The 120,984-nt window shown below is 43.2% G+C and overlaps 1 protein-coding gene across 2 annotated transcripts; it reads right to left on the reverse strand.

Annotated features, from left to right (window-relative positions):
• Positions 1-21,272: 21,272 nt before the first annotated feature.
• On the reverse strand, positions 21,273-60,428 carry LOC125455698 (protein delta homolog 1). 2 transcript variants are annotated; one of them, XM_048538028.2, is made up of 5 exons: positions 59,917-60,428; positions 57,028-57,091; positions 29,808-29,938; positions 25,136-25,280; positions 21,273-22,658 (listed from the first exon to the last, which is right to left on the reverse strand). In XM_048538028.2, exons 1-5 carry the CDS (start codon positions 59,999-60,001, stop codon positions 21,899-21,901), a joined length of 1,185 nt encoding a protein of 394 aa, XP_048393985.1. In that variant the 5' UTR covers positions 60,002-60,428; the 3' UTR covers positions 21,273-21,898. The 2 variants fall into 2 exon arrangements, with proteins under 2 accessions (XP_048393985.1, XP_048393984.1); XM_048538027.2 differs by having other exon boundaries at positions 57,028-57,100; positions 59,917-60,425.
• Positions 60,429-120,984: the final 60,556 nt, after the last annotated feature.

A 120,984-nucleotide genomic window follows, 5' to 3' on the forward strand; every position in this document is an offset into this window, starting at 1 on the left:
CTTTGCTGGCATTCCATGCTGTAATCTCAGGGCAAGTACAAAATGATAGCACAACAAATGTACTTTAAAATGATCTGCTCCACATAATGTGAGAGTTTGAACATCACAGCTTGGATTTTTGATTCCATAATGTGTTGTTTTTTAATCGCTGCAACAGAAAATAAAATCTGTTGATGTAAACTCAGTGACCGTCTGGTAGGGTCCTGTATGAAACCCATGAAATCGCTCGTGTAAAGAATTAGTGAACAAAATAACATGGGATGATGGTGCCTTCTCTCAGCAAAAAGCCACTTGTGATCTAACAACCACAAGCCCAAAATTAGACAATCTAAATTGACCCACTGCTAAGAAACCAAGCCTGACAGACGATTGACCCAACTTAAATTAAACAGCTGCCAGCTGCTATTGCCTAGAGAGAACAGTGGAAACCTCCAAGATCAAAGATGCTACAACCAGCCTGAATATTGTGTATTGGAGAAGTCTCAATCAGATGTTCTGGCATCTTGATTGCTTGAATATGTGCACTTTGTATCTCCCAGCATGGCAACAGTGAAGGATATTGCTATGACTCCATTGGTTGATTTGAACCCAACTCGTGACCCTATTGGCCAAAGACTGCAGAATGTTCTGGAAGGCCAGGAGTGAGGGGACATGAGAATACATGCTTGGACACCAACCCCTCATTCCTGCATTGAATATTTTGTAAAATTCAGTGGCGATTCAATGAAAACTCAGTGAAGACTCAGCGAAGATTTGACCTGACCCTGCAGTGGAGCTCTGAACACTTCGAAGAAGAGGGAGAGAGAGAAACAGGAAGAGAGAGAGAGAAGAGAGAGAGGATCAGCCCTGACCCCTGCACAACCCACCTTCATAGAAGAGAGCTAGCCCTATGCCTGAGGAGAAGATTCCAATCGTTCAGTTCAAACACATTGCAGGTAATATTCTTTCTCAGATGGATAGATAGTAAATATAGTGGAAATTTGGGAAATGCTCACATAATGATTCAGTGAGGAATATTTTGTTTATAAAATCGAGTTGAACTGCAAATTTAATTCTGTGTCCCTTTCTCTGCCTCATCAACAAGAACACTTGGGTAAAGTATTTTCATTATGTAAACTGGTCAAAATGTCCAAATCACGTGCATAATATGCCTGGAAGACATGTCTGTTTTCCCCTCCAGAAATGTGCAAAACATGGCACAGTAGAGAGTGAAAAAGGTTTTCTAAGAATACATTTGGATCTTGATCAAATTGGTAAATGGGCTGAAAAATGGCAGATAGATTTCAATCTAAATAATCATGAAGTATTGTATTTTGGTGCAGCAAATAAAAGTAGAGCTTACACAATTAATGGTAGGGCTTTCAGTAGTGTTGTAAAACAGGGGGACCAAAGGGTGCAGGTACATAATTGCCTGAAGTTTGTGTCACATATAGGCAGGGTGGGTCAAAAGGCATTTGGCACACTTGCCTTCATTGCGCAGTCCTTTGATTGTGGAGTTGGGAAGTCATGTTGAGGTTGTACAGGACATTGCTGAGGCCTCTTCTGGAATACCGTGCCCAGATCTGGTTGCCTAGTTATTGGAAGGATATTATTAAACTAGAGGGGGTTCAGAAGACATATACCTGGAGGTTGCTGGGTATGGTAGGTTTGGATTAAAAAGAAAGGCTAGATAGGCTGGGACTCTTTTCACTGGAGCACAGGAGGTTGAGAGGCAACCTGATAGAAGTATATGAAATAATAAGAGATAAAGATAGAGTTAATAATAGTTGTTGTTTCCCTAGGATGGGGGAATCTCAAGACTAAGGGGCACATTTTTAAGCTGAGAGGAGAGAGATCTAAAATAGACATGGGAAGCAAATTTTTTACATAGAGGGTGGTTCAAATGTGGAATGAATGCCCTGAGAAAGTCATGGATGTGTGTACAATTACAATGTTTAAACGTCATTTGGATAAGTACATGAATAGGAAAGGTTTGAAGGGATAAAATCCAGGAACAGGCAGGTGGGACTAGTTTGGGATTATGTTCGGCAAGGACCAGAAAGATCTGTTTCCAAGTTGTATGATTCTATGACTCAATAATAGGTTAAAAACTGACTGCAACTAGCTCTGCTTGCCCTTTTGGCTTGATGTCTTAATGTGTAGACTAGAGTACTGCGACAGCCACAGCTTGAAACACCCCTTCACAACAGATAAAATGAAAAAAAGTCTCTTTCTCAATGTGAGTGCTGCAAACATTTAAAGTTCAAAAGGAATCAGGGCAAAGGAATTTCAATCAATATTTAAAATCAACAATATCAATGCTAATGCCAATGCTATAGGTGCCTCCAATAATAGCTGCAATATCTTTGAGTATGTTCTGAACGAATAATTCAGACTGATCCCTCTATCTCTTCTTTCACTTGTATCCTTCTGAACTCACCCTTTAAATCAACTCTGTGTGTACATGTATTACATTTCTATTGCTTCTTGTATTTGGTAATTAAAAAACACACTCTTTGTTAATTCAAGAAATTCTGGTTGAATTCACTCCTTTTAAAACTTAAGTTCATGTGGATCTGTGAGAAAGGGATCCACAAGGAAAAGGATCCTTTTTAAATGAACCTTGTTACAACCAAACCACGTGAGCATATTCATCCCTCATTACCCGAGAATTTAATGATTTGGCTATCTCATCTGAAACCAATACAAATTGGGAAATATTGCCCAGGTTATTTTCATTAGCAATCTGGTACTGCTGTTTTACAGGAGGTTATTGGCATAGCAAAAAATCAAACAAGTTTTAAAGCAGATGTGTTTTAGGAATGCAAACTTGAAAATGTATATTTTCTTCAATGAATGCACAGTTGGTGTAACTTATCCTTTCACTAATTTTTTGAAAAATCCCAAGTGAGTGCTACGCCCTGTTGTATTTTATTTCTAATGTGATTCCTGTTTCTATTTATAGATCACCATATCACTTTCATTTTTGATGAAGTGAAAGAAAAGAAACAGAATCCTTTCATTGCTCATGGCATTGATATGCATTTGCTTTGCCCTCCAATGTTCTCCATATCAACTCTTGTATGGCTCTTGTGCCATGGCTGTGGAGAGCCCAGCTTCAACATTGATGGTCAGCAGAAGAGAGCGCGTTGGAATTACTGTGATAGCACGGTGTAGAGCTAGATGAACATAGCAGGCCAAGCAGCATCAGAGGAGAGGAACTACTGTCTGACATCGGCAATCACAATTTTTAACAGAGCTTCTGACAAAACCAGGAGCAAAATCATGTTTAATTTTTCCCTGTGTAGCTCTCTTTCAGTCTAATGTCTGACCTTATATTAAACCAACCTACCAATGCTTTGACAGAACCACCCACTTCATTAGTTATGGTTAATCAAATACAGCCAGTACCCCTTTTATACATCTATTATCCAAAGATGGTTTGCAAACAAAAGGAAGGTTTGAGTTATAAAGAAAGGCTGGACAGGCCGGGAAGTGACCCGATAGAAGTTTATAAAATAATGGGAGCGCCAGTTCTGCTTACCAAAAGTGGCCCACTAGGCACTCGCATTCCACGCCCAGATCCAAGCCAGCGAGTTGGGCTTCTTACCCATTTAAAGTTTGAGATCGTTTCGGCCCCAAGACCTCTAATAATTAGCTTTACTGGGTAAAACTGCACAGCGGACAAGCACCAGCTATCCTGAAGGAAACTTCAGAGGGAACCAGCTAGTAGATGATTCGATTAGATTTTCGCCCCTATACCAATGTTCGGTGCCCAGTTTGCACGTCAGGACTGCTACGGACCTCGACCAGAATTTCCTCTGGCTTCGCCCTGCCCAGGGTGATAGTTCACCATCTTTCAGGTCCTAACACGTGCGCTGGCGGTCCACCTCCACCTCCACAGAGTTAATGATAGTTATCTTTTCTCTAGCTTGAGGGATTTCAGCAGTAGAGGACACATTTTTAAGGTGAGAGGAGAAAGATTTAAAAAAGACATGAGAGGCAAATTTTTTACACAGAGGGTGGTTTGCGTGTGGAATGAAATTCCTGAGGAAGCTGTTGATGCAGGTACAATTGTAATGTTTAACAGACACTTGGATACATACATGAAAGAAAAGGTTTAGAGGGATATGGGCCAGCAGTGGGCAGATGGTACTAGTTTAGCTTGGCATGAGGTTTGGCATGAACTGGTTGGACAGAAGCATCCATCTCATGACTCAATTTTTATTATTCCAGGTCAAACGTCAAAGCTCAATAATCTGACATACACAGTCCAAAGATGTGCAGGCTAGGTGGATCGGCCATGCTAAATTGCCCGTAGTGTTCAGGGGTGTGTGGATTTTAGGGTGATGTGTCTGGGTGGGATGCTCCAAGAGTCGGTGTGGACTTGTTGGGCCGAAGGGCGTGTTTCCACACTGTCGGGAATCTAATCTAATCTAATTAACTCTGTTATTCTCTCTTCACCAATGTTGCTTTACTTGCCTGTTTTCTGAAATTTATTGTTTTAGTTATAAAGACATATTCAGATCACAGCTTCAGAATTATCATGGCAGGAAAATTATGGGGTTGGGGGTGGCAGGTTTAAACTAATGAAAAACAATTTCAGGACTTACAATAAGAAGATATTCTCTACATATAATAAAAAGCAGTCAGTGCATGATGCGACTCTCTAATCATTGTAGGCAAAGGCTGAGGAATCTCTGAAGAAATTATTAATACTTTAATGGAGATTTTGTCTTCTACTCTTGTGTCTTGTGTCATCAATAAATTTTATGATATTGCACAAGTGCTTTCCTCCATGCTATGTATAATTAATTATATTCAGATCAGCGTTTGTAAATGTACTGGAAAAATTGTTGAATTGTAAATTTCTGTATCAGTGCCCAGTTGAATCTAAGCAAAAATTTCAGGAAACAGTGAAAGGGATTGCTTTCGCAGAATGACTTAGTATATTATTTGTGTTGCTGTCTAAGTGTGAAATTTCACAGGAATCATGCCATCATTATTTTGCTTGATATTAGAATACAGTTAATTGAAGACAATTTTGCTCGGGACCAGGAATCTGTCTTAAAATGCTTTGTTTGGATCAGAAAACTTGTACACTGAGACAGAGAAGAGGGAAGGATTTGCTGTTGTGAAATTTGGTGTTTGTTTTAAGAATGTGCCTATTGAGAATTGACAGCACGAATCACACAATGCTTGCTTAAATTCACCTCAGAGAATGGTTAAAAATGTCAGACATACCTGGAAACTGTCAAGTCCCTCATAATAACCTTCCAAAAATGTCTTCCAGGCATAATAACAAAGGAACATTCACCATCTGACAAACTGCAGAGTTTTAAAATCACGTTTTTGGAAAAAAGATAAATTTGATGGCACTGGGCATTTGTTTTGTCACAATTCAATGGTATTTATTTTAAACCGGTTACCACATTGTGACCAAAATTGCAACATTGCACCTTATAATTAGAAAACAATATCCAGTCCAAGATTTTGGTAAGAGCCTCGGTGGTAATGACCGTACCTCTGGACCAGGAGGTCTGGGCTCAAGTCTCACTTGCCTTAGTCTTTTACTATGATGTGCCCAAACAGTTTGATTAAAGTAGCTACAACTTGATAAGGTAGGGTTGTTTTAATTCAGAGGCAGTGTCCCTCCCTCTGAACCAAAAGGCTTAGGTTCAAATCCCATCTGCTTCGGAAGTTTGTATTAAGAGGTTGATAGAAAATATCTTCAGCTTCATGACGAGTTGTATTCCAGTTTGAGAATTTCTGCAGCCATTGCCTGAGCGTAAATTTTCATTCCACTGCAGGAATTAATTTGCTGACTTGGGGATAGATTTTGACCTGAAATGCCACATTGCATTCCCCACACCTCAAAAGGGGTGAATGAATTTCAGTCATCTGCTTCATGAAATGTATGTGAGTTTTGGGATGTTTTAGGATGAGGGGATTTTAAGGGAAAGAATAGATAGGGATAAACTGTTTCCACTTGCAGAATGGTTGGTAACCAGAGTTAAATGTAATTTGTGAAGCAGCCAGAGAGAAAATGAAGAAGGATATTTTAATGCAGCAAGCTATTATGAACTGGAATGTTTTGCCTGAAACATTTACTTGAAGCCAAGTCAGCAGTAACTTTCAAAAGGAAGTTGGATGAATACTTGACAGGGAAACTAAATCATGGTTTCAAAGGTAAACAGCAGAGCAGTGGAATAATCAGACTTTTATTAGTCTATGCCTGTTTCTGAGAGCGAACAGGCAGCTTGCTGACGAGATTTGGAAGGACTCCCAGTGGACAAAGTGTCAACAAAAGGAGAGGCCATATCTCTTAAAGCAAAATGCAAATCTCTTAAAGTGGAAATATCCTTCTAATTGGTTGCAGTTTGGGGAAAGAAAGTGAAGGGTTATTTTGGCACAAGGAAGGGCGCAAAGATTTGCAGATGCTGCCTGGAGTTTTTGTTGGAGCAAGCACTGAGATATCGTTTTCCATTCCAGAATAACATGAGTACAGGCCAAATGTTGCAGCAGATCTGGAGGCTGACAGCCAATGAAATGATTGCAGTCAACGACACCCAAAGGCATGGTTGCAAGGGTGTAAAATGATGTAATAGAGATTGGACAGGCTCGAAGCTGAAATAAAGCTGTTGGACTGGGACACTTGCTTTTCGTAGCAACTGGGAAGACTAGCTAAAATCATGGAGATTGTCTTTGGATCATTAGAGATGGGAATTGTGCTTAGAGATGCATGTCAGAATCCAGTGAGACTCCTGATGCCTATGTGGGTATTGCTGAGGAAGTTTAAACCTCTGTTGGACATGTATCCTGCTGCCTGGGACTCTTCATTAATGTTTCTGACCATGTGCTTAAGGTGCACAAGTGGAGATTTAGGCCAGATACCTGCTTGGGAAATGTGAGACAATTTAAAAACCGAAGCACAATTTTCCAGTTCCAAACGTGGTAGATTTGGTCGCAGGAAGGCAGGTGGCATCCCAGACCCTCCTCCAAGCCCTTAAGTGATAAATTAATGACCAGTTAATTAAGGAGCTTATTCTCACTTGGGCCACAATTAGCTCAGGTCCAGTTGGGAGGGTGAAGAGTTGGCTCAGGTGACAGCTAAACCAATCTGGTCAGCCTGTCAACTGGGGGACATTTGTGCACAGTTGAGAACATGGTGGATAATTGGGTGAGTGAGAGCTAGATTAGAGGTTAGACCAATGTTTAGTCAGGGGTTGATTAGATTAGATTCCCTACAGTGTGGAAACAGGCCCTTCGGCCCAACAAGTCCACACCGCCCCTTGAAGCATCCCACCCAGATACACTCCCCTATAACCCACACACCCCTGAACACTGCGGGCAATTTAGCACGGCCAATCCACCTAGCCCGCACGTCTTTGGACTGTGGGAGAAGTTCGGAGGAAACCCAAGAAGACACGTGGAGAATGTGCAAACTCCACACAGACAATCGCCCGAGGTCCCTGGCGCTGTGAGGCGGCAGTGCTAACCACTGAGCCACCGTTTGGTTTTGTTAGTGGGCTGCTCAGTCTGGGGATATTGTTAGGTGGTTGATGGGGAGTGTAGTTGAATTGTGTCAAGGATATAATTGGGATGCAGTGAGTTGCGATGCTCAGTAAAGTTACTCAGTTGTTTGGCCGAGGCTGGAATCTCCTGTTTCAGTCAGTACTGTCGCTCACTTGCTCAAAAGGTGGGACCCCTAAGGTGACTCTCCAAAGTAAGGCCTAGCATGTTGTCCCCCATTCAGGCAGCTAGGAAGGCAATGGCAGGACTTTGTCTGAAATTAAGTGCCCCGGGTGGTATAGTATCTCCCAGAGAGAGTGGCTGGCCAGTCAGAGACATAGCATTGACACTGAGAAGCCTGCAGGACATCCAACTCTCCAGGGATTGAGATGTCAGCTGAGTGTTGTGTGGAGTTGGGAGGATCTTGGAATTGGCCTCTTGGGTACACCGGACCGTGAGTTCAGAAGAATGAGGAGGGATGTGGATTTCAGTGACTACCCCATTACTGTCAATCAGGAGCAAAAACAAAGTTGTTGGAAAGCCCAGCAGGCCTGGCAGCATCTGCGAAGGGAAAAACAGAATTAACATTTCGGGTCTGGTGATCCTTCCTCAGAACCAGTAAACCTTGTGTTTCACCTGCTGCCCCTGACAAGAAATAATGAAATATAGCTTGCTCTAGTGATTAATATAGATCCTCGTGGAACTCCTTTATGTGGACATGGACAGCTTGGAAGGAGTCTGCTACGGCAATGTAAGCTCCACCTTGCAGTTACTGGCAGTTATTTGTATGTACCCCCTAAATGAAGCGGCCTCACACACCTCGGGCCTCGCTGAGCTTCAGGGAGAAGACAGATCTTCAAATGTCCCGGTAGAAATGGCATCCTGCTGAGGGTACTTCTTCTTCTCCTATGTCTTCCACTGGCTTAATCCGGTCATTTTAGTTTCATCTCAATTTCTCAGTTAATGCTTTATTCCAAGGGAAAGGCCAGCAGTCAATGTTGGCTGAGTTTTGGAATGGGGTGCATCAAGCAGCAGGAGAGGCTGGAGGAGCAGGGGATTGGAATCATTGACCATCATTGGGAGCTCATTGAACTTCTGTGGCCCTGCTGCCAGGTCCTCAGTGCAAGACGCCAGAAATAGACATCCTTGATCACTTATTCCCTTTTTTGTTTTACTGAGGTTGTGCATTGACAACCTCCTCATCCCACACAGAAACACAACCTTTCTCATCCTGTCAACATGCTTGGCTAAGGTCTCTAATGTCACTTCTCAAAATCTGGGAGACCTCTCTCTTCTTTGTTGCTCCACTTGGGATGCTTCTCTTTATAGCTAGTTTCTGCAGTCAAAGCAACAGCTTCCTCACAGTAAGTGAAACTCTCCTTTCTGAGATGCAGGCTGGTTGGTGCTGGAACTTAGGTCAGGCTCTGAAGCATCCTGTAAAGGAGCTCAGACAGTCAGCAGTTTGGTTTGCACTCAACTGAGATCATGGAACTATGAAGCCAGCACCAGGTTTGCATGCTGCAAGCTTCAATGGGCACATTTGAATTGAAATTCTCAGAACCATTGAAATTATCACTAGATTTTCCTCCCTGTAGAGGATAGCATGGAGCAGGAGATTTCCACAGCGTGAAGACATTATGCCATTATGAGAAAGTGCTTTACAAAGCGATGCCTCTGTGAAAAGATAATTGTTACGAAATTACTGTAACATCTTCTTATAATTGGTTTGAAAAAACTGATGGACATAATACATCAGATGTCGCACTAGCAGGAACAGGTTATAAAGGAAATGATACATAAGGTACCATATTTAATTTGGATAGAACTGAAGAAATCTCTTACAATGTTTGAGGCCAGGCATGACGAGTATATTACTTAGCAAATATAAAAAGCATGTGGATCATCATCCCATGCTTCACTGCTGCACCAACGTCTCCAGCTCTGACCTCTACCCTTCTCGTGCCTCTGAAATTCTCGCTTGGGGTGTACTGTTTCTGCAAGGCCAATATTAGCTGCCCTTCTCTAATTGCTGTTGGTCTGAGTCTTTTGTTGTGCCATTTTCAGATGCCTTTTCAGAAGGCAGTTACAAGCCAACCACATCGAAGTGGGCCTGGAGTCATGTATACGCTGGACCAGATAAGGATAACAGATTTCATTCTCTAATGGACATTTGTAAATCAGGTGATTTTTTTTATTGACAATCAATGATGGCTTCATTACTGAGATAAGCTTTATATTTCAGATGTTTAAGGAGCTTTTCAAGTTTCACCAGATACGCTGGACTTTGATCCATGTCTCCAGACCTCTGTCCTCTGAATTACCACTTCAGTGATACACTGGCACACTACCACCATCCTCATCCACCTCCACCCGCAAACCCCCCCCCACCCACCCCAGCCCTAATCCTGACATCTACCTTCCTCATTGTGACTGATCTCTCTAATCCCGACACCGATCTTCCCCAGTCCTGACCTCTACACTCTCTACTCCTACCTCTACCTTCCTCATCCTGACTGATCTCTCTAATCCCGACACCGATCTTCCCCAGTCCTGACCTCTACACTCTCTACTCCTACCTCTACCTTCCTCATCCTGACTTATCTCTCTAATCCCAACAACGATCTTCCCCAGTCCTGACCTCTACACTCTCTACTCCTGCCTCTACCTTCCTCATCCTGACTGATCTCTCTAATCCCGACACCGATCTTCCCCAGTCCTGACTTCTACACTCTCTACTCCTGCCTCTACCTTCCTCATCCTGACTGATCTCTCTAATCCCGACACTGATCTTCCCCAGTCCTGACCTCTACACTCTCTACTCCTGCCTCTACCTTCCTCATCCTGACTGATCTCTCTAACCCTGACACCGATCTTCCCCAGTCCTGACCTCTACACTCTCTACTCCTGCCTCTACCTTCCTGAGTGCTGGCTCCTAACTCTCTGGATCATGCCCTCAACTCTCCCAATCTGACTGCTCTGGATTTGTCTTGTACTCCTTGGTCCAGCTCCTACCCTCCCAAACCCAAGCACCAATGCCCTCACTCCTGCTTTATTCCAACGGAAACGCCGATTACTAGAACATACAACATACAACATTATAGCACAGTACAGGCCCTTCGGCCCTCTGTTGTGCCGACCTGTCATATCAATCTCAAGCCTATCTAACCTACACTATTCCATGTACGTCCATATGCTCATCCAATGATGACTTAAATGTCCCTAAAGTTGGCAAATCTACTACCGTTGCAACTCATATTCCGCCTGGGAACCCTGCAGCCATATGGTATTAATGTGGACTTCACCAGTTTCAAAATCTCCCCTTCCCCTACTGCATCCCTAAACCAGCCCAGTTCGTCCCCTCCCCCCACTGCACCACACAACCAGCCCAGCTCTTCCCCCCCACCCACTGCATCCCAAAACCAGTCCAACCTGTCTCTGCCTCCCTAACCGGTTCTTCCTCTCACCCATCCCTTCCTCCCACCCCAAGCCGCACCTCCTTCTACCTACTAACCTCATCCCACCTCCTTGACCTGTCCGTCTTCCCTGGACTGACCTATCCCCTCCCTACCTCCCCACCTATACTCTCTCCACCTATCTTCTTTACTCTCCATCTTTGGTCCGCCTCCCCCTCTCTCCCTATTTATTCCAGTTCCCTCTCCCCATCCCCCTCTCTGATGAAGGGTCTAGGCCCGAAACGTCAGCTTTTGTGCTCCTGAGATGCTGCTTGGCCTGCTGTGTTCATCCAGCCTCACATTTTATTATTTTGGGTCAGGACCCTTCTTCAGAAGATCCATTTCTAGAGAAGGGTCCTGACCCAAAATGTCAACTTTCCTACTCCTCTGATGCTGCCTGGCCTAATGTGTTCCTCCAGCTCCACACTGTGTTGGTAATGATCAGATAATCTTCTTTTTAAATGTTGATTGAGGGACAAGTGTTGATCAGGAGTGGTTTAGGGATCAAAACTTTACCTTGAGGCAGCGTATGGCCTCTTCCACTCTGGCCCTGCTCAATGCCTGCAGAGAGCTACATTTTTATGATTCCACGCATTGGTAATACTGGACAGATCAGATCTCAGAGACCTGGCTCAATACACCAAAAGTTTTACTTTTTTTGTTAGCTGTGGAAGTCAGTGACTTAACGTATTCACAAGAGGTTGCCAATGTAATTTCAATTAAAATAACCTAAATGGTTATTACACAAAGAAAACAAACTTTGCTACACTATACAAGGAGAATTTAAAACTGTCCCACGACAAATATCAGAAAGAAAGATTAAACCTTTTAAGCCAGCAATGTCCTGACAGACTTTAAAAATGCAATGAAATATCACCCCTGTCTTCACCCTAAAGCTCCTCGGTCAGATGCTATGCTGGTAATTGGTTTGCTTTTAGCAAATTTCAGCATTTATTTGATGCTATTTTATGTGGCCAACATCTCTTCCTGACACTGTTAAACAAACTGCTAACTTAGCTCACTTAATGCTTAACACTGATTCCTTAAGCTCAAGTCTTCAACAACCTCGTAAGAAGACACGTCAAGAATCTTCTGTTTCTGGCTTTCTTCCAAGCAATTTAAGATTTCTCATAAATCCTGACAGTGTGGACTGTTAATAATAGTACCTCTGCTGTTAAAAGCCTTTCTGTCTCTGAATCAGCTTGCTTCTGTTATTGCACTGCTTTGCTCCTGCTGGCAAATACTTCAGCCAAATATATCACTTTGAAAATCTTATTCTTATTTGAAGTGATCTTTCTTCACTTGAGAGCTTGTTTTACCCTTTCGCTCAGATAATTATCGGAAATATCTACACTAGAGACATGTCTTTGGTAGAAATAAAAGATCTATCCAGTTTGCTTCAGACAACAAACTGCTAGAGATTTTCTTCTTAAGATGTCCAAAATATTAACAAATTTCAGGTTTTGTAAGGTTGCTGGCAGGCAATTTCTTTCGTTGTATGGAACAATTGTACGCAATTTTCAGAGCTTCCAACTTTAGTAGAACAAAGCTGGATTTTATGATCAGCACTTCTTCAATTCTTTACAGCAAAATGAATGTTTAATTCTATTTTATGTTGGCACCAATTGACAATTTACCTTTAGGGGATAGAGCTGAAAACTGGTTGTTGAATTAGAGATGAACAATATGTACCTCTGTAAATAAAAACTCATAATTAAACAAAGTTGAGGCTTCCATTAAAATGCTTGCTGCTTGTTTTTCTGAGTTGTAAGACAATAATCTTGTTATGAGTGTCAAGCAAAGGAAAATACAATCTTTTGGAGAAAATATGTCAATTATGGTTACACGGCAGTTTTGTCTTTCACTGATTCACAGGACCATTGCCATGCAGAGGAAACCATTCAGCCATTCTTTATTAGGTGCAAAACTAAATTAACTTAAAAACATTTTGTTGTTCTTACAGCTATCATTCTGTGGAATGAATTTCAACTTCTACAGGGGAGTAATCAGCTGGCATGGATGGAAAGGTGAATCAGGCAAAATATGTAACACATAGTCAACTTGCTGCGACCTCTTTAGGCTTCCACCACAGTTGAATTTGTTCCTACCCATTTTTATTTAGGTTTAGCTAATTGCATTTTACAAAATAGTTCAGGTGTGTTAACTCCACACTGCAAAGTTTGAAAATTGTCAGCTGAAAGCCCAGTCCCAGCTGCACCAGAACAAAACTATTTGCTCGAGTATGCCACTAGATGTCAGCCTACGCATAGAACTTGGTGTCGAGCGGTCACCTAGAACACCATCAGCATCATTCAGAGTATCAAATGGAGATGAATAATCTAAATATTATGCAATAAATATTAGACACATTATCGTGAATTCATCTTCAGCCTTTACAGTTTATTCCCACTGCTCATGGCCTCATTCTGAAAGGCTTAACACTTGCACAGAAGAATGTATTTATAAACTTAGTCAAGGCAATAAAACTTGTCTAATATTTCATTTCTCAAAAAGAATATTTAAATTTAGCAATCTGGATAACTAAATACAATGACTGTAGGAAGTAGAAATTGCAACTGTAGTTGTAGGAGGCTACTCTCTCTCTGTCTCTCATTCCACTACTCCATTTGTCACAATGTTCCTCTAAGCTTCCAGAAGCCTCTGCTGTGCTCAGAACTCAAAGGAAATTATGGGGAACTTTGGTTACATGACATATTTAAATGTTTTACCCAGTCAATAATGTAGCAAGTTACATACTTTATGTAAATATTTTCAGAATACAAAGAAAATCCAACAACCATCAAATTGTGAATTTATTATAAAAATAAGACTCAACCATTATGACAGAAAGACAGCCAGCCAAACCAAATCAGCTTTTCTACCTCTGAATTTGCAACACAGCAAAATTAAACTGTCGACGAACCCCAGTAATTACTCCAATGGTTCCTAACCAAATTGGTAAACACCAATCCCAAGACTTTGTGAATATCTAGTTCCAGACACTGTATTAAAGAGACTTAATTATTAATTAAGTGCTCTATAACTTTAGCGGAGGAAAAATTAAACAATAAAGCCTTCAAATTAATGTTTATGCATTAACCCAAAAATGCTGGTTTTCAGACTCCACTTAAATGAATGACAGACAACCAAACGCAGTTAAGGGATAAATGAAGGAAAATGACAGAACTGGCCCAGATTAATTAAATGGATGTTGCATGCTTTGTTTCAGAGGCAAAGATGTGGACTCTGGTTGTTTTGTAAAAACATTCATTAGGACCACCTTTCAGTTCATTCAGATATAGGTAGTAATGCTTCGAACTCAGCTTTCTACTCTTTAGACTTCTGAAAGTTGGTAGAGTTTAGGAAAGTTTTTTTAGAAACAGTTTGCCCAGGAGGTTTAAAGAGGATGTCTTCCAGAAACTTCTCAGGAGAACTGCCACATCAATTTCCCAGCTCTCACACTGAATGAACTCTTTTCTTTTAAGAAAGATAGAAATAAATGAGTTGGGTGTCTTCTTTCTTAGCAGGTTATGCACCAACTAACTTTTCCAAACAAAATCCAGAAAAACCCCAAACTCCTGACAGTCATAAACCCAGACATGTGACTCCTCTGTAAGCAAGCCTAGCAGCACCTTAGTGTATAAGGCTCTTTCTGTTTACTTAATCTAATTGTCTCTTCCAGTGAGTGATTTTGATCAAAAAGCAGAAGTAAGCTTCTAGTTAAATTTTTGATACAAAGAAACAAATATAGGCCTCTGCAGTCTTTCAACAGAGCCATTTTTTAGAATTGTCAAGACAGTTCTTAAAATATTAGAAGTGAAAACACCTTCATATCAAAGTAAAAATGAGAGGTGAATAACTCTAATGCTCAATGCACATTGTTCAAGCAATAAGAGATCTACTAAAAATACAGAATGGCAGACAGGACTTAATTTCTTGCCAGAGCACTGCTGACTATATTGATGAAGGTGGGTGGCCTAGAGCCAGGAAAGTACATTCAGATTATCTAATGGGTATAATATTGTTGATTTATCTTGCAGACTCCGTTGTCGGCTTTTAAACATTCAATACTCACACAGCAAATGACATTAACAGGCAGAAGACTCAATCACAAGCATCATGTAGTTTTGGTTTCTGGTTGCTGTTTGCACAGTTGTAGCTGCTGTTGTGGTCTTTAATTTTGCTTTGTATATCACTCTGGACGGTTCAGTTAGCTAAGCAAAAGAAGAATTTGCAGGTGTAGCACTAGTTTTGACTGGCCCATAGATAGTTTGGCTACGGCCTTTAGTGCTTCACTAGGGTGGCCTTAGGATTTGGAAAGTAAGTTGGGATGTAGGGACACATCTGCTTATTTTGCAAGCATGAACCTGACCATCAAGTTATTCACCGTTCTATTGCAATACCTTGCTTTCATTCCTACATTTCTGTCCTTGTCCTGCTGAAACTTTTCGGGGAAACATAATGCAAGCTTGAGGAACAGTACCTTATCTTCTGATAAGGTGCTTTATAGACATCAGCACTGTAGTTTGAGTTCCACAACTTCAGACTGTGAATTCTATCTTATATTTTATTCTTTGTTTTTTTTGCCAATAAGTGCCAGTAGGCTTCTTGCTTTCTTATCTGTGCTGCATTCAGACAACTGTCTTTTATTCTACTGCTGGTAACTTTAGAGTCAGTGGTCACAGTCTCAGGATACAGGATAACCTATTTAGGACTGAGATGTGGAAATGTTCCTTAATTTAGAGGGTGGTCAACCTATGGATTTAGATCTCGTATTCATAATGGAAAAGGGCTAATTAACAATCTTTCTTTTCTTCATTTATTCACAGGATGAGGGTGTTGCTGGCCAGCCAATATTTATTACCCATCCCTAATTGCCCAGAGGGTAGTTATGAATCAGCCATATTGCTGTGGGTCTGATGTCACATGGAGGCCAGACCAGGTAAGGATGGCAGTTTCCTTCCCTAAAGGACATTAATGAACCAGATGGGATTTTCCAACAATCAACAATCGATTCATGGCCATCATTAGATTCCTAATTCCAGATATTTATTGAATTCAAATTCCACCATCTGCCATGGTGGAATTCGAATCTGTGTCCCCAGAACATTAGCTGGGTGTCTTGATTAACAAACCAGCAATAATACCACTAGGCCATTGCTTCCCCTAATCTCATTGTGAAAGAACCTTTAGGGATGAGTAACCAAAATATGAGAGAACCTTACAAATGTTTATGGAAGATTAGTCTTTGAGTATGTTTAAGGCAGAGATTGAAAGATTTCAGAATATCAATTTTTTTTTGTTCATGGGACATGGGCGTTACTGGCTGGCCGGCATTTCTTGCCCATCTCTAGATGCCCTTGAGAAGGTGATGATGAGCTGCCTTCTTGAACTGCTGCAGTCCATATGCCATAAATGGACCCATAATGACCTGAGGGAGGGAAATCCAAGATTTTGACCCAGCGACAGTGAAGGAATAGCGATGTATTTCCAAGACAGTATGCTGAATGGCTTGGGGATGAACCTGCAGGTGGTGCTGTCTGCTGCCATTGTCTTTCTGGATAGAAATGGCCAGGGGATTGGAAAGTGCTGTCTAAGGACCTTTGGTGGATTTCTGTCAAGCATCTTGTAGATAGTATATGCTACTGCTGCAGAGTGTCAGTGGTGGAGGGAGTGTGGTTGTGGTGCTAGTCAAGTGGGCTGCTTTTTGTTTTTGAAGCTGCACCCACCTAGGCAAATAGGAAGTATTCCATCATACTCCTGACTTGTGCCATGTAAATGGAGGACAGGCCTTGGGGAGGCACTTGTTGCAGTATTCCTAGCCTCTGACCTGCTCTTGTAGCCACTGTATTTATGTGGTGAATCCAATGAGTTTTTGGTCAATGTTACCTCCCAGGATGTTAATAGTGGGGGATTTACTGATGGTAACATCATTGATCATTGATTGTCAAGGGACAGTGATGAGATTGTCATTCATTGGTGATGGTCATTGCCTGGCATGTGTGCGATGTGAATGTTACTTGCCACTTTTCTGTTCAATATTCTCCAGATCTTGTTGTATTTGGACTGTTTCAGTATATAAGGAGTCAAGATTGTTGAATGTTGCGCAATCATCAGCAAACATCCCCCCATTCTCACATTATGATGAAGGGAATTGATGAGGTAGCTGAAGATGGTTGGACCAAGGACACTACCCTGAGGAACTCCTGCAGTGATATCCTGGAGCTGAGATGACTGGCTTCCAACAACCAAAACCATTTTCCTATATGCCAGGTATGTTCATCCAGCCCCATACTTTGTTATCTTGGATTCTCCAGCGCCTGCAGTTCCCATTATCTCTGATGACTCCAACCAGCAGTGGTTTGACTCCTGATGGTTCCTTTTGTGTTAGGGCTGCCCACAACTGCACAACACAAAATGGCCGATGGCTGCCCATGGCTAATGCAGTAGAACATGGCTGACCGCAGTTACAGAGCTTGGGAAAATGTTTGCTTAATGTAGTCTTCACAAGTAGAACAATAGCGTATCTGTAGACTCAAGGTTACTGGACTGAGATAGAATGTGCAGCTGCAGTCGCTTATGCACAAGACGTAAATAAAATCATTTCATACTAATTAGTTGTTTCTCTTGAATTATTTAGTCATTATGTTACAATACTAAATGTAAGTTTTAGTTAAGAGTCTTCAAATAATCATAGATATAGATTCTGAAGTAGTTACAGTTCCAAGTATATACACTAAAAGCATTAGACGAAAAGATTCAAACCAGTTTCAGACAGTAAAAGTAGCAACACCCCGCACCCCCCCACCCCACCCCACACACCACCAATACCATTACAGGGAGAAATGAAGTATAGGTAGAGAAATTAGCAGACAGTGAAATGTGGATTGAATGTACACATTAAGACGCAACTTGTTAGCTAAAGAATTCTAACATTAGGTGTAAACACATAACTTTTGAAACTGATCTAAAATCAGTATTCTTTTGTATTGGTCGTAATGAGGTATTTCAAAGGTCCTGAAGTAATGTGCAAGTATCCGATGAACTGGCAATTAACATGGCCCAGCTGGCAACTGTTACTTGAAATCAGTATCCATTATGCAAAGCTGCAAGAAGGAAAATAAGAAAGTCTGTGAAAACATCATGAAGGACCAGGGATGGACCACAAGCCTGTCCATCTCTTTGTTATTCAGTGATATGATTAGCTTAATTGGAAATACATTGAAACTGCTGAGGCAAGCTTGAATTGTACCAGATGCTGTACTAGAGAGCCAATTACAAAGGAATAACTCAGCACCCCAACCAATAGTAATCAAAGGTATGGATGGCGGGGGGTAGGGGGGAAGTGTTCTAAGTTTATACTGTATAAGTTAAGAAATTCAGAAGCTTTTTGTGTGGCTATTGCTCTGGAGAAATTAAGCTGTACTGAAAATAAAGGTCATCTGAAACAACCCCGCAACCAGCACTCCCATTGGAAAACAAAAGATCTAACAAGCTTCTTGATGCCACACTTGGTTGAATGCAGCTGTAATGCCAAGGGCTGTTGCTGTCACCTTATTGGAATTAAGCTCCTCTGCTGTGTTTTCCTAGTCATTTCTGTTTCCATTGCTGAAATTCAGCTCTTTTGTCCATGATTGAACCATGTTTGAATGAGGAGCTGAGTGCTCCTGGCGGAACCCAAACTGGGCATCGCTGAGCAGGTTGTTGCTGAGCTAGTGCTGCTTGACAGCACTATCAATAACACCTTCCATCACTTTACTGTGATCAAGAGTGGGCTGATGCAGCGGTAATTGGCTGAGTTGGATTTGTCCTTTTTTTTGTGTACAGTACAAACCTGGACAATTTTCTATTTTGTCAGGTAGTGGCCTGGTGCTGTTCCTGACAAGCCCTCCTGCACTCTCCACTGAACCAGCTTTCATCATTTGGCTGCATTAATGTTTGAGTGAGTTTGGACTTTGCTGGGCTGTGAGGTTACATATTGTACTGGAGTGCAATTCCTCTGCTGTTGATGGCCCACAGCATCTGGATGCTTGAATTGCGAGATCAGTTTGAAGATGGTACCACACAACGTAATGTGGATTATTCTCAGTGTGAAAGTGGCACTTTGTCTCCACATGGACGAGCAATAGTCACTCTTACCAATACTGTAATGGACAGATGCATCTTCAGCTAGCAGATTGGTGAGGATGAAGCCAAGTATGTTTTTCTCTCTTTGTTGACTCCTTTACCGTGTGTTGCAGAACCAGTCTAGCAGCTATGTCCTTGAGGATCTGACCAGCATAATTGGTAATGCTGCTGCCAAGCCTCTCTTGGTGGTAAAAATTAAAAGACAAAGTACATTGTGGACCCCTGCCACCTTCAGCACTTCCTCCAAGTGTTGTTTAATGTGGACGAGTACTAATTTGTCAACTGAGGGAGGATGGCACATGGTAATAATCAAGAGGTTTCCTTTCTCGTGTTTAACCTAAAGCCATCAGAGTTCATGAAATCTGGAGTCAGTATTGAGGGCTCCCAGGGCAGCTCCCTCTTGACTGTATACCACTGTGCTGCCACCTCTTTTGGGCCTGTCCTGCTGGTGGGACAACACGTATCTGGGGTTGGTCATGGTGGTGTCTCAGACATTGCCTGTGAAATATTATTCTGTGAGTATGACTATGTCAGGCTGTTGCTTGACTAGTCCATGAGACAGCTCTCCCAATTTTGGCACTTGGTCCCAGATGTTATTTAGAAGGACTTTGCAGGGTCAATATGGTGTTCCTGTTCCTGTCTTTTCTTGTGCCTAGGTTGCCCAGGTTGTCTGTCATTTCTTCAAAACTGTTTGACACAACTGTTTGGCTTGCTGGACTAGTTCAAGGGGCGCTCTAGATTCAATCACATTGCTGTGGCTCTGGAGTCACATGTAAGCCAGACCAGGTGAGGATGGCAGATTTCCTTCCCTGAACAGCATTAGTGAGTCATGTGAGCTTTTCTGATGATCAATGATATTTTCATGGTCCCCAGTAGATTCTTAATTTCAATTCTTTTTTCCTTTATTTGAACTCAAATTTCACTGTCAGCTGTGGCAGGATTTGGACCTAGGTCCCCAGAACATTAGCAGAGCTTCTGAGTTAATAGTCTCAATAATACCACTAGGCCATCACTTCCCCTGTTGCAAAGTTCTATGGGGTTGTAGTAAGTAGAGAATCAGCTACAATTGTTTTGAATGGTGGGACAGGCTTGATAAGATAAATGGCCTATTTTTGTTCCTATATTCTACCTTTCTCAACAACATGAGATCCATCACCTTTCTATCTATCTTCATTAGCAAGGAAGTGTCATACTGAACTCAGTACACCAACTCAAATGGCTCTGTTCTTCTAGCATATCCATTTTTTAAAAGATTTTCAGCAGGTGCAGTATTTTGCTTTTATTTTTAGTGTTTTGTACATGATTTGCTTGTAACTGTAAAAATCTTAAAATGTGAAAACTTATGCCATTTCTTCAGCTATTAACTGGAAGTTGAATTTCACTTTAAAAGTTGTTGGTCTTTATAAAAATCATAACAGGACTGAAATTATCTCATTTCTATTTCACTGATCAATGGAATAGGCTGCATGTTTCTTTTCAATAACTATTTATTGACTGAGATATCTTGATTGCTGGCACTATGTAAATTCATGTCCTTCCTTTCTGACTTACCACCTTTACAGCTATCTGTGGCAATTAAACTGTCTCTCACGCTTGGTTGGGATTTGAATCTATACATCTAGAAACAGTGAGTTAGTCTCTTGACACATTTCTAACAAAAGGCTTGCTGAGTAGCATATTAAGTGAACAATTAACCTTGTAGATAGTTATCACTGACTACACAGTTCTATTTATTTGATGCCACATATCATACATCAGTCAAACTTAAGTGACTCTTTGATCAATGGCTCTTAAATGAATTTTTAAAATGCATTTTTGATGGAAAATGAACTCCATATCAATACTGTGAGATTGCTGTAGTAAAATTTTCAAGTTGTACATGAGAACCTTTAAGCTTTTGAGTATTTTAACATAAAATGTCTCATTTCTCATAAAATGACCTAATGTAAAAGTTGGCCCAATGATTTTTCACCTAAAGTGTAAACAAAACATAACTTTTCATATACTTCATGTAAAAGTCAACTCTAGTTTTCAGGGCTCGAAGATCAAAAGTTTCAGGAATAAAGGCTAATCCTGGAAAGGATAACGATTCAATTCCATAATAAATGTGAAATTCTATTGAAAATGAGCACTGGTAAATAATTGCTATATAGCATTTTTAATTATTGTTTTTAATTCGTTCAAATGATTAAATTGACCATATTATGAGTGACAAATATAGATGCAATTAAGATTACTTATCAGTAGATATTATATAGCATGCTGCTAAGAAATCACGTTATAAAATTATTAAATATTTGATCATGATCAGAAATTCTTTATTGTTGTTGCTTTTTACTTTATTCCATCATGACAACCTTTTTATGAATATCACTCCGGTCGAAATCAAGCAAACACATCAACACCTCAAACATAAACCATATGAAAGTCAACTCCAGGGAGAATCGCCCTCAAAATTGGACTTTTAGACGCGATAGCTAAATCTACTGAAGCAGACTATGTAAAACATGTATTCAGACAAAAGTAGGATTCATTTGTGTCAGGTTCTAGCAGATTGTGCACATTTAAAAGAGGATTTAATTCATTGCGATCCAATTCTACGTGTTACAGCATTGTGGTAATTTAAATATACCATTATATTGTGATAAGTTCCCACTTGTTCAAATTACAATTCACATAAATTCATGTGTATGTTTCTAAATATGACAAATATCAAAAACATTCAAACAATACGGTTATTACAAAATGCTGGAATATGCACTAGCAATTATAAATATATTGTTACATAATTCAATATAATTTACGCAAACTAATTTACAAACAAACATTCAGATAGTTGTATAGTTTCTTCCATAGTTTGTCGATTGATTCACACTCTGAAAGATAATTTTGACTGAAAGGTCTTCGTCTTTATCTTGGAGGAGATGCTTCCTCTGTTTCCAGAGGAGATGACGATACTTAGTATTTGCCAGCCAAATTTCACACTTTGAGAAGAAGATAATCCCTGTAGTCCCCAGGATCACAAGACATGTCAATAATCCAAGCACAGTAAAACAGATCACTTGACTACTATTAAGCAGTGAGCTGGATTTGTGGATAGTTTCTTTGACTGTGATTGTCAGCATCCCATTACGTTGTTGATACGTTGATTTATGCAGTGGTCTTTGGTGGGGTTTGCCACGTTTGATCCAATGTGTTCCTGCATGCTTAGAAACATTGTGCTTGGTGTCACGATTAACACTCTCAAATGTTTGTTCTTGGCAAGTTTCTCCCTCATATTCAGGTAGGCACGCACAATAAAATCCTCCTCCAAAATGGTCATGGCAAGTGCCTCCATTTTGACATGGATGGCTACGGCAAGACGTGACTGAGTAATCACAGGATTTGCCAGTGAATCCACTAGGGCAAACACAGCTGAATCCAGAAAACAGATCTGTGCAGTTTCCATTGTTGGCACAAGGGTTTGGGTGACAGTTATCAATGCTTATTTCACAGAAGTCACCAGTAAAACCAGGCAAACAGAGGCAATAAGTCTTGAGTGTGAACCTATTATCATCAAAACAGCTTCCTCCATTCTGACAAAGTGGCCTGCAATCAAATAGGTAAATAACAGATATTGAATTGAATCATCTATAACATATCTATAACCTTGAAATTGTGACGCCAATTTATTTAGAATCCAATGTTAGCATGAAATGATAATGTCTGCTATTCTTACTTCCGGGAGTAATGGCCATTGTTCCTACTAATAAAATTATGGGATTTTTCTGTTCTCCCCCTTGGGAGATTGGATCACCTGCACGTGCTTAATGGAGGGAAGTTATGTGGGAGAAACACATAACTCAAACTGAGCCCTTTCTTGTCCAATAATTTAAAGTTTCCTTTTATATATATCACTCTGGTGCCTTTTGATCGTGATTTTCTCTATGCCTTGTTTCACAATATTAAAGACATCAATGTAATCCAATGGCTCGAGGCACAGAGAAAGGAAAATCAGACGTAACATTACGAAAGGGTCTTGCTTTTTCTAGAGGTGATGCTGTCACCTCTCTCAGCTTGTTACGACAAAGCCAGGATTTTTTATTCACTCATGGGACGTGGGAATCACAGGCTGGCCAGCATGTATTGGCCTTGTGAAGGTGGTGGTGAGCTGCCTTCTTGAACCACCGCAGTACTGTAGGTTCACCTACAATGCCCTTAGGGTGGGACTTCCCGCAAGGAACGCCAATATATTTTCAAGTCAGGATGGTGAGTGGTTTGAAGGGGAACTTGCCATGCATCTGCTGCCCTTGTCCTTCTAGATGGAAGTGGTTGTGAGTATGGAAGGTACTTTCTGAGGATCGTTATTGAAATTTTGCAATGCATCTTGTAGATAATACATACTGCTACTACTGAACGTCAGTGGTGGAGGAATAGATGCTTGTGGGTGTGGTGCCAATCAAATGAGCTGCATTGTTCTGGATGGGGTCAACTTCCTTGAGTGTTGTTGAAGATACACCCATCCATGCAAATGAGGAGCATTGCATTTGTGCTCCTGACTTGTGTCTTAATGGCCAGGCTTTCGGGAGTTGTACACACTTTTCCAATTAGCTATGGGTTTTTGTCTACTGCATAATTTAGAGCTACCATATACAGTACAAGTCTATTGCCACAAGAAAACCTTGTTTTGGTCTTCTCACTGTAAAACATTCATTGTAAATAACAAATCTGCATAGTTATTATGAGAAAAAATACATATATACATAAACTTCAACTTGTAAAATAACATCCATAAACACACCTGCAGCACTGGACTGGTAAATGGTAGTATTGTGACTATGCATGATTTGTAGTTTTGAGGTATTCCTGCAATGACTTGATAAATATGCACTAATAATTATAAATATATTATTAAATAATTCAATACAATGTAGACAAATTGATTAACAAACAAACAAACATTCAGCTGGGATGTACAGTCTTTTCCCATAATTTGTCAATTGATTCACACTTGGAAATATAATTTTAACTGAAAGGTCTTCATTTTTATCTTGGAGCTGGTGTTCCTCTGTTTCCAGAGAAATGGCAATACTTAGCATTTGCCTGCCATACCTCACTCTTTGAGAAGGAATTGGGGAGCATATGACAATCTGTGTGGGAAAACAGGGAATGATGCAGAATTATATCACTATTACAAGTATTGTAGACAATATGTAAAATCTGTGCTGCCAACAGGTTACAGTCACTCACAGCTGTCCATATCATTGAATGAAAGTTCTCTGGAGAACCTAACATCAGGACCCTTAAAGGCAGCCATCAACTGTAAAGGAAAGATAGATTCTAACTGCAAAACCTGTTGAGCTAAATGGCCAAAATATAATTGGCCTTTGAGGTGCAGAGTGCAAACCTCATATAAGTAGGGGTCGTATAGAATTTGAAAGGATATGGAGAAAGGAAAGTGAAGTGCAATTAGATACATTTTTATGGTTGAAGCGCTACCATCATCACAAGTATGACAGCCTGAAAAGCCTCTTTCTTTCTTCCAATTTGTTATATCATTGAATATTGCTCTATATATGGATTTACCAAAGAGATTTTTAAGCCACTTGCTGTTCATTGAAGTCCAGTTATACAGTAACCTTTTGCAGTTTTGGATTTATTATTCAATGTGATTTTTTCAGAAATGCAGTAAAGCAGTTAGATTAATTCCAGTGCAGTACAATGCAGTTTATCTATCACTGATACGAATCCATATGCGTTGGGATGAATGCATGTATAAATTTAGTATTTTGGAGCTTAGGTCTCTCTTAGGCATTTGGACATGATAGAAATCAAAACAAGCAAGTTAAAGTGGTCACAAATTTAACTTAAAGGAAAATTTAGGATTGAATGGTCTAAGATCAGAGGAAAATTGGGTGGAATTATTTATGAATAGTTTGACTGCTGCAGAGGAGGTCATTGGGATCATTCTGAATGGATGAGGTCAGACGAGCCAAATATAGTTCGCTTCTAATGTCTGTTTTAGAATCTGTTGTGAGCTGCCTGAAATCCTGTCATACGGATAGCTTGCAGCATGTATCCCATACCGTTTGTTGTGGCAGGACCCTTTTCGAAGTTGACAATGGGTTCCTATAAACTCCCGTCTGCAGACACATATGTAGCCACCATCTTCGCTCTCTATGCATGTAGAATTATTAGCGCAGGGGTGCGCAGGTGAGCAGCTGTTGGAGGCTGTAATGAAAAATAATGCAATTAATTAAAATAGAGGGTGCAATTCCTCTCCTTGAAGTTTGCAAGGAAGGTAATAAAGAAAGGCAAATGGTTAGGAAAGCTATTGGGGGAGGCAATGGTTTACTGGTATAATCGCTAGACTATTAATCTGGGGACCCAGGTAATAACCTGGGGTAATGGGAACGGCAGATGCTGGAGAATCCAAGATAACAAAGTGTGAAGGTGGATGAAAACAGCAGGCCAAGCAGCATATCTGGGGTACTGGGTTCAAATTCTGTCATGGATTAAATTCAGTAAAAAATCTTGAGGTTAAAAGTCTAATGATGATCATGAAACTATCAGGAAAAACGCATCTGATTCACCAATGCATTTTAGGGAAAGTAATCTGTAATCCTTACCAAGGCTACAAGTGACTCCAGACCCATAGCAACATGGTTCACTCTCAACTGCTCTCTGGGCAATTAGGGATGGCCAATAAATGCTAGCCTAGCCAATTATGTCACATCCTGTGAATGAATAAATAAAGAATTTGCCTTGGACAGATACTTGCCATTTTCTCACCATCTCAGCTACTAAGTGCTGGGGGAGAAAGTTCATTTCTTGATTTGCCTGTAATTAAGTCCCTTAAAGAGCACCAATTTGCCAGTGTCCTGACTACCTCTCTTCCCAGCAGGCACAGAAATTGATGGTTTAGTGGGAAACCAGGATGACCTACCTACCAGGTTGAATTTGCTCCATTTATCACAACCTGGTACCAATCAGTGGCAGGGATGGGGAGCCAGTGGAAGACCACTAAAATTCCCCCCTTGCCCCCATGTCCTCACTTTCCATGAGAATTTTTTTTTAAATGCCTTATCTTCTCACCAGTGAGTCTCCTGAAGACTGGGTCTCATCCAACAGTGGTTAGGAGCCAGAAAGTATTGGTCAAGACGTGAGATTGACTGAGAAGCTCACTGGTCAGCTCTTAGCAAACTGACTGGAGCTGGATTTGATGAGCTTACGCATGATGGGGGGTGTCAGTCAGCTGTCACTGAATATGTCAACCCCACAATTAGATTATAAATTCGAGAATCATGGCTAGAGAAACCACATATGTGAATTGATACATTAATTAGGAAAGCATTTAACTTTTAATGCAGATTATTTCACTTGAAGTATAAGTTAAAATGTAATTTATGCACCAGATTATACAGAGATACAGTTGAGAACAGCAGAGTTCTAAGACTATGCCAGTGACTTTTTCCTAGGGAGGAGGTAGCTATAACTTGAGGGCGTAGTTTTAAAGTGAGTGGAGGTAGATATAGGGAGATGTCAGGGGTAGGTTCTTTACTCAAGAGAGTGTTAGGGGCGTGGAATGCATTGCTGGAGAGGGTAATGGAGTCAGCCTCATTAGGGGCATTTAAGCGGCTATTAGATTGGCATGTGGATGATAGTATAAGGTAGGGTTGGAGGTTAGATAGACCTGAGGCTTAGGGTAAAAATTCGACACAACATCGTGGGCCAAAGGGCCTATACTGTGCTATACTGTTCTACGTTCTATCTTCTGTGCCTTGTTTATATTCCCTCAGCAATTGCTTAGTGACCACTATCTTGATTGTCTTAATGCTGAAAGAAATGCAATCATTTTTAAAAAGAATACATTGCATTTTTAATCAACCTGTTATTAATGTTTAACTCGAAATCTTGAAAAGAATCAATCCAAAAGTAAGAATTAGCCATGAAAACAATTAGACTTTTTCACCTAATGGTCTGAATTCTTACCCTGCTGGTGAATTAGCAGAGAAGCAGGAATAGCACTCATTCAGTTTTTTATCCTTTATTCTTTGATGGGATATGAGCATTGCTGGCAAGGTCAGCATTTGTTGTCCATTCCTAATTTCCCTGGAACTGATAAACTTGCCAGAGCCATTTCAGGTGGCAGCTAAGAGCCAACCACATTGCTGTGATTCTGGAGTCACATGTAGGCCAGTTTGGATAAAGTAGGCAGGTTTCTTTCTCCAAAGGATATTAGTGCACCAAATGAGTTCTTACAATGATCAATTATGGTTTCATGGCCACCACGTCTGAGATTCTAACCTCACCTCTTTTATCCATATTTGAACGAAGGCTGTCATGAGACTAGCTTTATATATTTCAGGCTTTGTTTTTATTAATTCAGTTTAAGTTCCACAGCTCCCAGCTGGGTTTTGAGCCCTTATCCACAAAGCATTAGCCTAGCCCTTGGGATTACTAATCCAGAGACATTTTCACTGCACTACCATCCACCTTCCATATATGTATGTGTGACGAAGCTCTTACATTTCCCTCCTACCCTAAACCCACTCTCTAAACTGTGCAATCACAGCTGTTGAGTGGTGTGCAATACATTGAATTCTAGTTCTGGAAGTCACTGCCATGTACGGACTTCAGAAAAATTTGGGAGAATATTGTCCTGACCTGGAACATATCCCTTACACAATGATTTTGTATGCCCAAATCTGAATGCCATTCATCTTGTTGCAGTTGGACATGGTCTGCTTCAGTATCTGAGGAGTCACAAATGGTGCTGAACTTTGTGCAGTTATTCCCACATTGTGGTAGTGGGAATGTGATTAATGTAGGAACTGGCAATGACTGGACCTCAGACATCCCTGTAAGGAACTACAGAAATGATGTGCTCAGAGTGAGACAATCACAATCACCTTATTTTGTGATTGGTATGACTCCAACTGGGTTCAGTCAGGCAACGGCCTAGTGTTATTATCACTAGACTATTAATCCAGAGACCCTGATAATACTCTGGTCTCAGGTTTGAATCCTGCCACATCAGATGATGGAATTTGAATTCAATAAAATATCTGGAATTAGAATCTTATGATGGCCATGAATCTATTGTTCTTGTTGGAAAGAACTCCATTTGGGTCACTGTTGTCCTTTAGGGAAGGAAACTGCCATCCTTACCTGGTCTGGTCTACATGTGACTCCAGACCCACAGTAATGCAATTGACTCTCAACTGCCCTCTGGGCAATTAGGGATGGGCAATAAATGCTGCTTGGCCAGTGAAGCCTTCATCTAGTGAATGAATAAAGAGAAAAGAAAACAGTAGCTTGCCCTGATTCACATTAACTCCTTTCTTATTAGGGCCTCCTGATGTCACACTCTGTCAAATGTTGTCTTGACATTAAGGGAAGTCAGTCCAATCTTACCTCTTCACTTCAGCTCTTTTGTCCATGTTTGAACAAAGGCTATTATATGGTAAGGAGCTGGATTCCTCTATGTGCCACTTGATTGTACTGTCAAAGACATGATAGGGCAGCAACTGGCCGGGTTGAATTTGCCATGCTTCTTGTCTGCTTACGTTGTTACTGACAGGAATAGAGCTGATAGAATATGACCTCTAGATCCAGCTGGTGTGTATCCCAGAAACTGAGGGAGTCTGGGGAGTATGTAGTAGAGACACAAGCCAAAATTGTCTGCACTAAATTCTTTTAGGACAGCATTTCTTCCAAAGGCCTAGAGGATAGAAAGTTACATCTCTAAGGAGTTAGAAAGAAAATTATAGACCTTGGTTGTTGTTAAACTTCATGGGACAAGGATTCATAGACTTTTTAAATAATATTGCATAATATTGTGGTGTTTCTATTCACCATAATTATTCTTGACCTTGCCCCAAATCGCACAAATTGGGATCATGTACATACAAAGGGTAGATGTCCCAAGTGTGTGGAGGTACTCAAGGTGCGTGTCCAATAAGGATACAGCAAGAAGGAGGCAGATCCAAGGCTTTAATCAGCCTTAAGACTGAGTAACGCAAAACACAATTTTATTTCTTGCATGAGCTGTGTGGGTAATAGCTTTAAGCAATCAATTACTATTCACTGATTTGGAGATGGTTAAAGAGAAGGATGTTTCAAAGTAAGAATAATCATGAATGGATAAATAATTGAAAGATTGTTTCCATTGGTTGGTAAATTGGCAAATGAGGCATAAATTCAGCATTATAATTAGAGTAACAATGGGAGAATGATTTTTTGTTAGAGATAATGGGAACTGTAGATGCTGGAGAATCCGAGATAACAAAGTGCTTTTAATTAGAAAAATTTGCCATAAGTGACTATTGGGGTAGGAAACTATATTATCACTTAACACAACTGAAAAGGAAAAATATAAAATGGCAATGGAAAAAGGGTAGAAAAGTGGTATTTGAGCAGGCACAACTCCATTTAAGGATATACTGGTTCTTTCTCTTATTTTTAAATTACCTTAAAATGTTAACCACCTGGAAGGAAAATACTGAAACACAAAAAATAATGTTCGTATAAAATCAAACCTTTTTAAAAGGTCGCCTGAGTATTTCTAGATAAATTCCCATCTTCAAAATAAAAAGTTCACCAATGAATAAATTTACTAATCAGCTTTCGAAACCCAAATGTTGGTAAGGCTCAAAAATAATCTAGATATTTGTTAGTTGTTTTTCAATTATGTATGGGATTTTACAGTTTTATGGATTTTACAGTATTTGCAAAATGCAGCATGAATCAACAAACCTGTGTCACAGAGGCTGCCTGACCAGCCTTCCTCACATACACATTCCCAAGGTTTGGTGCAGAGCCCATGTAAACAGCCAGGAAAAGGAATGCACTGATCACATAGCTCTCCCTGCCAGCCAGACTTACATCTGTAACAGAAAAACAGCTGTGAGATTCCAGACAAAGTGTCACTAATGGTGTATGGCTAAGAAACAGGTCGAAATAACTCCACAAAGGTTGTATTCCAGGACAAAGTCACCCTTTATTTACACATGTGTAGTACATGACCCAGGTAGCACAAAGTCTGCTTCAAGGGTGAACAGAACCCCTGACATTCCTGTTTATATCTGTCAGCCAGGACTCCCTGATTGGACCAAATTAACAGGGAACTCATATTCCTGACTGACCGTGTTACAACCACTGCACAAGTTTTCATCTTTTATTGTTTTGATTTTTATTGATACAAGGAGCAAAGATTAGATAGTGTTTAATTAATTTTAGATAACTCTGGATTGCTAGAGCCCTTGTTTTTCATTTTCAATTCCTATTTTTGTTCTGTTCCAGTTTAGTTTATCTCTGTTATCATAGAATCCCTACAGCGTGGAAACAGGCTCTTCAGCCCAACAAATCCACACTGACCCTTGGAGCAAGCCACCCAGGCCCATCTCCCTATAACCCACCTAAGCTACACTTCCCTGAATGCTACAGGCAATTTAGAATAGCAAATCCACCTAACCTGCACATGTTTGGACTGTAGGAGGAAGGAAACCAGAGTACCCAGAGGAAACTCACGCAGACATGGGGAACATGTACAAACTCCACACGGAATTGAATTGAACCTGGGTCCCTGGCGCTGTGAGGCAGCATTGCTAACCACTGAGCCACTGTGCCGCCCCAAATCTTCTCCTGCTTCTCCTGCTTTAAACACCATGATGAGTTTGCCTAAAGATGGCATAACCATATTTTACTGATATAAAGAGAGAGATAATGGGAACTGCAGATGCTGGAGATTCCAAGATAATAAAATGTGAGGCTGGATGAACACAGCAGGCCAAGCAGCATCTCAGGAGCACAAAAGCTGACGTTTCGGGCCTAGACCCTTCATCAGAGAGGGGGATGGGGGGAGGGAACTGGAATAAATAGGGAGAGAGGGGGAGGCGGACCGAAGATGGAGAGTAAAGAAGATAGGTGGAGAGGGTGTAGGTGGGGAGGTAGGGAGGGGATAGGTCAGTCCAGGGAAGACGGACAGGTCAAGGAGGTGGGATGAGGTTAGTAGGTAGCTGGGGGTGCGGCTTGGGGTGGGAGTAAGGGATGGGTGAGAGGAAGAACCGGTTAGGGAGGCAGAGACAGGTTGGACTGGTTTTGGGATGCAGTGGGTGGGGGGGAAGAGCTGGGCTGGTTGTGTGGTGCAGTGGGGGGAGGGGATGCACTGGGCTGGTTTAGGGATGCAGTAGGGGAAGGGGAGATTTTGAAACTGGTGAAGTCCACATTGATACCATATGGCTGCAGGGTTCCCAGGCGGAATATGAGTTGCTGTTCCTGCAACCTTCGGGTGGCATCATTGTGGCAGTGCAGGAGGCCCATGATGGACATGTCATCAAGAGAATGGGAGGGGGAGTGGAAATGGTTTGCGACTGGGAGGTGCAGTTGTTTGTTGCGAACTGAGCGGAGGTGTTCTGCAAAGCGGTCCCCAAGCCTCCGCTTGGTTTCCCCAATGTAGAGGAAGCCGCACCGGGTACAGTGGATGCAGTATACCACATTGGCAGATGTGCAGGTGAACCTCTGCTTAATGTGGAATGTCATCTTGGGGCCTGGGATGGGGGTGAGGGAGGAGGTGTGGGGACAAGTGTAGCATTTCCTGCGGTTGCAGGGGAAGGTGCCGGGTGTGGTGGGGTTGGAGGGCAGTGTGGAGCGAACAAGGGAGTCACGGAGAGAGTGGTCTCTCCGGAAAGCAGACAGGGGAGGGGATGGAAAAATGTCTTGGGTGGTGGGGTCGGATTGTAAATGGCGGAAGTGTCGGAGGATAATGCGTTGTATCCGGAGGTTGGTAGGGTGGTGTGTGAGAACGAGGGGGATCCTCTTGGGGCGGTTGTGGCGGGGGCGGGGTGTGAGGGATGTGTCGCGGGAAATGCGGGAGACGCGGTCAAGGGCGTTCTCAATCACCGTGGGGGGAAAGTTGCGGTCCTTAAAGAACTTGGACATCTGGGATGTGCGGGAGTGGAATGTCTTATCGTGGGAGCAGATGCGGCGGAGGCGGAGGAATTGGGAATAGGGGATGGAATTTTTGCAGGAGGGTGGGTGGGAGGAGGTGTATTCTAGGTAGCTGTGGGAGTCAGTGGGCTTGAAATGGACATCAGTTACAAGCTGGTTGCCTGAGATGGAGACTGAGAGGTCCAGGAAGGTGAGGGATGTGCTGGAGATGGCCCAGGTGAACTGAAGGTTGGGGTGGAAGGTGTTGGTGAAGTGGATGAACTGTTCGAGCTCCTCTGGGGAGCAAGAGGCGGCGCCGATACAGTCATCAATGTACCGGAGGAAGAGGTGGGGTTTGGGGCCTGTGTAGGTGCGGAAGAGGGACTGTTCCACATAACCTACAAAGAGGCAGGCATAGCTGGGGCCCATGCGGGTGCCCATGGCCACCCCCTTTGTCTGTAGGAAGTGGGAGGAGTCAAAAGAGAAGTTGTTGAGTGTGAGGACGAGTTCAGCTAGGCGGATGAGAGTGTCGGTGGAGGGGGCCTGGTCGGGCCTGCGGGACAGGAAGAAGCGGAGGGCCTTGAGGCCATCTCCATGCGGAATGCAGGTGTACAGGGACTGGACGTCCATGGTGAATATGAGGTGTTGGGGGCCAGGGAATTGGAAGTCCTGGAGGAGGTGGAGGGCGTGGGTGGTGTCACGGACGTAGGTGGGGAGTTCCTGGACCAAAGGGGAGAAAATGGAGTCCAGATAGGTGGAGATGAGTTCGGTGGGGCAGGAGCAAGCTGAGACGATGGGTCGACCAGGGCAGGCAGGTTTGTGGATTTTGGGAAGGAGATAGAAACGGGCCGTGCGGGGTTGGGGAACAATGAGGTTGGAGGCTGTGGGTGGGAGGTCCCCTGAGGTGATGAGGTCATGAATGGTGTTGGAGATGATGGTTTGGTGCTCGGGTGTGGGGTCATGATCGAGGAGGCGGTAGGAGGTGGTGTCGGAGAGTTGGCGTCTGGCCTCGGCGATGTAGAGGTCAGTGCGCCATACTACCACTGCGCCACCCTTGTCTGCGGGTTTGATGGTGAGGTTGGGGTTGGAGCGGAGGGAGCGGAGGGCTGCCCGTTCTGCGGGGGAGAGGTTGGAGTGGGTGAGAGGGGTGGAGAGGTTGAGGCGGTTGATGTCTCGACGGCAGTTGGAGATGAAGAGGTCGAGGGAGGGTAGGAGGCCTGGGGGTGGTGTCCAGGAGGAGGACTTGTGTTGGAAGCGGGTGAAGGGGTCAGTGGAAGGAGGGTTGGGTTCCCGGTTGAAGAAGTAGGCGTGGAGGCGAAGACGGCGGAAAAACTGCTCTATGTCCGACCGTGACTGGTATTCGTTGATGTTTGGTTGTAGGGGGACAAAGGTGAGCCCCTTGCTCAGGACTGACCGTTCGTCCTCAGTCAGTGGGAGGTCTGGGGGGATGGTGAAGAGTCGGCAGGGCTCAGGGTGGCTGTCTCCTCTGGGGTTGCAGGCTGTGGAGGTTGTGGGCGGAGCGATGAGGTCGTCGGCCGTGGGCGGGGTTCCGTCGGCCGTGGGCGGGGTTCCGTCGGCCGTGGGCGGGGTTCCGTCGGCGTCGGCTGTGGGCGGGGTTCCGTCGGCGTCGACCGTGGGCGGGGTTCCGTCAGCGTCGACCGTGGGCGGGGTTCCGTCGGCGTCGGCCGTGGGTGGGGTTCCGTCCGCGTCGGCTGTGGGCGGGGTTCCGTCGGCGTCGACCGTGGGCGGGGTTCCGTCAGCGTCGACCGTGGGCGGGGTTCCGTCGGCGTCGGCCGTGGGTGGGGTTCCGTCGGCGTCGGCTGTGGGCGGGGTTCCGTCGGCGTCGACCGTGGGCGGGGTTCCGTCAGCGGTGGGAGGATCGGGGTGGGCGGCAGCAGCTGAGGTGAGGGTGGTGTGTGGGCTGTAGTACCTGGACGTGGAGGTGGTGACTGCAGCAGCGGTTCCGGAAGTTCTGTGGCCGGCGGAGGCCGATGTGACGTCATCGGTGGGGTCTCCGGCCGTGTCCTCATGGTCAATGGCGGCGGGTGCATGGTGGGGGAGGGGCAGGGACAGAGTCGGGATTTGGGAGGCGCAGGAATCCTCTTGTGGGGGGCAGGGGCCAGTGAGTTTGTTGTACTTACGATTTTTGGTGTCCAGTAAAGCTGAGTGGAACTGGGTGTTCAGTCTGTGGATCCTGCGGAGGATAAAAAACAGCAGAGGTCCTTTGCAGGCCTGGGAGAGGGAGGCTCTGAGCTGGGGCAGGCTGGATTGCAGTGCCTGGAGGTGCCGGCGCATGGCTGCAAGTGTCTGTTTCAGGACTCGCAGGGAGATTTACTGATATAAATGTCTTTTTGCAAGGTATCTAGACAAAGGTGAAATTTTCAAAGTAATCAAAGTGTGACTAGTGAAAACGGATTTAAAAATCCTTGTAAGAAATACTAAGGGTGAGGATTTCAAACTTTGGGTTTTTTGGTATGTAACTGCAAGATTTGCTATTTTATTTCCCCAGATATTTTGATACCCAGTGCCCAACTAGATGAGTACTGTAAGTGGATTTCTCACAGTTCTCTGCCAAAGTTGTCCAATCTTGCTCCTCCTTGCTCCTTCAAAATGGTACAGGGGCTTGTATTTCTTCTCATGACATAATGTGAGGAAATACACCATCACTTCCTTAAATTCCATTTTGCAGAAGAAACATTCTACTTAATTTTGACACTTTTGTATTATCTGTGCCTCATCACACATTGACCCCTGTGATTCTGGTCATACGATAAATTCTTTCAGGGCGAAAAATATGTAATCTATTTATTGCAATTCAATTAAACAAGAATAGAATAACAACTGGAAAACTGAAATAGCAAAACGAGTACAATAGCTCAAAGCAGTAGAGAGATGTGAACAAGAATTATAAATAGCAGGATAATCAAATAATTTGTTCTCAATCATGAAGAACCTTATAATTTTATGCACACATGTACAAGTCTGCTAGCAGAGGAGAAGGCAAGACACAAGATTCTTAAAATCCCCATTGGTTAAAAAAAATAAAAATAGATAATGGAAATATTAAAATAGAAATTCTTTAAAGGCAAAAAGGACAGATATTAGATTTGGAAGCAAGGTTAAAAATTAATTACTGAAGACATAAGAATGTAAAATAAGAATATTTCTTCACTATTGCTTAAAAAAAATCCTGGTTAAACAGGAACATGCCTAAAACTATCGCCTGGCCAGAGGCCAAAATTATTCATGTAATATTAACACGATTATCTGAAATTCTACTATTTTAATTGAGGAATCATTTAGAACAAAGAATAGTACAGCACAGGAACAGGCTTTTCGGCCCTCCCAACCTGTACCGACACATTTTGCCCTTCCTAAAACTGTCTTCACTACAGGATCCAAATCTCTCTATTCCCTTTCTATTTATGTAGTATTCATGTGCTTCTTGAATGGTGCTCTTGTGTCTGCTTTCAGCACCTCCTCTGGCAGTGCATTGCAGGCACTAACCTTTGTGTGAAAAGCTTGCCTCACACATCTCTTTTAAACTTCGCCACCACCACCTCGCCAATCCCCCCCAACCCCCACATCCTTAGCCTGTCTCCCCTAGTAATTGAACCCTCCCCTCTGGGAAAATACATCATACTTTCCACTCTACACATGCCATTCATAACATTATAAACTTCCAGCAGGTCACCCCTCAACCTCCTGTGTTCCAGTGAAAACGAACACAGTCTATCCAAACTTTCTTCATAGCTAAAATCCCCCCTACCAGGGAACATCCTGGTAAACCTTTTCTGTACCCTCTCCAAAAATCCACATCTTTCCTGTAGTAGTATGACCAGAACTATGGACAGTATTTGTTTGTAAAAAAAACTCACTAAATTTAAAGCAGGGCTTAAGGCAAATGATTTCAATATTTGTACAATCACTGGAAAACAGAAGACTTTAGATGTTAGTACAGTTTAGATGAAGGTATATGTTTTAATTAGTCAGTAGGCTAAAATTAGTAATTGATAACAAACTGGTTTTAAAGTTAAAATTGCAATGTTCATTATTTATTGTTCACTTCATGTGATAATGTGCTTTGTTGAAAAACAGAAGTATGTGAGGGTGATAATGGGAACTGCAGATGCTGGAGAATCCAAGATAATAAAATGTGAAGCTGGATGAACACAGCAGGCCCAGCAGCATCTCAGGAGCACAAAAGCTGACATTTCGGGCCTAGACCCTTCATCAGAGAGCTCTCTGATGAAGGGTCTAGGCCCGAAACGTCAGCTTTTGTGCTCCTGAGATGCTGCTGGGCCTGCTGTGTTCATCCAGCCTCACAGAAGTATGTGAGGAGTGTTTTCAAATATAAAGAATTCTACTTGTGTGTTCAAAATTTGAATATGTCCCATATTACGAAAATTTCACAATCTTTTAGGTTCTTTTCCAGACCTCTGCTATTTTAGATTGAGAGAGGGACATCCATACAGTCAGATTTCCAAAGTGGAAAGTGAGATACTTAGTGAAATGACTAGTGTGTAAGAAAGGAGTTTGTACAAAGTTAACCCCCATGGCTTGACCTCTAACACTAGAGGTCACTGTTTAAAAGGAAGGATTGCTCATTTAAGACGGAAATGAGGATAGTTTTCTCAGAGAGGGTGGTGAGTCTTTCGGACTCTCTTCCTTGGTAGACAGAGGAAGACAGAGTCTTTAAGTATTTTTAAGGCAAAGGTAGAGGGTTGTGGGTCCTGAAGTGATTTCACAGCCCAATGCTGGTTCTGCACACCATCCCCCAGGTGGTAGAGGAGATTCTAACATAGAAATAGAAAGCAGTACAGCACAGGAACAGGCCCTCCAGCCCACCATGTCTACGCCAACCATGGTGACATTCTAAATTAATCCCATTTGCCTGCACATGACCCATGCCCATCTCTCCCCTGCCTGTTTGTATGTCTGTCTGAATGCCTCTTAAATATTGATATATTATCTGCTTCCACCACATTCCCTGGCAGTGCATTCCAGGCACCTACCTACCGCTGTGTAAAAAAACTTTCCTTGCACATGTCCTTTAACACTTTCTTCCTTCACCTCAAAGCTGTGGCATCTAGTATTTGACATTTTCACCCTGGGAAAAATACTCTGACTATTCATCCTATCCATGCCTCATTATTTTATATACTTCTATCAGGTTGCCCCTCAGCCTCTGATGCTCTATTGAAAACAATCCAAGCTTGTCCAGCCTCTCCTTACCTCTAATACACTCCAACCCTGAAACATTCTGGTAAATCTCTTTCGCATTGTCTCCAAGGTCACCACATCGTCCCTTATAGAGTCATGACCAGAACTGCATGTAATATTCCAAATATAGCATAACTGAAGTTTTACACAGCTCCAACAAGACTAACCAACATTTGTCGTCAATGTCCCGACTGATGAAGACAAGCATGCCATATGCCTTCATTCCCAACTTATTCACTTGTGTTGCCACTTTCAGAGAGCTATCGATTTGCACAAGATCTCTCTATAGATCCTAAGGGTCCTGCCATTTACAGTATGCTTTCCTCTTGAATATGACCTCCCAGAATGTGAAGGGGGCTTGGTAGGATGCCCATAATTTCACATGCTCCATGGATGGATGTGAGTTTGCTCGCTGAGCTGGAAGGTTAGTTTTCAGACGTTTTGTCACCTTTTTTATTTGAAAAAATATACTTTATTCATAAGATGTACAAAAAATAAAACATATTTACACATCTACCCAGTCATGCAAGCCTCTCCGGGTTACCCAGGGGGTACGTACACCAACTAAAGGAAACAGACAAACAAACAAGAAAAAAAACAAAGCAAAGAAAATACCCCCGCAATCGTCACCCCGCACGGTCCCCGTTGGCCCCCTGACCAGTTGGGGAAGGCGCCAGCTGGGCACAGTTACCAGATAGGGCCCTTTTTTGCTATTCTGGACGAGGGGTTTCATACAGTGGTCTTTCCCCACCACGCCTTGGCGGCGGCTGCCCCAAGCTTTAGCGCGTCCCTCAGCACGTAGTCCTGGACCTTGGAGTGCGCCAGTCTGCAAAACTCGGTCGGGGTCAGTTCTTTCAGCTGGCAGACCAGCAAGTTGCAGGCAGACCAAAGAGCGTCTTTCACTGCAGTGACGGTCCTCCAGGTGCAGTTGATGTTGGTATCGGTGTGCGTCCCAGGAAACAGCCCGTAGAGCACGGAGTCCCGTGTCACGGAGCCGCTTGGGACGAACCTCGACAAATACCACTGCATCCCCCTCCAGACCTCCTGCGCATAGACACACTCCAGAAGGAGGTGATAGACAGTCTTGAACCCCTGCAGCTGCCTCGAGGGCAGCGTGCGGTGGCGCAGAGATTCCGGGCGTGCATAAAGGATCTCACTGGCAGAGCGCCTCTCACCGCCAGCCAAGCAATGTCCTTGTGCTTGTTTGAAAGTTCTGGCGATGAGGCATTCTGCCAAATGACTTTGGCAGTCTGCGTGGGGAACCACACGACGAGATCCACTCTCTCCTTTTCCCGAAGGGTCTCGGGGATACTACGTGCTGACCACTGCCTGATGATCTTGTGGTCAAAGGTGTTTCCTTTCAAAAATTTCTCCATGAAGGACAGGTGGTACGGGACGGTCCAACTACTTAGAGTGTTCCGCAGCAACGAGGCCAGGCCCATCCTTCGCAACACCGGGGACAGGTAGAACCTCAGTAAGTAGTGACACTTGGTGCTGGCATACTGAGGATCTACGCACATCTTGATGCAGCCGCACACAAAGGTAGCCATCGGGGCGAGGGTGGCGTTCGGTACGCCCTTTCCCCCATTTCCCAGGTCTTTGTACATGGTGTCCCTGCGCACCCGGTCCATCCTCGACCCCCAAATGAAGTGGAAGATGGCCCGGGTGACCACAGTGACGCAGGTCCAGGGAATAGGCCAGGCCTGTGCCACATACAACAGTACCGAAAGCCCCTCGCACCTGACAACCAGGTTCTTACCCGCGGTGGAGAGGGACCGGAGCGTCCACCTGCCCAGCTTCTGCTTCAGTTTGGTGATACGCTCCTCCCAAGTCTTAGTGCATGCCCCAGCTCCACCGAACCAAACACCCAGCACCTTCAGGTAGTCCGTCCTGACGGTGAAGGGGATGAAGGAGCGGCTGTCCTAGTTCCCAAAGAACATGACCTCGCTGTTACCCCTATTGACTTTGGCACCTGAGGCCAGTTCAAACTGGCTGCAGATGTCCAACAGCCTACTCACCGACCGACGATCGGTGCAGAAGACGGCGACGTTGTCCATGTACAGGGAGGTCTTGACCTGAAGGCCTCCACTGCCTGGGATAGTCACGCCCTTCAGGCTCACGTCCTTCCTGATGGAGGCGGCGAAGGGCTCCACACAGCACACGAACAAGGCAGGAGAGAGCGGGCAGCCTTGCCTGACTCCAGATCTGACGGGAAAACTGTCCGATTCCCACCCGTTGATCAAGACTGCGCTAACAATGTTGGTGTAGAGCAGCCGGATCCCATTGCGGATGCCCTCCCCGAACCCCAATTTGGAGAGGACGTCCCTCATGTAAGCATGAGAGACCCTGTCGAAGGCCTTCTCCTGGTCCAGGCTGACGAGGCAGGTGTCCACCCGCCTGTCCTGCACGTAGGCGATCGTATCCCTGATGAGCGCGAGGCTATCAGCGATCTTCCTGCCCGGCACAGCACAGGTTTGGTCAGGGTGAATCACTGACTCCAGGACAGACCTGACCCGGTTGGCTATGACCTTGGCCAGGATTTTGTAGTCCACATTCAATAGTGAAATTGGACACCAATTCTTAATTTCTTCCCTCTCCCCCTTCCTCTTATAAATGAGGGTGATGATGCCCTTCCTCATGGACTTGCACATTTCCCCTGCCCAAAGCGAACTATCGTACACCTCCAGCAGGTCCTGGCCGACCAGGCCCCACAGAGCAGAAAACAGCTTGACCGGTAAGCCGTCGCTTCCGGGAGTCCTATTCCTCTCCAAGGACTTGAGGGCTCTGGTCAGCTCGTCCAGGGATATCGGCCGGTCCAGCCACTCCCTTGTGCCGTCGTCTAAGACCTCCATGATAGACGACAGGAACGACTCGGAGGCCGTGCTGTCCGTGGGCTTCGTGTCGTACGGTCCAGCATAGAAGGATCTGCTGATCCTCAAAATGTCGGGCCGAGACGACGTCACCAAGCCGTCGTCCTCCTTCAGCCGGCTAAGCACAGAGCTCTCTTTGTGCACCTTCTGAAAGAAGAAACGTGAGCACGTCTCATCCTGCTCCACGGAGCGGACCCTGGACCGGAAGATTATCCTGGAGGCCTCCGCGGCGAAGAGCGAGGCTTGCTGGCCCCTCACCTCGTGGACGTCCTCTGTGACATCGACCCCCATCAACTGCAGAAGGAGCAGGTTCTGCACCCTTTTCTGGAGTCGCGACAGCTTTCCCCGCCTCTCTCTCACCTTCCAAACACCCGTGAGGACAAAGAACCTCTTGATGTTCCCCTTCACCGTCTCCCACCAGTCGCCCGGAGACTCAAAGAGGGGTTTCACGGTTCTCCAACCGGCGTACTCCCTCTTAAGCTCCTCAACGTTCTCTGGGGTCAACAGAGTCGTGTTGAGCTTCCATGTCCCCTTGCCGGCCGGCTGGTCATCCTGTAAGTGACAGTCGGCCAGCAGGAGGCAGTGGTCAGAGGAGAACACCGGCTCGACGCCGGTGGACCTGACCGAGAACGCCCGTGACACAAACAGGAAGTCTATCCTTGAGCGACTAGACCCGTCTGGCCGCGACCAGGTGTACCTCCGCTGCGCTCCGTCTGCAGGGGTGCTGAAGACGTCGAGCAGCTTGGTGTCCTTCACCGTGCCCATCAGGAATCTGGACGTGACCTCCAGTTGACTCCCCCCACCTGCTGTCCCCACACCAGATCTTCCATCTGCATCGATGATGCAGTTGAAGTCTCCGCCTAGGATGACCGGCCTGGACGTAGCCAGCAGGGGTGGAAGCCGCTGCAGGACGGCCAACCGCTCACTCCGTACCGCTGGGGCGTACACGTTGATCAGCCTCAGGGGAGCGTTCCTGTAGGTGACGTCAGCCACTAGGAGGAGCCCCCCCCACCACCTCCTGAACTTGAGAGATGGTGAAGTTGCGCCCCCGCAGCAGAATAGCCAGGCCCGAGAGGCGACAGTCGTTACCCCCCGACCAGATCGAAGGCCCACAGGTCCAGGCGCTGGACCATTTCCCGTACCTGCCGAGGTGCGGTATCCCACACTCCTGCAGAAACAGGAGGTCCGCCTTGACGGTGGTCAGGTAGGCCAACGTGGACACACATCTTGCGGTGGACTTGACACTGCGTACATTAATGCTCGCAACTCGTACCCCCACTGTGGGCAGTGACCGCAGTACCCTCCCCAAGTCCAAGGTCCAGCCCCTCCATCTGTTCCTTCATGCCCATTGCCCAGGCTAACTGCTGGACGCTCTCCGGGCTCAGGAAACCGTCCGTGCTGCCTTCCGGGTGGCATCCCCCCGTCGAGGGTACGGAGGGAGGAGAGTCCGGCTGTGGGTCAAGCTGGGGACACGTTGTTTCCTCCTTCCCGCCTGTGACTGGGTGTCGGAGGGAGCCTCAGGACACCTCCCGTCACCTGGAAGCGGGGTGCTGCTTTCCTTCTCCCTTGCGATCTTTAGCTTCTGCTTTGGGCAGGCCCTCTCTGAATCTCCCTCTTCAGAGGAGCCCTTATAGCCCCCCTGTAGCTGCCTCTTCCCGCCTGATGGTTGTGGTTCCTGGGCCCGCCGACGCGCCTTCCTCCTCGCTTTCCGGACTGTCGTCCACTCCCCTGGGTCGCCTGTCGCCGCGTCCATCAACTCCGGGTTGTCGAGGGGGGAGCGGAGCCTGCAGGGGCGCTTTGCTGGCCTCGGGCCCATCCTGCGGGGCAGGGCCCTCCTGCACGACCTGGCCCTGCTGCACATTAGTGGGGTCCTTGCAGGGTCCTGGTGCCTTCCTCTCCTCCGGGGGGGCTGGCTCCGCACTGCCCCTGCCGGCGACCTGGGCGTAGGTGGTCCCTCGCCGCGGGCATGCCCTATAGAGGTGGCCCGCTTCCCCGCAAAGATTGCAGCTTTTCTCTTGTGGGCAATCCTTTGCAAGCTGTCCCTCCTCCCTGCAGTTCCTGCAGATGGTGGCTTTGCTGTCGGCTGCCACGTGACCTGACCTACCACAGGCATGGCAGACTTTAGCTTGCCCTGCATAGGTCAGGTAGCCCATGCTCCCGCCGATCACAAAGCTGGACGGTGGGTGTACAATGTTCCCGTCCGCGCCCATCCTCAGCGCCACCTTGACCTGCCTCTTACTGGTCCAGATGCCAAAGGGGTCCATGATGTCAGTTAGGTCCCCTTCCACCTTCACGTACCTTCCAAGGAAGGTCAGGACATCAACTGCTGGCACTTACGGGTTGTACATGTGTACAGTCACCATACGGCTCCTCTGCACCGGCATCACAAACAGCGGGACGGCGGTCAATACAGAGAGGGGGCCCTCACCTCCTTTCTCCTTGAAAACCTCCAGGAAGCGCTCACAAAGTTGGCACTCCTGAAGGTCACATCGTAAAAACCTCCTCCGGGGAAATCCTGCAGGCAGTAAATGTCCGCAGCAGCGAACCCGCAACAGTCCAACAGGACCCTCTTCACGAAGAAGGTGCGGTCCACAGGTGCACCTTCATCCACCTTCTTCACGGAAATGCCGATGGTGTTCCGGACCCCCTGACCTGGGGCACGAGAACTTGCCGCTGCCATCGTTGCAGGTTGGCTGCTCCCCTGTACCAGCGTTAGGCCGAAGCCAGCATTAAGATCCACCGGTTGCAAGGGTGCACAGCCAAACCGACGTCTTCCTTCCACCTCCAAGACAGCACTCTCCTCCTCTCGGTCCACAAGAGAGTGGCTCTTTATTTTGTTCCAGATGTAAGCTGGTTCACTGAACTGGAAGGTTTGTTCCCAGACAATCAGTCACCTTTTTTTTATTTGAAAAAATATACTTTATTCATAGAATGTACAAAAAATAAAACATTTATACACATACCCAGTAATGCAAGCCACTCCGGGTTACCCAGGGGGTACGTACACCAACTAAAGGGAAAAACAAAACACAGAAAAAAAAACAAAGCAAAGAAACCGCCCCGGCAGTCGTCACCCCGCACAGTCCCAGTTGGCCCCCTGACCAGGTGGGGAAAGCGCCAGCTGGGCCCAGTTACCAGATAGGGTGCTTTTTCCTATTCTGGACGAGGGGGTTCATACGGTGGTCTTTCCCCACCGCGCCTTGGCAGCGGCTGCCCCAAGCTTTAGCGCATCCCTCAGCACGTAGTCCTGGACCTTGGAGTGCGCCAGTCTGCAATATTCGGTCGGGGTCAGTTTTTTCAGCTGGCAGACCAGCAAGTTGCAGGCAGACCAAAGAGCGTCTTTCACCGCAGTGACGGTCCTCCAGGCGCAGTTGATGTTGGTCTTGGTGTGCGTCCCCGGAAACAGCCCGTAGAGCACGGAGTCCCGCGTCACGGAGCTGCTCGGGATGAACCTCGACAAATACCACTACATCCCCCTCCAGACCTCCTGCACATAGGCACACTCCAGAAGGAGGTGATCAACAGTCTCGTCCCCCCCGCAGCCACCTCGAGGGCAGCTTGCGGTGGCGCAGAGATTCCGGGCGTGCATAAAGGATCTCACTGGCAGAGCCCCTCTAACCACCAGCCAAGCAATGTCCTTGTGCTTGTTTGAAAGTTCTGGCGCTGAGGCATTCTGCCAAATGACTTTGGCAGTCTGCGTGGGGAACCACACGACGGGATCCACCCTCTCCTTTTCACGAAGGGTCCCGAGGATACTACGTGCTGACCACTGCCTGACGGCCTTGTGGTCAAAGGTGTTTCCTTTCAAAAATTTCTCCACGAAGGACAGGTGGTACGGAACGGTGGAACTACTCGGAGCGTTCCGCGGCAACGAGGCCAGGCCCATCCTTCGCAACACCGGGAACAGGTAGAACCTCAGTAAGTAGTGACACTTGGTGCTGGCATACTGAGGATCTACGCACAGCTTGATGCAGCCGCACACAAAGGTAGCCGTCAGGGCGAGGGTGGCGTTCGGTACGCCCTTTCCCCCATTCTCCAGGTCTTTGTACATGGTGTCCCTGCGGACCCGGTCCATCCTCGACCCCCAAATGAAGTGGAAGATGGCCCGGGTGACCGCAGCGGCACAGGTCCAGGGAATAGGCCAGGCCTGTGCCACATACAACAGTACCGAAAGCCCCTCGCACCTGACAACCAGGTTCTTACCCGCGATGGAGAGGGACCGGAGTGTCCACCTGCCCAGCTTCTGCTTCAGTTTGGTGATACGCTCCTCCCAAGTCTTAGTGCACGCCCCAGCTCCACCAAACCAAACACCCAGCACCTTCAGGTAGTCCGTCCTGACGGTGAAGGGGATGAAGGAGTGGTCGTCCCAGTTCCCGAAGAACATGGCCTCGCTCTTACCCCTATTGACTTTGGCACCCGAGGCCAGTTCAAACTGGCCGCCAATGTCCAATAGTCTACTCACCGACCGACGATCGGTGCAGAAGACGGCGACGTTGTCCATGTACAGGGAGGTCTTGACCTGAAGGCCTCCACTGCCTGAGATAGTCATGCCCTTCAGGCTCACGTCCTTCCTGATGGAGGCGGCAAAGGGCTCCACACAGCACACAAACAAGGCAGGAGAGAGCGGGCAGCCCTGCCTGACACCAGATCTAACAGGAAAACTGTCTGATTCCCACCCGTTGATCGAGACTGCGCTAACGATGTTGGCGTAGAGCAGCCGGATCCAATTGCGGATGCCCTCCCCGAACCCCAATTTGGAGAGGACGTCCCTCATGTAAGCATGAGAGACCCTGTCGAAGGCCTTCTCCTGGTCCAGGCTGACGAGGCAGGTGTCCACCCGCCTGTCCTGGACGTAGGCGATTGTATCCCTGATGAGCGCGAGGCTCTCAGCGATCTTCCTGCCCGGCACAGCACAGGTTTGGTCAGGGTGAATCACTGACTCCAGGACAGACCTGACCCGGTTGGCTATGACCTTGGCCAGGATTTTGTAGTCCACATTCAAAAGTGAAATGGGACGCCAATTCTTAATTTCTTCCCTCTCCCCCTTCCTCTTGTAAATGAAGGTGATGATGCCCTTCCTCATGGACTTGCACATTTCCCCTGCCCGAAGTGCACTATCGTACACCTCCAGCAGGTCCTGGCCGACCAGGCCCCGCAGAGCGGAATACAGCTCAACCGGTAAGCCGTCACTTCCGGGAGTCCTATTCCTCTCCAAGGACTTGAGGGCTCTGGTCAGCTCGTCCAGGGATAACGGCCGGTTCAGCCACTCCCTCGTGCCGTCGTCTAAGACCTCCGTGATAGACGACAGGAACGACTCGGAGGCCGTGCTGTCCGTGGGCTTCGTGTCGTACAATCCGGCATAGAAGGATCTGCTGATCCTCAAAATGTCGGGCCGAGACGACGTCACCGAGCCGTCGTCCTCCTTCAGACGGCTAAGCACAGAGCTCTCTTTGTGCACCTTCTGAAAGAAGAAATCCGAGCACGTCTCGTCCTGCTCCACGGAGCGGACTCTGGACCGGAAGATTATCTGGGTGGCCTCCGCGGCGAAGAGCGAGGCTTGCTGGCCCCTCACCTCGCAGAGGTCCTCCGTGACATCGGCCCCCATCAACTGCAGAAGGAGCAGGTTCTGCACCCTTTTCTGGAGTTGCGACAGCTTTCCCCGCCTCTCTCTTGCCTTCTGAACACCCTTGAGGACAAAGAACCTCTTGATGTTCCCCTTCACCGTCTCCCACCAGTCGCCCGGAGACTCAAAGAGGGGTTTCACGGTTCTCCAACCGGCGTACTTCCTCTTAAGCTCCTCGACGTTCTCTGGGGTCAACAGAGTCATGTCGAGCTTCCATGTCCCCTTGCCGGCCGGCTGGTCGTCCTGTAAGTGACAGTCGGCCAGCAAGAGGCAGTGGTCATAGAAGAACACCGGCTCGACGCCGGTGGACCTGACCGAGAACGTCCGTGACACAACAGGAAGTCTATCCTTGAGCGGATAGACCCGTCTGGCCGCGACCAGGTGTACCTCCGCTGCGCTCCGTCTGCAGGGGTGCTGAAGACGTCGAGCAGCTTGGCGTCCTTCACCGTGCCCATCAGGAATCTGGACGTGACGTCCAGTTGACTCCCCCCCCACCCGCTGTCCCCACGCAGGATCTTCCATCTGCATCGATGATGCAGTTGAAGTCTCCGCCTAGGATGTCCGGCCTGGACGTAGCCAGCAGGGGTGGAAGCCGCTGCAGGACGGCCAACCGCTCACTCCGTACCGCTGGGGCGTACACGTTGATCAGCCTCAGGGGAGCGTTCCCATAGGTGATATCAGCCACTAGGAGGCGCCCCCCCATCACCTCCTGAACTTGAGAGATGGTGAAGTTGCGCCCCCGCAGCAGAATAGCCAGGCCCGACAGGCGACAGTCGTTACCCCCCGACCAGATCGAAGGCCCACTTGTCCAGGCGCCGGACCATTTCCTGTACCTGCCGAGGTGCGGTATCCCGCACTCCTGCAGAAACAGGAGGTCCACCTTGATGGTGGTCAGGTAGGCCAACGTAGACACACACCTTGCGGTTGACTTGACGCTGCGCACATTAATGCTCGCAACTCGTACCCCCACTGTGGGCAGTGACCGCAGTACCCTCCCCAAGTCCAAGGTCCAGCCCCTCCACCTGTCCCTTCATGCCCATTGCCCGGGCCAACTGCTGGACGCTCTCCGGGCTCAGGAAACCGTCCGTGCTGCCTTCCGGGTGGCATCCCCCCGTCAGGGATGCGGAGGCAGGAGGGTCCGGCTCCAGGTCAGGCTGGGGACGCGCTGTTTCCTCCTTCCCGCCTGGAAGATCCGGGGGGCCCTCCAGTGCTCCAGCGGCACTTGACTGGGTCCCGGAGGGAGCCTCAGGATGCCTCCCGTCACCTGGAAGCAGGGTGCTGCTTTCCTTCCCCCTCGAGATCTTTAACTTCTGCTTCGGGTGGCCATCTCCGAATCCCCCTCATCAGAGGAGCTCTTATAGCTCCCCTGTAGCTGCCTCTCCCGCCTGATGGCTGCGGTTCCTGGGCCTGTCGACGCGCCTTCCTCCTCACTTTCCGGACTGTTGCCCACTCCCCTGGGTCGCCTGTCACCGCCTCCATCGACTCCCGGTTGTCGGGGGGGATCGGAGCCTGCAGGGGTGATTTGCTGGCCTCGGGCCCATCCTGCGGGGCTGGGCCCTCCTGCACATTAGTGGGGTCCTTGCTGGGCCCTGGTGCCTTCCTCTCCTCCGGGGCTGCTGGCCCCGCACTGCCCCTGCCGGTGACCTGGGCTTAGGTGGTCCCCCGCCGCGGGCATGCCCTATAGAGGTGGCCCGTTTCCCCGCAAAGGTTGCAGCTTTTCTCTCATGGGCAATCCTTTGCAAGCCGTCCCTCCTCCCTGCAGTTCCTGCAGATGTTTGGCTTTGCAGTCGGCTGCCACGTGACCTGACCTACCACAGGCATGGCAGACTTTAGCTTGCCCTGCATAGGTCAGGTAGCCCCTGCTCCCGCCGATCGCGAAGCTGGACGGTGGGTGTACGACATCCCCGTCCGCGCCCATCCTCAGCTTCACCTTGACCTGCCTCTTACTGGTCCAGATGCCAAAGGGATCCATGATGTCAGTTAGGTCCCCTTCCACCTTCACGTACCTTCCGAGGAAGGTCAGGACATCAACGGCTGGCACTTACGGGTTGTACATATGTACAGTCACCATACGGCTCCTCTGTGCTGGCATCACAAACAGTGGGACAGCGGTCAATACAGAGAGGGGGCCCTCACCTCCTTTCTCCTTGAAAACCTCCAGGAAGCGCTCGCAAAGCTTGGCACTCCTGAAGGTCACGTCGTAAAAACCTCCTCCTGGGAAATCCTGCAGTCAGTAAATGTCCGCAGCAGCGAAACCACAACAGTCCAACAGGACCCTCTTCACGAAGAAGGTGCGGTCCACAGGTGCACCTTCATCCACGGAAATGCCGATGGTGTTCCGGACCCCCTGACCTGGGGCACGAGCACTTGCCGCAGCCATCGTTGCAGGTTGGCTGCTCCCCTGAACCAGCGTTAGGCCGAAGCCATCATTAAGATCCATTGGTCGCAAGGGTGCACAGCCAACCTGACATCCTCCTTTCACCTCCAAGACAGCACTCTCCTCCTCTCGGTCCACAAGAGAGTGGGTCTTTATTGTGTTCCAGATATAAGCTGGTTCACTGAGCTTGCCGGTTTGTTCCCAGATGTTTTGTCACCATTCTAGGTAACATCAACAGTGAGCCTCAAAATAAGCACTGGTGTTATGTTCCACTTTCAATTTATCTGTTTAGGTTTCCTTGGGTTGGTGATGTCATTTCCTGTGTTGGTGATGTCATTTCCTGTTCTTTTTCTCAGAGGATGATAGATTGGCTCCAAATCAGTGTGTTTGTTGATGGAGTTCCGGTTGGAATGCCATGCTTCTAGGAATTCTCGTGCGTGTCTCTGTTTGGCTTGTCCTAGGATGGATGTGTTGTCCCAATCAAAGTGGTGTCCCTTCCTCATCTGTATGTAAGGATACGAGTGATAGTGGGTCATGTCTTTTTGTGGCTAGTTGATGTTCATGTATCCTGGTGCCTAGCTTTCTGCCTGTTTGTCCAATGTAGTGTTTCACATGCTCCATCTTTGCACTTGGTCTCCATCTGTGTCTCTCAGGCATACTTCAGGTGTTTGGCTCCTTCACTGGAGGTGGCTTAGTTTTTGTAGCTGCAGTTTTAATGATTCTCAGTTGGGCAGGTGATGATGAAAAGTAGCAGTAAATATACAAATGTGAGCTTCTATTTGCAATGATTTATCACCTGTGCCAGCTTTGTCCCCCTGGAAGCTGTTTGTCTTTAATTACGTGTTGGTGAAGGGCTATTTGTGGCTTTCAGCGAATTACCTGGTCCACAGCTGGAGCTGTTGATGGAAGATCCTGGGGGTGGATAGTACCTCCACCACTGGTCATTGCCAGATAGCACAGTGCTATAAAGGCAGACGTAATGAGGTGAGCAGCAGAGAATTGTGTGAGATAACTCGCTAGAACTCACAGAAAGAAGCCCTCCCTGAAACTCTGCAAGTTTAACAGCCTGTTATCTCTTTCTCCCGCACAGATGCTGCCTGACCTGCTGAGTTTTTCAGTACCTTGTCATTTTGTTTTGGTAACTGAAACTAGGGCTGAACATAGTCTAATAGATGCATGCCGCACTATCAGAAAACATTGGGTCTTTGTTGCATGACTCACTGATAAGGAAAAATGAAAGCGAGCTGGAAGAATAAAAGATTATTTGCTGAAACAAATGGTCAAGAAGTGTTTGAGCATTGACAACAATCAGATATGTTGTAACTGGAAAGAAATGGCAGCATCACCTAATGGAGAGTGCTCTCCATTTGTCTGGATGAGTGCAGCTCCAAAAACACTCAGAAAGCTCAATGCCATCCAGGAATAAACAGTGCAATTGCTAGACAAGCTATTCACCACATAAGATACTTTCCGGTATCACCACTGGTGCACTGTAGCTATAGCCACTGTGTGTACCATCTACAAGATGTACAGTAATGGCTTACCACAGCTTCTTCAACAGCACCTTCTAATCCCATGACCACTACTGCCCCAGAGGAGCAGGCTACGAGCACATGTAAGGTATTTTCCAAGTTACGTACCATGCTGTCTTGAACATAAGAAACTGGAGCAGGAGTAGGCTGCATAGCCCATTCAACTCTCTCCACCATTGGTAACAATACTGCAGGATCAGCTCCATTTCTCAGTTTGGTCACCACATCACTTACTTGTTTCCTAGAATCCAAAAGTCCTTCAATACCAGCCTTGAACATATTGAATGAGCACCCATCCACAGCCTTCTGGGATAAAGAATTCCAGAGATTCACAGCCCCCAGTGAACAAATTCCTCATCCCATGTGAACACTTATTCTGAGACTCTGCCCTCCTAGTTTTAGACTGTCTAGCCAGGAGAAACCATGGGCTGTATTTTACATTTGAAGCAATAGTATTGCCCTTCCATGTAAACGTCCAAGGCAAATTCACTTCTTCTTGGCCAAATTGTCCTGAGCCAGTAAACAGATAAACACTTTTAATTTGTTACAAGTGGGATGTCTGCCCAACATCAGGAACTAGTCCCACCTCAGAGAGCTCCCAGCCAGTAATGGAGGAGCGGCAGGGACTTGTCCCAGCAGTACCACAGGCGGCATTATGCATGGCTGGGATTCCTCCGAGGCCAACAGGAAGGCACTTAGTACTGCAGCCAGGATTTCAGGTGAGTCTGGGTTCTTACCAGGATGACAGGCCCTGGTGATGAGTGGGCTGTGGGATAGGCCAGAGTTAAAAGAGGGAATAGGAGGATTGTTCACACCTTTGTAGGGGAGGGTTCTCTGGTGGGCACAGGCTGTTCATCAAGGAGACAGCCTCCCATCAGCTTGTTACCAATTTTATAGCTCTATGCAAAATTTGGAAACAACTTTAGCCATGAAGCTGATGACAAATGAGTTGTTTATTCTCATCAGTCACATTTCACTGAATTGAATGACTTAACTTCAGATGTTGGACAGTTAATGCAAATTGCGTTAGGAAGCAGTGATCTTTTTTCCAAACAGAGTCATCATTTGATCATGATTATTGGACTAAATGTTAAGATTTTTGTTCTGCAGCTCCATATTTGATTGAAACTTTTATATTTCCTATTACATTTTACCATGCATCTTGTTTTTTTACTAGTGTGTTGACCTGCCATGGATAATATGGATGGAGAAGCTTAACTGGCCAATGGTTGGCCCCAGGAGCCTCAACTGTCCCACAGGCGCTGGGCAATGGTCATATGTCACTGACCTGACATCCAATTTTATATTACCCCTCGCATTGCCTGAATTCTGCATATCTGACATCTGATGTGCACAATTTAGCCCAGACTCTTAATAGGACATAGAACATAGAACAACGTGGCACAGAACAGGCCCTTCGGCCCTCCATGTTGCGCCGACCTGTGAACTAATCTAAGCCCATTCCCCTAAACTATCCCATCGTCAACCATATGCAAGGGCTGTATAAATGCCCCTCATGTGGCTGAGTTACCTACATTGGCAGGCAGGGCATTCCACGCCCTTACCACTCTCTGAGTAAAGAACCTGCCTCTGACATCTGTCTTAAATCCGTCACCCCTCAATGTGTAGCTGCACCCCCTTGTACAAGCTGAAGTCACCATCTTCAGAAAAAGACTCTCTGTCCACCCTATCTAATCCACTGATCATCTTGTATGTCTCTATTAAATCCCCTCTTAGCCTCCATCTCTCCAATGAGAACAGACCCAAGTTCCTCAGCCTTTCTTCACAAGACCTTCGCTCCAGACGAGGCAACATCCTGGTAAATCTCCTCTGCACCTGTTCCAACGATTCCACATCCTTCCTGTAATGGAGCGACCACGCAATAGTCAAAGTGAGGCCGCACTGTAGAGTTGCAGCATGACATCACATCTCTGGAACTCAATCCTTCTACCATTGCAACCTAACACACCATCAGACTCCTGAACAGCACCATCAACCTGGGCGGCAATTTTCAGCAATCTGTGCACATGGACACCAAGATCCCTTTGCTCACAGCTCCCTCAGAACCCTTATATTTCACTTAGATCTAAACTTGAGACAGTATAGGCCCAATTGCTCAGCTTCTCATCACAGGACAATTATTTCATTTAAGCAAAATACACCTTCACTGGGTAGAGATGAAAACACCAGGCAGTGTTCCAATCATTGCCCCATCAAAGCCCAGTACAATTCTAAGAAGACTTTTCCACACTTGTACTGCAATCTCCACAACATTTTGTTTGCTTTCCTAATTGCTTCACAAATTTCTGTAATTCTTATACATTGCCATCAATTCAAGATTGCTGGTTTTAAATCCTGGAATTCTCTATGTAACAGCACTATGGCTATACTTCCACAAAATGGCCTGCAGCAGTTCAAGAAAACTGCTCACCACACCTTGTTCCTAAGGACAATTAGGGATGGACTAGTCAGTTACATTCATGCTATGAACATCTGAAAATACTGATGAACATCAACCGCTACAAGGTGACAATGGTTACATCATAAATACTCTGCAATGACGACAGATCCATTCTCCAAAAAGCAAGTTCAGCCTCTAATTTTTGAGTTCCACATTCTCTCGAGTTGGGATATTATCAGAATTACTTTTGAGGGAATGTCTGGAGCAGGATTTATTAATCATTTTGCCTCTGGTATCTCCCGCTGATATTATAAACAATGAACACCCTGTAACATAAAAAGTGTTTGTAACATCCCTGTTACTGTTTGTCAATAGTAAGCATAGGTTCAACGACTTCATTCTGTATTCAATGAATCTATTAAAAGTTGATCCATTTGATTTTTCACAATTCATATACCAATGATCTCATCCATCAAACTGTTCTCCAGGAAGAAAGGATCTGCCAGGACTACATTTAAGAATATCATGCATGAGTCCATTTAATAAGGAACTGGTAGAAATATACAGACACCCCACTCTAAAATAGATACATGTGACCAACAGCATGACTGCCATTGACACTGCTTAATGGCAGTTCTGGAACAATATCTCCAGCAGCATTACATCTGAACAACTGATTGCGTTTAAACTAAAACAATTTATGTAAAAATGTGATTAACTCTGGCACAATAATATTAGAATATGCATAATGTGAGGGTTAACTGATATGCTGCATCATCATGTCAAATCATGAGAGGCATAGATGAGGTGAATGGGCAAGGTCTTTTCCCCAGGGTAGGGCAGTCCAAAACTAAAGGGCACAGGTTTAATGTGTATGCTATCAAATTTTTAACATTCACAACTACACTGGAATTAAAATATTAAATTGACATGCTTGATAGGACTCTTAATAGTATTTTGTCATTAAAAATACGGAAAGCAAGCAACTTTGTTTAACAAATTCTCACATTTTTGCAAATTTAACTGCATCCCTGTATTAAGATAAACCAGGGATGTGACAAGTAGAGAGGCAATACAGAAGATTGACAATTTGAAGAGAATATTTCCTTCTTTAAAGAAACATGGTCATAATTTAATGCTTTCAACCTGCCATTTATTTATCCAGGAATCAAGACCTGAAAATCAAAAAATGCAAATCGCTTACTTCAGATGTACAATATTGTCTATCAATTGCATCTCCAGAGGGACTTCAAGCAGAGTATGTTCTAAGGTCTGTCAAGCTGTCCACATAAAATCAATATCCATAGCAGTGCAATCCTAGTTAAAGCCAAGCAGCCCACTACTGATCCAGATATGGTGACTGGCAAACAATATTCATAAACATTAGGCCAGTGTGCAGAATTAAAACTAAATGCTTTGTAAAAACATTCACAAAAACAATAATAGCAATGTGTCAGTGTAGGATGCTTGGTGATTTGCTTTGAATAGTTCTGAAACAATCAGAAATGATCACTTTGCTTAAAAAGAAAATTCACCACTTTCCGAAATTGACTGTGTGTTCTCTTGAAGGATGTCACTGTTAAAACTGGCTACGGTGATCCATAATCTATACTTTAGCACAGACATCAATTTCCAGCTTTCCCTTCTGCAGCCTTCACTTGGTCACCTTCCATCTGAAAGGCACAGAACTCAGCTCTTAAATACAAAGTCTTTTCAGTATCATCTTCTCTCGAACTACACTGGAACCGTTATAGAGATATACAGTATAGATACAGACCCTTTGGTTCAACTCTTCCTGTTTGAGCCTTAAACAGATGCGCATTTCTAACTCTGACACTTCTCACACAGCATTTTTTCAATCATTTATAGTGTCAGAGAGTCATACAGCATGGAAACAGATCCTATGGCCCAACTTGTCCATGCTGACCAAATATCCTAAAGTGAACTCATCCAATTTGCCTGCATTTGGACCATATTTCTCTAAACCATTCCTGTCCAAATGTCTTTTAAATGGCATAACTGCACTTGCCTGTGCCACTTCCTTTGGAAGCTCATTCCATGCATGCACCATCCTTTGCATGAAAAAGTTGCCCATCAGATCCCTTGTTATATCTTTCCCCTCTCACATTAAACCTGTGCCCTTTAGTTTTGGACTCCCATACGCTGGGGTAAAGACCTTGACTATTCACCTCATCTATGCCTCTCATGATTTTATGAAATTCTACGAGGTCACCGCTCAGCCTCCAACACTCCAGGGAAAAAAAGTACCAGCCTATCCAGCCTCTCCTATAACACAAGCCTTCTTTGTTTCTGCGCTTTTCTGTAATTGGACCCTCAAGGAACTACTCTATGAGAAAGAAACCTTATTCAATAAAGATCAAAAAGAGGAAAAATGTCTTGGCTCACTAGGTAAGTGGGGCAGAATTTTTTTACGGTTCCTTTCATTCACATGCTACAGCTTCAGCAAAGGTGGTGGGGGGGTGTGGGGATGGGGAGGGGTGCTGGTGGTCTTGGGAACTCTGGAAAAATGATGAGCAGCAGAAAGCCCTGACAAAATGATGCTCTGTGGAGAGTCATCTAGACTTGAAACGTTAGCTTGCTTTCTCTCCACGGATGCTACCTGACCCACTGATTTTCAGTATTCTTTTCTTTTCAGCTGAGAAAATGAGTGTCTGGTTGATCCTAAATAACATAAAATTGAAAAGTTATTGACTTCAATATGAAAGAAATCAGGAGTAATGTGCAACTCCAATTGGCCGCATCAATTGGAACCATTGTTACGAGATAGTAGGAACTGCCGATGCTGGAGAATCTGAGATAACATGGTGTGAAGCTGGATGACCACAGCAGGTCAAGCAGCATCAGAGGAGCAGGAAAATTTGATGTTTCAGGTCGAGACCCTTCTTGCAGGCCAAGCAGCATCAGAGGAGCAGGAAAGTTTGATGTTTTGGGTCGAGACCCTTCTTCAGAAAATGAAGAAGGGTCTCGACCTGAAACATCAAATTTTCCTGCTCCTCTGATGCTGCTTGACCTGCTGTGTTCATCCAGCTTCACACCGTGTTATCTCAACTGAAACCATGTTCAATACTCTTGGGACAATGAACTTAAGTCTTAGAATGATTTAACTCAGATCCCATCAGAATGCTGCACTGTTCAATACTAGAACATCAGAGACGTAATACAAGTAAGGCAGAGAGGTAGGGAGTCTTAGCAACTGAAGGCATAATACTAATGGGCAAATGATTAAAATGATTGATGTTGGTAAGAACCAGAGGAGTACAGGTATCTTGGAGGGCTTAAAGGGCTGCTGGAAGTTATAGAGATTGTGAGGGGTCATGCTTTGGAGAGATCTATTAACAAGAATAATAATTTTAAATTCCAGGGACAGGTTTCCCTGGCGGCAGTGTAGGCCGGCATGTAGAAGAGTTTTGTACAGATATACAGTTGGAAGATCAACTTGGAGTCAAGTATGACAGCAAAGTTGCCAACAATTTGGTTCGGCCTCTGACAGTTGCCTGGGAAGAGGATGGTATCATTCAAAACCATACTTTCTTATAGTCATAGGAGGATATTTAATACCACGAGCTGGAGGCCTGGCCTTCCCCGGGAGCAATAGCCCCAGGGACAAGGTCCTGCCCAAAAAGTGCTCCCAATCAGTCAGAGAGTTACATTTTGATTGAATGGCAGCCTCACTGAGGAGGGATGGCTACTATCAATACAATATCAACACAAGGCCTAGGATCATTGCTGGATTCAGGACACAGTTGCATGATGGAGGTTATGGGGGTAAAGGTCACAAAGGGTTATAGGGTTTGTAGAATTAGCAGCCAGGGCAGGAAAGTCCCTCAGTGGATCTCTCCTTCCCGATAGAGTTCCACAATCAGGTCGCTCAGTGTTTTGAATGACAGACATCTCCAGAAGTCTGTAAGTGACACCACAGCAGACTTGCAAGTTGTGCTCCTCCATGGCAAAACAATGTCTATCACTTTGTTAGTAACAGCTGTGACAGAAATGAGGCCCTGATGTGGACACTGATTGCCCACTTAAGGGCCTCAAATAATGGCAAGGTAAGAAGTGGGTGCAGAATATATTAATGAGACGTGTTCCAGGAACAAGGGTCTTCAATTGCATGGAAAGATGAGAGAAGGTGGGTTTGTTCTCAGTACGGGAGGTTCAGAGGAAATTTGATAAGGGTCTTTGTGGGTTCAGTTAGCTCAGTTGGTAGGATAGCTGGTTTGTGATAGAGAGTGATAGCAACAATATAGGTTCAATTCCTACACCAGGTGAGGTTACCAGGAAGGACTCTCTGCTCGCCTGAGGTGAGGCTACCCTGAGATGAAACCACCACCACCAACACAAGTCATATCTTGTTAGTGAAAGAGTGTCCAATGGTGTGGAAGGGCTACAGTGCCTTTACTGATAGGAGTCCAGAAAGAGTAGCGAGAACCTGTTCCTCCCATTGCAGAACAGTCAAGGACACAGATTAAAAGTGAGTGGCCAAGAAACTAGCCAATATAAATAAAGCAAAACCTGAAAGAACTGCGGATACTGTTAAAACAACAGAAAAGTTGCTGCAAAAGCTCAGCAGGTCTGGCAGCATCTGTGAAGGAACAAAAAGAGTTAATCTTTCAGGTCTGGTGCTCCTTCCTCAGACGCAATATAAATAAATCCTTTTTTATGTATCAGATAGTTACTAGCTAGAGTGCACTGCCTGAGAGTCTGGCAAATTCAAATGATGTAAAATACTTGGTTAAGCCCCCCAAGGGAAAAGTAGTCACATCATGGGGTTAGGGAACCAGCTATAATATTTGTGTGGAGAACCAATATGGATTCTGCAGGCCAAATAGCCTTCTTATGTGCTATAGCTACTCCTAGGTTCAATGTTAACTATTAACTAGTCCAGTGCTGCACAGTTTAGTCAAATGACATCAGTTTGTAATTATAAACAAAGAAGATTATCTTCTTTATAAATCTAGAACTTAGATAACATTCACCAAGTTGAACATATAGTTAAGTTTGTACCTGCATTCACCAGTGGTCTCACAGAATCCATTTAATGAATGACAGCCATGTTTGCATTCAGTTCCTACAGGTACTGAAGAAAAATGTAAATTAGTGATTGCCCAACTAATAAACAGTTACCGTTCCTAGAAAACATTTTAAAATATTACCTCAGAAGTTGCTAATGTATTATTAGATTCCATTGTGTACCTATTACCACTTCCAGTGGATATTCAATATCAAAGATAGCAAAGGTTTAATTATTCTTCATGCACTCCTTGTACCTTGAGGGTACAGTTAGTTTGCTGATCTACATTTTGTTTTAATTTCAAGTCGATTTTATATTTAAATCCACAGAGTTTAATTCAAAGAATGGACTGAATTAATAATGAGGTTGTTTGGCACTAGAGATCTGATGTTCCACTAATCAAATTCAAAGAAATTTAAATATGAATAAAAAGTTGTGGAATGCCAATTAATCGTTTGTGTTTGATATTCTGTTGAGCTTTCATATTCTTCAAGAACAGAAGTAAACCTCAAGAAAAGATTTAAGAAGTCATTTTAACTTGTAGAATTGTAAGAACTTTCTAGAATTGCACAAGCATATCAAAAGGTAAGTATATGAATCCAACTTAGACAAGGCATTAGCAGGATATGGGTAGGGGAATGTTAGCACTGTAGGAATTTTATATTTAAATTTATTGTAAAAATTATAGTTGTCATGGTACAAGAGAATAAAAGAGGTCCAGGAAAACAAGGAGAATTGAAGGTTTATTAGTAACATTGTAGTCAATCTGTCTTTTGCAATAGAGTCAGCCTTCTGTGAATACCGATGCAACAATTCTGATTGCTTATAACTTACCTGCGAGACTGCTGGTGAAATGCACCACTCGTGCTATAAACTCTGTAATGACAGTCAACTGTTTGCATTAGAGTACTAGATGAATTCAAGATCATTACTATCCTCCACATTTATGTCTTAGAAGCCCGAAATAGCTTGTGTGACATTATAGAATGAGCCAGTTTGGGACTGTATTATTGTGACACGTATTACTATGCCCTTGGCAATGTTTATGAATATACTTTGTGAAGTATTATGTGTGTCACACAATAATGATAAATATATTGTCCACTTGTTCTGTTCTCTCTTCTAACTCCAAAAATCCAGACCTTTCTAAACAAATAAAAACAACATCGTTTGCTTGGATGACTCCTTGGTTACCTCAGTAGTTGTATTATGACCTTCTTATTACGAATACTGCGTCAAGGGCCGGTCCTTCTGTAGTATGATCTCACCTGCCTGTGAACCTGTAACATATAATCCCTGTTCTTTGTCATTCCCACTTCCCTGTTTCTGTTGCTGAAAATGAGTTATACTTCTAACTTTTCTCCTTCCGACCAAAGGAACTCTTTCTTTCACCAAAGCTACCGTTGTTTTTATTTCAGATTTCCGGCAACTGAAGCTAGAGTTTTGAAGCTCATTGTGTGTCTGCTGTACACACAGCTCCACATGGACCCGGTCATTAATAATCGTTGTTACCTATCGATGCTGAAATATTTCCCTTTCAATAACACAAATGAATTTTTTTAGGACTTTGATATCAGAAGTGTGACAAGATCTTTATTACACGTGTTTTATGATGAAGCCGACAGAGAACAATGTGACTCCAGTGCCAAAATAAAATGTGAGAAACAGGCACTATTTGTTAAAACTACGAACGTCAGCTAAGTTTCAGTCATCAAAACTGCTTAGGAAAGATTACCATAAACACATGGAAAAAGGTACAAAGTCAAGCGAGACGGTGAACATTTGAAGCGTTTTAATACTGACCATAAAAATGACACATTGTTTATCGTTGCGATGGTGTGATTGCGGCAAGACGCCAGCACATTCACTTCCAGGGACACAAGGTGGCAGGTTATCGTTCTCTCACTGGGGCTGAACAACATCTCAGCATCGCTGAGTTCAATGCAGGTCCATCTTCCTACCCTCAGCCCCCATTTCTCCATTTAAAAGGCTGTTTAAAATATGGCTTCAACTCCTTGTTAACATTCTCCTCCAAACTTTCTACAATGTCATGCTGCTGTGTTTTTCTATAGAAAGGGATAGGATGATCAACAGATTTCTATCCACCGAATCTGAGGGAGAGTGGATTCGTTCTTGGAAGCTCATTGTGCTCCAGTCGCGCGCATTAAAAATCCAAGGAGCATCATTCTCAAAGAAATGTCAGTTTCATTGGATTTGTCTCCACAAGGAATGAACAATCTCATACATATACTATGTGGTTACACAGCGGATGAGTTCATTTTTTAAGGCTAATGGTGCCTATTTTTTAGTAACGTTTTGTTCCTCGAGATGAAATCCTCCAAAGTATCACTTATTCTTCTTCATCAATCCTAACAAACAGATCTGAACATGTGGGTCTAAGAGGTGCACCGCACGTGTTATTAAATGCGAGTTCTGTTTTACAATATCATTTTCACTGATAATTCACTCTTTCTAAGAGAAGCGTCTTTGAGCCAATATAGTTCTCCCACAGGTCTAAGCAGAAAGGCTCTGCTTATAGCCTGGCAGGATAATTGAAAAAAAATCAGCGTTATGAACTTCAGCATCCAAGATTTGATATTAACATGCAATTACTTTAGTATGTGTCCAACCTGTGAAAATCAATTCGTTTCTTTCAAAAAGTTCGTTTGATCTGAGTGAGCCCCAGATGCAGGATTGCAGGTTTCCCACTGGGGAGAGAGTGCCTCTCACGGTCGCCAATGTCCACGGGTCATCGCGGACACCTCTGGTCCCCAAGGGAAACACATCAATCCGAAACGCCGAGTGGCTCGGTTAATGTAACGGTCCTCAATCAGATCCTGACCTGACACGGGATAGAACCGTTGAATAAAGTCTCCATTTACCTTGAGTGAAGGCGCCGGCAATGAGGGTCAGAATGCAGCAAGCGAATACCGGAGGAGCGCGGCGGGGATTCACGGCTGTCTTCATGCTTGAGAGCTTCTGTATTCTTCGAACGACCTGAACGGTAGTTGAGAAAGACTGACCGCTCTGACCCGAATGAATAAGCAGCAGTTTCCCCACAGGGCAGCCAGGCTGGCTTTCCCGAGACTACCTAAACCGCCTGGTGGCGGTGACCAAGTTCCAGCTGAACAGCCATTTCTCGGTCCATGGAAAAGGTGAGAAGGGGGCAGAGACAGGCACTGAGGCTGCTCCTTGTCACTCTTGGAGAGGGAGAGGGATCGCCGATGCGGCAGGCAGTGTGTCTGCTGGCCTCTGGGGGTGCTGCAGGGGAGGCTGAGCACACACTCCCCCCGCCTTCCTGGGCTTCAGGCGGCAGCTGGAGATCCCGGAGTGAGACTCAGCGCACGCCCCCTGCGCCAGGCGAGCCTCAGCAACACACGCCCCAGCAAAGCGCACTCCAGCTTCTGAATTGAGGCTCCCTTCTGGCGAATCATCGTTTAAATACCACAGAGAATCTCACAGGGCACAAGGAGGTCAATCGGCTCATCCTGGCCCTGCTAGCCCTCTGGAGGCTTTGTCTGCACCTTCTCTCTGCTCAGAGCCCTGCACAAGGTTCCGAGTATCCCTGGAGCTCCCAGCATTTTTTTCTTCAGGCAACGCCTTTCTGATCACAAAAGCAAAACCTTTTCTTTCCTTGCCCCGTCCGTGGTCTTTATGCCAATGCCCTGCTCCCGGCCATGTGACCTAAATAAGTAAAGGAAGCGTGGTGTTATTGCTTGTGTACTCAGCATCCCATCACTGCCTTCAACCACATTGTAACAGTGCTCAATGGTGTCGCCTCTTCCCTCTTCGGCGAATCAGTACGAATAGGATGACCTTGGAGTAAATGCCTTCTTCCAAATATCCTGCCTGAAGTGACTTGAATCCAGATCACCTTGCTTCCACTGCTGGGTTGACTTTAGACCATCTGTAGAGCTAAAACAGAATTCACGTTTTGAATCCAGTGACCCTTCTTCCTCTAATTTCTCTCCACAGATTCTGCCAATCCTGCCGAGTTTCTCCAGCAATTTCTGTTTTTTTTTTCTGGAGCTCCGGGCTCCTTTATTTTCGGAATTACCGGGTCCTCGTTCCGTTCCACTCATTGTAAGGTCACTGGAACCTATCTCTTCAACCAACATGGATTACTTTACATTCTTTGTTATCAAATTGGGTTTTCCAGTTGACTCCTGAGTTTGATAAATGAGCTAAATCCTGCAGCAAGTATCATTTCTGCTTTTGTTTTGGGGACCACCGGCATATATCACGAAAGAAGATTTGATTTTAACATTTGAAACGCTGTTATTTTGAAGATTATCATTCCCACCCATCCCCCACCCCATTCGACGGAGCTGGTGCTGAGTTTTGCAGATTTCCATTCAGTATGTCCATCCAGCCTATGTATAACCAGGGCGACTACACATCTAATCCAGTGTTCTACGCAGATTTTGGTTGTAAACTATTCTATCTTGTCCCTGAGTAAAAGAGTGTGACAAGCAGCTCCTTTCTCCTTTAATTGTTTGTGAAATATAATTTGTTAACTACAGTGCTCAAAGATGTTATTACACACAGGCGTATGTTGGTCCCGAATTCTGGTCTCCTCGCTCAGGCCTAGGGATATTACTACTGTGCGACAATTTCTTTTTTTGCTATTTGTATCACTGTATAGTTATTTCTACAGCCCATCCTCAATAGGAATTTGTATCAGGGATAATAGGAACTGCGGATGCTGGAGAATCCGAGATAACATGTTGTGGAGCTGGATGAACACAGCAGGCCAAGCAGCGTCAGAGGAGCACAAAAGCTGACGTTTGGACCCTTCAAGAGAAATTGGGGGGGGGGGAGAGGGTTCTGAAATAAACAGAGACAGGGGCAGGTGGATCGAAGATGGCGAGAGGAGAAGATAGGTGGAGAGGAGACACAAGTCAAAGAGGCGGGGATGGAGCCAGTAAAGGTGTGTGGAGGTGGGGAGGTAGGGGGGAGATAGGTCAGTCCAGGGAGGACGGACAGGTGACGGGGGAGAGATGGGGTTAGTAGGTAGGAGATGGGGGTGGAGCTTGAGGTGGGAGGAGGGGATAGGTGGGAGGAAGAACAGGATAGGGAGGCGGGGCCGAGCTGCGCTGGTTTTGGGATGCAGTGGGGGGAGGGGAAGAGCTGGGCTGGTTGTGTGGTGCAGCGGGGGAAGGGGACGAACTGGGCTGGTTTAGGGATGCAGTGGGGGAAGGGGAAGAGCTGGGCTGGTTGTGTGGTGCAGTGGGGGAAGGGGACGAACTGGGCTGGTTTAGGGATGCAGTGGGGAAAGGGGAGATTTTGAAGCTGGTGAAGTCCACATTGATACCATTGGGCTGCAGGGTTCCCAAGCGGAATATGAGTTGCTGTTCCTGCAACCTTCGGGTGGCATCATTGTGGCACTGCAGGAGGCCCATGATGGACATGTCATCTAAAGAATGGGAGGGGGAGTGTTCGCGACTGGGAGGTGCAGTTGACTGTCTCTACACAAATGTAAGTCGATCTCAGTGCATCAGTACTCACGTTGGTGCTGTTATTTTCAATAGCCTAGGTTATATGTTTTCTGCTGGAGCAGACTGGAAGACAGCTTAGATATTTATTTCTTGAAGTGTGCAAATTGACGCCATTCCTAACTAGCGATTATTTGTGGAAAACAAACTTTCCTGTTTCAACTAATTTTTCTTGCGTAACTCTAATTTCGGAACTGTACCGTTCTTTATCGGAAAGCTGAACATTGTATTCCAAGTATTTCATATGTTTGTATATATTTAGAGGAGGACACTTCTTTGAAATCCAAGTTGTAGCCCTGTCTCCGGGGGGACATTATTTCGTTTTGAGCTCATGCGGCAGAACTTATACACACGTATCGGAGATTTAATTGCTTCCGGGAAGCGGAGCTTCATGCACGAAGGGAAATACACAAAACGCTTCCTCGTATTTCAGGGTATATCTCCCAACCAATGCTCACATGACCACAGTTCTAAAACCAATTGTTCCTCGATTATAAAAAGACCAGAGTACACTGATGTAATCGATTTTGATATCAGTGAAATAGCTCAAAGAACTTCGGATCCTGGCAATCTGAAACAAACAGACAAAAAAAGTACAAAAACAAAGTTGCTGGAAAAGCTCAGCAGGTCTGGCAGCGTCTGTGAAGGAGAAAACACATTAAACGTTTCGGGTCCGGTGACCCTTCCTCAGAACTTTTTTTGTAATGGAGGTAATCTGTGATCCTGGGAGAATTCAAAACATGAGGGTTGAAACTTCAGTTGGAATCCACGTGTGGGGGTGAGCCTGAGCCGGAGGCAGTCACCGAGGAATGTGATTATGGCTGTGGAAACGAGTTTTAGCAAATAGCTGGTCAAACACGAGGAGTGGCAGTGAAATTAAAGTCAGTGGGCAGGAGGAGAGATTGGAACGGAAATCCCCGTGGGAGAGAGGAGCAGAACTTCTTCGGTGAGCATGGCTGGAAGAGATGTGGCAGTGAGTTAAATACTAAATAAAAAATACTAAATAAAACGACCCGAAACGTTAACTCTGTTTTTTCTTCCACAGATGCTGCCAGACCTGCTGAGCTTTTCTAGCAACTTTGTTTTTGTTCCTGATTTACAGCATCCGCAGTTCTTTTGGTTTTTATTTAGAAAAAAAAACAGAAATTTGGACTGGCATGGTGGCTCAGTGATTAGCACTGCGACCTCACAGCACCAGAGACGCGGGCTCGATTCCATCCTCAGGCAACTATCTGCTTGGAATTTGCACATTCTCCCCATGTCTGTGTGGGCTTTGATGGGCCGAATGGCCTGCTTCCACACTATAGGGATTCTATTGATGTTGGAGAAACTCAACAGGTCTGGCATCAGCTGCACTGGTGAGAAACCAGAGTTAACACCTTGAGTACATTAACTCTTTTTCGAAATTTCTGACTCTGCTTTCTCTCTGCAGCTGATGCCAGACCTGCTGAGTTTCTCTTTCAGTTTGACATAACCAAGTTTCATTCCATTCAGGTCTTCCCCAGAAAATTCAAACAATATTTACAAAGTTAATCCTGTGTTTTACTAGCTGATTCATAATCTTTACAGGCACATATAATGTCCTTTGAATTTTTAACTCACTCAGAAACAGTAGAAACTGCTGATGCTGGAGCCAGGGATAACACAGTGTGGAGCTGGAGGAACAGAGCAGGCCAGGCAGCACCAGAGGAGCAGGAAAGTTGAGGTTTTGGGTCGGGATCCTTCTTCAGAAATGGGGGATGGGGAAGAGAGCTCAGAAAGAAATAGAGAGAGGAGGGGTGGGGCTGAAGAAGGTGTGTAGGATGGTTTCAGGTGAGTGTAGATAGGGAGTGTAGGTGGGGTTTGGTCAGTGAGGTGGGTGGGGTGGATAGGTGGGAGAGAAGATGAACAGGTTGTGTCAGGTCAAGGAGGTGGGGAGGAGAGGGAGGCTAGGTCATGGGATGTGGCTGGGGGGTGGGGAGATTTTGTAACTGGTAAAGTCCACATTGAGACCATTGGGTTGTAGACTCCCTGGGCGGAATATGAGATGCTGCTCCTCCAATTAGTGGGTGGTGGCATTGTGATACTGGAGGAGGCCCAGACATGTCACCCATGGAGTGGGAGAGGGAGTTGAAATGGTTTGCAATCAGAAGGTGTTGTTTGTTGCGAACAGAGCGCAGGTGGTCTACAAAGCAGTCTCTGAGCCTCCGCTTGGTCTCACTGATGTAGAGGAAGCCACATCGGGAGCAGCGGATGCAATAGACCACATTGATAGATGTGCAGGTGACCCTCTGCCTGATGTGAAAGGTTTTTTTGGTTCCTTAGATGGGGGTGAGGGGGGAGGTGTGGGGCAGGTGTAGCACTTCCTGCGGTTGCAGGGAAAAGTGCCAGGGGTGGTGGAGTTATTGGGGAGTGTAGAGCGGACGAGGGAGTTGCGGAGGGAGCAGTCCCTCCGGAAGGCAGATAGGGGTGGGGTGAGAAATATATCTTTGATTGTGGGGTCAGATTGCAGGTGGTGGAAGTGTTGGAGACTGATACATTGAATCCGGAGCTCAGTGGGGTGGTATATGAGGACAAAGGGAATTCTGTCTTTGTTTTTGTTCTGGGGAGGGGATGTGAGGGCTGAGGTATGGGAAACGCAACAGATGTGGTCCAGAGCATTTTTGGCTGCTGAAGGAGGGAAGTTGCAGTCCTTGAAATAAGAGGACACCTTGAAACTGAAATCTATTTCAAGTCCACCTCCTCCCACCCACCTTTCAGCAAGAATGAGATCTGCTACTCCCAATTTCTCCGCCACCGCTGCATTTGTTCCCAAGTTGGTGTGTTCCACTCCTCCACTCCCATATGTCCTTTTCTAGAGCTCTGTTCACAACAAATGACCACACCTTCCAATCATGAATCATTTCAACACGCCCTCCCACTCCCTGGGTAACATGTCCATCCTGGGCCTCCTCCAGTGTCACAGTGACGCCACCCGCAAACTGGAGGAGCAGCATCTCATATTCCACCTTGGGAGCCCACAGCCCAATGGTCTCAATGTGGACTTTACCAGTTTCAAAATCTCCCCACCCCCAACCTCACCCCAAGACCAACCCTCCCTCTCCTCCCCACGTCATTGACCTGACACAACCTGTCCATCTTCTTTCCCACCTATCCGCCCCTCCCACCTCACTGACCAATCCCCACCACTCCCTACCTACACTCACCTACTACCATCCCACCTACCTTCCCCCAGCCCCACCCCTCCTCTCTCGATTTCTTTCTGAGCTCCCTTCCCCATCCCCCATTTCTGAAGAAGGGTCCCAACCCAAAATCTCAATTTTCCTTCTCCTCTGATGCTGCCTAGCCTACTGTGCTCCTCCAGCTCCATACTGTGTTATCTCCTTCGGATTTTTAATGCGTTAACATTGCTAAGGTTTAGATTCTCGTTTAAAAGTGATGTTTGATACAGTGAAAATGAGAAAGACGCTGCAGTAATAGAAATGTTTACAAATTGTCATCCACCATCCTAATAATAGGGCAACCAAAATGGACTGGACTGGACTGGACTGTGCTTTCCTTTAATCAGAAGTACAGCATTAAGGCCAGGTGTCAAAACTCATCTCTCTGTTTAATCAAATTCTGTGGGTGGACAGACATCAATTATCTTAATTTATTCCCCACTTTTTCGTACGTATTCACTAAGTTGATAATAATATCTTCAGTCTGAGAATAACCAGAGGAGTCTGTGTAACTTGATGAATCTGCCTGCACCCAGGGCCAGACTCCTATTCTCAGAGTGAATCTGATGAAATTTCTGCCTACGCCATATCACTTTTTCCAAGTTTAAAAGTGCTTTATAAATTCAAGTTGTTGACCAGAATCTGTCTAGTTCTTTCTGAAATTGCTTAAAATTTTTAATTTCACCATCAGTGTTTACAATGTGTTCCAAATATATCTCCCCTTTTTATTAGACAAGTTTTCTGTGTTGTTTTGCTGTGGATGATTTGTAAATATACCCTCTTGAGTTTAAGTTTTGCACATGACAGAAAAAAAACGCACTTGCATCCAATTTTTCCAAACGTTTCAACATTTTAAACTTCTGTATAACATCCCTCTCAATCTATTTTACGAGAAAAAAAACTACTTTAAACTTTCCTGGAGTACAACAGCAAGGTGGTGTGTGAAGGTTCACTGCTGACAAACGACATCAGATAACTAGTCAGCATGACTCCACTTGCCTCTTTCACTCACCTACAGGAATTCCTCAGCTCTCCAGAACCATTTGAACATGGCTCGTTGGAGGCAAGTACAGAGAATGAATGAAGAAATACTCAGCTGGCTTTTCATGGAATTGGAAGAACTACAGAACCATTTAAAAAGTGGCAGCTGAGACCCAATTTCAGAATTTCCACCACGTTTAACTTTTGCTGGAGCAGGATGAGGGGATAGATTTTGATACCTTACCCTGTATTCCCAACCTGACCAGCTTCACTATGAGAGAAGGATCTCTGAGCATGCTCCCCTTCCCCCAACAATGGATTGGTCCAGATCCTGCATGATTCATGGTTCACACTCCCAAAGAAGAGCATGAATCATTTTGGAGAGTGAATAGTCATGAACAGTACCAACAACATGGGTAAAGATGAGAAGGAGTCCTACAAACAATATAGTGACCTAGGAAATAAATTAAAAAGCATGACCACAAAGACAGTAATCTCAAGTTATTCCCAGTGCCGTGTGATAGCAAGATCAAGAATAGACATTGGGCCTGATTCTGGGGAAGACAGGACCTATACAACCCCAGCAGGATAAGAACGAATATCCTTACAGGGGCTCACTGTCATTAATTGGGGGAGGGATTAAACTGGAATAGGAGCAAATCAAAACCCAAATGGGTTGACAAAAGCAAGGGAAACAAAGTTGGGAAAGGAAGATTGAAAAGTAGAAAGTAAAGGTGGAAAGCAGAGAAAACAAGGCCAGCAGCAAACAGAGCTGGAGTACAAAGAAAATATGTAAAATGTCAAAAGGTACTATATGTGAATACTTGGAAAGCTTATAAGATGAACAAACTAACAGCATAAATTGTAGTAAATGGGTATGATACGATTACAATAATGGAGATATAGTTGCTGGGTGACCAATTCTGGTAACTGAATATCCAAGGATATTAAATCCTTAGGAAGAATGGTCAAAAATGGAAGGGAGGTGAGGTGATATTGTTAGTGAGAGTTAAAATCAGCACCAGTATGATAAAGCATATTTGCACAGAAAATCCAGCTGTCGAATCAGTCTGAGTGGGCTAAGAAGCAACAAGGGTGCAAAATGTAGTAGTGGGAACTGTCTGTAGGACTCGAAACAGTATCTTCATAGAATCCCTATAGGGTGGAAACAAGCCCTTTGGCTCAACAAGTCCACATTGGCCCTCAGGCATCCCACAATGACCCATCCCCCTATAACCCACCTAATCTACATAACCCTAAACACTACGGGCAATTTAGCATGGCCAATCCACTTAACCTGCATATCTTTGGACTGGGAGGAAACCAGAGTACCTGGAGGAAAGCCACGCACTCACAGGGAGAACATGCAAACTCCACAGACAGTCGCCCAAGAGTGGAATCAAACCCAGATTTCTGGTGCTGTGAGGCACCATGCCACTGAAGTATTTGTGAGGAAAGGGATGGCATTAAGCATTAAATTAGAGATGTATACAACAAGGTTGCGACAGTAATCATGGATGATTTGAATCTATATAATAGACTGGGCAAACCCCATTAGCAATGATTTTGTGCTGGATGAATCCCTAGAATATTTACAAGATTAGACTGGTAAATTGAGGAACAATCTTGGTACAGATTATCCCAGATTTGTTTTGTGCAATGAGAAGGCATTAATTAACAATCGCATTATGAAAGATCCTTTAGGAAAAAGTGACCATAATATAACATTATTCACGGGGATAGCAAGTGAAGTAGCCCAATGCAAAACTAGGAGTCACAGAGTCATAGAGATGTGTAGCACAGAAACTGACACTTTGGTCCAATTTGTCCATGCTAACCAGATATCCTAAATTAGTCCAATTTCATTTGTTAGCATTTAGGTCATATCCATCTAAACTCTTCCTATCCATATCACCATCCAGATGCTTTTTAAATGTTGCAATTGTACCAGCCTCCACCACTTTCTCTGGCAGCTTGTTCCCTACATGTACCACCCTTTGCATGAGAAAGTTCCCCTTTAGGTCCTTTTAAATCTTTCACCTCTCATCTTAACCCAATGCCTTCTAATTTTGAACACCTCTTTCCTGGGAAAAAAAAGACCTTGGCTGTTCACCCTGTCTGTTCTCCCCATGGTTTTATGAACTTCCATAAGTTCACTCCTCAGCTCCTAACATTGCAGCGAAAATAGCCCCAGCCTATACGGCCTCTCCCTAAGCTCAAATCTTCCAACCCTGGCCACATCCTTGTGAATTTGTTCAGAATTTCAAGTTGCTCAACATCTTTTCAGTTGCAGGGAGTCCAATATTGAATGCAGTTTTCCAAAAGTGGCCTAAACAATACTCCATACAGCTGTAACATGATCTCCCAAATCCTATACTCAATGCACTGATTAATAAAGGCAAGTTTGCCAAATGCCTTCTTCACTAACCTGTCCACCTGTGACTCCACTTTCAACGAACTATGAACCTGCACTCCAAAGTCTCTTTGTTCAGCAACACTGCCCGAGACTGTACCACTAAGTGTATAAGTCCTCTGATTTGCCTTTCCAAAATATAGCACCTCACATGTATCAAAATTAAACTCCATCTGCCACTTTTTGGCCCGCCTGGTCAAGGTTGTAACCTAAGGTAACCTTCCTTGCTGTCCACTACACCACCAATTTTGGTGTTATCTACAAACTTACTAACCATACCTCCTACGTTCACCTCTAAATCATTTATATAAATGACAAAAAGCAGTGGACTCATCAGTGATCCTGCAGCATACTACTGGTCACAGGCTTCCACTCTGTAAAGGAACCCTGCACCACCACCCTCTGTCTCCTATCTTTGATCCAGTTATGTATCCAAATGGCTGGTTATCCCTGTGTTCCATGTGGTCGAACCTTGTTAACCAGTCTATTGTGGTTGTCTATCTAACTAAAGGAAACTAGAAAGTTATGACAAGTTATGAAGGCTGCAATAGACTGAGCAAATGTATTAAAAGGCATGACAGTGATTGGCTATTTATTCATTTTCAGCAAAAAAAACACAACTGAAAAAGTAGTCTAGCCACGGTTAACAAAATAACTTAAAGACTGTATTAGAGCCAAAGAAGAGATATATAAACTTGCTCTTAAAAGTAGCAAGCCAGAGGAAAATTTAGAACTCAACAGTGGAAGAACTATAGATTGATCAAGAGGGGATAAATAGCGTAGGAGTGTAAACCTATAAGGAACGTGAAAATGGTCTGAAAGAATTTCTATAACTATGTAAAAAGGAAATGGTTAGTGAAGACAAATGTAGGCCCTTTACAATATGAATAGGAAGAATTGATGGTGGAGAACAAGGAATCTAATATAAAGAATGTGAAAGCAGAAACTTAGCATGGATTTCTGAAAGGAAAGTCATGTTTGACAAACTTACTGAAGTTTGTTGAGGACATAACTCGTAGAAAAGATGAAGAAGAACCAGTGGATATACTTGGATTTTCAGAAACCTTCTGATAAAGTCCGACATAAGGAGTGAAGTTGCAACATCAAATCAGAGGGCTAGGAGTTTTGAGGATTGGGTAGAAGGCAGGGAACAGAATAAATGGGTCTTTTTCAGAGTTGAAAGCAGTGACCTGCACAGGGATGTGCAGAGATCAGTGTTTAAGCCCCAGCTTTTCACAATATATATCAACAGCTTGAATGAGGAAATCTGTTGTAATGTTTCCCAGTTTGCTGATTACACAAAACTAGGAGAGAGTGGCACATAATTTGTTAATGACTTGGATAACAATACAGAAGTCAGACATCCAAACTTGGATGAAGACAGCAGGCCAAGCAGCATCAGAGGAGCAGGAAGGCTGATGTTTCGGGCCTAGACCTTCTTCAGAGAAAAAAGAATTTCTGAAGAAGGGTCTAGGTCCGAAATGTTAGCTTTCCTGCTCCTCTGATCCAGCTCTACACCTTGTTATCTTGGATTCTCCAGCATCTGCAGTTTCTACTACCTCTGAATCAATAGATAGATCTCCAAGAAGAGAGAATCTAACCACCTCCATTGACATTCACAATTGTTATTGTTATTTTGTCCACCATCAACATATTGTGGGACTAGAATAGTAGGATGACCACTGACCTGAAACTTAACTGGTCCAGCCACATAAATGCAATATTTCAAGAAAAGGGCAGTGGCTGGGAATTTATGACATGTAACTCACCTCTTGAATCCCCGAAATGTTCGAGCCATTTACAAGGCATAGGCCAGGAATGTGATAGCATATTCCCCAGTTGCCTGAATGAGCGCAGTTTCAACATCAGTGAAACAGCTTAGCACCATTCAGGACAAGGCAGCCCATTTGGCGACATCCTATTCATCAACTTAACTTTTCATTTCCTTCACTATCCAGTATACTGTGATGGCAGCATAGACCATATACAACAAGTTGTCCAGACTGCTTTGATGGCGCCTTCCATGATCTCTACCATGAAAAGGGCAGACTGCACAACAAACACAATTTTCCTACTCCTTTTCAAGTCAAACATCGTCTTGGAAACATATCACAGCTCATTCATTGTCCTGTTGAATAAAAAACTTGAAAATCGTATACAACAATAACATTTCATGAAAAGATTTTTAAAAATCAGATAATATCCCAACTTTAAATGGCGTGAGCAAAGACATCTCCACTTGCATTTAGAATTAGGTTTATTGTCACGTGTACTCAAGTACAGAAGTATAGGAGTAGAGTGAAAAGTTTACAGAGTTGTCCCACAAAGTACCTAGGTACAAATCTTGGGTACAAAATAGAGAAATAAAGAAAGAGAGCTACATTGCCTTTTAGTTATTCATAGTATAAGTTAGAAAGATAAGAATTAAAGTTAAAAAGATAAATGTAAATGGCCTGCAGTAGATCAAAATCTCTCTTGCCAGCCATTACAAGTGGCCTTCCTTTGTATTTTGTGAGAATAAAGATGAGGAAATTATGAAAGAATTCTGTATATTTTCTCTTTCATTCCCTGAATATATAATTACAGTGTTCAGTAAATACTAATCAGTAGCCCTTCTAGTTTCATGGGACAAGTCACTATTTTTGTAAAATGAATCCTTAACAGCACTGAAAATCATGAAAATCTGCACCGGGTAACTAAACTAAAAGAAATTAAGATATTTCAAGCATACTGTTTTATACACTTAACAGCTGCTAATAGTTGTAGAAATTTGACCACTTTGTTTTATAACTGAATGACCTAATTTTTCTCTTTTTAGAACTTGTGACTCATCTAAGATTCATTTCCTTGATGATAGGCAAAGGAAAATGGAGCAAAGATCCATTGTATCTGTCGTTGATGTTAAATCCAAAAAGCTCTATGTCAAGCAATTCATCATCCATTCATTATCACAGCTAAATGTCAATGCATCCAAATGCTGAAGCCCTGAATATGGCTTAAACTGGCACCATTCCAAGTCAGAAGAGAGCCAAACTGATATTTTCCAATCCCTCCATTGACACATTTTGATAAAAGGAATTCCAATTTACGAACTATTTGTGATACATTAAGCAAAGGTAAACATTTCAGAAAATTATTTTTAGGGATAACAAAAAAAACATAATTATGAGTTAAATAAAAAGTGGAAAAAGGCAGTTGCTGGGATCTAAAATAAAAGCAAAATCACTGGGAATATTTAGTAGATCAGGCACAGTCTTTGGAGAGAAGAGTTAATGGTTTTCAGAGTGAAACCTTCAGTGTTTGACAATGGATCTACAGTGGAAATATCTCTGCTCATCGCGGCTGGCTGATTGTGTTCTATTTCTGCTCATAGAAATGGAAAATACAATGCCATGTACTACTTTACATCTGTATGCTAGATCAATGCATGATATATTATGTTTTTTTTAGGTTTTGTAAAATAGTGCAATAAAACTATCTAATGAAGTGTCAATGAAGCTTCAAGGTCACGTTATTTGGACAATGAATTCTGATAACAGCAATGAACAATTTATTGTATCTACTTCATTCCTCATTTACGTTTTGTTCAAATTTTGATGTAATGATTAGTGTGCAGAGCAAAAGCACTTAACCAAATAAAACTGAAAATGGTAAAGCAAATGCAATTTCATTAATAGGCAAGCCAAGCTTGTTCGTTAACCAAATTCAAATTCTCCACAATAATATACCCTGCTACATCACATAATGATATATTAAAGAATTCAACAAACGGCATACACAATGCATTAAGATGGATGAGAAAATATAATCAGTATTTCTTAATCACTGCTGTTAACTTCAAAAGATAAATTGTAACAAGTGATGTGGCCTTATATCTATTTTATCATCTCAACTGCCATGAAGAAGCAAAGCATCTAGAAGAATAAACAAAAAAAACTTTATACTGCACACATTACATAATAAATAACTTTTTATATCTTCGTTGTAGAGCCATTTGTTTGTTGTCCTATGAGAAACAGCTTTGCTGTGTCAAAGCTTGCACATGAAGAAATATCTTTTAAATAAGTTGTTGTGGAGTTTGTGACCCCAATGAAATGGTACAATTGAAAGAATCAGTGGCTTCTGGAAAAGATAATGGAAAACCGAGTGAAAATAGAAACAAGATTTGCATTTATATGACATGACTGCAGCAAATCCCAAGGTGCTTTACAGTTGATGAAGTGTTTTTGAAGTGTAGTGACTTGTAGGAAAAACAGCACTTAATTTGTGCTGAATAAGCTCCCACGAATAGGTAATGTATCTATGTATAAGTAGTGTCGAAGAATCTTTTACACCTACCTCACAGGCAGGTTGTTGAATTAGGAATTCATCCAAAAAGTAGTATCTGGGATAGGGTTTTATTTCAAGATCTATTCCAAGAATCCACACCTTCTGACTCTTTCGCATGTTTAAATGTCTATTACCAACAATCTATTTATATTGATTTAGATTTAGGTTTTATTGTCATGAGTACTCAAGTATGGGGTACTTGATGACTCAAGTGACTGACTACCGTTGCCACTATCCAGGCTGTTGCTGGGTCCCAGCTGCTTCCAAGTTTGATTGCTGCTTTAGCTGCCTTGCTGCAGAATCCCACACTGGCTATGCTCTAGACATGCAGAAGTGAGCAGAGGAAGAAAATTACTAAAGAACCAAAAGAAAGAAAAAGAAGAGAGGAAAGAAGAAGAAAGAAATGCGGCCAGGATGGACGAGCTTTGGTCAGGAGCACCTCTCCGCCGTCATCTTTAGCCATCTTTTGACCTTTGATTTTATTCATGTTATGTTATTAAAGTAATAAAACATTTTTAAAAACTGCATTGCCTTAATGACATGTCATGTAATACAATCCCTCTACAGGAAATGAATTATGGTCCATATAATCCAAATCCTTCCCAGTATTTTTAAATCAAAGTAAACTTGAATATTTTTTAATGCAGTTCTACATGGTGATTACTGTAAAACTAGTATAACATCATATAGAAGCAATTGACAGTCGGATGTAATGTCAGAAGCTGAAGGCTTATATATGTATATGTATCTAAATGAAATAAAAATAAACCATCGATGCTACAGTATAAGTTTTCAGACCAGGAATTTAATCTTAAAGTGAAAATGTCTTGGAATATAATTTCTCAACACAAAATGAAATCTAGTCATCGGATAAAAGGTCAGTGACCATAAATGCTAAGCCTGTTTTCTCTCCATAGCTGCAACTTGACCTGCTGATATTTTTTCAGAATTTTCACTTTTTAGTTCAGATTTTCAACGTCTGCAGTAGTTTGCTTTTCTGATATGTTAATTTCTATGGTATATGACATTCCTGTATGATTATAATTGTAAACATTGCATGACATTGATTATAAAATATGAGGGCACAGTTAATGCTTGCAATGTTATGATAACTATATACGAAGTATTTTTCTCTATTATTACACAATGAGTAATGCTAAATACGCAGTGGCAACAGCTGAGAATGCCCACCAAATCCAAAGTATCACAACATTCACCTTTATATTCACTTCTACTGACACTGTTGTATATTTGTCTATATGTTTACATTTACCACAATCCTATCAGACTCCCAAGTCTTTAATTTTACAAATTTGGATGATCTGGTGGTTTCACAATTGTCTCCAGTGGTGTTCTCTTTGAACTGAATGCGCTGTCTTCCTGATGGCTTGAATTCTGACGTTCTCTCTTGAACTGTATACTCTTTAATTTCTTGTACTTAATTTACAAAGGGATTCAGAGATGCACATCAGTTCTTTAAAGCTGTTAGTACGGCCCTTGCTGTAGGAGGCAATTTGTTTTTGCAGTAACTTGGACTTTCGCCTCTTATTAATGGTGCCCTCAGTGGTATTGTATGCACTACATTGTTAATTTGTGTTAGTGCAACCTGGTTCTCATTCCTCCCGTAGATCTGTGCTGAAGTAGTTAGACTTGTAACTGCAACTTATTGAATATTTTGAGCAGTCATCTTTCTCCTCAGTGATTGAATTATTGGTGAAATCAGCTTGTTCAAGCTCTTGGTTGTGCTGCCTGGTCTGATATGATATCTCTTAGTGTTATAAATTATTATTCTTTGGAAAGTTGGACCATTAGACATTTTACTTGAGCTTGTCTCTACTTAATCACCTCAGCACTTGATGCAGACTTGAATTCTAACTAATTGTTAGAACTTTAATTGTTAACTAACTAATAACTAATTGTTCACTGTGCTGTGTTGCAATGTGATTCAATTTAGTGCAGGTATGTCCATTGGCTGTATATCATTATATATCCTGTCAAATAGAGTAGCCGGTGTACTTACTGCCTCTATGCTTAAACCTCCTTTTGAACATTGTTGCACCATAGAAAATGAACACTCTTCAATTTCAATAGCTGTGGAACTCCTCAGCCAAACCAATATAGTCAGCTCTTTGCATCTCGTTTATATGTGATAATCCCTTCAAGGCCCATGGGGAATCACTGATTAATCTCCCTTTGGAGCTCATTGAGTGTAAGTTCCCTTGGTAATAGGGAATGGCTTGCCTAGCTGGAACTCATCACTTGAGCCCTTCATTAAGCAGACCCAGGATGGATCTGCCAAACTGTCTATTCTCGGCTGGGACTAGCCTATATACGCCATGAGACGTGGCTCTATTTTGGTGTTTAAAGATGATGTTTCCTTCCAGGCTGGTTTCCTGAGTTATTTCATTGGTGATGACAGTAAAGAAATGTTTTTGAAGAGCTCTGCCTTTCAATTAACCCAGTAAGACCATGTTTGGGAAATATTGTAAATGGCACTGTTTGGAAAACTGGAACCTTATGATGTGGGTGTAGAGGATTAGCTGCAGGCAAACGAGATAGTAGGCAATCATAGACAAAACGTCATTCTCCTGACCACTGTGGTGCCCCAACTTTCAGCATCATTACAATTTTAACCTACCGAGCAGACCCAAAATCAAAGCCTTTCGATGAACTGATAGACAGAACTGACTGAACGTGGATGGATGTAAATGGAATAGTGTAGGTTAGATGGGCTTCGGACTGGTATGGCAGGTCGGCACAACATCGAGGGCCGAAGGGCATGTACTGTGCTGTAATGTTCTATATGATAGATATGATAGTGGACCACTATGATCCCAAACCATCTGTTATACTGCAGTGTTACAGATCTAACACAGAAAATAGATCTCCTGAGGAACTAGTTACTGAATTCTTGATGAGACTGTAGAAATTGATGAAACACTGTGACTACAGGTCAGCTTTTTAGGAAATGTTAAAGGATTGCTTAGCTTGTCAAATTAAAAATATTACAACCCAAAGGAAGCTACTGGTTGTATCAGATCTGGACTTCAAGAGACCCATAGGAATGGCCCTTCCCTGTGAAAATGTTGAAAAGGGGCCCCAGGAGCATCAGGGCTGTCCACAGATGTACTGTCTTCAACCTTGAGCTACATCCCCACCCAATACCGCAGAGACAAGTCCCCAGCATGTAATACTCACAGCACCAATTTGTTGCCAGGGAAGGGTGATTGGAGTCAGAGGCTGCAATGTTCCAGAACTGCAAGGGACCTTTCTGTACAACACAGTGAAGAGAAAGGGCATCCGAGCTGCTCTTGTAATGGTACTGTCAGCACCAAACAGGGCTACCAAAAGGGAAAAAATATGTAGCATCCAGGCTGGTTGGTGAAGCCACCTCAAGACAGATCTTTGGTGATAGCGATCGCAATTCTGTTATGTTTACTTTAGTGATGGAAAGGGATAGGTGTATACCACTGGGCAGGAGTTATAGCTGGGGGAAAGGCAATTACAATGAGATTAGGCAAGATTTAGGGAGCATAGGATGGGGAAGGAAACTGCAGGGGGTGGGCACATTAGAAATGTGGAGCCTATTCAAGGAAAAGCTCCTGTGTGTCCTAGATAAGTATGTACCTGTCAGGCAGGGAGGAAGCTGTAGAGTGCGGGAGCCGTGGTTTACGAAGGAGGTGGAATCTCTGGTCAAGAAGAAGAAGGTGGCTTATGTTAGGATGAGATGTGAAGGCTCAGTTAGGGCGCTTGAGGGCTACGAGGTAGCCAGGAAAGACCTAAAGAGAGAGCTCAGAAGAGCCAGGAGGAGACATGAGAAGTTGTTGGCGGATAGGATCAGGGTAAACCCTAAGGCTTTCTGTAGGTCTTTAAGGAATAAAAGAATGACAAGAGTAAGATTAGACCCAATCAAGGATAGTAGTGGTAAGTTGTGTGTGGAGTCAGATGAGATAGGGGAAGCACTAAATGAATATTTTTCAACAGTATTCACTCTAGAAAATGACAATGTTGTCGAGGAGAGTACTGAGATACAAGCTACTAGACTAGGTGGGATTGAGGTTCACAAGGAAGAGGTATTAGAAATTCTTCAGAGAGTGAAGATAGATAAGTCCCCTGGGCTGGATGGGATTTATCCTAGGATCCTCTGGGAAGCTAGGGAGGAGATTGCCAAGCCTTTGGAATTGATCTTTAACTCGTCATTGTCTACAGGAATAGTGCCAGATGACTGGAGGATAGCAAATGTGGTTCCCCTGTTCAAGAAGGGGAGTAGAGACAACCCTGGTAATTATAGACCAGTGAGCCTTACCTCAGTTTATGGTAAAGTGTTGAAAAAGGTTATACGGGATAGGATTTATAATCATCTAGAAAAGAATAAATTGATTAGGGATAGTCAGCACGGTTTTGTGAAGGGAAGGTCGTGCCTCACAAATCTTATTGAGTTCTTTGAGAAGGTGACCAAACAGGTAGATGAGAGTAAACCGGTTGATGTGGTGTATATGGATTTCAGCAAGGCGTTTGATAAGGTTCCCCACAACTTGCTATTGTACAAAATGCGGAGGAATGGGATTGTGGGAGATATAGCAGTTTGGATCAGAAATTGGCTTGCTGAAAGAAGACAGAGGGTGGTAGTTGATGGGAAATGTTCATCCTGGAGACCAGTTACTAGTGGTGTACCGCAAGGGTCGGTGTTGGGTCCACTGCTGTTTGTCATTTTTATAAATGACCTGGATGAGGGCGTAGAAGGATGGGTTAGTAAATTTGCAGGTGACACTAAGGTCGGTGGAGTTGTGGATAGTGACGAAGGATGCTGTAGGTTGCAGAGAGACATAGATAAGCTGCAGAGCTGGGCTGAGAGGTGGCAAATGGAGTTTAATGCAAACAAGTGTGAGGTGATGCACTTTGGTAGGAGTAACCGGAAGGCAAAGTACAGGGCTAATGGTAAGATTCTTGGTAGTGTAGATGAGCAGAGAGATCTCGGTGTCCATGTACACAGATCCTTGAAAGTTGCCACCCAGGTTGACAGGGCTGTTAAGAAGGCATACAACATAAGAAGGCATACATATAGCTTTTATTAATAGAGGGATCGAATTCCGGAACCAAGAGGTTATGGTGAAGCTGTACAAAACTCTGGTGCGGCCGCACTTGGAGTATTGCATACAGTTCTGGTCACCACATTATAAGAAGGATGTGGAAGCTTTGGAAAGGGTGCAGAGGAGATTTACTAGGATGTTGCCTGGTATGGAGGGAAGGTCTTACGAGGAAAGGCTGAGGGACTTGAGGCTGTTTTCATTAGAGAGAAGAAGGTTGAGAGGTGACTTAATTGAAACATATAAAATAATCAGAGGGTTAGATAGGGTGGATAGGGAGAGCCTTTTTCCTAGGATGGTGACAGCGAGCACGAGGGGGCATAGCTTTAAATTGAGGGGTGAAAGATATAGGACAGATGTCAGAGGTATTTCTTTACTCAGAGAGTAGTAAGGGAATGGAACGCTTTGCCTGCAACGGTAGTAGGTTCACCAACTTTAGGTACATTTAAGTCGTCATTGGATAAGCATATGGACGTACATGGAATAGTGTAGGTTAGATGGGCTTCAGATCGGTATGACAGGTCGGCACAACATGGAGGGCCGAAGGGCCTGTACTGTGCTGTAATGTTCTATGAAGTACACCAGCCCCAGGATGAGGAATTGATACCGTAAATTACATCACTGCTCCCAAAGTGCCTTAAATTAGGATAAAATGTCAGGTAAATGTCTACCCAGTAAACAGGGAGGTAGACTGAAGTACTGCTGTGTATGTAATTAGGGAGCAAACATTTAGGGAACTCTGATGGGGCATCTTGCCTTTAAGCCTGTGAGACACCAAGGGCAGGTTGGTGCATGCACTGGGGAGCCCTTATGTATTATTGGGAGCACTGTAACCCCAGTTACACGATCGATTCCCCTTCATGGTTGTGCCAGGGCAGGGTCCCAACATTTTGGGGAGGGACTGGTTGCAGAAAATCTGCCAGGTTTGACAACGGACCTTTAAACAAATTCATTGGGATGTATCCTGAAGGGGCCCGAGCAGGCCTTGGGAAGATAAAAGGTGCCAGGATCATGACCAGTGTTAAACCTGAGGCCCGACCTAAATACCTCAAGGCAAGGACAGTCCCCTATGTCCCATGTTTCAGAGTAGCGGAAGCTTTTGTGTGTCCAGTGGAATTTAGCATCATATGCCCAGAACAATTTTCTGAATGACCTGCATCAGAAGTCCAGGTGTGAAACCGGACAACTCACTGTGTCTCAGTGGAAATTATGAGCTGACAGAGTTTAGTGCTTAGACAGACACCCTATACCACATGTAGAAGTCTTGGATGAAAAGCTGGCTAGGGGCACACATTTTCTAAATTGAATATAAGCTGCGCCTACCTCCAACTGGTGTTTGAGGGATTGTCCAAGAAGTATGTCAATATAAATGCCCAGAAAGGACTGTATGAGTACAAAGGATGATGGAGAACAGCCTCCAAGAGGTGCCCAGTGGGGCAGTCTATCTGGATAATGTTTTAATCCCAGGAGCTATTGCAAGGGAACATGTGTCAAGTCTGGAAGTGGACTTACGATATTTTTCTGAAGGGCTAGCGTCCAGCTAAAGAGGGAGAAATGTATGTTCCATATAAATGCGGCAACATACCTCAAGTGCAGAATTGACAAAGGCTGTTACAACTCTGTACGGGATGATTTGAATATAAAATTAAGCAGACCCACGGATGGGTCTGCAAAACTGTCCGTCTTAGATTGGGACTAGCCTGTGCACACCACAAGTAGTGGTTCTGTTTTGGTGTTCAACAATAAATGATGTTCCTTTCCGGTCAGGATTCCTGAGCTATGCTATAGTATGACTAATCCTAGGAGATTCTGCTTTTCAGTTCGGTCTTGCCATGAACTTGCAGAGCCCGTAAAACTTTTCTACCAGCTTTTCCTTGATATTTGGTTGTTTAATCTCTTGCACTTTTGAATGAGATTGAGATTCATACAAACTCCTCTACTCAAGAATGAAAATTTTTGGTTTTGAAGTACATGAAGATTTAGTTGCATTCAGTGTCCTGAATTGCATGTACCATATCATTAATAAGACATAAGATACTGGAGTGGAATTAGGTCATTTGGCCCATCATGTGGGCTTAGCCATTCGATCATGGCTGATATTTTTCTCAGTCCCATGCTGTAACCATGATTCCCTTACAAATCGAGAATCTAACTATCTCTGTCTTAAATAGACTCAATGACTTGGCCTCCCACAGCCCTCTGCAACAATGAGTTCCACATGTTAACTACCCTCAGACTGAAGACATTCCTCCTCATCTCAGTTCTAAAGAACTTTTCCCTTCATTCTGAGGCTGTTCCCTTAGGTCCTAGTTTCTCCTACTATTGGAAACATCTTCTCCACATCCATTGTATCCAGGCTTCTCAGTATTCTGTGAATATCTATAGGACCCCCCTTATCCTTCTACACTCCAGGAAGTACAGACCCAGAGTACTCAACTGCTCCTCATAATGTTGAATACAATGTCACCTGGACCATACAGCTGAACTGCAAACTGTGAGAAATGTTTTGTCAGCCAACACTTTCTATTTGACTTGATTTAGATACTTACTCCGATGTCTAACTTGAAATTTGTGAGATGCCCATTGATATAAATGACTGTATGCCAAAATGTTTGGTCTGGGTGACTGGCTTGCCTTAGGAAAAGTTTAGGTTTATCTTCTCGTGGACACTGTTCTAACTCATTTAATTCTCTGTATAGGTGGTTCTTTGGTCTTTTGATTCACCATGACTGTGTTCAGCTGCAAAACATTTTCTGAAAGTGATCTACTTTCTGAGAATAATTGCATTCCCTTTCAAAATCTGGACAATATTCACAGCTGTGAGGTTTATTTGCTTCACTGCATTGGAAAGTAGTTTAGTGTTTCATGTTTATCCTGTCCATTGCATTGACTTATTTGTCACAACTTTAGTAGCTTTGTATTTTAAGAAATGAATACATTCTGAAGATCTGTTAGGTTTTATCTTCTTTTAGGATCAATCTGTTTTACTTGCAAATCACACTATATAAATGGTCTGGGCTAGTGTTGGGTCTTTTGGACTGCAATAAATTCAAAAAAGATTCTTCAGTAATACCCACAACAATCTTGTTTCTTATGATTTGCTATTTCAAATCATCATCGTTGCATTTTTCACGAACCTTTAGAGATTATTAATTAAATCATCTATTGATTCATCTGGATGCTGCACTCTTTTGTTGAATGTTGCCCTTTCATGAATGTTATGAGTGTTGAGGTTGAAATAATATCTCTTTTAATTTGTATGATGTTCTTTTTACCTCTTTGTGAGCAATTACATCATCTTCTGTGCTCCAAATTGTGCGTGGAAATGTATTTACTGTTCTCAGCTTCTGACTTACTATTCCAAATTGGAAGCTATTATATATCGTAAGAATTATTTTCCCCCATTGCCCAACATTGTATTCCATGTGACCCATCTCTGAAATTAAATATTTCTGGAAATTTCACTTTTGATGCCATAGTTTCTTAACGTGATTAGGTATCTTTTAAAAATTTTTATTCTGCAGTAATGGCACTTTATTTATGCTTTACAGTGACACAGAAATTTTCCCATACATTATGCCAACATGAAAGCATTCCTACTATTCAAAATTACAGTGGAGATTTTTTTTCCCATGTTTTGGAGCCTCGCAATGCTTTCCACTGCATTCTCCTCATCTTCAGAAAAGTTCCATGTTAGATCAGAATTGCCTATTTCTCCAAATTGTCCAATGTTTACCTTCCTTTAAGTGGTTTGGTTAGTGATTTCTTAGCTCTCCATATCAAAATATACATGTTAACTCTTGTAGCCCTCTTTGGTTCACTTTTCCCACCTTGTCTCATTATATCCACATGCTGTGGTGGCAAAGTTTTAAAGGTTGTTTCCCTTTTCAGCTGAATTATTGCTTTGTTTATGGTGCCCACTTTTGTACAATATCCTCTATATCTGGTCAATCCATTGGCTGAAAGTGGATTTGGGAGCCTTTCTACAGGGCACCACCTTATGATGTAGCCTGTACCTCTGCTTTGGAGTATTCAGATTACATCTGCTCTTGCATGTGTTCTATGAGATCTGAGGTGCTTTCTGTGTAGTTCTCTGAAATGTTATTCTCTGTTGGCATTTGTCACTAGGTTTGTGGACTTTTCTGTTGTAGGCAATCATCTGTATCCATTTCGCTTCTGTATCACCAGATATTTTCTTCCTGTTCTTTTCTGGAAACCCTAAATTCTAATTTTCCATAGATGGCACCATTTGTAAGTAGTGCTGGTCATCATTGTTTGTTATGTTGTGGGAGGGGAACATCACTGGCACCATGTTGCATGTAGGTTTCTTCAATTCCAAAGTGATCTAATGTGGTTTGGACTCCACTTTTCTGGTCTAACTAAATCTTTGCACAGGAAGATACATGAAGATTATTGCATTATTTGAACTATTTACAGGTTACACGAATATTACTACAGAGACCGTTAGGAGCACACTGCCCTCAGATCTGCCTCCTGCAAGCTGCTTCTTTACTCTGATCATCACAACTTACTGAAATCAATCAAGCATTAAAGCTTTGAAACCCAAATCCAACAGTAAGATAGTTTGACTACATTTCAGTTTTCAGTACAGCTTATCAAACTGTGCTCAATGTGTCCACCCCTCTCAGGGCTAGTTCCAATGCCCATTGAATCTAAATGCCACACTTGTGCACAAGCTCTTCAGTAACATATTCATCTGTTTTGTTCTCCTATTTCTTTACCCACTATTGTGTGACACCAGAAATGATTCAGAGATTCCCATGCTTTTGAGGTCGTTCCCAGCTCCCTAAAATCTGTCTATAAGATATCATCTTCTTTTAATCTATGGCCCTGGTACTAATATAGATCACATCGAGTAGATATGTACCCTCCAAGTCAGAGTTCACTGCAATTGCTCAGTAACACAGTTGACCCTGACACCAAGAAGGCAATGGGATTCACATATGTAGCTTGACTGCCCATATGTCATATGTTCTGTCTCTGTTTGGGGATCCTTAAGCTCTCAGCTACACTGAGACATCAGGGTGTTGCCAGATGCTGGTGAGGCTGTAAAACCCAGGCCGGAGAGTTTTCCAGCTGATCATGCTTCCTAGAACTGTGGATGTCCTGGGCATGAAAGCATCCTGGAGCTTACAGAACAGGGCGAGCTCTCCATGGGACTGAAATACCCTGTCATAGCTCTATATATTAGATTACTTAAATTTAATAGGAATAAACTAAAGCTTCATTAAAGACTTAATGAGAACTCATCAGCTGCTGAACAATTAGACGGACCCGTGTGCTGACATAGCTTTTAGTAATTTTCAACATTTCTTCCCCTTCAAACGCTGGATGCTCATGTTCACTCTGCTCTATTGTTTCAGCCCTGAACTACTTCAGGTAGACTTATTTACCTCTGGGCTGTCTGAACTTGTTAAAGAAAGAAACACATAACTTCCTATGTACTCCATTGATTTCCTTGCCCTCGGTGGTCAGCCTGCATACTCACTATGATATCAATGTTAATGTCACTCTTTTAGAATTCTCAGAATACTCTAGTGCTTGTGTTAGACATCTCCTTTCTTGTTATCCTGTATTGCTACTAAAGCACCTGTCTGCTCTTCCATCTATGGCTTCCATGGTATTCCATATGTTTAACTGTAATAAAGCTGTATATGTTGTAAAGGTTGCATAAAACATTGAAGTGACTTAAAGCACTCATTTTCTTATTTCTTCCACCTTCAAACTAATATAAAACTGTCAGTTAGTTCAAACTGATTTTTTTTCTGTCAGTATTTGGATAAAGGAAACAGCAAAGTAGATGTTATACCAATGTAAAAATTGACAGCTTCTGACAAAAGTCTGAAAATATCTGAAGTGTGATTGGAATTGCACGATTCCACTGGATGTTAGTCAGGACACCTTCCCTGTGTGTAAGTGATATGTAAAACGTAAAATGTGCTATGAAATCCTGATCAAAGTTATTAATTAGAGGAAAAGTAATTTCAACAAGCTTTTTTGTGTGTTAAATAATGGACTATAAACCTCAACCATAAAAGGGATTTAATTTCATCCTGCTCATATACAACTAATTTCATTTTGACTTGTTTGCATAATTAAGGCACAGAAACTTCAAGTCTTTCCCAAAATGTTGCTCAGTCTCTCTAACCTGGCACTTACAATTCCGAGAATACACTCTAATTCTCTTCTAAGATTGTGCAAACATTTCTGTTATTGTAAGTATTATATATGTTCTACTGGTTCTTTGTCAATAGTACTAAGTACTTTTCCCAGAATCACATTGCTCTCAGATTTCGTATTTTTTTCATACTCATTCAAAACTTTGCCGTCATAAGCCAGTTAAAATCTTGTACAATTATCACTGCTGTATTCATTAATCATTACATTAGTTTCTTGTGCACTAACAGCTCGAACTTAAAACATTCATCCTTTTGTACAAATACCTCCATCACCATGTCCGCCCATGTATCTGCAACTTCCCTCAGCACACAAGCCCCCAAGAACTCTATTTCTCCAACTCTGAATCCATATGTTCTTTCCACTTCCTTTCCCCACTACTAAACATTGTGCCATCGAAAATCTAAGCCTTAAACTCTGAATTTCATTTACTAAACCTCTCTGCCTTGCCACTTTTGTTTCCTGCTTTAAGACATTACCTAAAATAATAGCCTTGGTCAAGGTTTTAAATCATCAGTCCAATTATCTATTTCTTTGACTTGACACCAATTTTTGAATTGTGACACTCTTGTGAAGTGCTTGGATGTTTTCTGTGTTAAAATTGTGCTTTAAATCTATGTTGCTGTTTCCTTTTAGAGAAGAATAGTGATAAGTTTGGGTCTTATGAATATAATTTATTCAATGGAGATTGGTACTATTAATATGCCAGGCATGCAGTATCTACCTGAGCTTAAGCAATGGTTTAAGTGAATAAATCTTTACATTATACCACTAACCTTATATGTAAAAATAGCTCCATGCATTATTTTAATTTCACTGTCAGGTCAAGACAGAAATTTAGATCTTATCTGTCATATATAGTGCAGTATAAAAAGTTATGTCCGTAAAACCATAAAGGCTAATTGACATGGGAAGCTGTGCACAGAAGACCTTGAATAGAAAATTGTTACCATGGTTAAGAGAACATCATTGCCTAGCAACTGGTTATTGATATATCTCTTGTTCTTTTCAAGTTCATGTCTTAAACATGAAAAAGATCCAATCATTTCCACATGCAACTTCATTTGCATTTCAAACAGTGCAAGCTTACTTTTGATATCGCCATCCTTAGTTTTTAGAAACTTAAATTATTGCACTGTATTTGAAGGACCTGCTATATTTGAAATAAAATTTCAAAGACTCTGTTTTAAGACCATAAGACATAGGAATGGAAGTAAGGCCATTTGGCCCATCGAGTCCACTCTGCCATTTAAATCATGGCTGATGGGCATTTCAACACCACTTCCTTGCACTCTCCCCATAGCCCTTGATTACTTGTGAGATCAAGAATTTATCAATCTCTGCCTTGAAGGCATTTAACGTCCCGGCCTCCACTGCACTCCGTGGCAATGAATTCCACAGGCCCATGGTGCATTAGGAAGGATAATTTGTAATTAAAAAGTTAAACAGTCTTATCTTGTCCAAAATGAAACTTGCAAGATTGGGACAGATTTCATTTTATACCCTTGACTTTAATAGGAACAAAGTTGGATAGGTTGTAGTGGACAATTAAAAATTTGGTGTATTTTACATTTAGTCCTTCAGTTATACGATAGTGATGACTAGCGATTTGTTCCTAAAGGATCTGTTTAGAATTAAGATGTGTTAGTTTCTGATTACTGCTCCTGCAGCATAGATTCAATAAAAAAAACTCTGATATGAAAGTTGGCAGGTTGTGAAGGCTCATTGGCAAGTTTGTGCTAAAAATGCAGAGTAAAAGCCCTGATCTTTCGATCAACAACATCTATTGCTGGCCCAACACTGCTCACCCTTCTCTCCAATGCTGCTCACCAGTCTTCCTGACACTGCTCACTCTGTGCCTCCCGCTTACAACACTAGATCTTCAAGAGGACATAGGTGAATTAGAAGAATGTTTGGACAAGTGGCAGGTGAAATTTAATGCCATAAAGTGCAATGTGATTAATTCTGAGAAGAAGAATGCAGAGAAATGATGTAAGATAAGAGGTATAATACTGAAGAAGTTGTAGGAGCAGATTGACTACTGTGTCCCTTTCTGGGCATCACACGTTAAAAAAGATATGAAGTCACTATAAATGGTGCAGAAATGGTTCATGAGACTGGGATGAGGAACTTCAGTTGTATTAGTAGATTAGAGAAGTTGGCATTGTTCTCCTGGGAGAAGAGAAGATTGGAAGGAGATTTAATTGAAGTTTTCAAGATCGTGAAATGTATGGACAGTTTGGATGGGGAAGAAACTCTACCATTGGCAGAAGGATTGAGAACAAGAAGGCACAGGTTGACAATAGCTAAATTACTGTTATAGAGAGCCTGAGCTAACAGAAGGAGCTGAATGGCTGCCATCTGTGTCAAGTCAATTTATCATTCTTTGACTTAAAGGAAAAATCATACTTATTAAATGTGGACCAAAAAATCTTTGTAGTTTGTGAAATGCCTAAAAAACTCTTCTGAACAGAACACTGAAATCATTTACTTTTAAAGTATTCATCACTATTAATTAACACATATACAAGTATAGCTGATTTGTATCTGGGTTGTCAGGGGACTAATTGTTCTTACAATTTATTTACAAGGATTGAAAATGAGAACAAATGATGTTTCAAAGAAATTGTAGTTCAGCATCATTTGAAATGCAAAACAAAAATGCATCACATCACTTTGGAAAGAGATTATTTATTGCAACTGATGAAAGATCATTACCAAACATTTCAATTCATCGTTAGAGTTCTTGAGCAATTGGTGCTGAGTAACCTGGAAGCTGGTGTGTTTACATGCATTTTATTGAAGCTTTACAACCTGCAAATGGAGAGCTAGGGGTTAACAGTTCGGCACATGAGAAAAAACAGAGAAAAAGAAACTGCTATTGCCTAGTTACAATGTACATGGGTATATTGATAGCCTGAACAATCTAGTAAATAGTTGCATTATGAAGTGTCAGACTATCTGGTCAGACGTCCTGCAAAACAGAAACTGCTGGAAATTGAATTAAGAGAACACGTGTTTGTTCTGAAGTTAAAGCAATAATGAGTTTAGTTTTGAGGTTGCTGGAGATGTTTCATGTACACGTAACTGAAGAGAAAGCATCCAGTGAATGCATAGAAATTTGCTAAAAGGAAACTGGTCATGCCAGCCTGAGCAAGAAGCCCTTGTATGGAGGCAGTGGTAATTTTTCATTGAGATTTGTGTGTTTGTAAGGGTGTTTATGAGGAGAAAGTGGTAATGTGAGCTTGAATCCCTTTCTGGTATTTGAAATGAAATCTTTTCAACTTTTTGATCTAGTGCGATATAGGTAACATTTCTCTCTTATTAAATAAATGTTTTATTCTGTGTTAAAGGACACTGGTGGAATCTTGTGGATAAGCTCAGTAACAGACTTCCATGATTTTAAAGAAATGTGTTATGACCAGGTCCCCTTCTAAATTCCTCAACCTACCACAATTCCAGATGGATACACAAATTGTCAATCTCCCAGCTGAGGATAGGTGAATTAGCTCCCGTTCTTTATTCACCCATCCCTTGGTTGGTCAGAACACAGTTAATTTAAGAAAAACTTCCCTCACTTGTAGATGCCTTTTTTCCCAGACCAACGATTTATTCTTTTAAAATACAGCCAATTTAACAGGTTTTCTTAAGTTAACAAGAGTCAGTTAATTAGTTATTAAATGCAAGTAGAAATAATAACACAACAAATATACAGACAGATTAGGATCAAGAGTGAGTTAAAAATAGACAAAAAGCAAATGATGCACAGATCAGTTTCTCCGGATTATTCATGCATTTCTGAAGAAAGGCCTCGACCCGAAACGTCAAACTTGCCTGCTCCTCTGATGCTGCTTGGCCTGCTGTGTTCGTCCAGCTTCACACCGTGTTATCCCAGATTTTCCAGCATCGGCAGTTCCTGCTATCTCTGTACCAAAAACATATGCTTGGATAGCATAATTAATGCTCTGTTAGTGATTGGACATTGTTATTAGGCATTAGGTGTTGCAATTAGTTGGATGTAATAATGTGAGATAAATGAAGTCACCAGAACTACTAATTGTAACGGGGTATCAATAATCATAAAACAAGCGCATCCTTTTGATTAGTATTTGTAAACTATTCTCAAGATGACATAACGTATAAAAACTTATGTAAAGTACTGTTCAGAAAGTCTGTTTGTCAAATGTTCGAAATGGCACCCCTGCAAGTGCTTGAATAAAAATCAATGTGAAGAAATGTCTGAGTGCTATCTGGTCAGTAACATGAGCCCAGAGAGTTAGATAACTGAAAATTCTTATAATGGTGCTGAATTTACATCTACGGTCATTTTATTGCCTGTGGTAGTCATTTATTTAAAAAACACATTTTGCAATTAACTGCTAAAAATATTCATAGTACTTTGGGTTCAGATTCCTTGTCTTGTCACAAGGTTAGATTGCAACAAGCCAGGGTTTCACCCTGGAAACTCTTGTCCAATATTAACATTAACTGGGATCTTAGCACAATGTTTAAAATAACATAGCTACGAATCTTTATTTCTGACAGCAGAAAGGAAAACTCACACGTGTGATGACAAGATATCCTTCATGAAAAGCGAAATTGTTTTATTCATGAGTATTGCTGCAAATTGGATTTTTCCCAGAATTTACGGCCCAGTGAACACAGTAGGAAAACAGTGAAAAAATGCATCATAATGTTTGCCATTGCTTCTAGATCTATTTCTCAGCCTTGCTATCACATTAATGTTTCATTAGAAATTTTTTATGCTGTGAAAAGTACACTCTGAGGTCTTGACTTCCAAAGATGTTTTGGATTTTTACACAGCTCAATCTTTTTTGATCTTTTATGTGTAATATATCGCAATTTTAGATTCTCCCTCTTTTGGAATTTAGAGCACGAATAAATTTTGCAGAATTATGCAAATTGCATGTCAACACAAATTATACAATTTCAAGAAATCTGTCAATCATTATCACTAATCAGAATCAAAACACCTCGTGTATCCCCAGGTTATCAATACGTCAATGGTAACTGGGATCTGAATTATCAGGTCTGACCTAAAATATTCTGATTTGATATGCAAGAAAGAAAAAGAATTGGCATTTAGAACACACTTTTTACAACCCCGGCACATCCCAAAGTACTTCACAGTACATGAAGTACTTTTGAAATGTAGTCACTGCCATAATGTTGAAAAATGCTACACAGCAGGTTCTCGCAAATAGCAATGTAATTAATGAATAGATAATCGGTTTTAGTTTTATTGAATGATAAATGTTGCCAAAACCTGTGACTCTTCTGCAATGGGGTCTTGTATCCCCTTATTGGTGAAATATCTTCACGAAAGGACAGGGTCTCTGAGGGTGAAACATTGCCTCAGTTTTGTGCTAAACTATCATACTAAAGGATGCCTCTTCTGGAGTCCAGTCTCTCAAGTGGAACTTGTATCCACAGACTCTTACTTTGAGGCAAATGTGCTGGTACTGAACCAAGGTTGGTGTTCTCTACACCGTTTCCTATTAAATATCCAATGTCATAGAAAAATGCAAGACTCCAATTTTCGTTTCATTTCATAGAATCCCTAAAGTGTGGAAACAGGCCTTTCGGCCCAGCAAGTCCACACTGACCCATAGACCATTCCACCCAGACCCAACCTCCTATTACCCACCTAACCTAGACATCCTTGAACACCATGGGCAATTTAGCACGGCCAATCTACGTAGCCTGCACATCTTTGGACTGTGGGAAGAAACCCACACAGACTCGGGGAAAATGTGCAAACTCCACACAGACAGTCACCCGAGGGTGAAATCGAACCCGGGTCCCCCTGTATGGCTGAAATATTCTACCCAAATTTTGGATGTAGATGTCTTTGTACTCAGATGGAGGCCATATTTCTCTTTAAAGATTCTTTCATATCTGGCTACTATATGTCCTTTGAACTCATGCTGCCTAGCTGTTGTACCACAGCATTTCGAAGCAACTTTGCCATAATAAATCATCCATTGCCTATAGAGCACTGTGGATTTTTTTTATTCATCATTCTTGGTGATTAGACCAAATACTTTGATCAGCTGGAAATGTATCCAGAAACTTGTGCCTTAATATCAAGTGACAAATACTGTAATAATCAGTGATAATGAAATGTGAGGCTGGATGAACACAGTAGGCCCAGCAGCATCTCAGGAGCACAAAAGCTGACGTTTCGGGCCTAGATCCTTCATCAGAGAGCTCTCTGATGAAGGGTCTAGGCCCGAAACATCAGCTTTTGTGCTCCTGAGATGCTGCTGGGCCTGCTGTGTTCATCCAGCCTCACATTTCATTATCTTGGATTCTCCAGCATCTGCAGTTCCCATAATCACTGTAATAATCAGTTGTGCCTTTAGGTTCTAGCCACGTGCATGTAAGTTTTCTGCTTCAATGGACATTTATTTGTTGATAGAATGCATTGTTCCTGAGTATGGCATGTTGTTGCAGAATGAATGTGTCATGAAATTGATTTGCAGGATAAAGTCAAATTGCAAACAGAAAATGTATTTTGTTCATTTAATAGAAGGGGTTTTAGTGTAGGCCTCTGAGTGTAACATGTTTTCTGTCAATGAAACAAATCAAACACAAGTTAAATAAAAGGTGGGAGATCCACTCTCAGAGGTTTGTGACCTGAACACCTTCCTTTCGCACCTCAGCCTCTTCCCTGGTGGAAGGGATTGTGACAATCACATCTTACTTAATTAATAAGTAGTTAACAGTTTTGTGGGAAGAGTCAGGCATACCACAGTATTGCCTGATACGAGCAATGATAGGAGTCTGTCAGATATAATGAAGACTCCGATTCCAACAGGACTGACACAGCCAGTAAATTGATCACAAGGGATTGAGTCTGTCAATGATCTTTAACATGAATGACAGCGCAGCTTTGACATGTATAGATGTTTTTGTTTTGTGTCTAGAAATAGGCACAGGTATATCTCCATCCCCCTCTCTGATGAAGGGTCTAGGCCCGAAACGTCAGCTTTTGTGCTCCTGAGATGCTGCTTGGCCTGCTGTGTTCATCCAGCCTCACATTTTATTATCTTGGAATCTCCAGCATCTGCAGTTCCCATTATCTCTCACAGGTATATCTCTCTGACTTAAAAGGTCTAAAATGATGAATATGAACCACAATAGCCATAAAATACAAACTCATTCTAAAGGACCACAAGAATGCTTTTTCTGCTGCAGTTATGTTTTAATTGGTCCCTTTGAGTCACTTCATTTTTACTGATCGTGAGTGAAAGTTGTGAGCTTACCCTACCATAAATAAATGCCTTGAGAGAAATGATGTCTTCAGTGGAGTTATACTTTAGACACAAAGCATAACATCAGAGCACAAATATGGTAATGTAACGGTTAAATTACCAGACTAGTCATTCTGAAACCTGGATTGCGTAATCCAGTTACTCACATTTAATTCTCCACTAAGCTAGTTTGAGTAACTAAATTCATTTTTTAAAAAGTCTGTTTGATAGAAGCAAATCAATGTGGTACAAGGCCAATGGCCACGATCATCATCTCAGTCAATAAATACCAAACTTGCAATGGCCATTTAACAAAATGGAGAGAAGCACAAGCTGGAAGAACACCTCATTTTCTGCTTGGTAACCCTGCATCTTTTTGAACTTAATATCGAGTTCAACAATTGTAGGGCTAGAGCACCTTGGTTTCCCCCAATCACACACATCGGGTCTTGGCATCACATGGGCAGCTACCCCATACTACCTGTTATCAGTCACTAATAGTCCCCATTAGCAACTATTCATTCCTCCAACTAATCTTTAACTGGTCTTTTTTCCCTCTCTTTAGACTCTATCTCCACTATGGTTTACTCCCCATTTCTCCCCAGAACCCCACCTTCTGTATTAAAAACAATCTTTCCCAAGGTACCATCAATTCTGAAGAAGGGTCACTGGGACCAAAATGTTAACTCTGATTTCTCTCCACAGATGCTGCCAGACCTGCTGAAATTTTCCAGCAGTTTTTTCTATTTTTGTGTCAGATTTCCAGCATCTACAGTTCTTTTGGTTTTTTTTCAGACATGAAGAGATTTTCTCTCAGCTAAGATTTGTAATTTGGCTGTTCTTATTAATTTTTGTTATGAATATAATCCAAATTATTTTAAAGGTTCATTTTATTGAAACTTCTCAACTACCTTACAATTGTAATACCTCACACTTCCATTGAGTTTGAAGATTGGAGTTCATATTAAAGAAAGCAACAATCCATATTCACTACTGTTTAAAATGCATTAAGCAGCTCTATCTTGCACCTCCCCGATGATGAGCTTGGTGGTGAGAGGACACTTGACTGAGTGGGAGGGTGGTGAGTGAAGACATGCCACCTTCCTGACCCACTACTCCTCCTTCACCTTTACATACATGGCAGAAATGCCAATGGATGGCTTTCTAGCCTGGCTGACCCGAAGTGCCAAAATGCTGGTATTTACTCAGTGGAGAGCAGCAGAGCTTGACATGAAGGAACCAGCAGAGGAAAATGCTGGGGAGAGTAGCAATGCTTCAAAGGATCTTGATCAGTGCAAGGTTGAGGGACCTGGGCCCAGGAAGAGGCTTGCTGCTGATAGTCACTTTGGTGCAGTTGCTGCTGACCCTTCCTCACTCTGTTGTCATTCCACAATCAGCTTCTCACCATCTCATACAAGCTGCCTGTGTCTCTCCTTGATCCGAAGCTCCAGGGGAGTGTAGTACCAGCAGCAAACATCTCTTGAAGGGTCTAGGCCCGAAACGTCAGCTTTTGTGCTCCTGAGATGCTGCTTGGCCTGCTGTGTTCATCCAGCCTCACATTTTATTATCTCTTTTTTTGTGTGGCCTTGCCGAATAGAGGAGCTGACTGCTTTTGATTGGCCAGGAGCTCCTGGTGGGTCAGACTTCTACCCTTAGGGTCCTTGATCCTGGAGCAAGGTTAGCTATTGGCCTGCTACCTGCCTGATTGGCACAAGATTGGATGGGCCTTCCCAAAAGAAGTGATGCAAGGTTCTCAGTGGTTCCTCACCTGACAGTCAAGGCACTATTTGCTTCCATTCTGCCCCAGCATACGTCAAGAATAAGAAGACTATATTTAGAATAATCCTGTATTATTACTGGTAATGCATATTATAAACACAAAAGTACAGATTCACTTAAAATATTACTACAAGGAATTGTGCCAGCAACCTAATCAACGCTGCTTTGGCCACTTTTGGAGTATTGCATGCAATTGTCATCTACCTCCTATAAAAAAGTTGAGGTAAAACTAGAAAGGGTTCAGAAAAGACTTACAAGGATGTTGCCAGGATTGGATGGTTTGAGCTATAGGGAGAGGCTGAATAGGCTGGGTCTGTTTTCCCTGCAGCATTGGGGACTGAGGGGTGACCTTAAAGAGATTTATAAATAGGCAAGGTCTTTTACCCAGGTTGGGAAAGTCCAAAACTATAAGGCGTAGGTTTTAAGATGAGAGAAGAAATATATAAAAGGGACCTGAGGGGCAACTTTTTCATGCTGAGGGTAGTGTGTGTATGGAATGAACTGCTAGAGAAAGTGGTGGAGGCTGGTACAATTACAACATTTAAAAGGCATCTGGATGGGTATATGATAGGAAGGATTTAGAGAGATTTGGGCCAAATGCTGGCAAATGGGACAAGATTTATTTAGGATATCTGGTCAGCATGGACAAATTTGACCAAAGGGTGTGTTTCTGAGCTGTATATTTATTTGACACTATAACATTCTTCTGTCCATCCTAAAGGTAGGAGGCAGGTTTGAGATGATTACACATTGATCAGCCCATTCACAATTCGTTGATAATGAAGCAACCCATGCCCACACATAGCAAGTCCTATAGGCAACAGGGCAACATTTGCTTCACACAAGTATTAGATAATGCTATTTCCAACAAAAAATAAAAGCCTAAATATATCTAGAAATTCAATAGGGCAAAGGACAAGTTTGGAACAAACACCAGGAGTTATTTCTTTGCACAGAGCATGATCAATAATTCCGTGGCCAAGAAGGGTTGTTGGTCCTAAGCATCATTGGGTTGATGTAATGAACTGTTTGATGCCACAAAACTAGAAAAGTGTAGGGTTAATATTCAAAAAGATGAACATGAAAATGTCAAAGGATCTTCTTCACTCAAACTTATGATTATATCACAATCCAAAGATGTGCAGTGTAGGTGGATTGGCCATGCTAAATTACCCAAAGGGATGTGTAGGTTAGGTGTATTAGCCATGGGAAATGCAGGGTTATAGAGCTAGGGTAGGGAATGGGCTGGGTGGGATGCTCTTACAGGGTTGGTGTGGACTGGTTGGGCCAAATGGCCTGTTTCCATACTGTAGGGATTCTAAGTATTTTTCACTGCCTTCACCAGTGGGAATAGATCTTGTGGTGCAGTGATCATCCCTGTAAACATGTACTAAATGTTTTGAGTTCATGTCTCATGCCCACGGCTTGTTAGCCATGCAAGTATTGTTCATGATTCAGTTCAACAAGCTGATAGTCAGTTTTGAAGTCTTTCCATACTACCCCCAAAGAGGAAATGAAAGTGAAGAAATGCTTAAAAAGAAACCCATGGGAACTAAGGCTTCTATTGATGAGTTCCTACTGCCAGTTCAAACACTACGGTGACTTTCTTTATCATCAATAATGGTAATAAAATATTTTTCAAATAGAACTGTAGAAATTTTCTCAGATTTGCTTTAACTGCACACTAGTGATTACAAATTAAAAGCTATCTTTTTTTAAATTCATACAACAACAATAGTAAAAGCAAAAAGTTAATCCGCAAACAAACATATTCATAGTTAGCTTCCTCTTTGTATTGATTATATAAATAACACTTAATTTAGTTTTTGCATTGTATTAATTTACAGGCAGTGCTGGATTCTATTATTATATGAAGAAGAGTCCCAATGAAGTTGAAACATTAACTCTGTTTCTCTCTCTATCAACACTGCCATACATGCTGCGTTTCTCCAACATTCTCCTTGCTTGTTTCAGATTTCCAGTATCTGTAGTATTTTGCTTTTATCCTAGTGTTATTTGTCTGATGTGAAGGAACTACCCTCCATTTTTCTTCTTCCTGTCATCTTGTCTAGGTAGCTGTGGTTTTATTTGTAAAATACAGCTTACTTACAGAAGAATCCTCTAAGTAGTCTACTTTGCAGTTGATAAGATTGTACAATTAATTGGAAGAACATAGAATATTTTCTCTATTCCCCTAAAATTGCATAATTTTTGAGACTGTGTCACTATTTAAGGTGATTGGAGGAAGGTATAGGGGAGATGTCAGAAGTGTGTTCTTGACGCAGAGAGTGGTGGGTGTGTGGAATGCACTGCCAGCAGTGGTAGTGGAGTCAGATACACTAGGGACGTTTAAGTGACTCTTGGATAGGCACATAGATGATAGTAAAAGTTTGATCGTAGAGTAGGATAATAGGCCGGCACAATATTGTGGGCTGAAGGGCCTGTCCTCTGCTGTATTTTTCTATGTTCTATTTACTATCCAGGATATTTAACATTTTTTCATTGTGGTTGACTGATTGCTATCTGAATTATCTGTGGTATCTGTCCTGATTTGTTTTGCATTCCACAACATGTAGGTTTTATTTAATACAAGTCAGTTCTAATCCACATATTCTGTGATTCGGATGTGTTGATCCTAGTGATTGTTATCCTTTCTAGTTTAAATACAAATGAGAAATGTTGTCACTTAAGCATTTGTGCAGGAATCAATATGGTGGCAATTCTGTATCCTCTTAAACCTTAGACCATAAAAATAAAACCCAGACGGTCTATTGTTTTATTAAGTGCTCCCTTGTAGTTATTGCTGTGCTGCTGAAGATCTATGCAACACCATGCTCAGAATGGTCAGTGGCAAGTAATATTCATGCTACATAAATGCCAGACAATGACATCCCAAACCAGGGGAAGTCTAACCACAGCATCCTCAACATTTAATGGCAGCACCATAATTGAATCCTTAATCAATATTGTGGGACCTGACATTAACCAGAAACTTTGAATAAAAGTAAAATACTGCAGCTACTGGAAATCTGAAACTAACACAGAATATGCTTGAGAAACTCAGTAGGTCTGGCAGCATCAGTGGAGAGGGAAACAGAAATAAGGTTTCAAATTTGGTATAACTTCTTCAGCATTATTTGAGTCAAAACATTAACTATGGTTTTCCAACTTTGTAGGGAACTAAGTAGAAAACAACCATAACAGAACACAAAACCATCTGAATACTTTTCTAAATAAAAACTGAAAGAACTGTTAAAATTAACTCTGACTTCTCTTCACAAATGTTGCCAGAAATGTTGAGCTTTTCCTGCAATTTCTGTTTTTGTTCCTGAATACATTTTCATTCCAACACTATTTTAGTAAATTTTTCTTTTTAACAAATATTTGTATAACTTGTCTGTAACATATCAAAGTATCAATCACTGCAATTTCTGGCTTTATCATTACTGAGATTCTAACTGTATTTGATTCAATTGATCTGCAGCAATCTTGAAACTGGATTTGCTTGAAGGATTCGACATAGTGCAATGAATCTCTACATATAATAGGCTGAATAAGATTTTAGGATTTCATTTGATAAAGAACTTTCAGAATTTCATTTGATCTTTTAAGATTTAGTTTGTTAGAGTCACACAGCAGACTTAAAATAAAATTATAGTCTATGGTATAAAAGCAACTGTAGCCATGTGGATACAAAATTGGTCAAGTCACAGGAAACAAAAAGCAATGGTTTTTTTTAGACAGAGGAAGGATTATAGTAGAGTTCTGCATAGGTATTGTCAGCACCCTTGCTTTTTCTAATGTACATTAATGACCTTGACATTGGCTTACAGAGAATAGTTTCAAATTTGTTGTAGGTAAGAAACATGTAAGCATTATGAACAGAGAAGGTGTAGAAATTTAAAAGAGCATGTACAGGTTAGTGGAGTGGGTGGACACATGGGAAATGAAATGTAATGCAGAGGGGGGGAAAGTGAGTAATTTTAGTTGGAAGACCATGGAGAGATAAAATCAAGGAAGGTACACAATCCTAAAGCAGATGCAGGGCCAGAGGAATGTAGGACAATGCACAAGTCATTGAAGACGGCAAGATAGGCAAACAGTACAGTTAATAAAGTATACAGTACTCTGAGTTTTATTAGTACGGACATAGAATAAAAGAGCAAAGTGGTTTCGATAAACTTATGAAAGACATTTGTTAGATCTCAGCTGGAATACTGTGTTCAGTTCTGGGCACAAAATGAGAGGAAGAAATTATGAAGTCATGAGAAACAATACTGAAAAATTTCATGAGAATGGTTTCACAGATGGGGACTTTCATTTATGTAGGTAGACTGGACAGGTTGATACTCTTCCTTGAAAGAAAAAGTTGACAGTAGATTTCCAATATCATGAGGGGGCTGGGCAGAGTGGCTCAGGATAGATTGTTCCCACTGGTGGAAGGGCTTTAAATGAAGGAGCACTGATTTAAGGTAATAGCCCAAAAAAAGACAGACAGAAGGAGAATCTTTTCCATCAACAAGTGGAAAAGATCTAGAATAGACCACCTGAGAGTGTGGTGGAGGTAGGTTTGTTTCATGTCTTCAAGAGGGAAGTGGATTATTAACTGAAAAGGAAGAATATGCCAGCAGGGGTGGCACTAGATGCATTTCTCACTTGGAGAACCAGTATAAATTTGATGGGTAAAATGGCATCCACATTGCTCTAATGCATCTAAGAATCTGTGAAAATGGCAAAAGTAATATTTCCCACTGTCAGCATTGAGAGACATGGATGTGCCAGTATTAGACAGGTATGGATAAGGTCAGATGTCAGACAAGACCAGGTTAAAATCCAACAGGTTTATTTGAAATCACGAGCTTTTGGAGTGCAGCTACTTTATTAGGCAAAGCAGATACCTCTATTCTCTAAGAAAATCAAGCATAAGTTAGCCCACTGAATCTAGCTAGTTCTGGTCAATTAGGATTTGTAAACACACCACTCAGTGAAGTCTGTTTAATCTACATCATTAGGCCATAAATTGGCCTGATTTATTTCTGCATGCACATTGGCATGATCTGTTTTAGAAAGAACTTGTCACTAGACTCCATAGATAAAATAGATTATTGATCTAAGAATGCTGACACATTTACCTAATGTAATTTATTACTCTTCATACACCAGAACAGCATTTAACTTCTGTCCATTCTATTGTGTATACCAATACTATCACCATCTCTGACCAGCATCATAGGTTATGCAAAACACAAGACTAGCAACTCAATTTCTAATCACATCCTCTTCATTAAGACTAACCATTTCCACTTCCATCCCTCAGTCCATCTGCTGCTGAAACTCCCATCCATGAATTTGGAATTTCAAACGGAGCTATTCTAATGCTCTCCTGACCAACTCTATACCCATTACCCTCCACAAAATTCAGTCATTCAACATCGTTATTGTATCCTATCTTATGCACCTAATGTATGTGTTCTTCCTACCTTACATAGCTTCCTGGTCCCTTAATGTCTCAAGCTCATTCTTCACCCTTTACTAATCTGTAATCTCTTTCAGTCCTACAACCCTTTAACCACATAGCATGAAAGACCTTTGTGACTTATACTTCACCTTAACAGGGCAGCACAGCAGTTAGCACTGCTGCCTCACAGAACCAGGGACCAACCTTGCATGACTGCCTGTGTGGAGTTTGCACATTCTCCCTGTGTCTGTGTGTGTTTCCTCTCACAGCCCAGAGATAAGTAGGTTAGGTGGATTAGCCATGGGGAAACGCAGGATTACAGGCATGAGGTGGGTGTGGATGGGATACTCTTTGGAGGGTCGTTGTAGACTCGATATGCCAAATGGCCTGTTTCCACACTGTAGGAATCCTATGATTCCAAGTGTTCAGACACCTAGACCCATATCCTCCCTCTAAATTTACCTGATGAAGGTGCAGCATTATGAAAGCTTGTGATTTCAAATAAACCTGTTAGACTATAACCTGGTGTTGCTTGACTTCGAACCGCACTTTAAGTTTCACTATCTCTTTTTCTTCTTTACTTTCTCATTTTCTTTATTATCATCCATCTTCGGCACTCATTTTGTCTAGTTGGTTTTCTTTATAAAGTGCTTTTGGGCTATTTTTAACAATAAAAGGTGTTTATTTAATGCATGTTGTTATATTAGCTGGGGCATTCAAAACAAAAATGGAACTTCACCTGCTGCCGTGGGAATAGGATCCATATACAACTTATAAATGCTTCTTTTATCAGTTGTACAGCTGACTGATGATGTTAAAAAAAAACATACCTAGAAAATGAAAGACTTGAAAATGGACAGGAGATGAAGAAAATGGTGCAGTAAGGACTAAGCAACAATGCACTCTCTTCATGCACTGTGTTCTGCTTGAAACAGTCATAATTATTAATAAAAATCTTGCCTAAGGGCAGAATTAATTGAAACGTGTCTAAAATCCTAAATTAACTTGTAATAATAATTCTACGTTAAATTATTTACTGATATATTTGTTAGGTTTTTCATTATGAATCTTCAATGGTATTGCAGATTCATATCACACAAACAACAGTAGAAAAATTGAGGCTCATGCTTTGATGAACTAATTTTAATTAAACTTGATTGGCATCCCAATAAAAAATATTTTAATGTATTCTAATATATGGCTGCAAACTGCATAGAAAACAGAAATCTGGGTTAGCTTGATGACAGGTAAAGGCAGGAATTTATGATAGACTGACAGGGAAGCTTTTGCCATGTCCCTGCTTTTGAATGGTAGAGCAGCAGTTCATGTAAACCACTGCGATCAGAGTGTCGACACTCTGCAAACCCCTGTAGTTTAAGCTGTCAGTTGAGGTGGGAGACATGGCTGGAGCTACTTAATTGTGGGAGTGACTGTTTCCCTGTGGCAGCAGAAAAAAACTACCTCAAACGTGAGAGTACACAAGAGGCTGGCAGCTAACTCCCTGTCACGAGCGGCTGGATGCCAATGGAGTTCATTAATGATCAGTTGACACCCATTATCCACGAACCCACTGCACTATTTGGTGGCTCTAGGATTAAATAGGGAGTTCCTGGGCCCTCCCACATCTCAGGGTGCTTTCCAGCAAAGCCACCCAGCTTTTTATTATTGATTCATGGTTTTTGGGTGGTGCTGACTAAACCAGCAGTTTTTTTTGGTCCATCCCTGATTGCCCTGAAGAAGGTGTTGGCAAATGACCTTCTTGAACTGCTGTGGTCCTAAAGGAATAGGGACACACTGTTAGGGAGAGAGTTTCGGAATTTTGACCCAGTCACACTGAAGAAATACTTCCAAGTCAGGATGACCTGTGGCTGGGAGGGGAGTTTGCAGGTGGTGGCACTCCTCTGTGTCTCTCGGCTGTGTACTTCTAGATGGTAGTGATCATGGGTTTTGAAGGTGCTATCTGAGAAGATTTGTCGATGGTACACACTGCTGCATTTGCAGACAGTGGTTAAGGGAATGGATATTGAAGGTGGTGGACAGGGTTCCAAATAGGCGGGCTGCTTTGCTTTGGATGGTGGTGAGTTTCTTGAGCGTTGTTGCAACTGTACCCTTCCAAACGTCTGAAGAATATTCCTTTGCATGTCTGATATGTGACCTATAGATGGTGGACAGGAATTCGTGGGCAGGAGGTGAGTTACTTGCTACAGAATTCCCAGTCTCTGACCTGATTAGTTTCTCATTAGTGATAGCCCCCAGGGGTGTTGACAGTGATTGCCATTGGCTTCCCAAGTGATTACTGCCGATTGCACACCTCGTCCTCTCCTGTGACCTAGCCTTCACTTGCCCGTGGCCTGGCTGCTGTACGGTTTTAGGCCTCAGGTGTCTGCAGTGCAGCCAGCAGCTACCCCTCCTCCTAATGTTCCTATATGAAGAGTTGCTGGTCTCTGATTTGCCTGTAGCTGTCTTTGGGCAGGACCTCAGACACTGGGAATCTCATTTATCTGAAAGGCTCAACAGCAGCCAGCTAAATGGCTGAGAAGGTTTTCAATCTGCTGGACCTCCCCCATAGTAGGGTTCACCCATTCTCTGAATGCTGGGAGATGTTGATTTTTATCGTCGCATGTACTCAAGTACAAAAGTACAGCAGTACAGTGAAAAGTGCATAATGTCACTGCACAAGGTACCAATATAGGTATTAGTACCTAGGTACAGAATCTTAAGAATGAGGTAGAAAGAAATTAAAAATTAAAAGTTAACATTTCAGTGACTGTAGTACAGTGTCACCATCTTAGTTTTAAGTGGAAAATAAAGAAATAAAGCTGCAAGTTCAAACATTACAGTCTTCCTTAAGAGCTTAGCCATGGTGGGGCTCCACTTTGGGAATCACCTCAAGAACGGAAGTCCATGCTGAAGCCACACCTTGCTGACAGACTGCTACATACTGCTGAAAATCCACCACGCTGGGCCGAGAGTCTACCACGCTTGGCCAAGAATCTGCCACACTGGCCCTAGAGTCTTCCACACTGGGCTGAGAGTCTGCCACGCTGGGCCGAGAATTTGCCACGCTGGACCAAGATCCCTATCTGAAGTTGTTTGACTTTCCCCCATGGAACTGATAGGTATTCACTGCTTGAACTCTGACTGGTAAGTATACAAGGGGTTGGCTATCATTCTGAGCTGGAAAGGCTGGACCTCTAAGATGTGGAAAATGACTACCACCATGCTGCAGCTGAACTCCTCTACACTCCTTAGAAGGTAGGTTTTCTGGCAGGTTTCACAACGAACCAATCATTTTCTCTGCCCACGCCCATCAGTCACCTTCTGGAGTTTGTCCCTTTACAATACTTATGTTTCCTCGGCAGTAAAAGTTAAATTTGACTTCGCCTTCTGGAAAGTTCAAACCCAGGCTACACTTGCTCTTTGCTTTGGCTGCAGGTCTCTCATGGCCAATGTCTCACTGTGTACAGCCCCCACTTTGTCCTCTACATTGCATCATGTCAGTGTCTGAAATGGTGGTCAGAAGAATGAAATAAAGCACTGGTTTGTCTTCATCACCACTGTCTTCATGTTCTTCCTTCAATACGCCCGACCAGAGGCACTTCTTGAGTATCTGAAAAGAGAAGGACTCCAGGCTAAGGCTCTGGTGCAGTGATCAGGATAAGATAAGAGTGTCTGCTTATGCTATCTGACACTCGCCAATCAGAAGACGTTATCAAATGAGGGTGAGGTACATGTAAGAATGAGGCATAATTGTGAAAAGCTGAAATAACTCCACATGGGCTGGCATCCCAACAAGTCACCCATTATTTACACGTTTTTGACATTGATGCAGCTCCCTCAGAGCCAGCTCTCAGAGTGAATAGAGCCTCTGAAATTCCTGTTTATATCTGTCAGCTGGGACTCCCTGATTGGACCAGATTAACTGTCCCCAGTTAGGGAACTCATATTCTAAAAGGTATACCTGGCTAACATCATTGCAATCTATACAGAAGTCATTAGATTTAACCAGCAATGCAGGCTGCCTAAATCTGATGCTAGCCGTTCACAGCGTTGGCCCCCTATCAGCCAACAGCATAATCAGCAATAGCTCCATGCTGAAATAATTTAAAACAGCAGGCATCCTGAAGCAGTATACATTGCACTTGTTTTCAGCATTATAAAATCTAACCACTAATCCCACCAAAAATTCCAACTAGCCCCCAAGAGGAACCATCACTCTCAGCAATGGAAGGGAGGATCGTAAAGGAAAGTTAAGTTTGAGACTGGTTTTTCTGTTTTATTATTTTATTGATTTAAAAAATTGACAATCTTACTATCATTAGACTGAAAATGTAATTAATGTTATCTCTATCTCAAAACCAGCAAGGAACAGAAAATACTGAATTTATTTTTGGTAATAATTGACGTTAATCAGAGTCTGGCCATGGTTTTTATTATATTAATGATTTTCATCACATTATGGAGTGTTAACAGTGATATCATCTGAAATGGCTTTATTGATTAAAATTGCCAGATAGCTACCCAAACACAGCACAATAAGCATTAATAGCTTTGCAGTTATTCAGCTGGAAATGAATTTTTGCAGTTCTCTGGTTACTAAATGAGACTATTACAATGCTAATATATATGTATATCACATCCAAACTCACATCTATCACTCAGCAGACTTTGTTAGAGAATAGAAAGAAAATCATTTTTTAAAACAGAGGAAGAATATGAGGCATTTCATCTGAGGTATGGAGTCTGAACTTTACAAACAATTTAATTGTCTCTATTTGTAACCCTAAATATTGCAAAAAAGGAGACAAGAAGTAGATACTTTTGTCTTGTACTCGCCAGGACTGGGTCACAGGATACATTTTGAAAGAAATGAAGAGCAGCAAGTACGGTTACCTGTCAAACTTTAATTCTCAGACCAGGCAGGTAGATTCTGATTGGTGAGGGTGTTGCCATGGAAATGGAGCAAAGATTGACTGTACAGCCACCTTTTTTATGAAAAATATGCAACAGATCTACAAATTCCTTTTGCCGACATTAATCAGTGTCCTGCCTACTATGGGCACAAATGATGTGATTCTCAGCACAGTCCAAGTTATTTATAAATGATTTCCAAGAGCAGAATCACATCTAATGGATATACTTTTCTGAGGCTTGCAACCTGAGGCTGGATGAGCATGATCGGCATGCAGTTCTCTGTGAATGGACAAGGGGATATATTGTTTGATATGGTTTGTCAGTCATTGGGATGTATGGCCTATAAACCTGGCATCATACTGGCACTGAAACTCATTCATCACATTGCTTATTTACGTGCCAAGCACCTTTTTCGCTTGATGGTAGCATCCTATGAGTGAAGGAAACCACTAATGGGTTTATTGCATAGTCATGTTTGAGACAGTTAGTTTCACCTGTTGTTCAAAAGAGAAACCTTGCCCTTTCCGGCTGATTTGAGGTAAACTTGGTATAGCCCAAGGCCAAATGTGTTTGTAGGTTATTTCATATGTCTTCATGATATGTAGTGAGTAATCATTTGGTCAGAGTATCCATTATTTTGCAAGATAGTTTTGATAAGCCCCACCTCTGTGACAGGCTTATACGTGAGCAGATAGATAGGGGCCTAATCTTGAGGTGGCCAGTAAGATTTATTTTATAGATTGTGGGACAATAGGAATCCCAATGTATATATTGGCCAGATAATCTAGGGTTTCGGTAGAAAATAGTTGAGAAACCATTAGTGGACTTCTCAACTAATATACTGAAGAAAGGGATAATGGGAACTGCAGATGCTGGAGAATCCAAGACTATAAAGTATGAAGCTGGATGAACACCGCAGGCCAAGCAGCATCTCAGGAGCACAGAAGCTGACGTTTTGGGCCTAGATCTGAAGGGTCTAGGCCCGAAATGTCAGCTTTTATGCTCCTGAGATGCTGCTTGGCCTGCTGTGATCATCCAGCTTCACACTTTATTATACTGAAGAAAGGGAGTTGGTTTGATTCCTCCATTTCAATGGTATGTTTGAGCATAAAATGGTGTTTATTCATCTTTATGAAGGATTTCTTCAATGCAGCTGTGAATTCAGACATTGCAAATGTCTTATCTACTTATTACAAGTATGCAAGTGGTGCAAGTTTAGCAGATTTTCCATCAGAGATACGCTCCTCATGATAACCAACAAAAACATTAATAAGGGCCAGACCTAGAAGGGATCCCTTGGCAGCAGCATCTATTTGGGTATTTAGTGATATTGAAACTGAACTCAACTGCACAAATTGCTAAATTCATGAGTTTACTTTCCAGATTGAAAAACCAATGGCATATTTCAACTGCAATGATAAAGCGACACAGTGCAAATATCAATGGCTTCTTTGCATGGTATGTTGGTAAATAAGCTGGCACTGTCGAAAGAGCATACGACATGCTATTATTCTCAACACTGAGGATAAAAGGCAAAAACACAGCAAGGATCTGAAATAGTCTGTGTAAAAACTACTCAAACTATTTAAGAACAGTAAAGTTGTCACAGTCCCAGAGGATCATGGAGTTATGCTCCCATTAGGGAGATGACTGGTGGTGGGGTTTACCTAAGGGTCACCACAGCTTAGGTGAGGGGCAAGGTTGAGAAAGTGGGATCTTCCTGGTGTCTTCAGCTGGTACGGGAATTGAGTGCTGTTGGTGTCACTCTGTATCACAAACCAGCCATCCAGCCAACTCTAAGACCAGTGTGTTATTATTGTTTAGCTGGCAGAGAGAGGGTAAAGAGAGATTGCTAGAATGTAGCTAGTACCTTGTATGGAATAAGTAGTGATGGAATGGTGTGGGTAAAACAAATTGCAATTTGGTAATATAATGATGTAATTAGAAAATGGTACAAGGTTTGGAATGCAGGAAACAGTGTAACCATAACCCTGTGTAATTGATCAGTGAAATTGGGCACTATCTTCAGAAGTCTACAGCTCCCCTTGCATACGCTTGAATAAAACTGGTGATCAGAGGGATTTCAGTGTCAACTGAGGAGGAGGCAGGAATCCCTGTCCACTCTGAAGACTTGTAAGGCACCAATGATTAACATAGCGGCATATCAGAATGCTCCAGGCGGAGGTCCTCTGCTCCACCAGTTCTTTAACTTCTTTTCCTTTTACTTTGTCCCTCTCTCCGCCCTTCTCTACTTTCTCTCGGCCTCAGATTCCCAGCCCCGACCTCTGAACAGAGGTAAGTGGTCAGTGGAGATGCCAACGGCTGGAGCAGGGACACCAGTGACCAATGGCCTAGAGCGGGTCGCCAACAACAATGGCCTGAAGCAGGAATGCCAATGACCAGTGGCCAGTGTGTGGGATGCTAATGACCTGAAGCCCCTGTACACAGCATGATGGCAGTCAACCGTGAGACAATGTGGAGGCCCCCTGCACTGGTCTGCTGCACAAGCTTTTGGAGAGAGACTGTGATGTTGGTCTTTTTAACTTTGCCTGTTGTTTTTCTGCTCAATGGTTATACTATGTAAGCTGTAATGTATTTTTATTCTTCATTTCTCTATTCCATAACTAAGGATTGTACCTAGGTACCTTTGCACCTAAGATGGTGCTGTAAGTGGCAACCTATAAACTTTTCATTGTCCTCACTGGAGTTTGTGTGACAATAAAATAAAATTCAATTCAATTTGATTCATGAACATGAAGGAATCCTTCACTCTATATGTGGAAAACTGAGTGGGTGGTATCATCCAACTCCTGAATGACGTGGGCAATGGGGAGAAGGTTGGGAACATCATATGAGATGGCCAGCGAGGAGCTACTTGATGATGAGAGCAGAAATATTTCATTTTGATCCATGTGGAACAGTGAGATGGGCCCTGGCTAATGAGCAGTGAAGGAACTATTTGCATGTATTAGAATCTCATTATTACCAGACTCAGTTTATTAATATGCTGTTTCTTATTCTCATTCTCCCAGCTGCTGAGTTAAAGCAAGATAGCAATAATTCCTGACATGAAAGTTAGACTGGGTACCTGGAGATCTAGCTCGCCACTTGGACACCTGGCACCAACATCTCAGGGCACCAGTCCATGCTCAGCAACCATGAATATCCCAATCCACAGATATTGGCATCTGATGAGCACCATCATGGTGCGTCTCCCATTCACTTACAGTACGGTTTTGCACTAGAATGCTGCACTTTGCAGTGCACCAGCACCTTTCATTGTATTGCTGCTGACAGGACAGTTCGTTTACAGGGAAATGCACCTTTCTCATGGACTGGACCAGGCTGTACCTCAGGGCTGTCCACTCACTGTCTTAGTTCTCACTCACTTTGTCCCACTGCGACGTATGCTGACATCTCTGCCTTGCCTCACCTTTTGGCTCTTTGCCTTTTCAATCAGAGTCCAAAGGCTCACAGTACGTCTGTCTTGCCTTGCTGCTTTACACAAATGCAAAGACATGCAGGTTGGTTATCAGCAATGATCTGTTAAGAGGGCAGCACATTACTTTACTGCACAGTGTTATGTCAATCTCACAGCTACAGCATGTGCTAGCAGCCTACACTGCATGTTTTTGCAACCAAGTGACCATGTCTCAGTCTTTTCTTTAAATTCATTCATGAGATGTACGTGTGCTGGCTATGCCTGCATTTAATGCCCATTTTTTCTGAAGAAGGGTCCCGACCCGAAACGTCAAGCTTTCCTGCTCCGCTGATGCTGCTTGGCCTGCTGTGTTCATCCAGCTTCACACCGTGTTATCTCTATTTAATGTCCATTGCTAGGTGCCTTTAAGAAAATGATGGTGAGCTGCCTTCTTGAATCATTACAGTACGTTTTGGGTAGATATACATCATGCCAGAAGTGAGAGAGCTCCAGGATTTTGATCTAATGACACCGAAGGAACCAAGTCTGTAATGAGGTCGGGAGCCCTGGCAGAACCCAAACTGTGCGTCAGTGAGCAGGCCATTGCTGAGCAGGTGCTGTCTGATAGCATCATTGACAACACCATCCGTCATTTAACTGAAGATCAAGAGTAGACTGATGGCCAGTCATAAGCTGGGTTGGATTTGTCCTGCTTTTATGTACAGGACATACCTGAGCAATGTGTCAAATTGTCAGGTAGATGCAAGGGTTGTAAGTAGCCTGGGTAGGGAAAAGGTGAGTTCTGATTATTGCCTGAATGTTGTCAGAGGCCATTCAAATTCCCACCATTTTGTGATAGGTACAGATGGTACAAGAGGGCAAAGGTTTACTGTCTTTGACACCATGCCCCCTAGATGAACAGGGGGAAACTACAAGTTAAGGATGTCCTGGGTCACCATCATAGAACTATACCAGATGCTGGAGCAGAACCTGTGAGTTGAATGTTGAGGGGAGGCGGGGGAGGTGGTTCACCATCCTATCCTGGTGGCTGTCAAGGTGACAGTTAGTCTTATGCAACTAGCTTCTTCTGGTAAGCCACTGGGAGCCAGTGGGACATCTCAGAATCCTTTATCCGCAAATGTAACAAGGCTATAACTGTCATCATTTCTGTTTCTACGTGATGAGATCAGTGCTGCCACTTAGTCGGTAAGCTTTGTCAATAATGCAGGCTTCTTTCAGATACAGGGCACCATACACTGTACACACATTGCATTGAGAGGCCATATCATAATGCAGCTCAATTCATCAATAGAAACAAATTCCATTCCATTGATGTGCACATCATCTCTGTTCATTGATACCACAGCTTAGAAATCTGCTCCAGGTATCCAGGGAGCTGCTCTGTTGCCTATTTCTTTGGAACTCTTGTTCCTGATGCATTATAACTGCTAGATATCTTACAGGGATGGTTACCAGTGACTAATGCTACTCTCAGATTTCAGCCATGTTCACAGTTATGCAACTGCCTAACTGAGGCAGAGCACAGATACAATGCAGCCCATTATTCAACCAGGACCATGGTAAAAGTCTGCTGAAAATGAAGTTCTGGTACTTGAATTGATGTGGAGAGTGCTCTGCATGGAATGCGCCACATAACCCTAGAACGTTATATGGGAGTAGACAAAAAGGGGATGTAATGGAGTCCAAAGAGTTCTAAGAGTGACAGGGATCTTCCAAGAGGGAGAAGATGATAACATTAAGCAGGAGGGGAGAAATGTCTATCTGCATGATAGAGTGCTGGAGCATTAAGTGCAACAAGATAGACAAGGCTTCATTAACATCTGGTTCCAGTGGGTAAGAGCTGGCTGCAAAGATCACTCGTTGAATGTAAGTTTATTGGTGCTCAAACAGTAAGCAATTCATTTCTGTTCAAAGCGGCAATGTGGATTCTCTTTGATTCTCTTTTGTTCATTTTGGCTGTTTCTGAATAAAAGTGAATGCTATGAAATGTTTACGACTTTTCAGTTTGTGATGGTCCCACATTGAACAATGGTGGGATGTTGAGCTAAATAAAGCACTGGGGAAAGAGCAGCATTCACTTCGACAGATGTGACATGGCTGAGGACAGGTAAACAATGTGGCTTGCTTTGTCAAATGGTGATAGATGTGAGAACGTGCACTTATATGTACAATGAAGTGTCAGTAATGTCACTTAGATGTCCGAAGAATTGTTGGCTTGTGGTTCTCTGCCATAAGGCTAAAAGTGAAAGGTCAATCCAGACTGCCATGCTTGATCACGGGGACGGCTAATCATCAAAGATAGCACCCAGAGATCCTGGTGTATTCTGGCAGTGGTGAGAACATTTGCTTACAGCGAGTAGGAGATTACAACAAGCAGGGGGTGACATTGGAGCATGCTGCAAAAGTAATGAGGCGAAATTGGCAAGGTTGCAGAAGAAAACCTGCTAGTCCTTGGGGACAGAAACCTTCCAAGAAATCTGCCAAAAATGACACCACTGATTTCTGGGAAGATTCAGTCCACTTTGAACTGGTTACAATAGTTCATGCAAACACTTGGCCAATTCACATTGTGCAGAGCCAGTTATAGACAAAATAGATCAGAAAGGGACATCACATCTGTGCATCTTGGGAAGCCCATACTTGCATGGAAATTGTGAACCATGAGGACAGTGTGTATTTTGTTGATGTAAACATGTAGACCCCAGTCCCTTTGTCATGTTTACATATATCCACACCTGACAGCTCTGTGACCTACTTTTAGAAAGGTATGAAAATAAGTATGTCCACCAGCCATCCACCAGTCTAGGACAGTTCCCTGCTGTTCTTGGCATTCCCATTCTGTAATGAGTGATGAATACACATAGCTTTGCCAGGTCCCACCCCAGTAAATAATTAGATAGCACACTGGTCACGAATTGTTCGAACGCTGACAGCATGAGGTTGCTGTCAGCCCTTAGGCACATATTATTCATGTGGTGCTAAAGCATGCATGTGATTTCCCTATCTGACATGATCTGCACTGGCCTGTAAGGTTTGCAATGAGCATATGGAGATCATTCATTATATTTCTGCACTGGACTGGGATCTCTTATGAGGCCACTAACCTGAGTTAACATTGCAGTTCAGGCAACTTCCATCAGCTGGGAAGCTTGCTGCTACCATTCCTGAATGACTAACAGCTGATCTCCAGCAAGGCCAGGCCAAGCTAAAGGGCTGGATTTTGCTCACTGCAAGGCAGCTACAGGGGGAGGGTAGAGTGACCAACACAGGTTTCAGTGATGCTCCTGCCTTGGAATGAGTGGAGGTGGCCTTCAGATATGAATCTGGAAATTCCTATTGAGGGCAAGTGGCTGCCCCTGGCCCATAAGATTCATTGCTCTGCTTGCTCAAAAATGCACTTTCATATGTAGAGAGTTGAAAACTCTGATCACATAAGAAAACCCAAACTGTCTTCGAAATGAAGCGACATCCATTTTCAGGCCTGACTCCGGACTTAGTCTCCACAATGGAATATCCTGCCGATTGTATGTGGTAGGAAGCCTAAGCCTGCCAGTAAATTTATCATCGCTGTTGGTTAATTTGAATATTTCCTCAAGTATTAACCAACCTATGCGTTCTGGCAACAGTATTAAGAACAGCCATTTTCCAATCTCCAGGTACAGATACAAACAAACAAACAGGGCAAATTCATTTAAACTCTGTGCAAGGTTTTGGAAAGTAAATGATGAGGAAGTTGGAAAGTCACTCCTGCTGATGAGAAATTAATCAGAATTCACTTGACGAAGGAGCAGTTCTCCAAAAGCTGCATTCCCCATGCAGATGGCCTCAAGGCCCTCCGCTTCTTCCTGTCCTGCAGACCGGACCAGTCCCCCTCCACCAACACCCTCATTCGCCTGGCCGAACTTGTCCTCACCCTCAACAACTTCTCTTTCATAGAACATAGAAAAGTACAGCACAGTACAGGCCCTTCGGCCCACGATGTTGTGCCATTGAATAATCCTAATCCAAAAATAAAATAACCTAACCCACATTCCCCTCCATTCACTGCTGGACATGTGCACGTCCAGCAGTCGCTTGAATATCACTAATGACTGCTTCCACGACTACCATTGCCAAAGTATTCCATGCGCTCACAACTCTCTGGGTGAAGAACCTCCCTCTGACGTCTCCTCTATACCTTCCTCCTAACACCTTAAAACTATGACCCCTTGTGGCAGTCAATCCTGCCCTGGGGAAAGGTCTCTGGCTACCGACTCTATCCATGCCTCTTTCAATTCCTCCCACTTCCTACAGACAAAGGGGGTGGCCATGGGTACCCGCATGGGCCCAAGTTATGCCTGCCTCTTTGTAGGTTGCGTGGAACAATCTCTCTTCCGCACCTACACAGGCCCCAAACCCCACCTCTTCCTCCGCTGCATTGATGACTGCATCGATGCCTCCTCGTGCTCCAAAGAGGAGCTCAAACAGTTCATCCACTTCACCAACACCTTCCACCCCAACCTCAAGTTCACCTGGACCACCTCCAACACATCCCTCACCTTCCTGGACCTCTCTGTCTCTATCTCAGGCAACCCACAAACTGATGTCCATTTCAAGTCCAGCGACTCCCACAGCTACCTGGAATACACCTCCTTCCACCCACCTTCCTGCAAAAATTCCATCCCCTATTCCCAATTCCTTCGCCTCCGCCGCATCTGCTCCCAGGATGAGGCATTCCACTCCCCCACATCCCAAATGTCCTCGTTCTTCAAGGACCGCAAATTACAACCCCTCCCCACCCCGGCAGTGGTTGGGAATGCCCTTGACCGTGTCTCCCGCATTTCCCGCACCTCATCCCTCAAACCCCGGCCTCACAATAACCGGCAAAAGAGGATCCCCCTCGTCCTCACGTACCACTCTGCCAACCTCCAGATATAACGCATCATCCTCCGACACTTCCACCATCTACAATCCGACCTCACCACTAAAGACATTTTTCCATCCCCACCCTTGTCTGCCTTTCGGAGAGACCACTGTCTCTGGGAGTCCCCAGTCCACTCCACACTCCCCTCCAACCCCACCACACCTGGCACTTTCCCCTGCAACCACAGGAAGTGCTACACTTGCCCCCACACATCCTCCGTCACCCCCATCCCAGGCCCCAAGATGACTTTCCGCATCAAACAGATGTTTACCTGCACATCCACCAATGTGGTATACTGCATCTTCTGTACCCGTTGTGGCTTCCTCTACATTGGGGAAACCAAGCGGGGTCTTGGCGACCACTTTGCAGAACATCTACGCTCAATAACTGCACCTCCCAGTCATGAACCATTTCAACTCCGCCTCCCATTCTTTAGATGACATGTCCATCCTGGGCCTCCTGCAGCACCATAATGATGCCACCCGAAGGTTGCAGGAACAGCAACTGATATTCTGCCTGGGAACCCTGCAGCCTAATGGTATCAATGTGGATTTCACAAGCTTCAAAATCTCTCCTCCCCCCACTGCATCTCAAAACCAGCCTAGCTCGTCCCTGCCTCCCTAACCTGTTCTTCCTCTCACCTATCCCCTCCTCCCACCTCAAGGCGCACCTCCATTGCCTACCTACTAACCTCATCCCGCCCCCTTGACCTGTCTGTCCTCCCCAGACTGACTTATCCCCTCCCTACCTCCCCACCTATACTCTCGTCTCCATCTATCTTCTCATCTATCCATCTTTGGTCTGCCTCCCCCTCTCTCCCTATTTATTTCAACATCCTCTCCCCATCTCCCTTTTCTGATGAAGGGTCTAGGCCTGATACATCAGCATTTGTGCTCCTAAGATGCTGCTTGGCCTGCTGTGTTCATCCAGCTTCACACTTTGTTATCTCAAGTTCTCTAAAAACTTGTGATTTCAAATAAACGTATTGTACTATAACCTGGCACTGTGTAACTTCTAACCTTGTCCACCCCAGTCCAACACCAGCACCTCCACATGATGAGAAACTAGGACTGGGGAGGTGATGGCTTTGTGGTATTATTGCTGGACTATTAATCCAAAGACCCAGATAATGTTCTAGGGACTTGGGTTCGAATCCTGCCATGGCAGCTGGTGGGATTTGAAGTCAATAAATATCTGGAATTAACAGTCTAATGACGACCAGGAATCCATTGTCGATTGTCAAGAAAATCACATCTGGTTCACTAATGTTATTTAGGGACATCGTCAGGCCAAATGTGGTTGAGTTTGAACTGCCCTCTGGGCATTAGGGATGGGCAAGAAATGTTACCTAGACAATGACACCCACATTCTGTGAATGAATAAAGGAAAAAAAACAAAAAATCAGCCTCTTTAACTCCCAAGTCTCATTGATACGTGACTAGAATTTGTAGGGACGATCTGGCCTGAAAAAAGACAGCATTTTAGGTATTGTTGCTGTTCTCTCCTTGGGGAGAAAGATATAGTAGCTTCCCTGCTAAGACTTGTTTCAGCAGTCAGTTGGAGACAAATGAGAACTTTTAAATTTCACCTTGTATCTGTGGATTTCCAGTATTTCCTGAAATCCGTTTGAAAGGATGGTAAGAAGACAGTAGCATTTTGAGTGTCTGATTAAAACTCATTGCAAGTCTGTAATAGTCAGTATTTGCCCCTTCCTTAGTGAATGTAAAAGTGCTAGAAATCGAAGCAGGGAAGGCCTTTTTAACAAAGTGTAGAGCTGGATGAACACAGCAGGCCAAGCAGCATCTTAGGAGCACAAAAGCTGATGTTTCAGGCCTAGATGGTCGAGGACCTGAACGTCAGCTTTTGTGCTCCTAGGATGCTGCTTGGCCTACTGTGTTCATCCAGCTCCACACTTTGTTATCTCAGATTCTCCAGCATCTGCAGTTCCCATTATCTCTGAATGCCATTTTAAACCTGGTTCTGCCATTCAAAAAGAGCAAGGCAGCTTTTAAACACTTCTTAAAACTTGTCACTTTGGATGTAAAGCTTAGATATATTGATATACTACACGTCCATGAGTTTCAAATACCAATCTCATGTAGCTAACCTTCGTGTTAAAACTCAGTTAATAGAACATAGAACATCGAACAATACAGCGCAGAACAAGCCCTTCGGCCCTTGATGTTGCGCCGACCTGTGAAATAATCTAAGGCCCTCCCCCTACACTATCCCATCACCTTCCATATGCTTATCCAAGGACTGTTTAACTGCCCCTAATGCGGCTGAGTTAACTACATTGGCAGGCAGGGCGTTCCATGCCCTTACCACTCCCTGAGTAAAGAACCTGCCTCTGACATCTGTCTTAAATCTATCACCCCTCAATTTGTAGCTATGTCCCCTTGTACAAGCTGAAGTCATCATCCTTGGAAAAAGACTCTCATTGTCCACCCTATTTAATCCTCTGATCATCATCTTGAATGTCTCTATTAAATCACCTCTTAGCCTCCTTCTCTCCAATGAGAAAAGACCCAAGTCCCTCGGTCTTTCTTCATAAGGTCTTCGCTCCAGACCAGCCAACATCCTGGTAAATCTTCTCTGCACATTTTCCAATGCTTCCACATCCTTCCTGTAATGGGGTGACCAGAACTGTACACAATATTCCAAGTGAGGCTGCACTAGCATTTTGTACTGTTGCAGCATGACATCATGGCTCCAGAACTCAATCCCTCTATCAATAAAACCTAACACACCGTAAGCCTTCTTAACAGCACTATCAACCTGGGTGGCAACTTTCAGGGATCTATGTACACTTCAAAGATCTATTTATAAATCCTGTTGTGGCTCCACAAGCATAAGTCATTAATGATGAGGTACACAATTTGAATGCATTGGTATATGATTCAACCAATGATTTTCAACATAAACACTATTTGTGAATGGCGTATAATTTTATCAGTAAAGTTAAATCAAGATATAGATTCTCTTTAAATCCATGTCCAATTTTGAAAGCAAATCATTAAAGGCTAAGACTAAATATTACATGTAATGTCACCCATGCTAATGTGTGTAAAATGAATGGGCAAAGCTCTATTCTCATGGCCAGACTGATTGACCACTGATTTGTGTGAAGCTGTTAACCCAATAGGATCTGAATACCTGGTTACGGTCCACTTAAGAAAATTTGTTACTGCCATGGAATGCTGCAATCTTGTCAGCCAAATCAATTGTTCTTCAATGGATAGCTAATTTTAATTTGCTTCTCTTTTGTAGCACCAGGAAGAGCTTTCTCTTTCAGTGCCACATTAAATCCATGACTGGTCCCCAGATACAACTTGCCCCCACACCTCCTTCCAAATTAACTCGCTTCAACTCCAAACCCACATCCCTGGCTCACTTCATGATTGCCATCAGTGTTTAAGCTGGCTAATTTTGGTGTCTCCTGGGACTGCCAAACAATTCCTGAGGCCACAACCAATGCCTACTATTTGTAAGTATGATGGAGATGAATCTAGAAGTCATTCTATTGCAATCTTGCTTCTGGCCTCCTTGGGCATGAACAGCATGAGCTGCCCATGAACTACATTATTAACAGGAGCTTATATTGCAGATATTTTCTTGTCTATGACTCATCATCATATGAAATGTGGGCTACTTTCTAATTGGGGAAAGGCTTCGGAAATCTGAAGCACAAAGGGACTCAGGAGTCTTAGTTCAGGATTCCCTGAGGGTTAACTTGCAGATTCAGTTGGGAAGGCAAATACAATGTTCACATTCTTTTCAAGAGGACTAGAATACAAGAGTAGGGATGTACTGCTAAGGCTGTGTAAGGGTCTGGTCAGACTGCATTTGTAATATTGAGAGCAGTTTTGGGCCCTGTGTCTAAGGAAGGACATGTTGGTCTTACAGGGGATTGAGAGGAGGTTTACAAGAATAATCCTGGTACAAAGGGTTTGTCATATGAAAAACATTTGAGGACTCTGTGTCTGTACTCAATGGAGTTTAGAAGGATGAGGAGGGACCTCATCAAAACTTCAGAATACTGAGAGGCCTGGGTATAGTCGTGTGGGGAAGATGTTTCCACTAGCTGGAGAGACCAGGACCCAAGAGCACAGCCTCAGAGTGAAGAGATGACCCTTTAGAATTGCGATGATTTGAAATCCTTCAGCCAGGGGGGTGATGCATCTGTGGAACTCACCATTGCTTCGGACTGTGGAGGCCAAGGCTTTGAGTATATTTAAGACAGTGATAGATAGTTTCTTGATTGGTAAGGGGATCAAGGGTAGTAGACAAGAGAGTGGAGTTGAAAACAATATCAGCCAATGATCAAATCGCAGAGCAGACTTGATGGGCTGAATGGCCTAATTCTGCTTCTATGTCTTATGGTCTCATGGTATCTCCTTCAATTTGTTCAGCCTGTGTAGGTAACTCCAATCTAACTGGAGGTTATTCAATTAGCAGCTTTCAGAATGAACTGCATTTTGAGACACAACCATTTTCAATAATGAGGATAACCAAATTCCCCTTGTTACCAATGCAAGCAGTAAGAGTTATAAGTACTCAATACATTGGAAACCAAGCCCACTAGTATGTGCAGCATCTGAGGTAATTGTTTTGACTGATAGTAGCTTTAGCTTAAAACTGATACAAATTTGGACACTTGCAGTCGCCTCGTATTTTAGGCATATCTAAAAATCCTAACGTGAGAAAATCTCTACCCAACAGAACATTCATACTGATGGAGCATTCAGACAAAATAAGTAGTAAGTAATAAGAATAGCAAATGTAAAACAGTAAATTTTGAGCCATTGGACACACATGTAACTCATATCCTTCATCCCTACACTGTGCAAATTAACAGCTTTTAATCGTTCAAATCCATCAGAAAAAATAAATTCACCATACTGCTGTGCTGTAAATCCTGCTGGATTTCAAGTGAAGGTTGTTTGATTCCTATTTAGAATATTATAGGTCTGATTTTTCTCACAACTTCAATTCTATTATCACTTTTCTGTATGTTTACATCATTCTTTTCTGCTATTGGCCATCATATTGACTGTGATAATCATCAGCAATAGAAATAAAAATAAGAGACGTGTCAATAGGCTGTCGTTTTACTTCATCACACAACAAAATTGGCCTTTCTTCTTTTGTTCAGATTTTGATTCTCTTACTGTGTCCACATTAGCTTTAAACTTCCTTTATTCCATATCCACTTTCAGACCTTGCTGTTCATTATTATTTGCTTTCTCTGGGCTTTTCTCCCCTCGTTCTGCTTCCTTCCATTATTTCTGGCTCTTTGTTTTCAAGATTTTCTTCTCTTCACTTTTTGTGCACAACATAACTCAGTCCCTCATCCGGCATTGCTTTCTAAGCCGTGGGTCAAGCTCTGACCTTACTGAAGGTTAACACAGCAAGGTTTCAGAGTCATGCAGCTTTATTACAATTGTTCGAATTGGGTGAGCTGCAGACCAATCAGTTTGTTGAGCGAGACTGATTAATGCTTAGGCAGGAATTGCTCTGGCACAGCTGTTTGATTTGCATATCAACCATAACCTCGAGGAAATTAATTATTCATTGGGAAAAGGACATTTACGCTACAACAATGCTAATGAACGATGTCAAATTTCTCACATCTGCCTCAGTTAGAATTTGTCTCTAATTGGGCTGTAGTTCTTTATAGGCTTTGAGATATTTGTGCAGCTTTCTAGTTTTTTTTAGAAAAAGTAATTTAGAGAAGAAAACAATTTCCATGAAACATATAAACATAGAAGATAGGAGCAGGAGGAGGCCACTCAGCCCTTTGAGCCTGCTGCACCATTCTTCACAATACTGGCTGATTGTCCAACTCAATAGCCTCATCCTGCTTTCTCCCCATAACCTTTGACCCCATTCACCCCAAGTGCTTTATCCAGTCACCTCTTGAATACATTCAATGCTTTGGCATCAACTACTTACTGTGGTACTGAATTCTACAGGCTCACTATTCTTTAGGAGAAGAAATTTTTGCTCATCTCCATCTTAAATGGTGTACCCCGAATGCTCATACTGTGACCCCCTGGTTGTGGACACACCCACCATCGGGAACATCCTCCCTGCAGCTACACTGTCCAGTCCCATTGGAATTTTATAAGTCTATATAAGATCTCCCCTTCATTCGTCTGAACTCCAGTGAAAACAATCCTAGTATAGTCAATCTCCCCTCATACATCACGCCTGCCATCCCCTGAATCAGCCTGGTAAACTTTCGCTGCTCTCCCTCCAGAGCAAGAGCATCCCTCCTCAGAAAAAGAGACTAAAACTGCACACAATATTCCAGGTATGGTCTCACCAAGGCCCTGTACAACTGCAACAACACATCCCCGCTCCTGTACTTGAAACCTTTCACAATGAACAGCAATACACCATTTGCTTTCTTTACCACCTGCTTACCTTCAGCAACTGGTGCGCAAGGATACCCAGGTCCCACTTCACACTTCCCAATCCCAACTTACAGCCAATCAGGTATTAATCTGCCTTCTTGTTCTTGTTTCTGAAATGCATAACCTCACATTTCTCCAAATTATACTGCATCTGCCATTGATTCACTGAGCTCACCCACCCAACCTGTCAAGATCATGTTGAAGGATTTCTGCATCCTCATCACACACACACACACACACACTCCACCCAACTTGGTATCATCCACAAACTTGGAGACATTCCCTCATCCAAATCATTAGTGTATATTGTGAATAGCTGGGGTCCCAGCACCGATCCTTGTGGCACCCCTCTAGTTACTGCCTGCCAATTTGAAAAGGACCTATTAATTCCTATTCTTTGATTCCTCTCTGCCAACCAGCTTCCTATCCATCTCAATACATTTCCCCCAATCCCATGTGCTTTAATATTGCACATTACTCTATTATGTGGGACTTTGTCAAATGATGTCTGAAAGCCCAGATGTACTGGTTTTCAGGATTAGGGTTAACTAATATTCTAAATGATGTGTAGGAACAGAGAGACTTGAGTGAATATGCCCATAATTCATTAAAAAAGGCAAGAGATCAATTAATAAAGCATACAGTATTGCTAGGTGTTTTAATAATGACATAAAATATAAAAGCAAGGAGATTATGCTGAACTTGTATAAGACACTTGTTAGACTTCAGCTGGAGTATTGTGTGCAGCGATGGATGCCCTAATTCAGGAGGACCAAAATACCTTAATAAGTAGAAACAGGAGTAGCGTCTCAGCCCCTCAAGCCGCTTTGCCATTCAGTAGGATTGTGGCTGATATTGTAAGATGTGAATTTAATAGAGAGACGATAAAAGAGGTTTACAAGAATGGTATCTCTCCACGGTCATGAATGCCAACCATGATGCATACCAGGATAATATGCCCTCTGACTAAGCAAGTTCCAATAAATGAGCCTGATGCAAACATGAATAGGCTGAAACAAATATAATGCAGCACATTTCCATATGAATTAGTACACAGTGATTGAAAGTTTCAATCACTGAAAACCCTCAAAATCTTGCTTTATCGTCTTTTCTTCTCAAGAATGCCTTGGGAATTAAAAGAGGCCAACACAGTAGCTCACCTAATTTATAGATGGGAAGACATCTGAGTTTTAACATAATGATCCTATGATAAATAAATTTTAAACACGAACAATGCTTCCTGTTATAAGGGACTTGTGTAATTCTCAAGCATTAGACCATTTCATTGAAACCATAAAGTCCAAGCTGTGATTAACTGCAATCATGTCAGAGGCAAAGTATCATTCACTTTTACTCATGTTGTTATGATTTTTTTTCTGAGCTGTTTATTTTTCAGCAACATCAAACATGGCTGGAATCCAAATTTCTACTTGCTCATTAATGGAATCACATTTAGCCAGATGGTATAAGAGCTGATGTTTACTTGTTTTACCACAGTAGGAGTCTAAAGCTGGAATTGTTCAATTTTTAAACAGTCCTTACAATAGTGTATTTCTCCTCAATAAGGGGTCTTAGTTGGCAGCATTAAATTTGTTTCAAGTGGGACAGTATTTGTAATATTCCGGTTAAGATCCAATGGTGTGCAGGATGCTGGGTGCAATTTTAATGTACAAAAGAATGAATCCTGCAGCCCTTGTGTACCGGGTGTTGAGTAATCACAGGAAGTTGTTCAGCAATGAGGTTTAGTATTTTTGGATAAGTCTTCCCTTGAATTGACAGAATTAGTCCAGTCCATTACTAGATGTCACAAGTGTATTATGTCGATTATATACTTCTTGAAGTGTACTCAGTGATTTAATGTAAGAAAGAGGTGAACAATTCTGAGCATCGCAAACTCTCACAAACAGCAATGTGATAATGCTGAGAAAATTTATCCTTGTGATACTAATTGCATATTGTTGTGCATAATATCCTTGTGCATGTTGTTCAGGATAACAAGAATAATATGCCTGCTCCTCTTTAAAATGTGGTCATGGATCTTTACATCCATTTGAG

The sequence above is a fragment of the Stegostoma tigrinum genome, chromosome 10 (genome assembly GCF_030684315.1).
Source record: "Stegostoma tigrinum isolate sSteTig4 chromosome 10, sSteTig4.hap1, whole genome shotgun sequence".
Taxonomy (NCBI): domain Eukaryota; kingdom Metazoa; phylum Chordata; class Chondrichthyes; order Orectolobiformes; family Stegostomatidae; genus Stegostoma; species Stegostoma tigrinum.

What these genes read in the sequence shown, in the direction of transcription:
- LOC125455698 (XM_048538027.2), bottom strand. Translation starts at nt 60,001, where the DNA reads ATGAAGACAGCCGTGAATCCCCGCCGCGCTCCTCCGGTATTCGCTTGC. An exon ending in GAGACCACTGGTGAATGCAG is followed by an intron (nt 29,939 to 57,027) that starts GTACAAACTTAA and finishes TTTCTGTTACAG; the next exon opens with ATGTAAGTCTGGCTGGCAGG. An exon ending in GGGTCCTGCCACAACAAACG is followed by an intron (nt 22,659 to 25,135) that starts GTATGGGATACA and finishes ATTTGATTGCAG; the next exon opens with GCCACTTTGTCAGAATGGAG.